This window comes from Mytilus trossulus, chromosome 4, assembly GCF_036588685.1.
Source record: "Mytilus trossulus isolate FHL-02 chromosome 4, PNRI_Mtr1.1.1.hap1, whole genome shotgun sequence".
Classification (NCBI taxonomy): Eukaryota; Metazoa; Mollusca; class Bivalvia; order Mytilida; family Mytilidae; genus Mytilus; species Mytilus trossulus.
In genome coordinates this window covers 93,321,196-93,441,416 of record NC_086376.1, presented here as the reverse complement: position 1 = coordinate 93,441,416, position 120,221 = coordinate 93,321,196, and the positions used below count along the sequence as shown (strand labels likewise).

Below are 120,221 nucleotides of genomic sequence, written 5' to 3'. Positions count from 1 at the left end.
AAATCCAATATTGAGGAATTCTGAATGATTTTGAAGTTTAACAATGCTTACAACTTTTTGATTCCCAAATGACCCAGATTCCAAAACATAATTGGCAAAAAATTGACAATCCTATTTATCTGACAGCAAAAACACTTTTCTGATTGTAGGTAGGGTGTTTTTGAAAATTGATATTTTCCTAACTAAAAAACAAGACAAATATTTTAAACAGATTGTAACAAATCAAAGACAGCAGCAGTTATAATTCATAATTAACTAGAAATTAAACGTTATAATTCTAAATATTATATGTAACAAAAACAAATTAACATAACTAAAAACAATTATCACAAATCTGTACATAGTACAAACTTCAAACAACACAGTAAAATAACAGTTCATAAATATGTCTTCACAGGGGGTCTCAACATACAAGATCCCCCCCCCCCCCCCCCCCCCTGCATGTCTAGGTATACACAATATGTAACAGTACATGAATCTGATTTTGCACAATAAGTAATTTAACCATGTTAATAGTACATGAACATGTCTAGGTATACACAAAACAGAAAGGCATTAAGTCAGCTGAGTTCTCAAAACTAATACATGAAACATTAAAATACTGTTGAAAATGGATTCAGTTATACATTTTATACATAAAAGCTTATATGGTCACTTCCTTTTCCTTTAATAAGTGTTTCTATTGGGGCAGAATTATCATTTATGGAATCATGCAGGATAAGGTAAATCTTAAGTTCTAAATTTTGTTATTCATAGTTACAAATCTTTTGTTAATTTCAAATTGAAGTTCAAAACCAAAAAGTATGCATACAAAAATTTTGTTTATTCAGAGAAAATGGTATAAAAAGGTAAAATTTTACAGTAACTTTTATTTTAGTAGATAATTGTCTACAAAAATGACGAGCCTCAGTGGCTGAGAGGTCTAAGTAGTCCAACTGGCCATTTAGCTCTACATCTATTTAATGTCAATTAAACATGGACAGATCATTGAATCATTTAAATAAAACGGACACTGTGAACTTGCTGTTACAATAAATTTATGACTCAAGAACCAGGTCTATATATATATGTATAGATGGTATAGTACCATAATATTTGTACAATTTTATTTGCTAAATTTTTCTTTAAGGATAGAATCCAGTTTTGTACCTTTGGAATTAACTTTAATTTTCTTATTTGGAATATCTTCATTTTCAAGGTCTTCCCCTTCTTCTTCAGACATGTCATCAAAATGGCTGTCATCAAAAGCATCCATGTTAAATACCCGCTCAGGTTTTTTACGTTTTCTTACTGACTTTGATACAGGTGATGTTTCTATACCTAAACCTATACCTGTTTCCAAGGAAACAGATTCAGGATCAAAATTTTCATTTTTGTCAAATTCAGTTTCATCAACAAGTGTATTGTAGAAATACTTTGACAATTGTTCATCATTATTTAGAGTATTTTCATCTGATTCTTCCAGTAGGCCGACCCCTTGACCTTGAAGAAGTTTCCTAGGAACAGATTTTCTTCCTTTCCTTGGTGATTTAGAATCTGGAGAAGAGAGTACTTGTTCGACACTACTAGAATCGTCCATTTCATTATGTACTCGCCCAGACGACATCTCGTTCAGGAAGTTGACTGCCTGTTCTTCCATGTCCTCTGTAGACTCGTCTAGTCCATGTTTGACTTTCTTGTGTCTGTTTAAATTGCCTTAAAAACCAGAGATTTGAACAAATTAATTATTTTATCATGTCATAAAAATGTTAAAATAGATATAAGTTATTTTTTATTAATAACAATTCTGATATTAATCCTGGAAACATCAAATTTGTTTCTGAATTCTGCATGTCACAGTAAGAATTAAATATAAAACTTCGTCAAACCTATTTCGTCCTGTGACATGTGGCATGCAGTTTGCCAAACATTTTGAAAGACACAGACACACAGAATGTTGTTTAATTCTCAGAGCAAATTTTCATCAATTCTTCCTACAATTATTTTATTTGAGGTAAACATCAATGAGACAGCTAAAGGTCAGCATACAGCCAAATTTCTTTTTGAGTAAATCTATCAATAATTACCTTTGAGAGTAAATGTACTTCCACAGAAACAAGAGTAAGGTTTTGTATCATTGTGCATATGGAGATGTCCCTGTAAGTTATGTAACCTCCCAAACTGTTTTCCTGTAAAAAAAAATACAAAAATATGGTCACTGATGGAAAAATAATAAAAAAAGGTTAATAAATTAACAACTTAATGTAAATGGAAACAATGAATATTTTACAATATGTATAATACTGCTGTAACTGAATATAAAATTTAGCTTTCTTCAAAACTATGGGCGAACAATCAGACAAAAAACACAATATGAATTGACTGTAGAGCCAATAGAGGGCACTGTTGGGTAAATTGTCCTACCACAGACAGTCTACAACAAACTTGGGCTATGACATTTGCAGACATTTACTTTCTGCAAAAGTTTTTTTTTTTTAAAGTACATGTAATATAAATAACTTGGTTTTTTATTTGGTACATTTATTTATGTGATATAAAAATACTTTTTAATCTATAGTTTTAAAAACAACATTAAAAAATATACTTGAAGGCCCCCTTGAGGCTTTTGTAGGACTATAAGAGCCATCTTGCACCTAAAACCCTCATGGGCATTTTGAAAAGTTGGCATGCAACTTAAAAATTTAACATGAATATGGCATAGACAAATGTCACATTGTTTTATAATTCAATAATAAAACCAGATGCTCCGCAGGGCGTAGCTTTATACGACCGCAGAGGTTGAACCCTGAACGGTTGGGGCAAGTATGGACACAACATACAAGCTGAATTCAGCTCTAAATTTGGATTGTGATTTAATAGTTGACACAGCATAGGTTTCTGACACAGAATAAATGTGTTCTAATGAACCTAAAATTTTTGTTTTCTCTTAAGAGCAATTCATTATGCTGTTGAATATTAATCCTCTTAAAAAAATGTTTGAAGAAATTTTCTTTTTATTTATGAAATTTCAAATGAGAAAAATTGAACCCAATTTTTTAATCACATCCCCCTTTCCCTTATTCCAAAACTAATCTCAATTTAAATATTCTAATGGAGTTTGCAACAATAACTACTCATTTAAATACATCATAAAATATTAAGATGTAAAAAAACTGCTTGTTATCACTGAATGGTAAAGATTATTTAAATTTATCAGTTGGTAGTAAAAAGTGAATATACATTGTATATTGTATATAACAAAGATTTAAGTTGATTCTGGACAAAGAAAGATAACTCCAATTAAAAAAAAATCTTGCAATAAGATATTTCTTGCTTACTATTCTGGACAAAGAAAGATTACTCTAATTAAAAAAAAATTTGCTATTTCACAATATTGTGAAATTAGATATTTCTTGCCATTGCACAATACTGTGCAATTGAAAAGACTTGCTATTGCACAATACTTAATATAATAATTTTAGATCCTGATTTGGACCAACTTGAAAACTGGGCCCATAATCAAAAATCTAAGTACATTTTTAGATTCAACATATCAAAGAACCCCACCGATTCATTTTTTGTCAAAATCAAACTAAGTTTAATTTTGGACCCTTTGGACCTTAATGTAGACCAATTTGAAAACATGACCAAAAGTTAAGAATCTACATACACAGTTAGATTCGGCATATCAAAGAACCCCAATTATTCAATTTTGATGAAATCAAACAAAGTTTAATTTTGGACCCTTTGGGCCCCTTTTTCTTAACTGTTGGGACCAAAACTTCCAAAATCAATACCAACCTTTCTTTTGTGGTCATAAACATTGTGTTTAAATTTCATTGATTTCTATTTACTTAAACTAAAGTAATTGTGCAAAAACCAAGAATAATGCTTATTTGTGCCCTTTTTTGGCCCCTAACTCCTAAACTGTTGAAACCGAAACTCCCAAAATCAATCCCAACCTTTCTTTTGTGGTCATAAACATTGTGTTTAAATTTCATTGATTTCTATTTACTTAAACTAAAGTTATTGTGCAAAAACCAAGAACAATGCTTGTTTGTGCCCTTTTTTGGCCCCTAATTCCTAAACTGTTGAAACCAAAACTCCCAAAATCAATCCCAACCTTTCTTTTGTGGTCATAAACCTTGTGTCAAAATTTCATAGATTTCTATTAACTTAAACTAAAGTTATAGTGCGAAAACCAAGAAAATGCTTAATTGGGCCCTTTTTGGCCCCTAATTCCTAAAATGTTGGGACCAAAACTCCAAAAATCAATACCAACCTTCCTTTTATGGTCATAAACCTTGTGTTAAAATTTCATAGATTTCTATTCACTTTTACTAAAGTTAGAGTGCGAAAACTAAAAGTATTCGGACGACGACGACGACCACGACGACGACGACCACGACGCCAACGTGATAGCAATATACGACGAAAATTTTTTCAAAATTTGCGGTCGTATAAAAAGAGAATTACCACAAAATTTGCACTGGAAAGGTTTAGTTTTACTGTGAACCACTTGGTGGGCTTTGAGGGTTTGTGGCTGAGTAAATGTTTTGCCACACACTTCACATTTGAATGCTCTGGTGGCATTATGGATTAATACATGCCGCATCATGTTAGCTTTCTGGTTGAATGATCTTCCACAAATATCACAGGCAAAGGGTTTCTGTCCAGAGTGAGTGAACTGGTGAGCCTTTAAATGATGCTCCTGAAAAACAAATAAAGCATTTATTACATATTCATGAGTATCAGATGTTTTGTAAACCAAAGTATCATGCATATATTAATCAATGAAAGCCAAGGAGAAGAAAACTTAACTACAAATGTTTCTACTGACATTATGAGATAACTTGCACAATGGCAAATATGTAAGAGAATTGAACTTGAGTGCAGGAGGCCATGGGTTTGATCCAAAGCCGTTTCTGTAAAATATTTTTTTTCAAACATGGTATTTGTTGCTTTTACATTCATCATACATACATTTACATATATTGTACATGAAATAATGAGTTATCAGAAAGAATTGTTTGTTCGGATATTCAGAGTCAGAAAATATGTTCAGGAACTGGTAGGATCACATAAAGTGACATATTTCTTACTTTACACTGTTACTCTGTGAACTAACACATAACAAATCTGGCTCAGTGTGTCCATTCAGTATTAAATAAAGTAGGATGTTTAAGGTATTCATTAAAATCATCCTATTAATGAGTGTGAAATATTTTCAACTAGATAAACACAAGTCATTGGAATAAGCTGAAATACTTTTTAAGGAATTTTAGGAAAATGTACAAACGTGCATCGTTGACTTTTTTCTCTCCATCAAATCAAGATTATCTATTTGAATGTTTAATTTTGGAGTTCTTTTTATGAATGATACATGAATGGGTTACGTCAGAATAAAAAAGAAATATGTTTACATAACTATCCAGCAAGTCTGTCTGCATAGTTTTTATCTTTTTTTTCTGTAACCATGGTAACTTACCTTCATAAAATCCATACCACACTCTGTACAAATGTAAGGTCGTGACCCTTCATGTGTGATCATGTGATCTTTCAGCTGACTAGGATACCTAAAGACTTTCCCACAATATTTACAGATAAGTTCTTCTCTTTTTTCATGAAGCACTAAATGAAGTTTTAAAGCCTTAACAGAATCAAATTCTTCACCACATTCATCACATTTCTCTATGTCAGAATTATGTTTTTCTTTATGAGTCCGTAACTCACTAGGGTAAGCAAAGCCCCTTCCACAAATATCACAAATATAAGGCCTACTTTCTAGATGAACAGTCTGGTGTCTTTTGAGATGACTTATTTGTGTAAACTCCTTCCCACAAATAGTACACACATGTGGTTTAATGTTATCATGTGTCAACATGTGTGTGTTAAGGTGGCTTAGTTGTTTAAAATATTTTCCACACACCATACAAAGATGTGGTTTAATACCATTGTGATCTAATATATGAGTGATCAAGTTGTGTTTGGTTGTGTAAGATTTTGAACAAAGTTGACATTGCCATCGTTTTTGTTCGCCATTCTGAACGAGCTGAGTATCAAGAATTTGCACATTAATTTCCATGCGATCTAAGTTTTTATGAAGTTCTTCATCGTTATCGGCCTCAATAGCTTTCAACTTTTCCATTACATGATAATATGTCTTTTTTTGTTCAGTTTTACTCTTTGTATCTTCATCATCGCTTGGATCTTCAGGTACAATATCCTCGTAAGTATTTTGACCTTTCTTGAAATTAAGAGACATTATTCCTCCCGACATTAAGTCTGTTGGGGTCAAATGTTCTATGTTACTTTGAGATTTTTTGGTGACTATGGACACAGTCACAACAGTACCAGTGTGGCCAACTGATGTTGTCATGACAGCTGGTGCAGCAGCTTTATTAAAACTAGGGGAGGTAATTGCAAAGGGATGTAACTTTTGTTGTAACTTTTTCATTTCTGGAGACATTTGTGCAGTTTCTGATTCATTATCATAGATATGCTCGACAGATGCATAAATAGAATCATTGGATTTGGGGAGAAATTCATCATGAAATTCTTCCTCTGATGTAACGGCATCCTCTTGTTTTATCTGTACAAATGTAGGTTTCTTCCCTTTTCTCTTCCTTGATGCTTTCCCTTCTTTATCAAAATCTGTAGTAAAAGAATCATCAATCTCAGGTCCTTGGTATACTAGTGGATCATTGTTTAGAAGATTGTTTTTCAAAGATGTGTATTCCTCATCCCAAACATTCACACTTTCAAATTTTTCAGCAGTAGCACGAATAAAGTTATCAGCTTCGGGATGATCAAAGTCTTGGTTTTCACCTGATGAATAAGAATATCTTTTTTTATCAGTTTCTTCTTGATCTTCACTGACAACAGAGGGTGAAACTTCAGAACTTATTTGTGACTTAATATCCTCTAGATTTGGGATAAAAGTAGTATCTTTGTCGATTTCCAGAACGTCTACACCAACATCTGGTCTAACATCAGTCTGTGCCATCAGCTTCCTAGGTCCTGTACATATTCTACCCAGCAGTGTGAATTTAACCAATTTAGGCACATCTAAGCTCTTGTTCACAGGTGGCACACTTGTGGTGTCACTGTTAAAATCATTGACATTTCTGGTAATACTGTCTTTGCATAAAGTCATAAAATTTCTTTGATTTTGTAAAGAGTTGATATTTTTTATATACATCCTTCTGATATCCTGATGTGTTTCTAATTTCAAATCTTCCCTTTCTTCATCTTGTAGTTTATTGACAGCACATGTTGTCTGTTCATCTTTGTCGGTTGTTTTAGATAATACTGGACTGGTAGTTAGATGAACCCTCATAATATTAAGAGGAGGTATGTTTTCTGAGTAAAGCAAGGGTGCATCTTTATCATCTGTTTCACAATCCTCTTGTGGGTTACCATCCTCATCCTCCATTCTGTAGAATAAAGAGAGAAAGATGAAGATCACAACTGCTTAAATTTGCTTCTTATTTGTGTGTTAATTCTATACAATGCATATCTCAATAAAGTTGCCAAATTCTGGTGAAATTAAAAGGTGTAATTGCCTAATTGACTATTTTTGTTTTGACTGTAACATTTTATTACAGTGGGGAAAAGGTAATTAATTAAATTGTACGATGAATGACTACAGATAACAATGATGACATTACACTATTACACTATTGTTTCAGATAAGGGTGAAGGTTGGTACTTATTGAAATGTTTAATACCGCTGCCCTTTAAAGCTTGCTGTATGGGCTTTGCTCATTGTTGAAGGCCGTACGGTGACCTATAATTGTTAATAGATGTGTCATTTTGGTCTTTTGTGGATAGTTGTCTCATTGGCAATCATATATATGTTCAGTGTGAGCCAAGGCTCCATATTGAAGGCTGCACTTTGACCTATAATGGTATACTTTTACAAATTGTGACTTGGATGGGGAGTTGTCTCATTGGCACTCATACCACATCTTCTTATATCTACATGTATTACATGTACATGTATGCTTTATTAGATTCTTTTATTTTATTTTGTTATGTGTATTATGTTATGTGTGGAGAAACTAGAAAAATTATTTGAATAAACAATAAACTGGAAAGTGCATTATGCAATTAGGTAATATGGATTCTTTGGAATTTTCACTTAAATAACAGTAAGATGTACAGGTGGGCAACCTCTTCATAATGTTACAAAACAGAGTAGACTAACATGGGAATAGCTTATTTTAATCTTCACAGAGATTAGTTTATTGATTGATTACTGTTTAATGCTGCTTTCAGCATTGATGGCTATTTTGAATTTATAATTATCATAATCTTTTTATTTCTTTTGTTTGTATAAAAGAATGTGTGAGATATATGTCCATGAAACAGTTTATTTACTTACACTCTACAGTATTTATTTGATCCAGGAAAAAATATTCTATATTGTGTGATGAGGTTACTTCCCTTGCATGGTAAGTATTTAGGTGGTACCCAACACATTCACTAAAATTAATTTGGCTCGTTTAATTTTCATAAAATTTTGACAATCTATCTACTTTGACCCTTAAACCAAAATATAAAAATTTCAAAAACTTTGAACCAACAGTTTGTCAGAAAAAATACACTGGTTGTATAGCAGTTTAACAAACACCAATTTTTATCATTGAGAAGCTTAATATTCCCATTACAACACAACCTAATTAAAACATTTTGCTGACTTTACAGAGTTATCTCCCTGTAGAGTTAGCCAGCATGAATGGGTTGGGCTAGGGAAGTGTTGACCTAGAACACAGAGGTCTCCCAATCAAGTCTTTGAGGACATAATGTGATTTCCCAATAAGAACTATGCTCTTCAGAACTTTACCAATTGAACTATTCAACATAAACTTAAGAAAGGAAATGGGTATGTGTCAAAGCGACATCAACCCGACCATAGAGGCTAAGAGCAGACAACATACCTTTTAGTCTTATTCCAGATTCAAACTTTTTACAGCAAATGTTCAACTAATTTAGATATTCCAGAGAGCTTGCATCACTCATATTCCTTCTGTGTATGAGTCTGATGGAATAAGGAAATTCTGTGTAGTACATTATTTTAAAAGAGATTAGAAAATAATATACCTATTTAGATAACATGTGAAAACAAGATATTAAAAAGAAAGAAATTCCTATGTTTGATGGCAGTTCTGGTTATCGACTTTATCTCCAAAAATGACCATTGGATGATATTTCCTATTAACTTGTATATTGTTTTGGTAAATTTTCCAGTTTATGCGACCACTGCCTCATGGTTAAGTTAACTGCCTTTAAGTTTAACTATGGGATGGACTCACACTTTGAAAACATAATTGTTTCATTATTTGTTATGAGCTTTGAATTAGCTTTCAGTAACTGTGAGTGCTCTCAGAATTTTACTTTGTGTTGTGTGTGAATTTGTTCAGTTTGTCTTTGTATTACTCTGTCAGAGTGGTTTTAAAGTTCTTTTCGACTTTTTTGGTTCTAGTTATACTCTTTCTTAGTTTAGAGGACGAGTTTAGTGCAGTAAACATGTTTACCCACAACCACATTCTGAATGTGCTGTCTCAAGTCAGGTACCTGTAATTAAATGGTTGTCTTTTGTTTTTTGCTGTATATAATATTTCTTTTTTGTGTATTGTTTTGTACATAAATCTGGCAATCTATTTTCTTGTTTTTTTGTTTGGATTGTTTTACATTTATTACTTTCAGGCTTTTTATAGCTAATTATGAGATACATGTATCATGGGTTTGGCTCATAGTGTTGTTAACTTTTATAAACATCCCTTTGTCTCTGGTGGAGAGTTGTTCAATAGGCAATCATACTGCTGCACATCTTTATAAACACAGACCAGAAAACAAAATACCCCATCCAGCCATTTTAAAAAAGGAGGGATTCCCAACCCAGGATAAAGGGGGCATTCCAACTATATGTTCCCATTCAAATGGATTCATCGGCCAAAACAAAGGGGGGTTCCAACCAGGGTTTCCCCTGGGTCAATTATTTTTTTCGCCACCTCTTTCGCCAAAACAACATATTTTTTGCCACTTTATTATTTTTTTCGCCAAGTAACACATATATAAATTTTCCTTTTAAAATTTTCTTTTTTTTTCCAGCCAACCCCCCAATATTGACCAAAAATTATGAAATTAATAGTCAGAGTTCATATATATACCATATATATTAACATATATCAAGGAAAAAATTATAAAAAATGAATTTTTAAGAAATTTTTTCTGCAAATATATAGAGGTCAAATGGACAATATTTGTTAAGGATTATTGAACTGATATTTATTAAATAGCCAAAAATATTAAAAAGTATTATTTATAATTTTTCTTTCTATTCTAAACCAGAAATAATTACACTTTTTAAACAGCCCATAATACTTAAGGTAAGGGACTAGTAACCGAAACATATCTGCTATAGCCTATAGTCATGATAGTAGTCTCAGGAAATATAAACTTTAAAAAAATCATTATAATTTATTTCATTAAACATTATAATTGTTGATATTCACATTTGTTTGTTATTCTAAATTTTGTTTATATTTTTTACAAATTGTAACAGTTGATTTATATATGTCAATGATCGAAGAGTTTATTATAATATTCCAATCAACTGGGTTAATAACTTTACATTTAAGGCCTCAAAACTATTTTTCCCTTGGCCTATACAAATATTTTGACCACGCCCCCTGTCAATGATGGAGTGAAAATGGCGGAGGATAAAACAAACAACAAATCAATCTTTCTTCCTCTTTTATTTTTTCAGAAATAAATATTATCAACATATATGGCTTGGCAATTTCATGTCGATATTGGCACTTTGTTCAACATTTTTCAGAGGTAAAATATTGTGGAAAGACAGACCGAAAAATGGAGGAGACTGATCGACCACCCATAATTTTAAACCGAAACTGACGGCGTATTTTGGTTTGAAGGCGAAATAGACATATATAAATTGGTCATATGTACAATTGTGCAAATGCTTTTTATCCTTTAAGTGCATACTTAACAAAGATACACCGAAGGAATAACAAACCTGCATGGATAGAGTGATCGCTGCAGTTTTCTTGCATTTATTTGCGTATGAATATATTTCGTCTGCCAAAGAGCACCTGCAAGAAATATGTGTATTTGGTTGCAAAATTATCAGCACTTAATGTCTAGCGTATAAATGCTACTTTTCATTTCTTTTACTTGGTTCATTTATTAGTTATGAAAAAAATCTATATGATTTTTATCATCATATGCAGTGGATTATATTTATCGGAGGGTTATAAAACCGCCACATTATGCATGCTGACCACTGACTGAGTGTGTTTTATGTCATCACCGATTTATTGTAACATGTCAGGGCAGGTGAATTAGACATGTTATTTTTGAGCAGCTAGTCTAAAGTTTTAGCACATGTATAATTTCCGAAATTACATCTTTTAAAGATAAAAAGAAAACTTTGAAAATGTTTGAAGAGAGATAACTCTTGCCAACTCTTTATCTTTCTCTCTTTCCCCAAGGGTGACTGGGGTATAGAAATATGGTCACTTGGTCTTCTCCCGACCGGCAGTAAAACGCTTGCCGAAGTGGGGCGGCCGTTTGGCTGTGCGGGATGTATCAGGTAGCAATACACAGTTAGGAAAAAAACTTAAAATTGACACTCATAATTTTTAAACACCCCCTTTCCCCTCCTGTCTAACAAAGAAGGCTTTACTTGTGTGTTATGCATGTATATACTTGTAGAAAGAGAATCTTCCATAGATTTGATTTCTAATGGTCATAAGGGTGAAATATAATCCCTTTTGGGTGTAACCATGGCAACAATCTGCATTTCTTAGATACAAAATATAGCAAAAAAGGGGGGTGAACATGTCACAAAAGTCTCCAAAATTTAGTCTAAAGGAAAATTTCAATGAATTACAGTGATACCTTTCCTGAATCCATAGGTTTATATCTATCAAGTGGTCCAAAAAAAATCATATGTCTTCCTGCTCGTTTTTCCATAAAATTGAATTGAAAAGATCGAGCGCAAAATCTTTGTTGATAAACACTACAATAATTTATGGACCTATGAACGGTACGGATAGGAAAATACGGACTGTCAATCATTGAAATGGCCTATAAAACATGTTAAAATCAATCTAAATGTTCATATAAACCCACTAAGAAGGCTATATTATTCTTCATTTACCTAAAAATCAATTTTATTGTACAAAAACTTTCATATTTAAAAAATTCACAGGGGCCATAATGCGAAACTAAACTTCTAACTGTGTATTGCTACCTTAAGGATTAACATTTTTTTTCCCAATTCCACTTTAAATGGATTTCTGTTTTCTACTAGTTAAAACGAGCATTTTCGCCTGCTAGTTTTGAAAATCGGTTCAGAAATAAATATTTTATGAAGGTTAGCAGTTGACACTGAAATGCAACAAAAAAGTGATTTTATGAAACATGCCATGTCAAAGTGCATTTTCTCCTTTTTTAGTCAATTTTCTAAAACTATACCTTCTAAGCCTGTCTTTCCTTGTTTAAAAACCTAAATTAACCTTAACAGTAGACAACTTTTACAAGTTAAAGCTATTTTAAAGCTCTAGAATGTCAATTTTGTTGTGTATTACCATACCAAGGCCTTGGTTAAAATCTAGTCAATACTGAATTTATTTATAACAGCGGGGAAAAAATTGGGCTTAATTCATGCTAAATTGTGACTTTATACTTGCTAAATTAATAAATTTGATTTAGTCGCATGAAAAAATATAAAGCGTTCCCTTCTAAGGTTTCTACATAACGCGCAATCTTCTTTTCCAAGGGCTAGCCAATAAAGTATCAATTAATAACGGAACCAAGTCTATGTGTCAAAATGTCTATATTGGTTGCTAAGGACAATAAACAACAAAACTAACATACATTGTCATACTAAAGGTTGTTTCTTCCTTAGAATTGTATCTATAACCTAAATATCAATAGTTTTGTGGTATGTTTGTCTGAAAAAAAGGCAATTATTTGCTTTGTCAAATGCCATAAGGTAGCAATACACAGTTAGGAAAAAAACTTAAAATTGACACTCATAATTTTTAAACACCCCCTTTCCCCTCCTGTCTAACAAAGAAGGCTTTACTTGTGTGTTATGCATGTATATACTTGTAGAAAGAGAATCTTCCATAGATTTGATTTCTAATGGTCATAAGGGTGAAATATAATCCCTTTTAGGTGTAACCATGGCAACAATCTGCATTTCTTAGATACAAAATATAGCAAAAAAGGGGGGTGAACATGTCACAAAAGTCTCCAAAATTTAGTCTAAAGGAAAATTTCAATGAATTACAGTGATACCTTTCCTGAATCCATAGGTTTATATCTATCAAGTGGTCCAAAAAAAATCATATGTCTTCCTGCTCGTTTTTCCATAAAATTGAATTGAAAAGATCGAGCGCAAAATCTTTGTTGATAAACACTACAATAATTTATGGACCTATGAACGGTACGGATAGGAAAATACGGACTGTCAATCATTGAAATGGCCTATAAAACATGTTAAAATCAATCTAAATGTTCATATAAACCCACTAAAAAGGCTATATTATTCTTCAATTACCTAAAAATCAATTTTATTGTACAAAAACTTTCATATTTAAAAAATTCACAGGGGCCATAATGCGAAACTAAACTTCTAACTGTGTATTGCTACCTCAAGTTCGCAGTCACGTCCGGTCAGATTGGGGACGTTAAATCCGATGTCTTCGTGTAAGGAGAGTGCCACGCTCTTTGCACGTTAAGAACCCTTGCAACAACTCTCTGAGGGGTCCGTAGGTGGCCTGTTGCAAGGCAAAATTTCTGTCCCTATCCAATATACCCTCTTTTTCCGGTGGCAGTCCAAATTTCTCCGACCATCATCCCAGGTGGCCTCTAATGTATCAACCTACCTATTGTATTTATTGTGAACTTGTTCTCGTCCTGAATATGCATGAACTATTTGCCACTGGACGTTAAGCAACCAACAATCAATCAATCAATCAATCAATCTTTCTCTCTTCTCCCCCTGTTTTCTTCTTGTCACTGACTTTTCTAAGTGACCATTCAATCAGTGAACTTTACAACAGTCGTCAGATGTGAAAAGATGTTGACTGACCATGTATTGAGATATCTAGACATACATGTAGAAAAGGAAAATCCTGCTTCAGTACCTGAACTACCTGCACTGTTATAATATTGTGTTCACATTTTGATGAAAATAGGAATGCCTTACCTTCAATCGACAAGCTGGAATCATTAGCATCAAATTGGTTAAAATCTTAGGGGGATTCGTCAGAGGTCTCATAAGGTGGTTACTGTTGGGGGTACCTTCATGACGAATAACACTAAAAATTCTTACCATTGAAACGACCAAGGAATTACTATACAAATCCTTGTAATGATGTTAACCATAATTTTTTGGTGCGTGACAATAAAATATGCACTCTCTTATAGACAAGTAATAAAATTTAATTTAATTTTTAGGCAGTTAAGCTGCCTTATGCGAGCACCCTGGATTTGTGTTCTACCCAATAAATTCTGAAATACCTGCCATTGTTATTATCAAGCTGGAAATTATGTTATTTATAACTTATTGGACATTTTTTTCATATTTTTTATTCTGGATTACAAAAAATATGACCAGAAAAACTTTAAATGATCGTCGATTTTCCCAAAAGTTTTGAAGTTGCACATAGGAAGTAGAGCACATTAGGAATCCTTATGTATTTTATTATCCCCTGAGCTTTTGGCTAAGATTTCAAAGAACAAATGTATGAAATATTTAATCGCCGAAAATCTCTAAAGACAAGAAGTTTAGATTTCCCAAATTGCAAAAGTGGTAGGAATATTGTTTATTGTTTGTCATCAATACGTAGTCATCTACGTCAGTAGTCTATTAAAATAAGTTCGACTGATCACGCTTTTGGCGGCAATTTTGAATTAGAAGACGAAAATTCGTATCTTTTCAATTTGGACGCAGGGGTTCAAATTAGCGGTGGTCCGAGGTCTGCGACCTTCCACTTTTGCAGTCAGACTTTCTACTTGGTTACTAGCTAGCCTACGCCCGACATGCCGACGGGCCTTGAAAGAAATTAAAAAAAAATGTAACTTTCCAAACATTTTTATCAAAGTTTTCTAATTAACGATCTCAAACTTATTTTCATCATTACTATCCATGACAGCGATGTTCAATTTGTTCAACCGCTAGATTTATACAAAAAATCGCAAAGAAATAATGTGTAAATCCGAGTAAAATCGTATCTCACTCCATCTGTCAAAAAACAACATTGAAAACAAAATGGCTGCCATGAGAAGACAATATCGGAACCGATTCTGGAAGCGGATAATGGTAATCCCGGATTTTGGCTATCATTTTTTAAAAAAATCCAAAATATTTTGTACACAAATTTTAATGTCAAAATCCGATACAATGTGACAGCTGGGAACAGTTTATCTAACAATACATATGTTCCTGGTAACAGTATAATTTTTTTTATCAGTGATAAATGTTGGTAATGCATGTTAGATGCTTTTAAAGTAAAACATATTACTGTATTTATTTCTTTTCAATTTTGATGGGTCAGTTGAAATAGCTGGAAGTTTCTTATATAAAAAAAAAGAGGTATGATTGCCAATGTCCACAAGAGACCAAAATGACACAGACATTAACAACTATAGGTCATTGTACGGCCTTCAACAATGAGCTAAGCCCATACCACTGTTTTTACAACATAGTCAGCTATAAAAGGCCCCGAGAAGACAATATAAAACAGTTCAAACGAGCAAACTAATAGCCTTATTTATATATAAACAAATATCTAAAAACAAATATGTAACACATAAACAAACGACAACCACTGAATTACTGGCTCCTGACTTGGGTCAGGCACAAATAGTGCAACTACATATATGATACCTGAATGTAAGCAAATCTTATTATATATAGGTGAAGTCCATTGGGCCACTCTATAACTCCTCCTGTTTGATAACTTTGAAATGGATGAGATCCCCACCTCTCGACCATATACATTCATGTATGAGACTAAACAACTAATCAAATGAAATATAGGGGAAGTCCCCAGGGTCAACCCACCCTCATGTTTAAGAACTTGGAAACAGTCGAGATCCCCACCCCTAAACCATATTTATTCATGTATGGGACAATATATAAATAATCAAATGAAATATAGGGGGAGTACCTGGGGGTCACCCCAACCCTCCTGTTTGATAACTTGGTAACGGTCTAGATCCCTACCCATAAACCATATATCTTCATGAAGGGGACAATATAACAAATCAAATGAAATATGTAGGGGAGTCCCTGGGGATCACCCCACCCCTCCTATTTGAGAACTTGGAAACAGTTAAGATCACCAATCTTAAACAATATATATTCATGTATGGGACAATATTACAAATCAAAGGAATGGTGAGGGGGTCTCGAGGGTCACTGTTCATCCTCCTGTTTGAGAACTTGGTAACAGTCAAGATCCCCACCCCTAAACCATATATATTCATGAATGGGACAATATAACAAATTATATGAAATATAGGTGGAGTTCGTGGTGCCACTCTACCCCTTCCTATTTGAGAATTTATAATGGTCGAGATCCACAATCTTAAACCATATATATTTATGTATGGGATAATATTACAAATCAAATGAATTATAAGGGGGTCCCTATGGTCACTGTACACCCTCCTGTTTGAGAACTTTGAAAAATTTGAGATCCTCACCCCTTAACCATATATACTCATGTATGGGACTATATAGCAAATCAAATGAAATAATCAGGAAGTCCATATGGTCACCATACCCCTCCTGTTTAAGAACTTGGAAACAGTTGGGATCCCCACCTCAAAATAAAATGAAATATAGGGGGAGTCCCTGCAGTCACCCCACCCCTCCTGATTGAGAAATTGGAAAAACTCAAGACCTCAAACTTTAAATTAAACCATATATATTCATGTATGAGAACTGATCAAATGAATTATAGGGACAGTCCTTAGGGTCACCCTACCCACTCCTGTTTGATAACTTAGTGTACTGTTGAACACAAACTCAGATTTTTTTTCCAGGGAAGCAAGTTTATTCATACTTTTACAAGCTCGTACTAAAGTCAATTTGAACAACTAACAGTCAACCAATACTAACGTTAACTATCAACTAGAAGAACTGCAATCATTGCAAACTTGTACCACTGCAGACTCATGACCATGAAAAAAATATACTTGATATATGTGTTGCTTTTGAAAACTTAATTTGACAATGTTTGTTCTTTTTTAAAATCTTTAAAAAAAAGTTGAAGCAACATTGCCAGTTTTAAAATTATGCCTTGGTTTTTGGTTAACTGCCTACAGCGCTTACAGTGCTTTGATTTAATAAAAATGACAATTCATATTGATTTTTTTCCAAAAATAACAGTAACTGTAATTACTTTAGACCTCTGACAAATCAAGGTAAAATCTTAATCAATTTGACGGTAAAGGTTATTACTAGTACTTCTCCGTAATAATCCCTACCGTTATTTTTTTTTAAAAATGAGCTTGATTGTCAAATTCAGTTGAAAGAAATTGTACATTTTATTGTCAAGCTGCTGCACCAAAAATTACCATCAACTTCATTTGGCATTTTTTTTTTACTATAATTCATCATGAAGGTACCCCCATACGACTCTCTTTTATCAGCACTTTTGAAATTGATCTGCAGAAGCATATCCAGGATTTGTTGTTAGGTGACACTCCTGAAAATAAAAAGCATATTTTTACAAAGAAATTGGCTGTAATTTCACTTATCAACTTCAATTATATATTTTTTCTTGTTTTATTGGGGAGGTGTGCCGGGCCTCATCTGAATCTGGACCTGATTTGTGAAAAAAATTTAAATAACAGGTAGTGACATTTATCAATAGTTGAATATGATACAAATCTAAGTTGGTAAACACCACTTAAGTAAAATTGAGAATGGAAATGGGGAATGTGTCAAAGTGACAACAACCTGACCATAGCAAAGACAGCAGCAGAAGGTCACCAACAGGCTCAATATAGCGAGAAATTCCCACGGTCAGAGGCAACCTTCAGCTGGCCCCATAACAAATATATACCGGTACTAGTTCAGTGATAATGAACGCCATACTAAACTCCAAATTGTACACAAAAAAAACAAAATTAAAAATAATACAAGACTAACAAAGGCCAGAGGCTCCTGACTTGAGACAGGCGCAAAAATGTGGCGGGGTTAATCATGTTCATGAGATCTCAACCCTCCCCTATACCTCCCAATGTAGAAAAGTAAAAGAATAACAATATGCATATTAAAATTAAGTTCAAGAGAAGTCTTGAGTCTGATGTCTGAGGATGTAACAAAAGAAAATAAATAAAATGACAATATAAATACATAAATAACAACAGACTACCAGCAGTTAACTGACATGCCAGCTCCAGTGGTAGCACTTTTTGGCTTATTTAGTTTTTCATTATGCATGTTATATTGAATGTACTAACACAAAAAAATTGCTGTCATATTTTATGGACAATATATGTTATATTTATTTTGCTTTATTAGAACTTTGACGTAGATGTTTTTATTGGATTTGTTTTCTACTTTTTTTCAACCAAAAAATTAAAGAAATTACCATTTTTAATGATTCAAAGAAAAATTATATTGTCATTTATTAACATTTGTTAATGCACATTTTAATTTTAATTTAAAGTTCTCTCTGTTCTGGTGCTGAATTTGAAGTATTATATGCCAAATTAGAATACAAACAGAGTTCAGAATTCAATTCAAGGGTGTATTGTAGGGATGGTCATTTTTTTTAAAATTCAAATACAAAGCTTGTGACAATGATTTTACTTCCTTACAGTAAGCCCCTATAGTACATATATAGTTCAATAAGAAATGTAATAAAATGCACAAATAAATGAATTAAATGACTGATAGACTAAGAGTAAGAAAAATTTACGTGCAATTTTAATTTAAATTTAAGAGTTCTCCCTCTTTGAGTATAACAATTTAAATGTCAAATTAAAATATAACAAAAGTGTGTATTCATTGAAGCTTGTATTGTACAAATGGTCTTTCTAATCATAACTCAAACCCTTTATAACAGTACTTTGTATTCCTGTTATAAAGCTCCATTGACTCTTCACAGGGCTAGACGAAGTGTACTTTTGTAATTACATATATTCATATATTCAATGGCTAATTATTCACAATTGTTCATTAGCTTTTGAAGATAAACTTAAGTCTGTGAATTTGCCATTTAGACAGTATCCAGGAATAAACCAATTTTTGCACAGTTTTCAAACAACCATGACAATCTATGGTTCATATTAATATTGATGACTTTTTTAAGTCATTCCAGATATAATGATTCTTCAATCATCAAACTTATCAATATTCCTTGGATGTCTTTTGTGAATACTAATTAAATATTCAATAGATATAAGAAGATGTGGTATAAGTGCCATTGAGACAACTCTCCATCCAAGTAACAATATGTAAAAGTAAACTATTAAAGGTAAAATATACAGTCTTCAACATGGCGCCTTACCTCTCACCGAACTGCAAGCTATAAAGGGACTCAAAATTACTAGTGTAAAACCTTTCAAACAGGAAAACAAACAGTTTTAATTTATATAAAAAAATATCGAAAACACCTCAAAAAACGCTCCGGGTGGCCACTTCCAATGTATACAAGTTCATATGTCATGCTGCTGGAAAAGTTACACCTCAAGCTTGAAAATATGTGAATAGGTGGCGAAAACTATCAGGAATTTATGATAAGGCCAATAAAATTCCCATGACCTTTTCTTGGTCATCATTCTCGGTGTTCCAGACTGGGTTTTTTTATCAACCATTTTTTTCAGTTTTGGCACTTTTGGTATTCCACTCTTACATTATCGACGTTACACACCACATGAAACCCAAACAATATGGGAAAAGGTTACATTTTACCTAGGCAATATATGAAAAGGATTACATTGTAAAAACCTAAAGTATACCCCCTCCCCCTGGGAATAAAACAACAACCAATGAACATCAGATTCCTAACTTGGGACAGGTGTAAACATATGCAGCAGGTTCAAATATTTAAATAGGTACCAACCTACACCCTTACCTGAAACAATAGTGTAATATAGAAAAGCACTGTGTGATATATTATACTACACACTGCATGGGTATTATGTTTATATATCTTGTGTCACAATATATGTTCCTACATTTATTTATTTTTTGGATGAAATTTTCTTTTCATCAGGACCAGAAATCAGTTGGATTTTCAGATAGTTCTGTTTAGTCTCACTCTGCATTTTTATCTGATTGACAGACTGTTGTCAGAATTACCATCCATTCCATGGACTTTAAAAAATAATGAAAATTGTACTAGTATGAACTTTTTTGCCTATTTTATATCTTAGGGTTACCTTTTTGTACTCAATTGTAAGATAATGACTTTTAAATAAAGTTTGTGTAATGTTCCATTTTACTGACCTAGTGATAAAGCTTCAGGTATATTCATGTTGTATCTCTTCATCTAGTTTTGCCTTCAAATCCCAAGCTTTCCCTCATAGTTAGTACCTTATCGGTCATATTTTGTCAATCTTTGATAGTTTTGAACTTGTAGGACACCTTTCTTTCATACTTTATACTTATTCCATTAAAAAATTCTCACAGGCATGTTAAAATTTCTCTTAAGATTTTAAAAATGTGTTAAAACATTGTTTACCTTTTAAATATAATTTTAATATATATTGAAATGTTACAGGTGCTTTTGAAAACATGACGAAAAAGGATTTTTTATTGTAACCTTGTACACGGACAGTTAGCCAGCTTCAGCTTCTGCTTTATGACTGTGAGATGCCTGAATAGTAAGTGATCTTTAAAAAGTAACATTTAATACTGTGTTAAGTGGCTTTATAGGATTTAACACTGATAGGTGACCATTTCTTTTTCCTCTTTTTTAATGTGTATAGATTTTATTACTTGCTTCTTTATTCAAACTTCTCGATTTTATGACCATATAAAGTTTTGACTAGGTGATTTGGAGGATTTGTACATAAAAGCAGCTGAGGCCACAAGCTATAACCTGCTTTAGAGCTTTTCAGCCATAAAATATGTCCAGAATCATTTAATTTATGGAATATTCATGTAGCGCTATTTTAGAAAAGCATTATTTTATCGGGTAATGGCTGGCCTAAATAATTTATCTTTTATGTCAAAATGGCATGCTTGCATATACAGAAATGGGATTAAGATTTAAGAACATGTTTTAAAAGGTCTAGAATATTGTAATGTTGAAGAATACTATGCATGATTGTTCCTAACTACAGTGGCTATATATGTCTTATGAAATGGCTTAGATCCTTGTTCAAGATCACAATTTTTAGTCATGACCTTTTCCTATGACTTCACGTGTTGTCTCCACAACAACATGTGAAGTCATAGGAATAGATGAAAGCTCTAAAGGCTACAGATTTATCTAACTTATTTTTGCTGTTAATTACTTTGTTATTTTTACTTCATTTCACTGATTAAGTGTGATGTGTATATTAACTCTAGATTATTTACTGTCCTATTCTTCCCTCTAGGACTTAAAAAGAAAAAGTAATATATACCCTACAGTGTCCACAGGTGCAGAGTAGGCATAATTTCAATGTATCCTTTTGAACTTGGGGCATGAATCTTGCTTTAAATGAAAAAAAATATGATTTATTTAATCTTTTGAACCTTTTCACTGCCTAATATTATGGTAAATCTTTCTCTAATTGATATGTCCTTAAGAATTCGCATCTTGGTTTCTCTTTCATACATATCAGTACAGTATGTAATTAAAAGGCCTTTCATACTGGATTATATCTGTTCTATGATGTTGACCAGTTATTATCTCTCACATTAATTCTGCTGGTTGAACTTTTTCAAGGTTTTGTTTGCATATTGGCTGGAGTTTTCATACTGTGATCAGAATTAGAATTATTGTATTATTTATTGGACAGAAGATGGTCGTATCTTGTAGCTGGGTCACTGAACACACTTTCACATCCAGCCAAACGTAAAATTATTCATTCTTTGGTCAGTGAAAGTTAGTACTTGATAAACAAAGTTCATCACCTTCAATTGTTTAAATTATCTTGAATTCCATACAAAACTTGACTTCCATTTTTAACCAGATTTTTGGGACAAAAATGTGGGTTATTGATTTGGGGATGTACGGCGGGCAGCCGGGCGGTTGGGCAGTCGGGCGGCCAGATGGTAGGACGGGCGGCAATCAATGTTGTCAGTGCATTAACTCATGAACCGTTCAACCAAAGCTTTTAAAATTTTAATATGTTGTTACTGACAACTTAATGAAGGTCAAGTTCAATAATGGCGATTTTGACTTTTACCGTTCAGGAGTTATGGTTCTTGAAAGATGGAAAAATGGAGTTTCCAGTCGTGTCCGTGCATTTACGCATGAACTGTTCTACCAAATCTTCCCAAATATTTATATGTTGTTTCTGTCGACAAAATAGAGGTCAAGTTCAATTATGACGATTTTGACTCTTACCGTTCAGGAGTTATGGTTCTTGAAAGATCGTAAAATGGCGTTTCCATTCGAGTTGTTGCATTTACTCATGAATCATTCAGTCTAAGCTTTTCAAATTTTAATATGTTGATACTGATGACAAGGTTGAGGTCAAATTTGATATTGACAATTTTCACTTTCCCCGTTCATCAGTTATGGTTTTTGTGATATTGGCAGGGCACAAATAAATGTTAATAAATCCGGTTTGCTGTCGTTGTGACAGCCTCTTGTTCAAAGAATGGTGAATGGTGTAAGTGTCAGATACCAACTATATTCAGAAGCATAGTTTATGTAAACTAAGTTCTTATTTAGCATCTAAACCTTTTTCAAAAATTACTCCCAAAAAATAATTTTAAATTCCTTTTACCTCTAGGGATCTATCCATAACTTCTTGTTGCTTCAGAATATTCATGTCTAGGACATATGTGTACAAGGATCAATTTTCAAATTATAATATTATGCAATTTTTTTAGTATATGGTTAATGCATAGACTCTTTACATGTTCCATGGTTCCACCACTAAAATTGTTCAGGTTTGCCCCACCGCACCCCTTTCGAAATCCTGTATCCACAACTAGCAATACATCTATAAGATAGTTATTTATTCAAACTTTCAAACTATTAAATCAATGTTGATTACAATAAAAACAATATTCAAAGATCTAACTATACTACAAACTTTAAAGCTGAACAGTAAATTTTTATGGATTGTTTCTCAATTTAATTTACAACCTCACTGTTAACATAAGCCAAAAGTCTATACCAAATTGTTGTATCTTATGAAGAATTTAGTAAATGTTTTAAGTAATTAAATCTCTAACTTAATAATTTTTTAATTATGTTAGATTATTTTCATCTGTACCATCACAACAGATCAGAATATATTCTCCATTCATATTAAATTATTCTACACCATCAAACTCTGTTTCATATTGAACATGAGTGTTTTACAGAAATAAACATAATGCAGACATCAGGCAGCTGTATTTCAAAGTTCTGTTTCTAAGTATGGTATGAACTGGAAACAATAGCTTTGGATTTTAAAAAAACGTTGCACTAACATTTTATGAACTTGTGTTTTAGCTAATATATTTAACTTCTTATATTTTTCAGAATCTACAAGAAATTGATCAGAAATCACCTGACCATCCCAAGTACAGTTATATCTGGTAGTAAAACATATGGTAGATTAATTAATTAACATATGCTGCACAATTTTATTGATAAGTCATTAATAAACACAACAGTAGGTGCATCTTGATGCACTTTCGGACAAAAAATACTGCAGTGTGATGCAGTTTGGGTGGAAACTTTTGTTCAAATGCCAATATCGCAAGCTGTGAGCTTCAGTCTAGTTGCACTGCTAAATCCCTTACAATTTACATCTTGTGAAATGTAAACTTTATCCATCCTATGTTTCAATTATAGAAATGTCTTATATTATAGTAGACATGTGGTCATTTTGATTGATCGATTTTTGGTATGTTTAAAACCACTTTCATGACTTTTTTCAATGGGTAGGGGATGCCAGAGTGCCTGAAGAGAACTGGCAATTCTAGTCGATTAAAATTCTGACTCATACAACTATCATGTGCAAGGTTCAAAGTCATGACCTCAGTGTTGGCAAGTTAAGTATTAAAACTTTTTAGACCTCTCTGCCATCATCATTTCAAAAAAGATGGGAATATGCTAGACCTAAGAAATCACTACCGAACAGCCAAATTTTGAAAATAGTTAACCCAATTAGTTCGAGCAAAAGTATGTAGAATCCTAATATTTAAAGCCCTTGTACACCAAGGATCATAAATTTCATTTTTTTGCAGGTGATTTCTGGCCTTCCTTGAAATAAGCTATGCATATGAAAGATTAAAGATTAAGAAGTAAAGCTCAAATAAAGTATTGCTTTTGAAATTGCAAATCTTAGCGTTATCAAATCATCTACCATGACTTGTAATGAGGTAAATTAGCAACATAGAGGAAAAGGAAATAATATTCTGATTTAAAATTAAAATAAAATAGTTGATTAAGTTTAGTCTTGGGTTACACTGTATTTTGACAGATAAGTCCTAACAAGGCAATTATCCTGTTATCATACCACAATACATTTTCATCAATTAAGCATAACGTTGATATTACTAGGTATGGGGACCAGTTTATACCTGGATGGAGAAGATAAAAGCAAGAGTTATATTTTATCAGACAGGTGTAATTGACTGGAGGGACACTTGGATAGCAGTGATATTTAACGAAGCCTTTAATGTTTGATTGAGAGGGAAGAATATACAGGTAAGTTCGTTTAAGGTGCAAAAGGTAAAAAATTACATCATTTGATATGTAATACAGTTTGAATTATATAAGAAAATTGTTTTCATTAATTCTTTGATGTGGGAACAATTTATTGGAAAGGCATTAACATTGGGGCAAACAATTAGAATTGAAAAGTAAATGTTGGATTTAAATTTTAGAATTCAAATTAAAATTAAGATACCAACTTGAAGAAGTGGTGTCTTCCTCGAATGCCAACATTTTATATGTTACCTATTCCTTGAATGCCAACAAAAATATTTCAATAGATGTTTGTATAAGAACAATAGGTGTTTTTATAACTATTTAAATGATTTTATAAGTATTAAACTGTGAAACTTAATTAGAGAACTTGATAAAATTGCAACATTTAATCACTTTTTGATAAGAAAATATAGAAGATTTTGGGGTTAAAGTATCATGATTCTATAGATTTAAGAAAATAAAAATATTTTTACTACTTTTTATTAAAATGAATATTTTGGGAATGGAAATATTTCTTAACATAAGACATATTTAAAAAAAAATAAAGAAATTCTAGTAAAATACAATTATTTCAAACTAAAAAAAGGATATTATAGATTTTATCATCTAAATCTGAATATTTTATTAGTAAATATAAACTTTATTAACTTTTTTGATTGAACAATAATTTGTTAAATTTTACACTTGTAATAGACTGTTAAATGAAAATGGCTTGTATAAAATATTCAACCATATTCCTATTTGAAGATTTAAAGTGCTTTTTGTCAATCTGCTTATCTGTTTACTTTAATATGTTATGTCATTTAGATGCAAAGTATGACGTTTATACATTAGGATGATCGTAATCCACTAACACGCTTATTATGGTATTGTTAAGGGTTGTTCCATTTTCCTTGTGTGTTTAGTTTCTCATGCAGTCTAAAATCTTGTTCAACATGTACCTTAAAACCTCCCTTACTAGGTTCTCAGACATTCACATTAAATTGTTTTTGTAAACTTAGGAAAATGTTGTCATTCATTCACAAAAAAACAGATATTATGCTTTTTTCTGAGTTGAGGAATTCAAAATTAGATGTTTAAGATGTATTTAATATCATATATATATATTTAATTATAGTATAATTTTCAATATTGAAAAGTATATTGGTCTTTTTTCTTAATTCTTTTGGTGCATTGAACAAATACTGTTCGGTATGAGTGGGAAAATTAATGCTTGTAAGTTAACCACTGAGCTGATTTAGCAAAACAGCAAACACTTTGGAACTTAATTGACATGTCTGTCTGAATTGCATATAGCATCACCACAACATTTAATCAATATGGGGTGCACTTTTATACACAATCATTTGGCCCCAAATGCATATTTGTATCGTCCATTATGAGTTAATTCTCGCCCTTCATCATGAAGAAAACTATGACTGCAGCTGATAACATTAAATTCCATGTTTTAGAAATGGGAGAGCAAAATTAACCTCTCGATCAACTCTAGCAAAAATTTTAATTTTTAGTTTTATATCTCTTGAGCGAAAATTTCAATTGACCTTATTAGTCCTTTTGTTCTGAGTTTGAACTCAAGCGAAAAGATCAAAGTCAGTATATTCATTAGAATTTGAATAAAATGATCAGTTTAAAGTTGCAATGGTCAAATTTTTGCCAAGTTAATTCACACACAGGTTATATTTAAATTTGTCACATCTCTCATAGATACACAAACTATTTAGGAAGCCAAAAGTTTAGATAAAATGTAAAAAAAAAAGTTATAATGTAAAACTGAATTAAAAAATGTTGAACAAAAATTGTTTGATATTTTTTTCAAATAAACTGCAGTCTTGTTTTAAGCCATTACGATGCCCACTTTGATCTAATTTTTGTTGTGGTCCTTTTGATTATGAATGTTTTCTCTAAAAGATAAACATCATCTTACTGTACATGGACAAATTAAACTTTTCTTAAGGCCTAATCATTGAATCATTACAAACAGTATTTCTTAAAGGTTTACAAAACGTTGTACAGTCACCTTTAGGTTAACTTGAAAGAAAAGGGCTCTTTGTCTAGACATTAAGGATATGCTACCACACACGATACCAATATATCGGCAAAACTTTACACATTTCATATTTTTATCTAAAAGATATAATATCTTAATAACAAACTGAATATATATTTTTGATTTATTTTCCATTTAAATGTTATCAGAAATCAAAGAGGTTGTCTTTTCCTATTGAGGACTCGTCAACTGGACAAAGGATTAACTATTTAAAACTTGGAAGTAATAGTTACGAGTTTCTGGACCAATGAATGTCAAAGATTGTTATTGTGATGTGATAAGCATTAATATTACGATTAGTGCAGCCTTGCAGAAAATAAGGATTTATTTTGTCAAATTTACACATTGTATGAATTACAATCATCGGAAATGCATTAAATTGAAATTGCAATGAAATAATTTGAATTTATTTCTTTTGTGCTCTTTTCATATGTAGATGAACCTATTGTTATTGCCATCGTTGAAGATGCATTAAGTTTTAGACATAGAATGAACAATTTAGAAAGGGCGATCAGGACTTTCTTCATTCACTCTATGTGAAATCTTCTTGCCTCAGTCTGGTCTGTACATCATCGTTGATATCAAATATGATTTATAACAAATACAATTGTAGCATCAACAGGCCCTTCTATGCATTTATGTGAAAAATTAGATACATAAATTTTGCTTTTGGACTAAAGAAATATGGAGACCATAAATACTAAACACATTCCATGTTAATATTATTGTGCCATAAGGGCCCTTATCGCACCTCCTCATGTATTTGAACATAACCAGTCAGTATAATGGGTATGATTTGAGAGTAAATTTTAACTAAACATAGACTTACAAGTGAGAATGTCAGACTGACATACTAATGTGTTCATTATAACATGACTTAAAGCATTTCTCTTACATTACCAATCAAACTGATGTCTAACACTGATACTATCCTAACTCATGGAAAGTTAAATAGAAAATGATATATACATATTCTGACTTCATGCGCTAGGGCTATATTTTAATTGTAGTCCAGAACCTGTACATTTTTACATGTTTTGTGTCAAAAATATTGGGTATGCCTTTCATATCAGTTTTAAGGTTGCACAAGATTATTTTGAGGCTTTGTAGATAGATGTGAAAAGACATGGTATGTGTGTCAATGAGACAACTCTCCATCCAAGTCACAATTTGTAACGGTAAATTGTTATAGGTGAAAGTAGGGCCTTCAACACAGAGCCTTGGCTCATACCAAACAGCAAGCTATTAAGGGCCCCGAAAATGACTAGTGTAAAACCATTCAAACAGAAAAACCAACATTCTTATTCCTATAAGAAACGAGAACCACTGATGAACCACATCAACAAACAATAACCACTGAACATGTCAGTTCTTTCACCAAAAGATTTTTGTTTTTACAAATCAGTCAGTCTTGTCTTTCATGTTTATACCAGATTTCATGGTACCAGTTCATATAATTGGGAGTAAACATGAAAGAGGAGAGGTTAAATTTATTAAAATATAAAAAATCAAAATCAAGAACTCTTTATATACTGTTACACAAATTACTCTTAACTATAACAGTTTCCACTTGAGCACATTATGTACTTCATAATTCTTTTATAATTTGTGAAATCTTTCAGTTGAATGAATTTTTGATAGACTGTTATTATTTACAACATGACATATTAGGTATATTTTAATTAAAAACTAATATCATTAGCTAATCTTGATCTTGATTTTTATCTGAAGTATAAGTTTTCAGGTGAAGAGTTATCTTTCCATCATCTAAAAAATAAGATTTTATCTTAGGGGTGAATAGGCCATGGGTTAAATGCTCAAAATGAGGCCTCTTTTATTGCAGAATAGTGGATACTATAATGACCTTATAGATTACATGGATTTTTTTCTTAAGGCAATTCAATCACCTTGTTTGGTGAACTCGCATATTTCAGAGTTGCACGAAATAATCCTACCACTAAAGTTGATCGTAAGTCATGAACAATTTAATATACTTATGATCAACTTCAGTCGTAAGATTTTTTTGTAAAACTGACCACTAAAAAACACATGACTAACTTTTTTATGTATAATATATATTACATAAAGTAAAAACATTGTTTGCTTCATAAAGTTTAATAAATGTCCATTATTTTAAAAAAGGCAAGTGATCAGAATATTTTTTAATTAGATACTAAAACCATGGATTACAATAAATATTTGTTTTTATATAGGAAAGCTTTAAGGCATTTATTAATTTTCTTTCTAGGTTCCTTCAATAAAATAGGCACATGTACTATGAGAATACATTTCCAAAAGATTTTTCAGACAAATATGAAGAAAAACGAAGTTATGCTGATTTTAATATATATTTTATTATAATGTGTCTTTTTTTCGTTCCACTATGAAGTATTAACATTTGTCCTGTGGGATCTTCACAAAGTCACAATCCAATCAATATTACCCCGAGTGAATAGTTGATCCAGGTATTACTGTAATGACAGATTAATGTGTGTGATTAACCCATCAAAAACTTTTGATCCCTCATCCAATCATAAGTTTTTCCGATCCAATTTGAATTTTTGTGTTACGGTATAAGGTAGATATCCAAGTGGGAATTGATAACAATCTATATATGACAAAAATGTACTCTGATCTCAGGCATGTAGAGTTAAAGTACATTCAACAGAAATAGAGTTCAGCTGGAATAAAAAAAAAAGAAGAGATAATATAAATTTATTGATGGCTGCTTTACAGTGGCAAGTATTACAGACAGATTCCTGACCATGAATTTTTAAGGAAATACATTTATTAAAAGACCTTGCTTTGTATAAGCATGAAATTAATATATTCCTTTTTCTTGTATGGTATAAATATGGCTTTCAAAGTTGTATTTCTAACATTCATAAGATTGCAGTCTGTAGAAAAACAGGTACACTATAAGAACATTATTTTCAAATGTACGGAAGCAGTTTTGCATTACTACTACTGTGGATTCATTATTATTCGTTGGATACCAATTTTCATGGATTTCTTGGGTACAAGTTGAACCACAAAATTAATTGTTCAATGTAAAACAAATTTTCTAGAGGCTTGTATTACAACTTTGGCAAAACCACAAAATTAAATCTCCACAAACTCTCAAGTTTTCTCTCATCCACGAAAATTAGTACCCACTAAAAATAAATGGATCTGCAGTACATGCATTTTACTAAGCAACAAAAACCAGTTTCATCAAATTGACAGCACGGGGATGCCGACTAAAGAAAGCTATGACTTCTTTCTCTAATATATTTCAGACTGTATTAGTAAAGTTAAAACAAAATTTGAAATCAAACGATTATATTCCTGAACGAAAACCAAAATTTATGCCCACTAATTAAAGTGTTTTTGCAATAAATAAGTTTCAATGCCTATAATTGATTTCACACATACTATAGACGTTTGGTCAGTAAGTATTATGGAAAAAGACCAATGGCCAGTAAGTTTAATGGACATAGACCAATCTGTAGAAATAGTACTAGTTTGTTAATAGTCACATTATTGTGAGGTGTAAATTGAGAATGCATTGTTATCCTAGTGATTTTACAGAACAAGTGGAAATTTGAGGATTATTGTAACAACTCTATGTAATTGGCTAACCTAACTGGACATTGAAGTAACAAGTTTGTTAATTGGTTGAAAAGAAAAAAATGATATAAAATTTTACCAGAACACACTTGTTTGGTTTTATTTTCCGGAACTGATACATGATATTTTTTTAAAGAATAGATGTGCTCATAGAATTGCCACAATTTTTTCTCAAAATATTGTACTAAACTATCAAAGAATATATTTGTGAAAGAAAAGAAGCATATATTTCCAGGAAAATATTATTATAAATCTGACAATGCTTTCAAGCTTTCAGTAAACATCTAACAAGATTAATATTCTGTGATACCTTGTTTGGTGATATTAGAAATTAGACATTTTATTTTTATCTCTTCAGATTTTAACAGTATAAGCTTTAGGTTGATGAATCTAACTACCATTAAGTAATGACCAAGTTTACTTAAATTTAAGATATTTTCTTTGATATCTTATGTTTTTAACCTAAATATGAGTTTTTGCCCTTACTTTGTGAACTTTGACTGAAACAGATGACAATGTTATTCTTTCAAACTGATTGTTAAACCCAGATTACTTGAATATGTGGGTTATAAAATCCCAAAACAGTTTGAAATCCATTAGGAGATCAAATTAAATAGGGGGATCTTCTTATGGATTTGTAGCAGGGAAATAATATTCTTTGAAGAATTGGACCATGATTGCAGCATTAATGCAGGTGTTTAAAGAAAAGCCTCTCAACTTTCTACTTGAACTTTAGCCTGTATATTCCTGCTTTAACCCCTCTTGTTTTCAAAGTGACAGCCTTATAGGATTTATCTGGTCTAAATTTCTCTTTTGTTTCAATACAGTAATTGGCAACAAAAAATTGTAACTTCTTTAAATTTATCAGATAGGGTCTGTTGTTTGGGGAGATTTTTGTGAGGTCAGATATTTTAACTGAGGTGAAGTAACCAGTCAAATTAATGAATAAACATTGCTCTTCATTTTGGTCCCACGTCAAATTTGTTATATGATAGACGAAATAAATCCCCTTCAAAATGATGATTTGATCCAACTTTCATTATTAGGTGATATCAGCTCACGATTTCACTTTTAACAGGACATGCAATTCAGGCAAAAAATAAAAGTAAAATTAGAAGTATGTTATTTAAAAATTTACAGAAAAACTCTAATTTGAACTTGAATAACTCACTGTTTTTGTCATGGAATGTAATTATAGATTTATGAAATGATATTAATTATGAAATAGTTTTCTGCTTGAACTGTTTGCACATATTAAATATCTTAGTTTCAATATGATTGTAATCATGGTAATAGTGAGTCTTGTTTAAAATTTATTTTATGACATTGATACAATATTTTACGGTAATTTTAGTGTAATAAAAGTAAAAATAGTTGAAGATAGACAATTGTCAAAACAGCAAAGTTTAAACAGACTAAATCATATCCTTCTCACATTGCAATGGAGTAATGTATGATGACTTGATGTTGTCTATAACAAGTTCCACTTTTGTAATTCCTACTTACGGACATTAAAATAATGAACAACATAGACAAATTTGAGGTTGTGGTCTCAATCCTAGACCAAGATAAAAGCAAGATATATCTTACTAGCATTTATATAGCTGTAGGCATATTTTGATGAGATTGCTTTGACTGTTCTCTTATTTTTGGCCATTCTACAGCAATAGCAATGATGAATCGGGCAATAATCAAAGTTGATGTGCGTGGATCAGAATTATGGGAGTCATGATGTTTTATGCAATAGTGCTTCTTCTAATGTACTTCTTCTGTTACTCACAAAACCTTGTCAGGCCATAACTTTTAAATCTTTTAACACTGGCTTATGATATTTGGCACTAAGTTCTATTATCAAAAAAAGATATCTAAAACAATATTTTTTTCTTTGACATAAGCTTTTGATTTGGCACATGGAGGCCACACCTTAGGACAATGGTATTTGAAAAAGTTATCAGTATTGTAAAGTTATATATACAAGTGACTGAGATGAAAATCGTTGAATACTTACGTAGCAGATCAAAGAGACTCAATCTTCAGTGATTCATATGACTGCCAAGATGCCAACAGCTAATAATTTGATCAGCCCATTATTTTTGTGTTTTTAAAAAGGCTACTTTTAACTTTCAATGACAGCTATAGTGTTTTGCAACTGTTACTGGAAACGTTTGTGAAACTTGTTAAAGCAAGTCAGATTTTGGAAACTGGTAGATCCTATTCTTTGTGCATTGAATATTTTAAACAATACTTCTGACAGGTAAGTGTAATTAAGAAAGACCTGCATATTAACAGTAACCAATGCATTGCAAGTCTGAGTCCATGTTACTGTGAATTTACTGTAAGTGTTGCTCTCCACTCCATATGGGTTTTTATTAATAGTAGTTTGTTCACATTTCTGACCGTTTGAACAGTTTGGTTTGATAAAACAATTTGAAATATGGTCAGAGTAAATTTAAAACAAAGATACTTGTTATTAGTAGTATTTCTAGATAGGAAGTTATTGACAGTGGGGTAGATAGTTTTTAGTTTTTGTTGTTGTTTTTTTTGCTTGATAAAGGTAATGACATCAATAATTTTGTCAAAAACTTCACTGAATTTTTAGAAAATTAAATAGCTATAAAAAGACCCTGAATTGACATGTAAAACAATTTAAATATGAAAGAATGTGATAAAAACCCATCTACACAAGAATAAAGAAAACCTTTAAGATTTGAGAGTCCTTATAGCACTGATATTTCTGAACATCTAATAAGGTTTATACATCAGGTACAAGTTCATTATTCTAATCAGTGCCAATAAACAGTCTATCTTATATAAAAAAAACTAACATAAAAAACATTTAAAACCACTTCAGATTAGCAACAATTCTCCATTTGATTTTATTATACAAATATTTTAAGAACGATTTCCTTTAAATTGTATGTACAAAGAAACGTATTAAGAAGTGAATCTTTTAAGACTGGATTATTACCTTGGTATATATACACCTTTCCTTTGGTTAACATACTCGCCAAAATCTTCAAATATTTGTGAAGATTACAACAATCTTCTTTCTCTTTACTCATTGTTATAGCTGTACGTCAATATTTATTTATCCCTAATAAATCGAAAATGAGGTCAAATTAAAATGAAAGATACAAAACCCCCTTAAGGTCAATTAAGGATAGACATTTTAATTGGTTTTAACGTTTATGTTACTTCATATTTACATTAAATGATATTTTAGGTGGTAGTTTGTCAAATACAATTAGGACTATTATATTATGGCATTGTATGACTGCTTTTATTTCTGTTGGTCAAATAATGCCAAAAGGTAGACAAACATTTATTCAGAAATTTTAATATTTATTTTATTGTATACTTTTATTAAGTTATTGTGAAAACTTATGGCCTTAATTATAGGTTAATTTTTCCACTTTTTCACCATAATAGGAAATGATATTAAATATGTTTTAAGTGTTAATACTGTTATTATGAAGTTCTGAATTAGTATATTAAATGACAAATGAATTTATTCTAAATTTTGTATTTTCATTCATGTCTAAAATCTTGACAGATCATATGATATCTTGATTTGTTAATATTGCTGAATACATATGTTCATGTATCAGTCAGTGATATATCTATATTTGAAGTGCATTACTGAAATTTTTAATTCATTCAATGTAAATATAAAGATGAACTAAATTTAAATTCCTCAAAATAGAAGGTTTTTGCTGATTTTGATTACCGGTATGCAAATGTTTAGGCCTTTTTTTGTTAGTTGATTTTACTGGTTATTGTCATTTTTCCCACATTATGGTGATCTAATATTATTACTAGAAATGATTTGTGTTTTCCTGATAAAATTATGTGAGTTTGCGTTAATTTTATACCTGCATCGGCGGGTGCATTCATATTGAATATAAAAATATGAAGATGTGGCATTAAGAAATCTGTGCACCTGAGCTTAAATAACACAGAAGTCAACAACTATAGGTCACACTACAGCCTTCAATATGTATATTTTTAAGAAAAGACTCTTCTTTGTAGATGAATGATCATCATTTGGTTAATCACATTATATGAATGAAAATTGAACTGGGATAACTTCAATAATATATAATTATTTACAACAGCCAGAGCTTTCTTGTATGGAATCTTAAAATATATTTATTATTTGATAGGATGACAACTGTCACATTTAAGGGAGTTATTGCAATAAAAACTGTTTCTGTGAATCAAAGAAAAGATGTTTGAAATGGTTTATATAGGATTGATAATAAATGGTTATATAATAAGCCCATCATTTGTCAATGGAAATCTTACAAAAGACAAATCTCTGCACAAAGTCAGTTTTGTGTCTCGTAATGTTTGTTTAGAGATTGACTTCAGAATAGTTTTTTAACAGGGTTAATATCTTTCAGTTTAACTGTTGGTTTTTCTTTAACTCTTAGACATTTGGTAGAATGAAAAATGCTAAAAGTATAAGAAAATAATACTTTTGAATAAAAGTAAGGAACACCTGTTTTAAGGAGTACCGTGAAATATGTGTTTGTTGTTTAAACAAGATTTCTTAAGAATCTGTTGACTGGACCAACTCATACATTCAGCCTACATATATATAATTTATTTGAACATATGCTGGATAGTTACTGACAACTAGTTTGTGGCAACCATTGCTTTTTACTTATGTTTTGAATTTTTTTTTAGGTCATAGGCATAGAATTTGAAAATGCCATTGACACATTAAAATAGACAGTTTTTGATGAGGACAAATAAGTTATTATTTGGTGGTCATTTTGAAGAATTTAAAAAAGAATCAGGGCCTTAAATGGCGACCAGCATGAAGAGGATAGGTGAGGTGAGGTAATTTTGAAGTAAGAAATCTGATATTTATATTCTTAGAATTTTTTTTTTTTGTCATTTGACCAATCATTTTGCATCTTTAAAAAGTCTTGAATTTTGAAAATATGAAGACATATAGAACTGACAGATGTCATTCGACCTTGACAATAACAAAACATATCGTAGAGCTAAAACATGACATACTGCTGTGGCCAAAAAAATATCTGGTCAGATATTAGTTTATTAAAAACATCTTTTTAGATAAGACTTTTGGCATCTTGTAAAATCCTCCACTCGCTGTGCAATAAAGTTGTTGATGGCAAACATCTACATGATATCTGTTTACTTAATCTCCCCGACATTCAATTTTCAACATTTATCTTGTAAATAAACAAAGTAAACATGAATAGAAACAATACTTTGTCTTATATTGATTGGTTGATTTTCACAAGAAAATGTCTGATTTAAGTTGAGAAATGTTATCTGGTAATTTGTCCATGTAAATGCCAAGGTAAGCAAATGTTTCCGATAAATTTTAAATGTTTTAAATATTTGTGGAATTTTCTTTTGAAATCAATCAGCATGTTATTTCTGAAAACAAATTGTTACTATTTAAGTTGTTGTAAATACAATGAATCCTGTTTTGAACTACAGTATGATATACTCCAATTCTAGGAGTCGGTAATATTTCAATCCCCTAGTCTGACTATCTACAGTCTGTCCCTTTTTGCAACATATCTTTACGTGAAGCTTTTCTCAGAGCATACTGAACAGAAGTGCTTTAAAATCAAGACTTGACAAATTATAAAATAAGAAAACTTGCTTTATGTAACATATATATATAATAGACATCAACACAAAGCAACCATTGAATAAGACTGCTGGCTTGAGGGAGACATATACTGAATGTGGCAGCGTTAAACAACTTGGTAAGTGTTTAATCCTCTCCTGAACCTAAGATAGACTGTAAGTTTGATTAAAGCCAAATACAGTTAATATATAAGTCATGTTTCCCAGACTTGATTTTTTTACAAGGGATACACATGTCTCCCTTTGAAGACTTTCACATCAGAAACTTTCTATATTACATTTGTGTTTGCCTAGAAATCTGAAGAAAATATATTGTCTATCTAACAACCTTTGTAAAAAATTTGTAAAGGGAAGTAACTTTTGAAGGATGTTTTTGGATTTCTTTTCTTTCTAATAAATATTTCACATTCTGATAAGTACTGATAATTTATATTTCTATGAGCCAATGTTTGCATTAGAGGTGATATTGGTGAGTTAAATTAAAACACTTTCTTATATCAGAAGGTTGTTGTGCTAAAAAGTATATAATTGTGTTCAAAACAATCTTATCAATGGAATTAGATTCTACTTATTTAAAAATATGTTAATCTTATCTGACCTGGGGTATCTAACTTGTTATGAAATCGTGATAATTGTTTAGCAATTACTTGGGGAGGGTGTGTAGTAGCTTATTTGACCAAGATTATAAATAACAGATCAGTTACAAGTATATGGTAACGTAAATAGCCATTAGAAATGAAAACAAAAAGTCAATTTTAGTTTGTACCTAGAAGCTGAGGAATGGGACTGTTGATAAATAAATAAATCTTGTGGCTTAAAGCCAGTTCATTGTGCTCTGACATCAATGTCATTCGGTCAGACTTAATGGATACTTGTCAGAGACTATTAGATAGGTGATTATCAAACATGGGAATCAAAGTTTTACCAAACTTAAGTTTTTGAAAAAAAACTTTCAGAAGGGACATTATTTTTAACCAAACCATACTCTTTTTCTTGTTCATCTGGACCCAGTGGTCATATCATCAAAATCAATCTTTAATTCATCTCTACAATGATAAGTAGCCAAATTTCTACATGTAAGCCTCCTTTCCAGTTGAAATCAAAATTTTTTGCATAGCACTTGTTTTAGTTGATTTCCAAATGCAAACACTTTTATGAATATGATTTTTACTGGAAGAAATATTAGATATACAGTCTACGTCACTCTATGGTCAAAAGTGTTTGGGCCTATTTCCGAAAGGTGAAACACTTTTGACTTTAGACTAGTTGTATTTGTTCCTGACAAAATAAAGGGTATAGAACATTTGTTCCTTAATTAGCACATAGTATAGATATTTTTTAACAAAGGAATTTATATGAGCAGGAGTTTATGTATCTTTACATAAGAACCAATATGTCCTTCTACAAGCTGGAAAAGAAAGTGGTTAAAATTATTATAACACTCAAATACAATTTTTTTATTTTCAAAAAATATTTTTGATATTTCAGCACTTTATCCCACATATAATCCAATCGGTCATACCAGTAATAAATTATATATGATATACTCTAATTAATCAAAAAACTTGCAATACATTAGGCAAAAATGGCTCCAATTTCATAATTATAATCTACTCAAAGTCAATTAATACTTGTCACTTATTGAAGTTTTGTCACCCTTTCATTGAATTAATACAACAATTTACACAAATATCACCCAATGTCACTTGGCTTTTGTCACCCTCTCATTTTCATCAAACAGAGGTCGTAGATAGAATTATTTCATTTGTGAAGAGGTACTGCCAGGCTGTTTGATGGGCGTAAGCAGAATGTACTATTATCAAGACTTCACTTCATGAAATTCTTATTGTATAATATTTCATTTCAACTTGTCACAGAATTTGAATGATTACTGTAATTTAATTTTTTGTCATTTTATTTTGAATAAGATAAAGTGCCAATAGATTTTTTTATACAACTGAACATAATATATTACTCATGTTTTTTTACAATTAGCAAAATGTCATGTTGTTTGTGTTAATCTTTATGTTAAAAATAAGTCGTTTGAAAACAAAAAATCTTGAAAATGTATTTACTACGACCACGTAATAATGACGGTAACATAGAATCTGAAAACACTTTATGACTGCGTAAATGGTATTACAAATGGTGATATTAATTTTGATATCCATGACGACAACTATGTATGGGATTGATCTGGTATGCTGAGGGCCAGAAGTTATGGAAGTGAAACACATCACACATTTCAAAGTACAGTCAAACCTGGTCTAATGCATCTTCCCTAGCCAAGGATTACGATCCTACTCTCTATAACCAGTAGGTCAATTATATATGGTGTATTGAATGATTGTAAGGAGTACATGTAAGTCTGACAGGTTTCATCTAACCTTGACCTAATTTTTAATGGGTTCATTGGTCTGTTATGTTTAGTTTATTTGTTTATTGTAAGTTTTCTAAGTAATATAAGCATTAGGTTAACTATATTTGGTGTATAGAATAATTGTACCGTGTTCATGTCTGTCAAACAGGATTTATCTGACCTTCTTATTATTGATCTTTGAAAATGTTGAGTCTGTGATAATTGTTAGATTTTTTTTACCTTTAAGACTTTCACCTCAAATCAGTGGTCAGTAAATTAGGCAAAACACTAATTTGTGCATGTGCACTCTTGGGGTTGTATTTTTTTTTACAATCAATGCATTTTATCTGGTGTTAGGAACTCCCTTTTAAAAATGGGTGGATCTGCACCCAAATAGAAACTCAATCTTTATCATAACATTAAATTGAAGTTCCAAACTATTTATTAAATATATAAAGCTTCAATTCACAAAAACAATTATTTAGGCTTTTTCTCAGGTTCTACTGAAGTATATTCATGAAAGACTCCTATTCCATATTTTGGTCTGCTTTTGACAAGTGTCCTATACTAATTCTACAGAGGGACAGATGTATATCCTGTGCTTGACATTACCTACTTGTGTAAATTGAGGAATAATATACTTAATTATCTTATTACGCTGCAAATTGTTCTCTTGTTTTGAAGAATTTAACTGTTTCAAATGTGTCTTATTTCAAGTGAATCGTTAAAGTGTTTTTTCCTCATCAAAGCATATTTTCTTTTACCATATAAATATATATGTCTATATTTGATTCAAGTGATGACATTTGAATGGTTAAAAGATCAAAAAAAGAGTTTTCTGAGGAAGCTGCAGCACTTTTCATTAAATTGCAACTTACAATTACAATTTGTCAAAAATATTTGAACTCATCTGTGTAGATAGAAATACAATACTGGTTCTTATATATATGGTATTATAAATCTAAATGAGAATTTGCAAAGCTTGCAAACCATGTCTTACTGAAACCTATAGTTGCTTATATTCAGGTCTTTTGTAATCTGGTACCATATATGTACTACTCATACATCTATGCTGGTACTTAGTTGTCTTCTTGGCAAGCATACTACATCTTCTAATGTTTATGGAGCCTTTGAGTAAAATAACATTTCCAGAGTCCAAAAGATTTATGATATAGTTGCTAACATCCATTTCCTTCGGATTGCGGAGGAAAGTTGTCTCATTTGCAATCATACCACATCTATGAATTTAAATTCTCCTTAATTCACAAATTGAATTGGCATATAACTGCTGTAAAAACTGTTGTGCATGCAGGAATTTTAAATGTAAGGTGAAACAATTTAGAACCAAGTATATTTCGCCCAGCAAATAGATAACCAAATAAATGTTTGTACTGAAGATAATTTTCTAATTTCTATCTTAAAATATTTGCTCACAAAGAATTACTAATACCCTTGTTCAAGGAAATCTAATTGTGTTTCAAGCCATCACTTAAAGACATGTGGGATAGTTACTTTATGAACAAAATCAATAATCTTCAATGAATCCTATGCCAATTTCATTTATACAGCTAGTAGGAGAAATAATTGGAAAATAGCTACAGCCAAAAGAACATCTCTGGAGATGTATTCTATTTTGTCAAAGGAAGTGTGCTATTGAAGAGAAAATTAACCTTTGACAATCGAATAAATTACATGCTTTATTGTCCAGTGTTGTTAGATGTAAACAACCACATGCACGTGACAGGCTCATTAACTCCATGTGTTAGGCATGTATCTGCATTTGTAATGAAACCTGTCATTATATGGGTGACCTCGGCTAATCATGTCACATGTTTCATACCTTTGAAATTAATTACGGTGACACCAATTGAAAATTAATTGATACTTGAGATAAATAAATGTCTCTTTGTAATGGTCATCAATGTCCAGTTAATGGTCATTATGTACAGAATACACCAGAGAACCATTCTTCACCACTGTTTTAGCTGCAGGACATATAACTGTTGTATTACGTAACACACATGGATAAAACTTCATAATCAGATTCTGGTTTAAATAGATAATGGTCGTTGACATTTTAATGTCAAATTTTTGCTTGAAATATTTGGTAAATTTAATTTTTTTTCCTCCAATATTATATCAAGTTATCAAATCAGCTGCCTTGTTGGCCCTATTAGAATAACTCCCATATTTTCTCTAATTTAAAGAGGAGACAACCAATTTGTATAGTTTGACATTCCACACAAGGATCCAAATTGGTTAGGTCTACGAATTGTTTTGGAGCATATTTTTAATCCCCCAAGCAACGTGTCACAGGGGACAGAAATACCTAGCATCTATCTGTCTAGTCTTGTAATCTCTCAGTGTACAATTATAGCCAGATTTATATCAATTCCATTACAAAGGTTTATATAAGCAATGTCTCAGATGAGTTAAAAAATCAGTGCCAATCAACTTTGTTTTAAAAGAGTTATGCCCCTTGGAAATATAAATTACATTGTATATGTAAAAGGGCCAACATTCCTCCAAGATATTTATAAAAAGTTTTAGAGTACCAATTTTCTGTAGATTAAACTTTTGCTTTGTACAAAACATGCATGTTAATTGTAATGTATATTTTGTATTTATTTTCAGGAAAGAAGAAAGAACCTTTGATTACCAGTAGAACATATATAGAATATATTAATGTAAGTACAGGTAGAATGTAAAAGCCAAAAAACCTTTCAAAACATAATAAGTACTTACAAACATTACCATATTAAAAGATACACATGTATATTGAAGATATGCAATTGGTCTATAGAATCAGTCAAAGGTGAACATGCATTTCTGATAGGGTTAACTAACCTCGTTTGATAGTACATTGATTAACATTACAAGTTTGATTAATTTGTAATAGGTAAATTTGGTCTGAGAAATAATAGCAAGGATTTACATGTTCAAGATTCTGCTTCTGACCATAACCTCATTTTCATTTTTCCATGCTCAGTACTCATTGTATAGATGCTGTGAAAAATAAGTTTAAAAGGTGACCGAACTACACGGAAAACAACTGTCTTATTCCAAACAAGAAATGTGATATTTTTTAAAAGTCTTTGGTATCTATGATCTATCATTTAATATGTTTTACTGTGCATTATATCTTATTCTCTGCACTGAGAAACCATTCTTAGCATTGTAATTGTATTGATTATTGAAAAGATATTTTATTGAAAAATTATTTGTATGAAGGGTTACGTAATTGTAAACATGTTTTATTTGATATAAAGGTGTGATTTCTAAGTATTGATATATCTATAAACCTATCAATTCATAACAATTTTTAGGATATTGATATAAGGCAAGTCACTTCCCTTAGTGTATTGTTATATTTTATCTACATACATGAAGAAGGACTATTGTGTTTTTTTTGGATGAGAGATACATGATAAACATAGAAACTGTGAGTAGGAAATGTAAGGCTTCAGAACAGTGGTTTGTGGGGTATAAAACCTATGACAAGAGGTCATATTACACAGACTTGTAAACATAGTGTTACTATATGAAAAAAGGGAGGTTGGTTGGATCTCCCACTTTGTTTTCAATTTTAAACATATGTCCAAAAATATTTTTTTTGCCTTACATATATTTAGGATTTTATTTTCTCTTCAAATTTGATTTAATTATTACACAAAAAACATTAAATTTATATTTTGCTTTATCATTTTCCATTATATTTAACCATTTGCTATTTGACTTTATAAATTTGAAAGGTTGACATGTTTATTACCACTTAGGTTTATAATAAAGATACCTGATAATGATTAGAACCATTATATTCTTGCTGCACAAATGCATATTATTATATGGCAATAAAATTAACAATTTATAAAGCAATCAAAACATCAGCATAGATTTAAGAGCATATTTTAGCCAATAAGATGAAATTTATTTGAAATGCAGTTGTATTTTTGTTTTGATTTGATTACTCCAGGAAGAGTGTTATCTCACTCCCCTACCTTCAGAACTGTAACCTTTTATCAGTGAGGCAAAGAATAAAGGAGTTAACAGCTTATATATCAGATTGTTTGTTAAACCAGACATAGATTATATTTTATTATTCTTTTATTTGATGATGCTAAAAATACCTATTGAGGATTATTTGAATTTTAAAAAGATATGTTTTATTGTAGAAACAGTAATCTTGTTTTTTTATCAGCCATTTTTTTTTGGGTTTTTTTCTAAGCAGAATGTTAGAATGAGATAATAAAAGTGGATCAGGCTTTACTTATTCCATTTTAGTGATATAATCCTTTGCTAAAAGATGAAAGGATCTTTTTTAATACAATCAGTTGCTTAGCTACATTCAAGTCCAATTTCCACATGAAATTCTTCAGCGGAGCCTTACTCGGAAAATTCGAAATAACTCCAAATCAAATTGTCTCTTCTTCAACTAAAGCTATGGCTGCTGATAATGATAGGGAAGAGGGTTAATCAAATAGTGTGGTTTCCGTTATTATTTCAACCGTTTTCAGAGAAAAATTACAGTTCCTTTTTGCAATCCACTAATAGGCCTTAAACTAATAGGTGCTGAAGTCCATATGTCTGCTTTACATCAGATTTTTGTTTTAGGTTCAAAAGTTCCCTTGTTTTATCAATAATGGGGTGTAAAGCAACCAACAATCAATCAATCAATGTGTTATCAATATATACATTGACAGATCCAGGGGGTTGGGGGTTGGGTTGGAACCCCCCTTTTTTTTGGGCCGATCAATGCATTTGAATGGGGACATATAGTTGGAAGTTTGTCCTGGGTTGGGAATCCTGAAATCAAACTATACAAATAAGGTCACCTGTTACTCTGCTTCCATATTAATGTAAATATTATTTTTTTGTGACAGTTCATTTTAGGGTATTCTTTGCAGTCCACATTTTAAGTACACTTTTTAAACATTCAAGAAAATTATGTAACAAGTATTCTAAATTTATTACTAGATGTACACAAAAGGAATAGAATTTTATTACTGTCCTAAAGTTAGATTTAAAATGTATACAATATTTTCAGTGTCACTGTGTGCTAATGTTTCAAGGCCCATTGTCTCCATATGTAAACTAAGACTTTTTTTAAAGAAAAATAGAATCTGAACTGTTCTGTTATTGATATTTATTTAATTTGAATTTTAACATTTTAAATTTATTACAGAAAAATCAATAAATTTGTACTCAATAGTCAATACAAAATGTTTTTAACACTCCATGTAGGGATAATGGTGATTGTACTGTACTTATTACTTCCCTTTACATCAATCATCCCAGTATCCCTGCAGGCAGACGTGTATAGATGTGTGTAGTGTAAATGTGAAATCTCAAAGTGATGTAAAGCCTCTACTACATTGTAAACAAACAAAATCAACTTGTGTCACATAGGAGTTTTATTTCATCCATGTAAAAAAGGATTTCGAGTGTTTGGAGATATATCCATTATTCAAGTGTATTGATTATTTAGGAGTGAGTAGAGCATTGTTTTTATTTTGTCTCATTTACATATAATCTATAATAATTCTGTGCATGTTTGTTAAATCTTGTGTAATAGGTTGATAATTATATTGTCTGTATGTTTTACGTCACACATTATGAGAGTATTAATTAGATGTTGATATTTGATAGCCTTATGTTATAGTTTGCCACACATGTAATAGGGTATTTTTAACATACATACACACATATATATAAATAATTGATGAATTGTACAATTGTTTTGATATACCCTTATGATTGTAAACATCACAAAGTTTTTTACAAATATTCGATAAATGTATTATCAATTAATTATTTTTTTCAATTAATTGTATTTCGCAGAAAAGCAGGGAATGCCAAACAATTAATTAACAGGGTTGGGTATTAAATTTTAATAATATTTTTATTTCTTGTACAGCTGAAGCTGTTAATGACTTATTTTGATTTCTTCATTTTTTTAGTGAAATTACACCCGTAAAACTGTGATCAAGTCAAAAATTTGACACACTAAATCAAAAATTATGAATAGCTTTTAAATTGATTAAGATTATATAATACACCAAAAAACCTATACTGTATGTCTGTTCTCATCTTGTTCTTATCTTGTTGTTGTATTGTTATGATTTTATATTATGCAGTGCAGCTGTTTACATTTTTGCTACAATTTGTCAGATGTTTTGTGATTTCAATAAGAAAGGATAGTTGTTTTAGATATTCAAAATTCAGCTTTAACATAAAAATATTGTGAATAAGGATAGCAAGTTTTCATTAAGAAATCGTCTGTCAGCTTTTTTGTAATTTTTATTCTAAGAAGATTGACAGTGACTATACAAAATGGATTTCCATTGGCCATCTGTTTTCTGTACAATCGATCAGAACCTTTTTTCTCCTGCTGGTCAAAACACAAAGTTTGCAGGGTTATCACTGTTGTGTAAATTAGCAGATTAAATATAATAGCATTCTACACACTGTGATTCTCAAACATGGCAGTGATCTTTTGTGCTGATGTATAATAGCCATTAATCCCTTATTAGAGAAAGGGTTTAAGATCCAGTAAGCTTTAGCGAATGTTATGAATGACACCTTTTAGAAGGAGGTGACAAAATTCTTTCATTGGTACTAAGTTTAATCCACTGGTTTAAAGACCACTGATATACCAGATTAAATGGGTACCCTTTTATAAAAATTATAACTTGAAAAGAACTTTACACTAACAGTGCACAATTTTAATCTGGAATTAAATGCATAGTAATATATCCGTGTTGTAAGTTGATTTTTGTTTTGCAGTTTTTCTGCCATTTGTTCGTTAGAGATTTTTTAGTTTTTCTGCCATTTGTTCGTTAGAGATGTAGGATGATATCAGCCCACTTCCTTGATAGTATTGGTGCATGCCAAATTTTTATCAGTATTTTGATAACAAGCTACAATGTAGTTACATCATAAATTTGTACTTCAATTAGTAACATGTAATTAAGTTGGTCAGTTTATTAAGGGATTAATTACTGGTATTGTACCTAACTTACGTGAGTAGGAACCTATTTATGTATCATTATTATTTATTATCTTTGGTATACCAATTGTTATAAAATTATAAACTATACATTTGTTAGATTAGTATACATGTGTTTTCATGGTTTTCAAGATATGAAAACATTTATTTGTAATATGTACATTAATCTTTGCACTGCTTGATATTTTTAATAATTTCATTTTCATTACTGTAGCTAAAACAAAAATCACCTTTTTATACGACCGCAAATTTTGAAAAAATTTTCGTCGTATATTGCTATCACGTTGGCGTCGTCGTCGTCGTCGTCGTCGTCGTCGTCGTCGTCGTCGTCGTCGTCGTCGTCCGAATACTTTTAGTTTTCGCACTCTAACTTTAGTAAAAGTGAATAGAAATCTTTGAAATTTAAACACAAGGTTTATGACCACAAAATGAAGGTTGGTATTGATTTTGGGAGTTTTGGTCCCAACATTTTAGGAATTAGGGGCCAAAAAGGGCCCAAATAAGCATTTTTTTGGTTTTCGCACTATAACTTTAGTTTAAGTAAATAGAAATCTATGAAATTTTGACACAAGGTTTATGACCACAAAAGAAAGGTTGGGATTGATTTTGGGAGTTTTGGTTTCAACAGTTTTGGAATTAGGGGCCAAAAAAGGGCCGAAATAAGCATTATTCTTGGTTTTTGCACAATAACTTTAGTTTAAGTAAATAGAAATCAATGAAATTTAAACACAATGTTTATGACCACAAAAGGAAGATTGGTATTGATTTTGGGAGTGTCGGTCCCAACAGTTTAGGAATAAGGGGCCAAAAAGGGACCCAAATAAGCATTTTTCTTGGTTTTCACACCATAACGTTAGTATAAGTAAATAGAAATCTATGAAATTTAAACACAAGGTTTATGACCATAAAAGGAAGGTTGGTATTGATTTTGGGAGTTTTGGTCCCAACAGTTTAGGAAAAAGGGGCCCAAAGGGTCCAAAATTAAACTTTGTTTGATTTCATCAAAATTGAATAATTGGGGTTCTTTGATATGCCGAATCTAACTGTGTATGTAGATTCTTAACTTTCGGTCATGTTTTCAAATTGGTCTACATTAAGGTCCAAAGGGTCCAAAATTAAACTTAGTTTGATTTTGACAAAAAATGAATCGGTTGGGGTCTTTGATATGTTGAATCTAAAAATGTACTTAGATTCTTGATTTTTGGCCCAGTTTTCAAGTTGGTCCAAATCTGGGTCCAAAATTAAACTTTATTTGATTTCATCAAAAATTGAATAAATGGGGTTCTTTGATATGCCAAATCTAACTGTGTATGTAGATTCTTCATTTTTGGTCCCGTTTTCAAATTGGCCTACATTAAGGTCCAAAGGGTCCAAAATTAAACTAAGTTTGATTTTAACAAAAATTAAATTCTTGGGCCTCATTGATATGCTGAATCTAAACATGTACTTAGATTTTTGATTATGGGCCCAGTTTTCAAGTTGGTCCAAATCAGGATCTAAAATTATTATATTAAGTATTGTGCAATAGCAAGTCTTTTCAATTGCACAGTATTGTGCAATGGCAAGAAATATCTAATTTCACAATATTGTGAAATAGCCAATTTTTTTTTAATTAGAGTTATCTTTCTTTGTCCAAAATAGTAAGCAAGAAATATCTTATTGCAAGATTTTTTTTAATTGGAGTTATCTTTCTTTGTCCAGAATCAACTTAAATCTTTGTTATATACAGTATACAATATATATTCACTTTTTACTACCAACTGATAAATTTAAATAATCTTTACCATTCAGTGATAACAAGCAGTTTTTTTACATCTTAATATTTCATGATGTATTTAAGTGAGTAGTTATTGTTGCAATCTCCATTAGAATATTTTAATTAAGATTAGTTTTGGAATAAGGGAAAGGGGGATGTGATTAAAAAATTGGGTTCAATTTTTCTCATTTGAAATTTCATAAATAAAAAGATATTTTCTTCAAACATTTTTTTGAGAGGATTAATATTCAACAGCATAGTGAATTGCTCTAAGAGAAAACAAAAATTTTAAGTTCATTAGAACACATTCATTCTGTGTCAGAAACCTATGCTGTGTCATCTATTAAATCACAATCCAAATTTAGAGCTGAATCCAGCTTGAATGTTGTGTCCATACTTGCCCCAACTGTTCAGGGTTCAACCTCTGCGGTCGTATAAAGCTACGCCCTGCGGAGCATCTGGTTAATTAATGAACTGAATTAATACTTTATCAATATATAGTCATTACTATGTGGCATATTAACCATGTGATTCATGATATTGTGGGAAAGTGCAAAAGACCAGTTATAATCATGCTTACAATTTTTAGGATTGCCTCTATTATTGTACATCGTGTGACATTTATAAAGTCCATTAAACCTATCAGCAGACCACAAAATGATGTGAAATTCACTTAAAATGTACCGGTAAGTTGATTGATTAATTTCATCCTTAATTGAAGTTTAAATGGCAGATTATAAAAGTTATGTAAAGTTTTGAAGGGTAATATATTTTTGATATCTCTATTGTTTACTCTAGACTAAAATATGTTGTTATTTGTTAATTTTAAGTATTTCTAAAAAAGATTACAATCAATTGTCTTTTCCGTTATATACCAAGAAATTATAAACAGGTTGATGGTTCTCATTGTTTTTCATTTAGGGAGTGCATTTCTCCAAATAATGCAATTCTTGTTAATTTTCTGAGACAAAAAGGGGATGCCGTCACCAAACCCTCTTACAGAGTCCCCCTCACAGAGTGCATGGTTGCATCTGTTTTCTTTTACATTCAGTTGGCAATAGTTCAGATAATTTAACCTTAAATGATGAAAAGGGTTACTATCATTTGAAGATGATTTGATTACATTTTTACTTCCTGTGTAAATCTGTGATGATTAAAGGATAAATCTGTTTATATTACGCTCCTATATCAACTTTTGTGGTTTACAGGTTAAAATATATGCGTTTTTGTTCCTATGTACTTTTTGTGCATTTAACTTACCAAGAACCATTATATTCAAAGAAAAATTATATATTTATGTCTTTGTACTGAGTAGAAAGATCAAAAGCTACTATAAACAAATTTTATCTGATTCACAGAATTTATTAATAATAGGAAATTCATTCAAATCAGTCTTCATACATGTTGTACACTTGAACGTAAACATACTTTTTGATATAAATAAATCTAAAAAAGTATTTTTATTGTATTGTTAAACTAGTTTTCTGCCAGATTTTGAATGTATTTTTCGTGCATTATTTGATTTTATTGTCATTGCAATAATAAATCCACCTGTTCAAAGTTTCATCTGTCCTAAAATAGAGAGAAAATAGATTAATTGTCCAATTTCAATATTTGAAGTATCAGTGAAATATATATCAGAAAACCATCTGCCCTCATCTAAATCAAAGAAATGTCCAAAGGAAAGACAAAATTTAAATGGTTGAAGTATTGTCAGTCATGGTCAGATGTTGTTAAGTAGCTCCTTCAGGACAAACCTGTTGTAATAGTATTAGATAAGTGGATAATGATGATAATAATCTGTTTATGTCTTTTGATGTAATTCCTAACCTATAACACACTTCTAGTGTCCCCCAGCCCCTTTATTTGAATGTGACTACCTTAAAGGTAGGTGTCACTCTATATAAAGGTGACATTTTGATAGATTGATTACCTTTATGTAATGATATCCCACCTGTTTTAATGATTCAGACAAATCTACCCTGTAATGTGTGATATTAACATCCTTCCAGCCTTCTGGTTCAGGTACCGCTAAATCTACCCCATAATTTATGATATTAATGTCCTTTCAGCTTTCTGGTACCACTAGCTGTCTAATTATACCTCACTCTAGGAGGTGGAGGCTATATTATAATCATTGTCACTGTTTGGCTGCCTGTCTGTTAGTCAGTCAAATATTGTCATCACACTTTTCTCAGGAACTTTTTCAGAATAACTAAATGTAACTTGTGTGCTCTTTTCAAAGCTGACTACTGTGGATTCATTATTTTTCGTTAAATACCAATTTTCGTGGGTTTCGTGGGTACAGGTTAACCACGAAATCAAATGTTCAATGAAATACATATTTTAAATAAGCTTACTTAGTATACAGAGAGATTGTCAAAACCACGAAATAAAATATCCAGCAATCCATGATAATTGATACCCACGAAAATAAATCAATCCACAGTACCACATTCTTCCTGGGTTTTTTTATACTTTCATATTACTAGTGGGAGTTTGCTTAGCACGAACTTCTTCATCTGCTCTGCTTATGTTTGTTTTGTTGGTTTACCTTTGCAGTGCAAGACTTATTGTCAGATTTGTAATTTTGGCTTGGCTTGTTAAATACAATAATTGGCGGGTCTTAATATGGGCAAGTGAATAGATAATCATATTCTTGTTTACAAAATGCTTACAGCATATGATACATTTTAATAAAATAAATATTTATTAAACATAATCTATAGTGAAAGTTTTGTAATATTTTATGAATATTTGTATTATATTTTATACATGCGGACATGAATGATTGATTTTATTGTTGCAAATTGAGTTTTCGTGATGGTGATATCTTTGATTGATGTCAGCAAGTTTTAAAATAAATTGCAGACATAACAGTAACCACTGATTAAATCCAATTGCTTAATCAAAAGAAAGTAAGGTGGGGTGATGTAATTGAAATTAGACAACTATTCAGAGATGTAAACAACTGAACAGGCATATACAGCCTTCAACAATGAGCAAAACTCATACATTCTACAGTCAGCTTTAAACAGCTTCACAGTTGTAGAATGTGAAATAATTCAAATGTTGAAAACCAATGCCCTGAATTATGACAAATCAAAATATGTCAGACAGAAACAAATGACAACCTGACTTTGGACAGATGCTTAAAGAATTTGTCATGGCTAAACATGTATGGAGCCTGTTATAAACCTAAATGTCGTCTGGAAATCACAGAGCATTCCATCATGAAAGTAGCTTGACAGAATTTAAAACCACACTAGCACAAGTTCTTCTCCAGTGTTGACAACAGGGTGTTAAACAAATCGGTTTTTTATGAACTAAAATGTCATCAGGGATTCCTAAGAGCATTACACCATGTTAACCAAGGGATTATACCTCTTGTAGATATATGATGTTGTTCAAGAAAAATTGCTATTACATATGTGATGAGATAAGAATTTTTACATCTTTTAAAAGTATAACCACACACAAATAATTGAATTTATCAAGAGAGAGAAAGTTCTCACATTACATTTCGTTGACAGAGAAGGTCAACAGCAATGGTATAATCAGCTATTTTTATCAAACAGATGTTAAAAAGTGTCACAAAAACTGTAAACATATGTTACTAATGTCAAATATTTGTTACCTATTTTGTTATACACACAGTTCCTGAAATTCCAATGATCAGTAATGAAATGGTATATAAAAACCTGAGTAAAACACAACATTGATGGATACCGTTAACAATGATTTAAGTTTGCCTATATTTAGATGACAATTTCTGTGTTTATAATGCAGATTTACTATTTATACAATAAAATTGTTAAAAATCTTATTTGTTTCTGGGGCAATACAGAGTGATTTTTTCCTCTCCTGTGCATCTTTTTTCGAAATTGACTGGATCACACTTTTTTAATTTTGGTTCTTCTTGAGAATAGCTTGAAAGAATTCAACCAAACTTGCACTGACTTTTCTAAATTGTAAAAACATACTTTTGCACATGCTATTTTGATGATTTATCTGACTGATTTATGAGTTTTCACAAAAGCATAGACTTATAATGTCACATCTACTGATGTTGCCTTATTAATCTGCAATTGTTTGAACATTTTTGATCTGTATGTAAATTGATAATGTTCAGGAGACCTTTTGTATTGTGTAAAATCCTAGTCAGGGAATAGGAAACTGAAGGTGCATTCTTCAGAACATTTCCGTATATTTTTTTTTATGTTACATTGTTTTGTTTTCCTCAATAGTATAAAAGATGATATATCATAAGATGTATATGTAGGTGTCAACATCCTTTAGAAAAAGATTGAAAAACCCACTCTATTTGATTCGTGCAAGTATTTATTACACTTAAACTTAACTTTATGAATTTACGATAACATGTTTTAATTGAGATCCTCTAATTATATTAGGACTAATTTACATTAATGAATTTCTGCGTAAGAGAGATTTGAATTTTCTTTAAATCAATTTTTCCCAGGATTAGGGTTTGCATCTGTTGTGTGGATTAACATATAGTATGTATATTTGATGCATAAGCATGTGCATATTTGTCACATAACACTTAAACGGTGACCTTAACACATAATTACATTGTCCTATTGTATGAAAGGTCATGGAGAGCAAGGCTATTTGGCATTAATGGAAAAATGTGTTATCATGAATTATAATAAATTTGTGAAATTTACTACATGTGATATTTGATATGAGGTCTAGAATTACGCCTCATTTCATGTATAACTATATATCATGGTATTTACAAATTTGCCAGAAAATATTGTTGCAAACTTGTACTGACTTCATTGTTGCTAGGATAAAGTTGATGTTTTGCACGTAATGTAAATGTGTTTTTGAGATCCTCATTATAGCAACACATTATGACTATCTTTACTGATGCAGTGGAATTTAAGAATAATGAAACATGTATATATTTTTCATTGCATAGTTGTCGCTGATATTAGATATACATTTTGTGATTTAAAATCTTTAAAACAAACTATCAACAAATTCATGAGTTCTGACACCTGTTTATGTTTTTATTTCTGTATTTTATGAACTTCACTTCTGTTCTTTCTTCAAGACATAATTGAAAAAAATGGAAGGCTGGTAGCCTGGTACTGTGGATTCATTAATATTTGTTCTGTACCAATTTTCATGGATTTCGTGGGAGTTGGGGAACCAGGAATTTAAGTGTTCAACAAATTACAAATTTGGTATCAAAGGAATATATGCAAACTTTGCCAAAGCTACAAAATAAGATATCCATGAAAATGCATGTTTTCCTCATTCCAGTAAAACTGTTACCCATGAAAATAAATCAATCAACATTAATTCAGACTACTAGCAAACATGTTCAACAGAGACACATTCAGTATGTGCCTGTCCCAAATCAGGGGCCTGTAATTCAGTGGTTGTCATTTGTTGCTATATATTATATTTGTTTTTTGTTTATCTATATTGAACAATTTTACATTTGCTATTTCTTGGCTTTTTATTATGAGTTTGATCATTGTCAAAGGCCGTACAGTGACCTATAGTTTTTAATTTCTAATGTCATTTGGTATTTGATGGAAAGTTGTCTCCTTGGTAATCAAACCACATCTCAATTTTTATACTCATACTTTTAGTATACATTATAGAATGGTAGACCACCCACTTCTTAAGTTGCTCTGTTTCAAACTTAAACAAATTGTTTATTTTTCATTATTTTCCTTCCATAGTCATAAAAAAATCGTAGTTCCCTGACAAACATAACTTGTTGTGAATATGTAACTTATTATGCACTGTATTTGCCTTTTGACTGACTAGTAATATATTTTTGCATTATTATTTTTTCAATAAAACATGATACAATCTAATAACTTCATAGTTTAATAAGCTTGTGTCAAATATCAATGAGGAGTCATTAAAAAGTTATAATGGAAACTTGAACCCTGGCAGAGGACAAATTTTATACACTTGCCACCCTTTTGAAATATAGATGTCTTTAAATTTGGCTCCTTATTGTGTATCCCTCTAATGGTTTTAAAATATTACATTTAACTAGTCTCAAAAACAGTCATTTGGTCCAGACAATATTAAAATTTTTGGTCCGTTTTCCGTTGCAAAATTAAGATTTGGACAGTTGACTTTTGTTCATTTTGACAATCCTTCATAATTGTTAGTAATTATTTAATAAATGAAAAATGAGAAAGTAAAAATACAATAGGAAAGTATGAAAGATATATAGTTACAGGACTTGAATTTTAACCTTATGTTGTATATTTGCATAAATATGTTTATTTGAAATATACTATTGTATGTGAATTAAAGTATGCTGTTTCAAATGTTTGAAAAATTCTTGATGATATCTGCAATAAGATTTTCAGAAAACTGATTTTGAATACAAAATTGCATTTTAGAATAATTTAATGACTTATAAAAACAGACTGTTCAGTGAAATATATATTTTTTTTACAGGAAAAGGAAATGAGGACAGAAAATCAAGATTAATTCTTAGGAGGATATTACATATAGATATAGATATAAAAAATATACAATATTGAGGACAAGGATATAAATATTAATCATGTTTTGAAGTATGAGGAAGACAAGAATTCGTTTGGATATTATACATGTACTAGGATGACATAGGTAAGTGAAACGTTTTATCTTATTAGAAAATCCAGATTGTGGTATAAAATCCATTAGTAATGCGTGGGAGATGTAAATATGGTGGGAAAAAAGGGGGGAGGCGGGTCAGTTTTTTATTTTATAGAAATTTGAAGTGCACTTAGTTGCCTGAGTAAAATAAAATTGTGTGTGAATCAAAATGTTTTGTGAAATTAAGGTGAATTTTAACTTTTAAAAAGGTCTATATGTAAAAGTCAAAGTCAGTTGTTGTAACAAGATTGATTGTCTTTTCCTTAACATCCTTGTACATGTTGTAGCAAGAAATAACAGGCAATACGAATCATATTTGATGATTGATAGATTGTTTTAATCTTTGTAAAATTTCCTAATGAACCAAATGAAATAAAGAAGATGTATTTATAAATATAGCTAAATGACAAAATTCTGATATTTCATGAAGTGTTAAAAGATCCAGTATACCACTCTGGATTGTGTGCAAACAATTTTCATACATTTATGGTGCATTCTTCAATGTGGTGAAACATGTAGCTAGTTGATCTCATAGATATGTATAACAACATAAAAATAAAGAGATATGATGTGATTGCTATTGCGACAACTAACTATAGACCAAAAGACAAGTCAACATATCAGATACTATAAGCAAAAGGTCTACTACATTTGGTGTATGGAATGATTGTAAGGTGTACATGTCAAATTGACAGGTGTCATCTGACCTTGACCTTCATGGTTCAGTGGTCAAAGTTAAGTTTTTGAGTTTTGGTCTTTTTTTCCAATACTATATGCACTCATTCAACTGTATTTGGTGTGTGAAAATATTTTATGAAGTTCATGTTATTCTTGCTGGTTTTATTTGACCTTGATCTCATTTTCATGTCCATGGCTCATTGGTCAATGTAAAGTTGTCTTGGTTTAGTTTGTCTTTAAGATACCATAAGCAATAGGTGAACTATATTTAATGCATAGATTGATTGTAAGGTGTACATGTCTGTGGCATTGTACATTTAACCTTGACTTCATTTTCAGGGTTCATTGGTCAATGTTAATTTTTCTTGGTTCAGTCTGTTTCTAAAAACAATAGAACAGAACATATTTTATTTCCAATTAAGGGCCCACAAGGGACATACAGAGCATACATGAATATAAAGGAAAAAGAATATTGATTTGCATAGATACATAGATACAAACATTTTTTTACAAACAGTAACAATACAATTACTAAAGCAGATATATATAAGCAATAGGTCAACTATAATTGGTGTATTGAATGATTGTAAGGTGTACATGTATTTATCGTTTGGTTTATCTGACCTCAACCTCATTTTCTTGGATAATGATAAGTTTATTTGATAGTTGTAGTAAAGCTTCATATTTAGGGCTATCAAATTAATGGTTAGTAAAGAAGGTGAGACATTTCAGCGTGTGCATTCTTGTTTTGTATATAGTGGCTAAGTTATCTTATAATGGCATGAACTAAGAACATACCTCTTGCTAGTTTGATAAATGCATTGAGAAAGCTAAAGGAATTACATCAATCAAAGTGACATGCTATACTGTACCTTTAGTAAGCTGTGCATGGGGCGGATCCAGCCATTTTAAAAAGGGCGAGGGGGATTCCAACTACATGTCCCCATTCAAATGCATTGATCATCCAAAAAAAGGGGGGGTTTCAATCCCCGGAACTCCCCCTTGATCCGCCATTGCTGTCTTCACAACAGAATTAGTTTATTGAATATTTAGATTTAATTATTATGGGATTTTGACATTTATGGTCATCCATACACACAGAATTCTTCAAACATGATCAAATTTCTGTTTTAGTGCTGTTTTAATTTCATTTCATATAATACTTTTTTGGGCAAATTCATTGTTTATGAATAATCATACAAGAGTTTAATATTTTTTTGGCATATTGCAAATTTTAAGTATGAAACACCTGACTCTATAAACTGCAGCAGTCATATCAACCAGGTGTAAATATTAATTATCTACTTTCTACATTTAATCATTTCATAAGCGTTTACCTTTTATGTTTCTTTTACTGTGTCGTAAAATTATTAAGCATATAAAATTTTTAAACTAGAAAATTAATAAATAATTATTTACATACTTGTAGTTAAATATTCATTAAATATGAGAAAATTTCACTTAATCGTATAATGAACATTTTTGAGTGGCATTTTTTGTAGATTCAACATATAAATGTGTAAATATAAACTTTCATTATCATCTTAGTTTTGTATGGTTTATCGTTTCAATTTTTTAACCAACTTTTGACAAAAATATGACAGCGAAATAATTTAAGAGGTAGATTTTAGATTAATGACACAATTTTACTAGAGCTCGCACTCAGCTCAACTGAATTCATTTACAATATTGTCATCATATTTCAAAAATATTATCCGATTATGAGAATTTTGCATGCTACAGTAGAGTTAGAATTAACTATGGGGTAATCTAACACACACTAGTGGTAATCTAACACACCCTTGTGGTGTTTAATTATGGACCTATCTTCAACTTTGGCACTTATTGCCCTATAGGTGAGAAATTACATCACTTTAAACAGGTAATAAGCATTTTAAGACTATACTTGTCAGATTTTTATCTACTTTCAATATGATTTACTGAAACTTATAACATCAAAATTTCATGAAATATGGCTTTTAATAATTTTCTTGTTAAATATTCCCTCTGTTATCTTTTCTGTAAAACCTGTCAACCTTGCCAGTTTCTTGTAATGTTATCAAAGTCTGAAAATCTAAAAAGGTTTGGTGATATATTTGTCTTTGAACCTTAGTTCTTGTTCTGATGTAAGACCGACATTATTTTTGGCATCTTTTTACTGGCAAGTGTATTCTTGCTGTGTAGAGAAATATTTCCTAACCTATGGTTCTATGACCTTGAGATGTAAGTTGCTGTGACATTCATAGTCTGTCATACAAGTCATTCCAGTTATAGTTATGTGTGAGGCACCAGTCATTCCAGTATTAGTAATGTGTGTGAGGTACCAGTCATTCCAGTCATACCAGTAATAGTTTTGGGTGTGAGGTACCAGTATTTATAACTAAGACTAACTCTCTAAAAGTTTGAAGTGATTGTTTCTATAATTGGTGATGTCAAATGTCATGTAAGTGTTGAAGTATATAGGAAGTGCAAGGTACTTGGTACTCAGATGAAATTAGTAAGAATGGCATTATCCCTATGACAGGAAGAACAAAACAGTATGGCAGCAAGTCATCTTTTCAAAATTATGTATAGACAGAGTGCACTTAATTTGATCTTTATCTGGTGATAAAATCGGTGCGGTGGTGGTGTATAATTGTCTGTTACAATTGTCCTGACTAATTAAGGAATATTGTATATTGTTACATAGGAACTGAGTACTTTCTATCTGCCATCTTGTCTCTTGCAGTATGATACATGTACATGTATTGTCTAGTGACAATATTATTTCATTATTCTTAACTCACTTGACCTTTTTTGCATGAATGACAACATTTTCATGCGTAGGAAATGAGAAATGTGTAGGATATTTCATGTTCATCACTTTACGATAGGAGAGAATTAGGTATTCTATACAAAGACTTAACTTACTAAGGTATGTTGATTAATGTACACGTGTGCACATTGACATTGAAAATTATTGTTTTAATTTATACACTGTATATTAAGTACTTGTGGTTGGTATGTCCTGCTGCAGTGTGTTTTGTTTTTTTACATTGTTACAGTAAAATAAGGTTAAATAAGTTTTGTTTATAAGTCCATTTAAAAGCAAAATTGCAGATAGTTTTATTTTGATTTAATACCACTACTACTTGTAAGACCCTGAGTGGCAGAGGCTTTCATCCACACGGAAGCCAGTGGTTCTCCTTTGTCATGCATTTGATAAAGATTTACAGTTTTATAAACTTCCGCAGTTAATAAACTTACAGGTTGTAAACTCATTATTATAATGTAGTTAATAAATTTTGGATCTTTGTCAACTGCTTTTGTTGTACAGCTTCCCCTATATTGTCCTTCTTTGGCTGTCGAAACTTTTTAAGCAGTCCTTGGAATTTTAATCTTGAAATGTGCATACTATAGCAAAATGTGAATACTCTTATGTTGATTTGAAATGAACCAAATAGACATGATATACCGAAAAAAATTCCTGTTAGGTATTTTAACATCCTGTGCTTTCAAATTTTTAGGTTTAGTGTTTCAGATGAATGTATATCAATAAAATTTATAAAGTGTTATTTGAATTTGCAGCATTTTAATCTGTTTGCTTGCTTGTTTATTTTCTGCCCTACTTAAATTTTGTATCAGATCCATTTGTAAAGAAATCCAAGACATACAGCAATGGTATTTTGTCAGTTCTATCATATCTGATGATAATAATTGTCCATGTAATGACCACCTCTACTTAAGTTATGATTACCTAGTTGGGTCACAGTATTTATCACTTTATGATATTTGTGACATTTTTTCAGGTTTATCTTAAATAACTATTGAACATTTGCATTGTTTTTACATGGTGAAACTTTTGATATTTTAGTGAAATGATTTCAATGTAATGAGAAACATCTCATGTTGAATAATAAACTGTTTTTTGTGTTCTAAAACATGATTACTTAAAGATTTATTTTCATCATTCCAGGTTACAAACAAGACAGAAAAAGAAGAAAATTTCGAAAAAAAAACGTAACAATGGCGCCAAAGATATTCCAAGAATTTTCCATTTGGAAGCTGAATCTGTATCTAGCTCTACTGCTCACTTTAGAGACTGTTCTGACTTATGATCTCAGGGATAGCATAGCTTGTGCTTCATTTTATAAAGATGGTAAGTTGTCAGTTGCATAAACTCAAATATAGCATAGTTAGTGCTTCATTTTCCAAGAATGATCAGTAAGGGTTTCAAGAAATCAAGATTTAGCATAACTTGTGCTTCATTTTATAAAGATGGTCAATAAGAGTTGTCTGATCTCAAATCTTGCATAGTTTGTGCTTCACTTTTCAAAGATGCTCAATAAGGGTTGTCTGGTTTCAAATCTAGCATAGTTTGTGCTTCACTTTGCAAAGATGGACAGTAAGGGTTGTCTGGTCTCAAATCTAGCATAGTTTGTGCTTCACTTTGCAAAGATGGTCAGTAAGGGTTGTTTGATCTCAAATCTAGCATAGTTTGAGCTTCATTTTGCAAAGAAATGAACTATGGGTTGTATGGTCCATTGGAAATGATAAAGATATATTTTATGAGCCCCCTAGCAATTTTGATACTTTTTTTTATTTAAAACAAGTACAAAAAGGTTTTTTGGAAAGAAGAAAATAAGTGATATGATTTTGTTTGTAAAATCATTGGTGGATATCTACCAGTAGCGGTTGGCTTGATATGAAATACAGGTGCCTTTCCATTTAATGATCACTAAAATGTATATCTGTCATGATAGATTTGATTTGATGTTTTCAAAACGCATAAATCATCATGAAAAATCTATCATTACATATTAAAAGGCATGTCTTAAAACAGGTGTCTTCTTGGTGAACAGGTTTACTGAGTGACTGAGATTTTACATTTTGATAATTTGATCTAATCTTTTAAAAGCAAAATAAAAGAGTTATTGATGTCTTAATTCTAATTAGATACTTGCTGAGCAAAGCATATTAACCCAAGTACATACTGTTGAGTTTGAATGTGAACTTAATTATATCATGTTGACTTCTTTAAAGATAAGAATCGCCAGAAGCATTGCAATTTCAAAAGAACAAAAAAAGTATAAAGAATGTAATAAATTTGCAGAAAACGGTCACCAAATATAAATTCACATGTTTAAGTAAATTTCATGATGGCCTGGTAGGTCAGATTGCTCTGTATCAAAATGGTAAACTGTCAAAATTATGCTGGTTAGGTATCAGGCTTATAGTCAGGATGTCTCTTTGGAGGGTCCTGACGGTCTGACTTTTGATACTGTGGATTGCTACTATTTGTGGAATGCTAATTTTAGTGGGTTTAATTTAACCATGAATTTCAATGCTAGTTTAAGGGTACACATTTTGCCTATTTTATATCCATAAGGTAGTGTGCAGACTTTATCAAAACAATGAAATCAAATATCCGCAAAAGAAATTCACTAAAAAATGTGTACCTTCACAAATTAAAGTATCACTAATATTGAAACTAAGATAAAATCTCAACTTAAGTAGTCTTTACTCTTAATTTTCTTTTCAAAGGGTTTCACCCTAGTCTCGGGAACTCCTGTTTGCTAGGGGTTTATGGTATTGTCATGAAATAATTTATACTACAATCATCCTCAATTTCTTATGCTAAGACTGCTTTTTAAGCCATGGGGGGTTTAGGTAGTTCTGAGTTGCTTTACAATCTAGACTGGGTTAAGTTATACAAGATATTTATTTTGTGAACAATTTGTTGACTGGGTTATAAAAATAATGAAATTATTGTTTGTCTATATTATTTTGTGATGGAATTCTTTGATGTTCTGATTAGAAATTATGCAACAATTTTCCCAAGGGTAGAAACTTCTAATAGTGCAAACAGTTTTATCCACTTCTGACGACATGAAGTGCATTCACAGTTAACCCATGGTGTTTAGTTATTGGCAAACTGCATTATAATAACAGTAACGATTTGACTAAAGTAAACTCATGGGGGCTTTTCTCTGGATCAAATGTCTTTTTAATTTACAAGTATGAAATGTTCTTGTAAACTCTGTAGACTATTTGCTGTGACAGTGTTATACCATAAAAATTATCATTTCTGATTAAGATAAAAACTTACTAAACAAAATGCCATTAAATGAGGTATTCTGATGTAATTTTTAGAATCTGACATTGTTAGCATTCTATGTCAATGTTAGGGAAATAGTTTCATCAGTCATTGCACTCACTAACAGTTTATTCTGACTGTCAAGGGGGGAAAGCTAAAGGACCTAGATACAAACTCTTGGTGAAATCAGTGTCGCTTGGGGTCAGGCGCTGATATATTTATACCAGTCTATAAGAAAGGATTTTGCAAGTCTTCTATATGCTGAACATTTTTTTTTCTTAGATTGGAATAGTTGCATGAGAATTTAGTACCATCAACATATTATAAGATGAGATAAATTTTATTTTCCAAATTAGGTCTTTAAAATATATACCTGAGATCATTTTTGGTGGAGTTTAAGTTCAGTCTAGTTTCTATGTTGTATTTTGTGGACTTGTCTGTCGATAGTGTTTTGTCTTGGCATTTTCAGTTTTTCTTTGATTTATTTGTTTGAATATGCCTTTGGTATCTTCAGCCTTCTTGTTATAAATGTTGAGTATGTGTTGATGTATCTCTGAAAATATTTTTTTCAAATGTCATCTCTGAAGTAAAATATCCCCCATATACTAGTATACCAGACATGGTTATTATTACATCAATCACGACAGACACAGTTTTATAGGTCTGTACAATTATTCTCATATTTGTCTGCATTTTTTCTAGAACATGTTGTAGTTGACATACTGGTGCTACTCTGAGCTTTGATGTCCTACTTACATGCAGATAGAGCTAGATTATATCAAATTATTATAGTTTAAACTACAGAGAGAAATGTTTTTGTAACATAAACATCTGTCTTCAATTAACATATATGCTACTGCATATTATATAATACATACTTGTGTCATGGAGTCACATATTTGTCACAAGAGCCAAAAGTATTGCATCATTGTAGAAGACAGTTGCCATAGATATCATAAATAATTTGCATATTCAGGGGATATCAATGCTAACATATGACTTTTTTGCAGTCTATGATTAACTTTATTGATCTTTATACATAAGTAAATTGTGCATTAGAAATAAAGCATATAATTTTTTAGGAAAATATAATTTTCTCTGTAACTCTGCCAACCAGTCTAAGCAACGTAATGAGCCGATTTATGTTTGTAAAAAGGAGAAAATAAAAACAATCAGAGTCAAGTGGTTCATTGATGGAATAACATTAACATTATCAGATGTACCTCTCAACAACTAATGTGTCTTCAGTGATACTCTACCTCAAAGTATTGGGAGAATTGTGAAAGTCCAAAACCTAATTCAAAATTTAAAGAGCTGATAAAGTTCTAAATTTAGACAAGATTTCTATTCAAAACTTTAAGATTTGAATTCTCCTTGGTGGTAAAACATTCGATACCTTCATGGGAAACTGAACGCTGATAATTATGTTGTTGATCCGAAACTCTTATCCAAGTTGTGACAAGTTTGTCAAAACATCAAATTCTGTGCGTGTTATTGCATTATATAATTCTATTTTATCATACTGATATTCTAATGACGATAATGAGAATAGCAGGCACCACATTTCTGTGTTTTGTAAGCCAGACATTAACATCTGAAGACCAAAAAGGCTTAAGTAACCAGTTCAATAAGTAAAGTTTTATCAGATAATAAATTAACTGGTAATTAACTCTGATTTACATGAAGAATGTGTTATGTAATTAGGTTACTTAAAGGAGAACAGACAGCTCAAATGTTCTCAATCTCAGTCAGAAATAAGTGGTTTCTAAAAACATTTCTCAGCCAACACATGTTTACCCAGTGTACCAGTTTTTCCAAACTAACCAGAGAGTCATTAACCATTCTTGAGTTATGTCCCTTTTTAGCTTGAAAAAAATTGCAAAGCTTGAGTTGGGGGGGGGGGGGGGGGGGTGGGGGGATTCAGGTCCTCAGACACATTCTTCTTTTGTTTTTATGATATTTATGTGACAAAAATTGAGCTGAGGATATTCATAGAAACACCATGTTATCAGTAAATATTATCACAACATTCTGTGCTTCCTTATGGCACAGAAAAAGAAAAACAATTTGCCAACTAGAATAAAGGCTTAATCTGATAAGTTTATTCACACAATTGAAATGAATTTCACATTGTCTAACTTTTACACCGTGCACAATAACTGAAATTGTTGTCTTTAATCAGATTTTTTAATATAATAGTAAAATTAATACAAAACTGATGACTTTTGATGATTACTTTGAAAGTTGAGATGAAGAAAATCATATTATATTTACACTTCTATGTAAGGAAGGTTAAGTGTTTTCATGTAAAAACAATGTAAGAATGTCGACTTTTGTTTAAGTTTTGCTAGACTATGATTTGATTACCCAATAGATATCATTGGCTATTCATTGTTAGGATTGTATGACTTTGTACCATCATAATACAGTACATATATATGTACAGAAAGTCAATGGAAAACAAGGAGGGGAGTTAGCACTGTAGTTATCAGTTTCATAAGAACATTTGATATGAGTAAAGAAATGTATGTTGTCATTTTTTCGTAAATATGAAATGTTTTCCCTTTTAAAGTTAGAATTATTCAGAATGCAGGACTCATGAATTTTTCTCAAAAGTTCCCTCCTTATTTCATCAACATATAAGTGTAGTTGTATATTCTGCTTCTACAATCCATAATGCTTGATATTAAGGGTTCTGTTAATTTTGATCTAATGACAGAACCCATGCTTTTGCTTGTATTTGGAAAGCCATCTTAGACTTAGAAAATTACATACCAATGATGATTACAGGAAACTTACTTAAATTGAGCATAGAGGTGATGGTCACAGAATGACCTATTAACAAATTGGTAACATTTCGTAAAGCGTATTCTGTCTTAACTGGATAGTAAACTTTGGCTTATAAGATCTTTGAATAAGTCATGAACTCATCTTAAAAATTAACTGTAGTAGCTTATATCGTATTTGTACAAAGTATCTTGTATAAAAGAAAATGGCTTTTAAATGTAAATGCAGTTAGTGCCCCTGAGAGAGAAAGAAATAGGTGATCTGGTCAGATAGAAAAATGAAATAAATTACTTAGTGTTTCAATAGGTAAAAGTGTATCATAAACAATCATCAGTAGCTATCTAATAATGTTAAGAATAATGTATACATCTGAAGGTCAACTTCTGTAAGATAAAGGTGTGTTCTTCCATTTGTTTGTAAAGTACTGTGGGAATGGATATCATTATCTCAAGAAATCAAACAAAAGGAAATAGTTTTCTTTGTACCTGATATTACCATGGTTTCTCAAGTCTGATTGTTGTAGGTAGTGGGTGACTGCTACACCAATGAAGATAAACACATGTGTATTACAAGAACTTTCAATATAAAATTTATTATTTTACATTGAACTTCTTACGCTATTTAGTCATTTTTTGAAATCTAAATTGTTACATTTATTTTGAGCAGTCTGTACATGATGGCTGTAATGCTCAACCTTGATAGGAAACTGTTGCCTGTACTTGACATGAAATTGTCATATTTAAAATTTCTCACAATGCAATCCAAATCAATTATTAAGTGTAAAATGAAATAATTTTTATACAAAGTTTATTAATCATTTTTAATGTACTTTTATTATTCCTTTGCACATTGGCATCCAGTACATCCTCTTCTTGACAGGGAAGTAACTCCTATTCAAATATAATGCTCTTTTTAAAAGGGAAGTAACTCCTATTGGAATATAATTTAGATTTGTCAAACGACTTCAAACAAGAACAGAATAAAGCAAAAATAACAAGCAAAAGAGATTAGTAAAATATGGGATCTTACAAAGGGCATAAGAAGGCCTAATAAATTCAAATATGAAACATTTTATTAAAGTTTAAAAATTTAAATAAATGGAAAAAACATTTAAAGAATAAGCCTGAAGACACATTTCAGACATACAAAGAAAATTTGGATAAGCCCAATATAACATAGTCATGATAGTGAATTTAGTTAGCTGATGAGCTCTATAATTTCCGTAACACAAAGATTATGAATTCTATTAACTTGGTAAGCAGCACACCCTGAAAACTATGTGTTGTAATATAGTAATAACCATGTGCTGTTCTGATCAAAATATATAATTAATGATAGAAACACACTCCATTAAACATATTTAAAGAATATACTTATTATTTAATGAAACGTTTTCTTCATTTAAAGGAGAATGCATTTGATCACATTTTGATATATTGTTTATAGATTCAGTTATAATAAACAAATACTGTTTATCAATGATTTGTATGACCAGATGTGAACTCCACCACTTCTGATCTTAATTATCAACCTCATTCTATGATAATCAATATCATAACAAAAAACATGCAGTGATGATACAAATGGAATAGGTCAGATGGTCTTTGTACAATGGCTAATGTACAACAGTGATCACTTCTGAACTTCACCAACTCCATTGTTGCAGTAAAATAATTAAAATATGTATGGGCTCTGTTCATTGTTGAAGGCTGTAGAGTGAGCTATAATAGTTATTAATTTCATTGCCATTTGGTCTCTTGCGAAGAGTTGTCTCATTGGCAGTCATACCACATCTTCTTTTTTGTATAGTAAGGACAGTGATTTTGTTTACATTTTTTCAATTACGATACTAAGTTTTAGTTATTTAAATGTTTCAAATCAGACTTTGTAAGAAACATTTGCCTTATATCTGATTGTTAGCATACAAGAGTCATTATCAAGGGTTATATTATTGAAGTGATATTAATCTTAATCTCTCACTGGGAATGTACTTATGAAATCTTTAAAAGGGGTGTGTCAGTCTCAAATGGATAGCCCTCTTTTGTTCCAGATTATAGAAATTACATAACCTCTATAGCGTAACAAGCAGAGAATGATATTTTACAAGATAGGAACAAATGTTAAGAGGCATTCAAAAGTCAGGTTTAAGAATTGTGTATACATGTATCTTATATCAAAATAAGTTAAGTGTTGTGAACTAGGCCAAATACTACATGTTAAAAGAGATTTCTATTGGTTTTTGACGTCTTACTTTCAAGTTAGATACGAGGAGTCTTTGATTGAAGTACATTACCGGTAATATATAAATGACCTACAAAATTTGGCTTAGAAGAGCTTGCATCCTGCAGTTTATTCCATGTTTCTCAAAATATCAAATAAATACTTGGTTTTAAATAACAGGAAAACCTTTGCAAATTTGAATAATAAAGTTCTTTACATTCATATTCAATGTAAATCTGACAGGACCTGATTTTCAGATGGATTTTTATACGATCGCAAATTTTGAAAAAATTTTCGTCGTATATTGCTATCACGTTGGCGTCGTCGTCGTCGTCCGAATACTTTTAGTTTTCGCACTCTAACTTTAGTAAAAGTGAATAGAAATCTATGAAATTTTAACACAAGGTTTATGACCATAAAAGGAAGGCTGGTATTGATTTTGGGAGTTTTGGTCCCAACATTTAAGGAATTGGGGGCCAAAAAGGGTCCAAATAAGCATTTTCTTGGTTTTCGCACTATAACTTTAGTTTAAGTTAATAGAAATCTATGAAATTTTGACACAAGGTTTATGACCACAAAAGAAAGGTTGGGATTGATTTTGGGAATTTTGGTTTCAACAGTTTAGGAATTAGGGACCAAAAAAGGGCCCAAATAAGCATTATTCTTGGTTTTCGCACAATAACTTTAGTTAAAGTAAATAGAAATCAATGAAATTTAAACACAATGTTTATGACCACAAAAGGAAGGTTGGTATTGATTTTGGGAGTTTCGGTCCCAACAGTTTAGGAATTAGGGGCCAAAAAGGGACCCAAATAAGCATTTTTCTTGGTTTTCGCACCATAGCGTTAGTATAAGTAAATAGAAATCTATGAAATTTAAACACAAGGTTTATGACTATAAAAGGAAGGTTGGTATTGATTTTGGGAGTTTTGGTCCCAACAGTTAAGGAAAAAGGGGCCCAAAGGGTCCCAAAATTAAACTTTGTTTGATTTCATCAAAATTGAATAATTTGGGTTCTTTAATATGCCGAATCTAACTGTGTATGTAGATTCTTAATTTTTGGTCCCGTTTTCAAATTGGTCTACATTAAGGTCCAAAGGGTCCAAAATTAAACTTAGTTTGATTTTAACAAAAATTGAAACCTTGGGGTTCTTTGATATGCTGAATCTAAAAATGTACGTAGATTTTTGATTATTGGCCCAGTTTTCAAGTTGGCCCAAATCGAGGTCCAAAATTAAACATTGTTTGATTTCATCAAAAATTGAATAATGGGGGTTCTTTGATATGCCAAATCTAACTGTGTATGTAGATTCTTAATTTTTGGTCCAGTTTTAAAATTGGTCTAAATTAAAGTGCAAAGGGTCCAAAATTAAACTAAGTTTGATTTTAACAAAAATTAAATTCTTGGGCCTCTTTGATATGCTGAATCTAAACATGTACTTAGATTTTTGATTATGGGCCCAGTTTTCAAGTTGGTCCAAATCAGGATCTAAAATTATTATATTAAGTATTGTGCAATAGCAAGTCTTTTCAATTGCACAGTATTGTGCAATGGCAAGAAATATCTAATTTCACAATATTGTGAAATAGCAAAATTTTTTTAATTAAGAGTTATCTTTCTTTGTCCAGTATAGTAAGCAAGAAATATCTGCAAGAATTTTTTTAATTGGAGTTATCTTTCTTTGTCCAGAATCAACTTAAATCTTTGTTATATACAATATACAATGTATATTCACTTTTTACTACCAACTGATAAACTTAAATAATCTTTACCATTCAGTGATAACAAGCAGTTTTTTTACATCTTAATATTTTATGATGTATTTAAATGAGTAGTAATTGTTGCAAACTCCATTAGAATATTTTAATTGAAATTAGTTTTGGAATAAGGGAAAGGGGGATGTGAATAAAAAATTGGGTTCAATTTTTCTCATTTGAAATTTCATAAATAAAAAGAAAATTTCTTCAAACATTTTTTTGAGAGGATTAATATTCAACAGCATAGTGAATTGCTCTAAGAGAAAACAAAAATTTTAAGTTCATTTGAATACATTCATTCTGTGTCAGAAACCTATGCTGTGTCAACTATTTAATCACAATCCAAATTTAGAGCGGAATCCAGCTTGAATGTTGTGTCCATACTTGCCCCAACTGTTCAGGGTTCAACCTCTGCGGTCGTATAAAGCTACGCCCTGCGGAGCATCTGGTTGTAATATGAGGTATATTTGAAGCCAGGTGGGATCCTGGTTCACTCTTCAACAGTACAAGGCAGACATTATGCCAGTATGCAAGGCTAGTTGATCACTGATTTCTATCAGAATTTCCCCTCCAAGCCTACGCTGCCTACCCCATCTGATAATTGTATGATCTTTATGGTCCATCTTCAAGAAAACTAATGGTTTTCTGACAGGTTATCAGATTTGATGTCAGTTTATAAGTGGAATATTGTCCTGATTTTCAGCCTGTGTATTAGATCAAGGATTTGTATAGTCTAACTATACAAATCCTTGATTAGATGTTACTCTTAAATTGAGAATGGAAATATGTCAAAGAGAGAACAACCCAATCGAAGAGCAGATATTTTGTGTGCCCTATTTATAAAATGGCAGTTTTTCACACAAATGTTTGATTTGTCTGGGTAGGGGAACTTTTTAAAAAGAATACAGCGAGAATTAGCTACAAAAATATCGTTCAAATCTTGACATAGTTTTGAACCAGTGTCTGCTCGACAAGTAGTACTCTGCTTGTTTATTGATATAAATATACAATGGAAAGTTTATACAGATCAGCACATTCCTACTTGACTTATTTTTAATGAAATACAAGCATTTCATGTTGTTTTGTTTTCCTGTGTTATACAGGTCAATATATATATGGTGTAATAACATAAATGGTACAAATTTTACAGCACCAGATGTGCATTAGATGCTTGAGGCCAGTATGTTTGAAAATCCAAAACCTTGAGAACTTTCTAAATATATTGTCTTTGTACATCTTATTAAAGTGTTTGGTTTGATACGCATTCTATCAAAGGGATAACAAAATCATTAATTCCTAAGGTCTTGGACATATGAAAACCAGCCCAAGTATTCAGCCCAAGTATTGGGACTGCTATGAGTAGTACCAGAGACATATAAAATTTAGTATATATGTCTCTGTTTGTACTTTTATTCCAAAAAACTGTCACATAGCTAAGGTTTGTTAATAAAAAATCGTGAAATGTTGGACCAATTTTACCTTAGACTATTTTTAGGAATGTTCATCAAATTGCTACTCTTGCATCCACATCTGCAATAAAAGACATGTATATTCACTGTTAGTAGACAATACAATAAGAATAGAAGAGTGGTGTTTTATTGTCATGCTTTTGGTAATGGCTGTCTGCAGTTAATGTTAAAGCAATAGTTTAATGGTACATTGATGTGTTTTCTGTCCTCACGCTGCATCACAAGGATGTGAGAGGAATGTCTTCTATTATGTATTGTCAGATCTATGAGGTGGCAAAAAAACATCACATTTACTGAATAACAATCAGCTGTGTAAGAAATTCAGCATTGTCTCAAGGGGAGTGATGTCATTGATTTCATTAGGTCCAATAAGACACAGAATGGATCTTATTTCCAAGGAATTTGTCTTAGGAACAGAATGAAGAGATAGTTATCCCCTAGACAGGAATGTTGATATTTGCCAGAGATAATAGAGTTGTTTTGTTATAGATCATAAAAAAATGATAGATTTAGAATTGATTAGGGACTATCATGCACAAACATTGCTAAGTATAAAGATCTTAACTATTTGTCATCTTTGGATTATTTATTCATTGTGGTGGGTCTCTTATTGGTCACATGGTTTAACTTCATTGATCACATCTATTTCCAATACAATTTGATGGTTTCACTTTTTTTTAAAGAAAATCCCCCCTTTTTAAAGAGAGAATAAGGGGGAAATTCTGCTTTATTAATTTGATTGAGATTAAAGTTGTTACATAAAATATTTACTGAAAAACCCACTTTATGTAGTGAGGTTAACTGTTAGTTAAAATAGGATATAAAAACCACATTTATCGTATTAAAACCATATTCTGATTTTTATGACAAATTTGAACATGCAGTTTTATTATAACATGTACAGTGTCAATTTAAACACAATTCAGACACACCCTAAACTATAACAAACAGACCAACAATTCCTCATATGATATATGTCTATCCCACTTTGTTTTTATAAACAATATATAGAATGATTATATAATTTGTCAAAATAATTTAGGTTGTATAAATTGTAGTAATTGTTAGTTTTTGAAAGTCCTTGAAAACAGTACATGGTTAGACATAAACATATAGAGCTCTCCTATAATAGAGATTGTTTCCTACTGACATGGTGCACCAGATGGGGTAATAAATTTAGGTGTAAAACATAAAGAAAACATGTAGATAAGAACTTAGGTGTTTCCTACATGTAGTCTTTTCCTGACTGATACACAATTGCTACAAGTCCCTTTCATCTCTATCCACAAATGATCTCTATACAAACTGAAATGTTTACTGACAACTGACACATCAGATGGCCCCATGATACTGATTCCTCTGTAGGTATAATGGCAAACTCAGGGTCATAGCAGTTTATTTGTTAAAGGGGTGGGGAAGAAAAAAAAAACTAAAATAATTTGGTATGGGATAATAAGGAGGTCCCTGTGTTGAAGGCCATACTTTGACCTATGATAATTTCTTTTTTACACATTCAAAAGCCACTTGGATGAAGAGTTGTCTCATTGGTACTCATGTCACATCTTTTATCTATAGATGCAAATAGGAATGGATAGCATTCCTTCTGACTTGAATGTTTTTAGCTATGTTGCTCCCTTGGTATTAGTTTGACTTAACATTTTACTTTTGCATACCTTAGGCTATGACTATTCATCCTGTAATCCCTTTAAACTAAGCATTAGTATGTTTCATTTCTATTAGATAAATATTTAAAGTTTTTGCATGCAAACATGCATTTTGTTTAAATTTTAAGAACAAGTTATATTGATTTTGATCAAGCCACTAAAACTCTATTCCCATTACGAAATCTATGAGACCAGAAGGTTTATGGAAGCCATTGGAAATAGATAATTACATTTTAATCAAGCATGTAATTTTTATCAGGGTTTTCCCACAAAACAGATGTGTAAATAACAGACGGGTATCATGTAGAATTCGATCATACTGGGGGGCTATCTTGTGTTAGCAAAGGCTATCGTGTGTTAGCCATCAGAGATCAAAGCCAAAATCAGACCATTTCTTGTTCTGATTTGATAAAAGTTTGAAAACAGTAAAACTTGTGATTAGTGAATGATAAATTAGTATTCTCAGTAAAACAGCTATTGATAAATACCTGATAGAATGCTAAACAAATGTGAGAAAATATAAGAAAAAAACTGGCTGTAGTACACTGTACATGTGTATAAAAAACAGTCAAATGTTTAATATCATTGGTTAAAGTAATAACATTGTATACAATAGATTGTCACCAAATGCAAACAAAAGTAACTTTATCCTCTTACAACCAGTATACATATAAAAAAGAAGATGTGGTATGATTGCCAATGAGACAACTCTATACCAGAAACCAATTGACACAGAAATTAACGACTATAGCTCACCTATAGTCTTCAACAATTAGCATCAAAAAGATACAGGCCCAAACTAAAAGTGTTCCTAAAGTCTGTTCAGTTAATGATACATGTCACTTAAAGGATATACAATTTTCTGAGTACAGGTGGCAGGTGTAAAAAAAAAAGCTAAATATTTATAACACCAATTATTTTTTTTCTCTAAAGACAAGATAGAATCATTTGGCAAGTTTGTTTTTTTAGAATTCACCATCTATTTGAAATAAGGAAGATTATTATATGGGTGGAGTTTCCTAAACATTTCAAGACCTTTGATAGCTACATAGTATTTCAATTGCTGAACATGATTTCAGCATAATTAAAGCACCATGTTATAATTTACTAAACATATTTACAACTCATTATTTTTGTTGATCATCAAACACATTGTTAAATTAGCACTCACATTAACTAAATATACTGAGATTATTATATGCTGTTTTTTTCATTTTACTGAATCAGACATTTACTTGATATATATTATAACCCATACCTGCAATAATTTGCAGTTCAGATGTGCAGCTTCACTCAGCATATTTATGTGTTTTTTACCTTTGCAAAACCATTTACTAATGAGTATGAAATTACTACAAAAATTGTTTTATGCTGGAATAAAGTAGTAAATTAGCAATTAAAGAAGGTGAAGTTATTTGATCTGGCTTAGAAGGTAGCTGAGGGTTCAAAGACTGGTCAATCATCACACCTCTATTCCAATTGCATCCTTAATGTACAAATTGAAATTTAAAAGTGGAATGATACAAGCTTTTTTGAAATAATTTCGTTATCACCGTATCTCTGTTTTTGATAGACCTTATAATTGCAGAATAATTATGCAGGCAAGCTTGCAGGTTACTATGCAGTATAGTAGGGATATAATTAAATTTGATAAAACTGTAATTTAAGGTTTCAGAGGTGGATTTAGGGGGGACAGGGGGCCCGCCCCCTCCCCCTCCCCCCTTTATGAGAAAAAAAATGGTTGATTATATAGCAAATCACTAAAGCGTGACGAGAGCGGGCCCCCTCTTAGGCCAGCCAGTGGGCCCCCACTTATCAAAATTTCTTGATCGGCCACTGGGTTTGATATGGATCCTCAATAAAGAACAAGTGTTTTATATAAATAATGTATAAAGAGTTCGACATGTAATACATTAGTAAAAACAACAGTTTTATTCGTATCAGATACATCTTAAAGTAGGAGGTTACTAAATTGGTAAAAAAAAAGTTTCTATTTCCATTCCCAGAATTGACATTAATGAGAAAAGCAAACTCACTGATCATTATGTTGAGAGATTGTCAAAATGATGATGTTTATCAAATCAGTCATACTACATGTATTTTTTTCATTTTTTGGTTTGATGTATAGAAAAGAAACATCTGCTTTTGAGATGAAACACACAGATAACATACATTTCTATACAGATCTTAACTTTTGTATATCTTTCTGACTTCTGGTTGAGATCTTAAAGCTACATCTCATTGTAAACTAAAAACTAAATTGATCTGATAATAATCAAAAGTAATTTAGTGTTTAAGTAGATTTTTTTTCATTTACTGAAAATGAACCACGTATATTTTAACATTTATTTGTTAATACATAAAACATTTTGTAATGGGTACAAATTTGAATATATTCAATTGTACAAATAAGAAATGTCTTTCCATGCTTTGTTACCTTTTGTACTTCCAAAATCTCTTTTTGAATTTGGCAGAGTGGTTGTGCATAGACCACATAGTATAAAAATAAACCCCCTTCACGGTGGTCTTTTGGTAACGTGCACACTAGAGTGCGGGAGGTCATGAGTTTGAGTGTTGCCCAGTTCAAACCAAAGACTTGGAAAATTGGTATGTTCTGACTTTCTGAGCATTAAACTATAAAGGGGAACGACTGGTCAGCTCAGACTCAGAATAAAGTGTCTGTATAGGGCCTATATGGTTTAATATAATAACAGGGTAACATGTCTCTCGTGAACTGTCTTGATAAATCTGTCCCATATCTCATTAACATGATATGAATGTAATATTTGTCACTGGACTTCTAAACATCAATTTAATGATGACACTGCCAATATAAAATTGATATTATTCAAAATTCATTTATTTGTGCATCTGAATCGCTTTTCATCAGAAAAGCTTAAACCTTAAAATTTGAAAATAAGGGTGTAGGTTAAATAGAATTGTTTTAAATTCTTTAAAATAACAAGTATCTAAATATGTTGTCTTCATTAGCATGCATACAGTCTTATAATCTGCCTGTATATAAACATTTCAATCCGATTCCTAGTTGATTGTTAAGACAATCTTTGCGTGTCATTGTTTGGAATTCCAACAAGAAAATCAATGTTTTTTCAGTAAGAGAAGACCATCTACATTTGAAGCATGAAAACATCCTAATGAAAAGGCTAAGAATCTGAAATGTGTAGAATAATAAGTAGAATCCTGGAACTATTAATGCAAATTAACAATACATGTCTAATTTGATCAAAGAATTTGTTTTGCGACCATACTAATATTGATTTTGGGTATTATCAGCTGTTTTATTACCCCCCTTGATAATATTTAATAGCCTAAAATACTGCTGGTGTTGTTGGAAGTATACCTAGCTGATTATTTGCTAAATACTTGTAAAATATGACCACCTTATCATAATACAAGATTGGACGGACTTACAGTAACATGATAATCGTAAAATAAATTGTATTTCTTATCATGGAACTTGTTGACAGTATCTCATTAAGATAGTTTGTCCAAATACTGACTATATTAGCATATTTGGTTATTGTATACTATCCGATGTTTATTTAACCTCTGTCCGATCAGTTAGGAACGAAATTGTATCCAAGTTTGAGAGAAACCTTTGATAACAGAATGTAGGTATGCCAAGAGGCATGTTGGCTTAAATTTCAGAACTTAAAAAGTCATTTGTTCAAGTGACTTTTAATTAATATTTTAGAAATGACTTCCCTGTCAAATCAAATTTTCTTATAATACATGTACTAAATGTCCATTGGCCTTCAGTAAATAGTAATGAGGAAGACCATTATCATCTCAAATTTCCTGATTCAACTCTTCAATCCTTAAATTAAGTGTCAATAGGTGTTTGCCATTAGCATATACAAATATAAAGATAATAGTCCCATTTCATAAGACATAGCAATACCAGGCATCTGTCCGTTAGGTCTTGTTGTACACGGAAGTTGAGTTTTTTGTTTATATAGGTCTGTTTCAAATTCATGTTTTATATGCATCTGAACATTTGAATGGTTTTACACTAGCAATTTTGGAACCCTTTATAGCTTGTTGTTCAGTGTGAGCCAAGGCTCTGTGTTGAAGGCCGTACCTTGACCAATAATGGTTTACTTTTTTGACTTGTTATTTGGATGGAGAGTTGTCTCATTGGCTCTCATACCACATCTTCCTATATCTATAAACCACTAATTATCATAACAAGAACATTGATGTATTTTGATTAAAATATTATAAAGAAATAATCCATCTTGCTGAGTATTACCTTACAATTTTTTCTATGTTATTAGCAATTTAAAACAAAATGTTCTGTGTTTTCAGCATGATAGTAAAGATTTGCCCATTAGTTAGACAGTTTTATTATGAAATACTATTTCCTGAGCTTGTTACACCCTAGAAACGTGCAACTTCCAGTGTACCTAAGGTTATTTATTCATGGGTTGTGACCATTAGAGATTCCTTTGAAAACCAATTTGTTTTGAATATATCTGTGAACCATAGTTAACAGTAAATATTACGCTTGATGAGAAAATGTGGGATAATCTTAATTTAAATGTTGCATGTTTTTCTGAGGCTGTTATTTCAGTCTGTTCTGGTATGTGAATCAGTTTTTTGTCAATTTGTTGACATTGAAACCACTGGAGAACTCTGCTGATTGAAAACCCATACAAACTTGTTGACAGGAATTTTACTAAAAGCATTCTAAGAAAATATTTTGACAGGGAATAAAAATTAAAATTCCTGTCACCAGAGTTTGAGATCCACCCTAAATAGTTCAGTGTAGTTGACATATGATTGTTTATTTTGCCCTTACAATTAAACTATTTAAGTATTTGATAATTGCGTATTTGCAACACCCAGTGTAACAAACTTGAGTTTAAAATGATATATGTCAAAATTACCATTCAGGAAATTATTTAAAATATTCATAATTGTGTAAGATTTGACATAAGAACTAATTTGTCAGCATATTTTGCCATTTTTTTGCAGTACTGGTATTTCATTCAACTATCATGCTTTAATGATATAAAATAACCTTTATTTTTGGAATGATTGCCAAAAAAACAAGTTGTAGTTTTCTGTTGGTATACTAAACCATATCATATCATGTTAAAATGATAGTCATTAAAAAGAAAAAGCAGGGTTGACAATTATTGACAAGTAGCTTGAAAAACAACTTGTTTTATTTTGCAAACCTTCTTTGAGTTTTGAAACCATATATGACCTCTATCATAGCCATGTAATGTTAATAAGTAGCTGTTATATAGTTCCCTCTATACAGTGTAGGAGATATCCCCACTTGTATATATATATTTCTACATTTAATTAGTTAACCATTTAGATAACTTCCTTCTAGAACATCTTAAATTATGAATAAAATGTAGTGTTACACTTAGTTCTATTTAAGTATCACTTCTATTTATGAATTATGTTTGAAACTCTGCCAGCAAACTTGATTTCTGTTGACTTGTCCAATATATTAGAAATTAATCTGAAATGCTTTTATAATACATAGAATACAAAAGTGTACGAGTTGTCATCAATGAAACAAAAACATAATAGTAGATGGCAAATAATGAAAATCTTATGGTTACACTAACTAAAAATTTTGAGACAACAAAAAGGCAACTATCTTTTGATTGTACATGTATCTGATTGCTAAACATATGTTCATGCAAAATTGAAATTTCTCAAAAGTTTTCTTTTTTTGTCTATTTCAGAACTGAATATAACAACGTACTCTACAGATATATCACAAGCGTCTTATTATCGCTTCTTATTGGTAGATCCTAAAGCAAAATATTTATTGGTTGGTTCTATGTAAGTATAGTTAGGTCTTTTAAGGTGGTACTAAATACCTTCTCTAAAATTTATTTGGCTCCTTTAATTTTCAGGAAATTCTTACATAACATTAACACAAAAATAAAAATTTCGAAAAAAACTTGAACCACACACTTAGTGAAAAATTTCATTGGATAATATTTCCAAACAATAGAACATTAAAATTTAGTTTCACAGAGTCATCTCCCTGTAGGATAGTGTATAACCTAAATAAGTTCTTTATGTCATTTATTTCATGGCTGGTCTGTTGTAGAAAAAGCCTTTGAAAACAACACTACCGTAATATATACATCTCTACACAGTTGATGAGTGAAAATGAAGTTCAGCAGCTTGATCAGCTAGCAACAAAATATATTAAAGAATAATTTATATGATATTTTGTAAGACAAATTAGTTAATTAGTTCAGGTTCTCTTGAGAGAAAAAAAATGCTGTGATGAGCATTATATTCCCTATTTCTCTTGTGAATTTAACATGTATGTTTTCTTTTTCAGGAATAAAGTAACCATTCTTAATTTGGAAAACATTGCATCTACAAAAGTAAGTAACACAAAATATAAATAGTAAGTTAATTATATCAAAAAGAGTAGGATTAGTGTCAACAAATCACAAATGATATCAACTACATCATAGCATGGTTTATTGTTGAGCCTGCAACTTTTGTTGCAGAAAGCTCGACATAGGGATAGTGATCCGGTGGCGGCGGTGTTAGCTCACTTTTTAAAAGCTTTATATTATAGAAGGTGGAAGACCTGGATGCTTCATACTTTGTATATAGATGCCTCATGTTACGAACTTTCCGTCAGTCACAATTCCAATGTCCTTGACCTCATTTTCATGGTTCAGTGACCACTTGAAAAAAAAGTTCAGATTTTTTGTAATGTTGAATTCACTCTTATTATAAGTAATAGGATAACTATATTTGATATGTGCGTACCTTGCAAGGTCCTCATGTCTGTCAGACAGTTTTCACTTGACCTTGACCTCTTTTCATGGATCAGTGAACAAGGTTAAGTTTTGGTGGTCAAGTCCATATCTCAGATACCATAAGCAATAGGGCTAGTATATTCGGTGTATGGACGGACTGTAAGGTGTACATGTCCAACTGGCAGGTGTCGTATGACCTTGACCTCATTTTCATGGTTCAGTGGTTAGAGTTTAGTTTTGGTGTTTTTGTGTATTTTTCTCATACTAAATGCAACAGGTCTACTATATTTGTTGTATGGAATGATTGTAAGGGGTACATGTCTAGCGGGCAGATCTCATGTGACCTTGACCTCATTTTCATGGTTCAGTGGTCAAAGTTAAGTTTTTGAGTTTTGGTCTTTTTATCTTATACTATATGCCATAGGTCAACTATATTTGGGATATGGAAATATTTTATGAGCTATATGTCAGTCGCGCAGGTTTTATTTGACCGTGACCTCATTTTCACCGTTCATTGCACAGTGTTCAAGTTTTTGATTTTGGTCTATTTTTCTTCAACTTTTAGTAATAGGTCAACTATATATGTTGTATAGAAGCATTGTTAGCTGTACATGTCTGCCTGGCATGGTTCATCTGACCTTGACCTCATTTTGAAAGTTCATTGGTCTTTGTTTAGTTATTTTAATTTATGTTAAGTTTATATGACAGTTGTAATAAAGCTTTATACTTAGGACTATCAACATAATATCAATGATAAGTACAGAAGGCGAGACATTTCAGCGTGTGCACTCTTGTATTCATATACATTGTATTTAAAAACTTTTTAAGTGGTCAAGTATTAGTCTGAAGCTGTTCTACGTTTACCTGAACAGATCATTCCACATACCCCATTAATATTTAGGATTAACCATTGTAAGAGTGAGTTGGGATAGAGATCTGGTCAGTGAGTTGTATCTATTCAACTCTCAGATGATTGATGACAGCATTACAAATGGTTTTATTCTTTGAAGTATGCCTATAACTCCATTGAACAAAACCAAACAAACTCAAAGTCTGAAACCATGGAAAGTAAAGAAATTCTGTATTTTAGAATATGAAAGACAAAATACACCATCTAATTTGTGTTGATTGTATTTGAATTGAAAACAAAATTTGAGTTATCCATAAAGTTTGACCTTTAATATCTGTGTCAGCGTAACATTACTGAGGTATAACTTGGATCACATGAATCCTCAAAAAAAATCCTGGACAGCAGGAGAGACCACTTCAACAACACTCAACACACAGACAAATCTCCTCCCCTCTCTCCTCCGAAAAAATAACAGACTTGCAAAAACAAGAAGTATGACTTGGTACAGAAAAATAAACTGGTTAATCAGATAAGCAACATACAAGCATCACTCTTTATTCATCTAAAACTATTTAAAACTTGATAGTCAATTATTTAGTTGAGTATAAAACTTGAAAAACAAAGGAAAAATAATTGGTAAACTGTCTGTGTAGACAGTATAACTACAGAATTGATTCAGACAAATAAAAGAATGAAATTTGATATAAATAATATCTGTAAGAAAATAAATGCAATCATATTGTATTGAAATTGGCCAGACTTAACTAATCGATCAGATCGGTGATCGAACACTTATCGATCATATTTGATCAGTAATCGATTGATGACTTGAAGTCATCAATCAGTAATCGATCAAACTCTCTCGGGAGTTTGATCGATTAGTGATCGATTAGATTACTGATCGATTTAAGACCGATTACTGATGGATTAGTGATTGATTAATGACAGATTAGTGATTTTATTATTATCGAGAAAACAATGCTATTCCAGAAATAAGCCATCCTCTTATGGAAGACATCAGTTGTGAAATAAAAATTCCATGGATATATTTTCACCATTGCCAAAATTTTCTGGAATTCCAAGATTTACTCAGTAATACATGTTTATACAGTATACAGTCGTAACCAAGAGAAGCGTATCTAAAAGCTTAGTCCTAACATATTACTGATTAAAAACTACATTTTTGTAGGTTTACCCGTGTATAATTAGTTCTAATAACTATGACGTCTTGAAAGGCTATTGTATTTTTTTTCTTTTCCGCCTTTCATTGACGGAAGGCGTCCAAGCAAAATTTTAAATATCCTTCCAAGATGTCATAATTATTTGGATTACCGTTTATATAATTATATATGACGTACAACATTATTTCCATGAGATTTTGGATCTAGCATGTACCCAACCCTTCCCATATCATATTTTTACTTATAAGATATATATAGATCAAAAGCACAAACAGCAAATAAATAGCTGGTAAAATTGCATGGGAAAATTGATTTAGAGATAATTGATTTGACCACACTATACATTAACAAACATTAAAAGATTCTGACATGTAATTAGTTTCAGACACTTGTGAAATAAACATACAAGTTGAAAACTTCACCTCCATCTAAATTTCAAGATTTTATCATGAAATATGTAATAAAGCTTAAAATAGTGACCACGGTGACCAGCTCATCCCTACCACTCAATTTTTAACAACACTACTCAGGAATACAATAATCATTCCATAAAATTTCTAGACCTTGAAATCCTCACAGACGAACACATGAAAATACTGGTGTTTAAGATATGGAATGCTAAACAAAACCAGAAAAATTCCAACATCTTCATAAAAACCCAAACCAACCCATTTGGAACTTTAAATCCTATATTTAAGGCAAAGGTATTCATTTACATAAAAACACAAACCAGAAAGAAAATTCTTTATTGAAAGACTATTTTATTAACTGAAATTGGTAAACCAAATTCTACCAAATTCCATTACAGAAAAGATAAAATTCAGAAAAGGGAAAAAGTTTAAAATAGATGTTATGTATCATTCATTACATATTATCATCCTCAAGCAGAAGAACTTCAAAAAATATTCAGGAAAAACTGGCATCTTATTAAAACAGATTATTCAATAGGTGCTACATTGTGTATCATATCCCATTAAAACCTATCTATAGGATTCAAAAGAAATAGAACATTTGTGAATTAATGAAACGACCTATAAAATAGTTTGTATGCAGGTCACAATTCCTTCAAAATATTTCACTGTGCAGAACTAATTAATGACCATCATCATGTAAACCTCACATGTAAACTGATATTCTTATAAGACAAAATTCTACCAGGAAACACTTAATTCAACATTTATTGAAATAGGTTGAAATAGTTAAAAAATCAAAAAAACAAAAAATCTAAATTCAAATTAACAAATTTTACAAAATTATGGAAAAATCAATAAATTAAAACAGTAATAAAAAAAAGACAAACAGAAGGGGTAGTCTCTGCTGAAAGTTTACCTTTAATCAACACATTTCCAGAAAAACTCTTTTAACATTGCTACACCGTATCAATGAAAGGCCAGAACAATACAAATCATAAGAGGATATAACGGCCTTATTTATTTAAAAACAAATATGTAACACATAAACAAACGACAATCACTGAATTACAGGCTCCTGACTTGTGACAGGCACACTCAGCAGGCACATACTCAATTCTTTTTAAAAACATCTTTAATTTTTTATTCATATTCATTTTACTTATCTTTAGTTATATATGCTTTCATGTGAAAATAAAACACTAACCACAAATACTCTACTATTGCCTTGTATTAAGACTATTTTAAAATTTTAGAAAAAAGGGGGGATCTTCTGTATGTAAATTCAAAAGTCAATAGACAGTTTTCCACTGACTCTGATAACAATCTATTTATTTTTATCAGTATTTTGCAATCATTAGTAGAGTCATAGTCCACAGCTGGTCATTTCTGGTAAGTCTTCTACAGTATTGTGGTAATTAGAAATTATCCTGCTGTGAAGACAAACAAGTGTGTTTGAATAAATGATGTATCAATTTTCTGTAAATTGGTAAATGTTCTGGCTATTTAGTTGTGACCTAAAATCTGGCATTAGTTAATAATGTTATAGGAAAAACCCTAAATGTCATCATAAAGTTAAGGATATATCAAATTGCACAATTTATTTGTGTTGATTAATCCTTATACATGTATATAGTCCATCAGCTGGTAGGACAAAATTTCAATTCTGTGTTACACCCCAGGGTACCGCAATTTTTTTGTATAAATTTAAAGAACATTATATGAAGAATATTTTAAGAGGTGTTAGACTTTTGAAAATGACTGTTTTGAAGATATCAGTTGACTTTTGAATAAGCCTTTCCATAAGAAAATTTCTGAAGCAAATTTTACCTTTTCATACGCGTTAAGAAGCTCGCACATTAATTCAGAAGAAGCAACAGAAACCAAAAATAAGCCATATAACTTCTCAGATATTTTAAATGGATTTGGCTAGCTTTGCAGTGTCTGCAACAATTTCAAAACATCAGTTTCGTCTCGCTTCATTCGACTTTTTCTGAGTTTTTTTGGGGGCTGATGTTTCAAGGTTCACCATTCCTACCAAATCTCGACATTTTAAGAATATTGAAGCTCCTTCATGTGCATTTAGCAACCAACGTTTATCAGAATCTTTATCTAAACTGAAACCAACAAAGCCATTTTTTTGTATCTCTAAGAAACCTAAGAAAGTAAAAAGTATTGCCAAATCCCACAACTGACTATTTGACGTTCGTTCAAAGCGCTGTTTATCGATTGAATGACTAAACAATCTTAAGTCAATCACTATCTAGCTAAAACACAAAATTTTATCAAGCACACCTTTATTGAATTCGATAGAGTGCATCTTTTTCTGAGCGCAAAAACATCACCTTAATTTGTAATTTTTTCATAAATATTTCGCTACAAATTCACTTTATAAAATAATTTGTCTCATAAAAACATCATAAATCGACAATTTAATGTCTATTTATAGTTGCAAATTGATAATGCTTATGTGTGAATACACTGTACATGTTGTATACTGAATCAAAGACGGTAATTTGATAATTTCTGGTATTTCACGAGTATTTGCACGTACAGATATTTGATTAGATAATTCATATTTTAGACGATATACAAATACTGCAAATGTTTTTATCATTGCATAATGATTAATTCTCAAGTTTAACTTAACTAAAACGGGTTATTGTATAACGAATTTCGTTATGAAAGGAGAAAATATGCCTTAATTTGAACCCAAAAAATCGGATTGTTTGTAATTTAAAAAAACATATTTTTTAAACAAAAAATCTTCCGAGTTGCATTTAATATGATAGTTGTGTATCCGTTTAGTTATGTAAACCTATACTTTATTTTTTTGTAATCGCTTTATATTAAAAATTTTAATTAAAAATTACTTAGTCGTAATTGATAAATGAGGGGACCATTGAAAGGGACGTTTTTAAACCTCTTTTGGACACTTTTTTTTTAGTCTAACACCTTCCATTTTATCAATAAGATAATGAAGTTGAATTCTATCAAAAAACATCGCGGTACCCTGGGGTGTAACACAAACTCCTTAACTAGCGCGCTTTTGGAAACTAGCTGATGGACTAATATGACAAATACAGATTTTAATATATATTAACTTGGTTGAAATTTTCATTTTCTAATAACATTATAAGTGTCTGAAGCTGATATTATATGTCAAAATTAATTTTGATGTGCTAGCAAAGGTCATTAACTTAAAAGGCATCAAATATTTATCAAACCATGGAAGTATATATATACTACTATATTCAAGTCAAATGTTGTTGTTAAAATCTATTTTTTCACTCTTTTTGAAAATGTAGTTTGTGCTGTATTTAGACCCCTCTACAACCAAATTTGTTACATGTATGCACACATATAAAAATTAGGGTTTTTATATCAATAATTATGACATCTTGGATGGCTATTTTAAATTTTGCTTTGACGTCACGCCGTCCGTCAATGAAAGGCGTGAAAGAAAAAAAATACAATAGCCTTTCAAGACGTCATAGTTATTGTACTAATATACACGGGTAAACCTACAAAAATGTAGTTTTTAATCAGTAATATGTTAAGACTAAGCTTTTAGATACACTTCTGTTGGTTACGACTGTATACTGTATAAACATGTATTACTGAGTAAATCCTGGATTTTTTTTTGCATATTTAGAAAGAAACATACATTCAAGACTAAAAAAAAACAAGAGGCTGTCACAACGACAGCAAACCGGATTTATTAATATTTATTTGTGTCCTGGCAATATCACAAGAACCATAACTGATGAACGGTGAAAGTGAAAATCGCAATATCAAATTTGACCTCTATTTTGTCATCAGTATCAACATATTAAAATTTTAAAAGCTTTGGATGAACGGTTCAGGAGTAAATGCACGGACAACATTTTGGTTGCCGCCCGACTGCCCGCCGTACATCGCCAAATCAATAAAAGACATTTTTGTCACAAAAATCCGGTTAATAAAAACTGATGTCTTCCATAGGTATTGGTTCTAACCTTTACACTCAAATTTCCAGACATATTGACAAAATCATGAAAAAAAAATCCAGTATCTTCTTAGCAGTGAAATGATTTTAAATTCTAGAATTCCAGAAAATTTTGGCAATGGTAAAAATATTTCCATGGAACTTTTATTTCACAACTGATGTCTTTCATTAGCTCATTTCTGGAATAGCATTGTTTTCTCAATAATAATAAAATCACTAATCTGTCATTAATCAATCACTAATCCATCAGTAATCGGTCTTAAATCGATCAGTAATCTTATCGATCACTAATCGATCAAACTCCCGAGAGAGTTTGATCGATTACTGATCGATGACTTCAAGTCATCAATCGAGTACTGATCAAATATGATTGATTAGTGTTCGATTACCGATCTGATCGATTAGTTAAGTCTGGAATTGGATATTAAGAATATCTGTAGGAAAATAAATGCAATCATATTTTATTACGTCTGACCATCTGATTTTGTTTTTACAGCAAGTTATAGATTTGAAGCCTGATCAGGATAAGCTGAACTACTGTACTTATCAAAAACCAGAGGTAAGATTGGGGGAAACTTATAATATGAATAGTAATACCATTAAAGATTATAGCTAATTGCTGTCCTTCTTCATAACAGTTGCCTTACTCAAAAAGGAGTTACATATGTATTTAAAAAGTTAAAAAACAATAAAAGTTACTTATGTATATAAAAAAAAATGATGTTACATATGTATATAAAATCAATACTTGAAAATGTAAGCAACATTATCTACATATATGTATTTGAAAACATTTAAAGTTACATATGTATTTGAAAATAGGAACAGAAACGTTTGAGCATACAGTAAACAAAAGGACCTAAAAGGACATACAGAAACTTGTACCTGTTCAAATCTTTGTCCTGTAACCATTATGATTAGTTGTTTAAAAATCATACTGCATCTTCTTAATTGTATACTTAACAAATTAACCAAAACCATGCAAGGTCAAGTTTGCCTGATTAATTTTTTTGAACAATTGTATAATTTTGAAAACATGAAAGTTATAGACAACATGTATCATCAATGAATTGTTATCCATGTGATTGCTATTGGCAAAAAACTCATTATAATGTATGTTAAACACCTGCTTTCTAAATAAACAGCTTCTGTCATTTTCTTTATTGCAAATTTATTGCAGCTGATATTTCTGCTTAAACTTATTACATATACATTTTCTTTTCAGACACCAAACTGTCAAAATCATATTCGTTTTATTACTAATACTACAGACAGTGCTGACAGTCCAGAATATTACCTGTGTGGGACTAATGCTCTCAGTCCGGCAGGATATAAAATTAACCACACTGCGAGCGGGGAGCAGTTCCAGGTGACAAATCTGGGTGGTGCTGCATGTTCTGATGACCCATTTAGTAACCTTACAGCTATATATGTCAGTAAGTATCGGAATGCAGTAACACCTTCCCTATTCTTGCAAATAATGTTATCACACTATTTCATTTCTAAAATGAAGGGTCATAAAAGAGAGGGGAAGATACCAGAGGGACATTCAAGCTCGTATATCAAAAATAAACAGACAATGCCATGACTAAAAAAGACAAAACATTCAAGCAATAGTACACTAAACACAACATAGAAAACGAAAAACTGAACAACCTGAATCCCCCAAAAGTGAGGGTTACAACTGGCATTAAAAGTGAGAATTCCATATCTGTTTTAAAGAGTAGTAATTTTGTTGGAGCTGAAAAACCTTCATCACTCTAAGATGATAATAAAAGTTTTAAAAAAACCCAATAAAATAGCTTTTTTATGCCCCACCTACGATAGTAGAGGTGCATTATGTTTTTTGGTCTGTGAGTCCGTTCATTCGTCCGTCTGTTCATTAGTCTGTCCTTTCGTTTGTCCTTCTTCAGGTTAAAGTGATTGATCAAGATAGTTTTTGATGAAGTTGAAGTCCAATGAACTTGAAACTAAGTACACATGTTCCTTATGATATGATCTTTTTAATTTTAATGCCAAATTAGAGTTTTTACCCCAATTTCACGGGCCACTGAACATAGAAAATGATAGTGTGAGTGGGGCATCCGTGTACTTGGGGCACATTCTTGTTTAGTTATTGTACTGAGACAGATTTAATATGTGGGGACAATTGAAATCTGTTTTTTAACATAAAATTGAAAATAAAGTTTCTGTATTTGACACAAGAATTGAGTAAAATGAAATCTTAATATTGCAGAAAATGGCAACCCAAATGATAAAGAGTTGATGTATTATGGAGCCACAGCTTTTGATAGATCTACGATATACAGGCCTATAGAAAGACCTGATGGAGTAGTAGCAGAGTTCATGAAAGGTGTCTTCAGTAATAAATGGATGAAAAGTAGGTTATAGTCATTATCCCTTACCAGTAGTCTGTTGCTTGATTTTAAAATTCTTCAGACTTTTACATGACAATCTGTATATTTTGATATTTTCCAAAATTATTTTTCATGTCTATAATAAATGGTTTGCTGAATTGGCAAAACAAGACAAGACACTTTATTTCAACTTAGGCACACATATGGTGTTTTCAGCATCATTCTCAATACCGGCCACACTTTGAGTTTGAATTATTTTAATGCATAATAAACCTGTTGACCTTCTTTATTTTTCAGATCCCCAGTTTGCAGGTTCTTTTAGTGTAGATGAAAGAGTTTTCTTCTTCTTTAGAGAAATAGCTGTAGAAACCGAGTTTATAGAAACCAAACTATATTCACGTGTAGGAAAAGTCTGCAAGGTTTGTCACATTTATTTCATAGATCATTACATTACTTGATAATTAAATTACTCATTCATTATTTATATACATGTGTTAGTTTTTATAGTTAAAAAGGGCATGGTTGACATTTTGTATAGAGGTCAAATCAAAAAAGTAAACTATACTTGAAAATTGATTGTTTTTTTGTCAGGAAAGTCTGCCTCAGTGCAACATAGCTATTTGTATTCAAAGTTTCAGATAATAATTCAAGCCTAGTGTATAACCTCATAGCTAATAGGAATCACTCTCGTATGTGACATAATACATGTTAAAGTAAAGGACTTCCCGATGAAAACTTCTACAGGAGTGTAATACGACCTTGACTGGCTACAAAGCATGATATAGATGTCTTATCACAAACTTATCTCACATCTATCTTAGCCAATCAAATTGCTGCATCTTCCTTTCTGATTATTTTTGTCAATGGTATTATAGTATTATATAATTATTGTATACATTTTAAGTAATTCAACGTCTGAGTATTATTTTACAGAAAGATGTGGGTGGTGATTCCTTATTAAGAAACAAATGGACAAGTTACCAGAAAGCTCGACTGAACTGTTCCTTGTCTGGAGCTTTCCCTTTGTACTTTGATGTTATACGTAAGTTTTAACAGTCAAGGTCATTATACATTCCATAAAACACTGAATTACACTATAATAAAACATGAGCAAGTCATACTTTTGGAAAAATATTTGTTAAATTTTAAAGTGTAAAGTACTTTTAATGAGGGGGCATAAAGTCCTCGTCCCCATAGTTGTAGTGACATGACATGTCAAAAAGAGTGTGAAAACATGTGACATAGATGCTGACTTTAATATGAACAAATTTGTTAATATAAAAAACAATATTCTACTGTAAACTTTTATTGCAGTCAACAGTGTGCCTGTTTTACTGCTTTCAAAACAACATAGCTAGGCACATATGCAAAATATCTTCCATATTCCTCTTGGGACACAGTCCCTATTTATTTCAAGTTGAATATGTATCTTTATCTATATATACGATGTGATTTGATTACCAATGGGAGACAACAAACAACCAAAGACCAAATAGTGCAGATGTAAAGATCTTGAGTTCACTTCTCAGCCTTCAACAATGAGCCAAAATTCAATCTGTATAAAAGCTTTAAAAACCTTGACATGACAAAATGCTCTCTAGTTCCAAAATTTAGTATACAGATTTTAAGCAAAACAAAAACTATGAACTCTTCTATTATAAGTAGATTTGTGTTATATGAAATCTAAAGAACTTCATTATATACTGAATTAAGAATTGTTTATATTTGTGTTTACAGAAGATGTAGTGTCAGTTGATGAAAATACATTCTATGGTCTTTTTACTACTTATGCGTAAGTATGATATGATATTTTTAAGTCAAGTGTATAATGAATCTGTTAAAGTGTTATCAAGTCACCTGTTCAATATAAGTGTATAAAGCTATTACCATCACTTTCCAATGATTGTTGTCCTTTACTATAAATTATATAATTCATACCTTCTCTTAAATTATGACACTGATTTGAACCTATGTGAAAGGACAAAACTAAATTTGTATTTTATCACAGTTCTGTGAAAAAGATGTTTATATCAAAATATGACTTAGCTGTCTGAAAAACATTTGCAATTACCCCTGGGTAACCCCTTGCAATCGCTGACCATAGTTTATCTAATCCATGATTCTGTTTAGTTTACATCATGTCCTGAGGCTTTGTCCTCTCATATAAAACTGCAAAGCAAGTGCCTTCTAAAGGGGTTGACATTGCCCACATCATGCTCATGTTGTGCTGTGTAAGTGGCATACACGTTGGTGATGATGTCACAAATTTACAATCCGTTTCATTGTTTATCATCTAATGATCTGTTTACCTATAAAACAAGATGTGGAGGTATGTATCACTAAGACAACAACTCAATGACAAATATAACCAAAAGACATCTCAAGGGCATATCATTGTAAATTATAGACAGGTGTCTACAATATTCCTAGCTCTAAATCTTGTGGAGTCTTTAAGTGTTGTGAATGAATTTGGAAAAAAAATGAAATATCTGCCTTTTACACTTTAATTCTTCAAATAACAAAAAAACGATAGCTATAGAATATGATATTTTTACTCCACTACTTATACACTTTTTGACTTGATGACATATTAGTTGTTCAAAAGTTTGTTCAACATACTCTTTTATAATGTTAAATTTTTCTCATTTCCAGCAATGGATTGCCAGCTTCAGCAATCTGTGCTTTTGAAAAGTCTGAGATAGACAGAGTATTAAATGGACCCTTTAAAACACAGGATAGTGATATGTCCTTCTGGACAGAGGCTAAGGCTAGCACTGTTCCTAGCCCAAGACCTGGACAGGTAAAGAAGATAAGATATAATTGTTATCATTTTATAATACAAAATCATTTATTATAATGATGTAGATACAAATATGTAAACACTTTGAAATTTAAGGCCACCATCAAATAATTTGTTTTTCTTCTGATTTTCAAAAATGCTTTGCTCTTTATATAGATACAATGAAGATGTGGTATGAGTGCCAATGAGACAACTATCCATTCAAACCACAATTTGTAAAAGTTGATCAAATTGTGGTCATCAATATGGAGCCTTGACTCACACCTAACAGCAAGCTTTAAAGGGTCCCAAAACTTACTATTGTAAAATTATTCAAACAGGAAAACAAACGGTCTAATCTATAAAAAAAAAATGAGAAACAAGAAACACCTTTGAACCACATTAACAAACAACAACCACTGAACGTTAAATTCCTGACTAAGAACAGGTACAAATAATTGGACTAAGAACAGGTACAAATAATTTCGACTAAGAACAGGTACAAATAATTGGACTAAGAACAGGTACAAGTAATTGCGACTAAGAACAGGTACAAATAATTGCGACTAAGAACAGGTACAAATAATTGGACTAAGAACAGGTACAAATAATTGCGACTAAGAACAGGTACAAATAATTGGACTAAGAACAGGTACAAATAATTGCAACTAAGAACAGGTACAAATAATTGCGACTAAGAACAGGTACAAATAATTGGACTAAGAACAGATACAAATAATTGCAGCGTGTTTTAATGTTACCAACCTTCACCCTTACCTGACCCAATAGTGTAAAAAATTTGTGTATATATATTTTACAATGACAATTTATGGGTGGTCAATGAACTTTGGTTAAGCTGTACATTTTATTCTTATATTTTGTTTAAACATTTCTTTCTTTGATTTTAGTGCTACAATGATTCATTAAAGACAGCAGACACAGTTCTAGGATTTATTGTTGATCATCCACTTATGCATGAAACAGTACAGCATAAGTACGGGAAACCAGTTTTCTACCTCCCTGGTGAAGAACTCCAACAAATTGAGATGGAGGCTGCACCTGGAGTTCAAAATGGCTATGTGTTTTTTGCTGGGTCGAGTAAGTATAATAAGCCATGCTGAATATTGTGCCTTTCCATTTCATTAGAATTTATCTACTCCCTTAAAAGGTCGATCATTCTATGATAAATACTTGCTTTGACTAGAATGTCAAAAACATGAACTTCATCATTTATTTTACACTATTTTAACTAGAAAGTCAGAAAAAATTTACCTGCGAAATATCTTACAACAGAACATCTCAGAAAAAAAATGAAGAAGCACTTCCAATGGACAAAGACTTCATTTTACCACTATTTACTAAAGCACAGATATATAGGAAGCACTTCCAATGGACAAAGACTTCATTTTACCACTATTTACTAAAGCACAGATATATAGGAAGCACTTCCAATGGACAAAGACTTCATTTTACCACTATTTACTAAAGCACAAATATATAGGAAGCACTTCCAATGGACAAAGACTTCATTTCACCACTATTTACTAAAGCACAGATATATAGGAAGCACTTCCAATGGACAAAGACTTCATTTTACCACTATTTACTAAAGCACAAATATATAGGAAGCACTTCCAATGGACAAAGACTTCATTTCACCACTATTTACTAAAGCACAGCTATATAGGAAGCACTTCCAATGGACAAAGACTTCATTTCACCACTATTTACTAAAGCACAGATATATAGGAAGCACTTCCAATGGACAAAGACTTCATTTCACCACTATTTACTAAAGCACAGATATATAGGAAGCACTTCCAATGGACAAAGACTTCATTCCACCACTATTTACTAAAGCACAGATATATAGGAAGCACTTCCAATGGACAAAGACTTCATTTCACCACTATTTACTAAAGCACATATATATAGGAAGCACTTCCAATGGACAAAGACTTCATTTCAACACTATTTACTAAAGCACATATATATAGGAAGCACTTCCAATGGACAAAGACTTCATTTCAACACTATTTACTAAAGCACATATATATAGGAAGCACTTCCAATGGACAAAGACTTCATTTCAACACTATTTACTAAAGCACATATATATAGGAAGCACTTCCAATGGACAAAGACTTCATTTCAACACTATTTACTAAAGCACATATATATAGGAAGCACTTCCAATGGACAAAGACTTCATTTCAACACTATTTACTAAAGCACAGATATATAGGAAGCACTTCCAATGGACAAAGACTTCATTTCACCACTATTTACTAAAGCACATATATATAGGAAGCACTTCCAATGGACAAAGACTTCATTTCAACACTATTTACTAAAGCACATATATATAGGAAGCACTTCCAATGGACAAAGACTTCATTTCAACACTATTTACTAAAGCACAGATATATAGGAAGCACTTCCAATGGACAAAGACTTCATTTCACCACTATTTACTAAAGCACATATATATAGGAAGCACTTCCAATGGACAAAGACTTCATTTCAACACTATTTACTAAAGCACATATATATAGGAAGCACTTCCAATGGACAAAGACTTCATTTCAACACTATTTACTAAAGCACATATATATAGGAAGCACTTCCAATGGACAAAGACTTCATTTCACCACTATTTACTAAAGCACAGATATATAGGAAGCACTTCCAATGGACAAAGACTTCATTTCACCACTATTTACTAAAGCACATATATATAGGAAGCACTTCCAATGGACAAAGACTTCATTTCAACACTATTTACTAAAGCACATATATATAGGAAGCACTTCCAATGGACAAAGACTTCATTTCAACACTATTTACTAAAGCACATATATATAGGAAGCACTTCCAATGGACAAAGACTTCATTTCAACACTATTTACTAAAGCACATATATATAGGAAGCACTTCCAATGGACAAAGACTTCATTTCACCACTATTTACTAAAGCACATATATATAGGAAGCACTTCCAATGGACAAAGACTTCATTTCACCACTATTTACTAAAGCACAGATATATAGGAAGCACTTCCAATGGACAAAGACTTCATTTCACCACTATTTACTAAAGCACAGATATATAGGAAGCACTTCCAATGGACAAAGACTTCATTTCACCACTATTTACTAAAGCACAGATATATAGGAAGCACTTCCAATGGACAAAGACTTCATTTCAACACTATTTACTAAAGCACATATATATAGGAAGCACTTCCAATGGACAAAGACTTCATTTCAACACTATTTACTAAAGCACAGATATATAGGAAGCACTTCCAATGGACAAAGACTTCATTTCACCACTATTTACTAAAGCACATATATATAGGAAGCACTTCCAATGGACAAAGACTTCATTTCACCACTATTTACTAAAGCACATATATATAGGAAGCACTTCCAATGGACAAAGACTTCATTTCACCACTATTTACTAAAGCACATATATATAGGAAGCACTTCCAATTAACAAAGACTTCATTTCACCACTATTTACTAAAGCACATATATATAGGAAGCACTTCCAATGGACAAAGACTTCATTTCACCACTATTTACCAAAGCACAGATATATAGGAGGCACTTCCAATGGACAAAGACTTCATTTCACCACTATTTACTAAAGCACATATATATAGGAAGCACTTCCAATTAACAAAGACTTCATTTCACCACTATTTACTAAAGCACATATATAAAGGAAGCCCTTCCAATTAACAAAGACTTCATTTCACCACTATTTACTAAAGCACAGATATATAGGAAGCACTTCCAATGGACAAAGACTTCATTTCACCACTATTTACTAAAGCACATATATATAGGAAGCACTTCCAATTAACAAAGACTTCATTTCACCACTATTTACTAAAGCACAGATATATAGGAAGCACTTCCAATGGACAAAGACTTCATTTCACCACTATTTACTAAAGCACATATATATAGGAAGCACTTCCAATTAACAAAGACTTCATTTCACCACTATTTACTAAAGCACAGATATATAGGAAGCACTTCCAATTAACAAAGACTTCATTTCACCACTATTTACTAAAGCACAGATATATAGGAAGCACTTCCAATGGACAAAGACTTCATTTCACCACTATTTACTAAAGCACAGATATATAGGAAGCACTTCCAATGGACAAAGACTTCATTTCACCACTATTTACTAAAGCACAGATATATAGGAAGCACTTCCAATGGACAAAGACTTCATTTCACCTCTATTTACTAAAGCACAGATATATAGGAAGCACTTCTAATGGACAAAGACTTCATTTCAACACTATTTACTAAAGCACAGATATATAGGAAGCACTTCCAATGGACAAAGACTTCATTTCACCACTATTTACTAAAGCACAGATATATAGGAAGCACTTCCAATGGACAAAGACTTCATTTCACCACTATTTACTAAAGCACAGATATATAGGAAGCACTTCCAATGGACAAAGACTTCATTTCACCACTATTTACTAAAGCACAGATATATAGGAAGCACTTCCAATGGACAAAGACTTCATTTCACCTCTATTTACTAAAGCACAGATATATAGGAAGCACTTCTAATGGACAAAGACTTCATTTCAACACTATTTACTAAAGCACAGATATATAGGAAGCACTTCCAATGGACAAAGACTTCATTTCACCACTATTTACTAAAGCACAGATATATAGGAAGCACTTCCAATGGACAAAGACTTCATTTCACCACTATTTACTAAAGCACAGATATATAGGAAGCACTTCCAATGGACAAAGACTTCATTTCACCACTATTTACTAAAGCACAGATATATAGGAAGCACTTCCAATGGACAAAGACTTCATTTCACCACTATTTACTAAAGCACAGATATATAGGAAGCACTTCCCATGGACAAAGACTTCATTTCACCACTATTTACTAAAGCACAGATATATAGGAAGCACTTCCAATGGACAAAGACTTCATTTCACCACTATTTACTAAAGCACAGATATATAGGAAGCACTTCCAATGGACAAAGACTTCATTTCACCACTATTTACTAAAGCACAGATATATAGGAAGCACTTCCAATTAACAAAGACTTCATTTCACCACTATTTACTAAAGCACAGATATATAGGAAGCACTTCCAATGGACAAAGACTTCATTTCAACACTATTTACTAAAGCACAGATATATAGGAAGCACTTCCAATGGACAAAGACTTCATTTCAACACTATTTACTAAAGCACAGATATATAGGAAGCACTTCCAATGGACAAAGACTTCATTTCACCACTATTTACTAAAGCACAGATATATAGGAAGCACTTCCAATGGACAAAGACTTCATTTCACCACTATTTACTAAAGCACAGATATATAGGAAGCACTTCCAATGGACAAAGACTTCATTTCACCACTATTTACTAAAGCACAGATATATAGGAAGCACTTCCAATTAACAAAGACTTCATTTCACCACTATTTACTAAAGCACAGATATATAGGAAGCACTTCCAATGGACAAAGACTTCATTTCAACACTATTTACTAAAGCACAGATATATAGGAAGCACTTCCAATGGACAAAGACTTCATTTCACCACTATTTACTAAAGCACAGATATATAGGAAGCACTTCCAATGGACAAAGACTTCATTTCAACACTATTTACTAAAGCACAGATATATAGGAAGCACTTCCAATGGACAAAGACTTCATTTCAACACTATTTACTAAAGCACAGATATATAGGCTGATTGATTCAATAATTTGATCTTCCTTACTTTTATTAGTACACTATTTACAACTCCTTTTCAATTGTGCCTAGTTTTAGTGAACCTTTCTAAGAATTTATGTCGCAATTGATTGCTCTGAATATTTTATATATATTTATATGTGTTTTTCAGATAGAGGAAAAGTTTATAAAATAGCATCTCAGGATAAAGGTCAAGAATACAAAACCTATGTATCCAGTATATACTCTCCGTTTGATGAAACACAAGTTATCTGGTCATTGAAACATCATGTAAGTACCTAACAATTGTAGACACATTTAATTATGTACAAAATGGGGAATACATAAACCAGGTTGCATTTAAAGAAAGAGCAAATACTGTCAGTATGGACTTACCTTAAGAATAAATCTGTTAAACATCTGGCTCAGCCTATGTTCTAATACAGCAGGATTAATATTGTTTGCCCCTATGTAAAGCTTGACTCTCTTGTTACTCGTTGCGGGAGACATTGAGTTATGCCTCTTGGAAATATTAAATATACGCAAAATGGCCTTGTAAGCCATCTCACGGTTACAATTCTTGTCAGATTTTTATAAAACTTATACTATAGGTTAATATCAGCAATATAATATACAGTTCTAAAATGACTGACAATCCTTTTTTCTAAAGAGTTAAAGTGCCCTTGGAAATGTTATATAACGTAACGGTACCCAAATTGTACCTATTTACCAAAAAATGCAGCGAAAATCTTTCAAGATCTCCTAAAGACTAAACAATTTGTATGTTTATGATTTGATACTATTCATATCTTTCAAAATAGGTAAATATATTTAGATATATACACAAAAACGTTTACAGTATTTATCAACAGATGAAGTTTTTACAAAAAAAGCAAAATGTAACATAACATCGCCATGCGACGTCATCAAAACATCATCTTTTTAAAATTAGCATATACAATATGTTTCAAGTATCCATTTCTTAAAAAAAAAGAAAAGTAAGCATGGACAAATATCCAATTGTTCAAAATATTTGAAAAAAATAAACAAAAGCTCTCTTATTTGACTTTTGTCGATGAGAATTTAAGCATGGTTGCAATTTAGGTACTCCTCATTACAGAATCATTGATGGTTTTGAAGTTAGTTCAGACTCATTTTTCTATGATTCCACATGAATTGAAAATCAAATTGGTGTACCTATATAAAAAAGAAGGATACGGTTACAAAATAAACACAAAATGGAAACTTTTGTCTTGATCATAAAAAAATCGTAGTTGAAAAAACTGTCAAAATAGGTGCAATTTGGGTACCGTCACGTTAAAGTGAAATGCGGGTGACATAAGAACTCTGTTCCTTTATTATACTGAAAATAAAAAAATAGACAACTAATGTGATGACTTGATAAACAACTTTTTTTATTTGTTTTCAGGACAAGTATGTGTACCTAGGAACAGACCATAAAGTAACACAGATTAATGTCCAGAATGACTGTGGGAACCATCAGTGTGTAGACTCATGTATATATGATCCTTATTGTGTCTGGGACAAAACCTCTGATCAATGTGTACATTACACTCACAAGTAAGTCGGTCTGTTAAATAAAGGCCAAAGAAAAGGGTATTTTGGTTTTACCTGTGTCTGTCAAGGCCATTTGTATGTCCAACATTGATTTCTCATTCCTAACTTTAACCTGAATAATTCAGTCGTTATATTCCGCTGATCTATACGAAGGCTACATTAACGCCTGAACGTCTTCCTCGATCAAGACCGTCAACCGGAAAATTCTCACCGCTTTGCAATATGGGAATTTTGATTTAAATTGGCAGCTAAAGAAGGAGGAGTTTTGGATGTTACTTGATGTTAAACGATGTAAACTGATGTTAATTAATGTTAATTGATGTTAATTAATTATTATCGGATTTGTGTTAATTGAACACACGTGTTTAATAAGACAATTACAAGACAGTTGCGCAGACTCATTATCCTGATCGCCGCTGATTGGCTCTCTCTCACAGAAAGCAGGCGACGCGGCCAATGATCACAAGGAGTTCAAGCCTTCGTGTGGGAGAAAATCGGACACGGAAAGGGCTTAAATTATTCAAGTTATCCTAACTTAAGTTTGTCTGAAACAGATGTTATGAAACATAAACACAAACCTCATAACCATGATGCACAGAACACAATTATTTTTCTACAGAAAGGGGGGTAGGGTTAGTATGACTGTTTTTGAGTTGTGCCTAGAAATAAATGGAAAAATTACTGATTATTAGGTTCCATTTTAACTAACCTCAGTTTGCCTCAACAAAATGTTATGAAACTTATATACAAAATGATTAACAACCACAAAACACAGATCAAGTTTGAATTTTGGTGATGTCTTTTTTTAACAATCGATAGGTATGCCAATTTACAAATGGAAAATTAATGATTTTTTTTTCCTTTCTTCAACTTAAGTTTGCCTCTTCCAAATGTTGTGAAATCTATACACAATGCTTATTATAACAAAACTCTGTTCAAGTACAAATTTGGATAGGGTCACTTCTATGTTTCTTTAGTAATGTTATGAGAAAGTTTGGTTTTCTGATTGTACATGTCTTAAAGACACAAATAACTGGTTCTCAGTGGTGTTAACATTAGTATTATACAGTTCATTATCATAGTTAAAAGTATATGTTAGTACATGTTTGAAATTTACTGCATTTATTTTCTCACAAAACTTATTTTGTGAGTTTACAATTATGAATTTTAGGGACATTTGATTTTGTAATACATGTACCACAGATGGAGTAAGATCTTTGAAATGAATGTTTTTATTTTGCAGGTCTTCTGACAAATACTGGAACTTTGATAATTTTGATCCGTTATCTGCAGAACATAAAAATGAGTTTGTCTGTAAGTTATGAACTCAGTTTTTCACTTCTTTTTTAATGGTTAATATGAATTCATGTCTCTCAAGCTCAGCGTTTAATAATTCAATTAAAAATTGTATATGTACTGCATTAATTTTTGCTTTATTGGTTCTTAAAGAATGTTAAGAAGTTATTACTTCCCCTGAATCCAGTTTTGTTATTGAAGAAATTAAAGGACATCGTTTGATAAGACCTCTATTTAGGTCCATGGAAATAAACAATCAGAAAGTCTTCTATCTAATTACACCCTCCAGATGTTCTTAAACTATTGGTATGTCAGATATCATTACTAAATTTTTGTAGGACTACAAACTTTCAAAAGCTGTGTATGACATCATAGTGAAAATGATAAAACTATCAGTTTGGGTTGGATCTTCTACTTTGTGTTTTTTAACAACCTTGACTGGCTGTTAAGTTAGAAGGGTAATTGAACTGTTTCAGTTATTTCCTAGAAAATTTTATTTTGTCTTAGAAATATTTTTTTTTCAATTTTCAGATAGTAATGGAAAAAATGTAACAAAAGTGGAATATGGTACATTGAAAATGACACTTTCAGTTTCTCACTTCTTTATTTTAATGATTAATATGATTTAATGTTTCTCAAGCTCAGCTTTTAAGAGTTCAATTGAACTAAGTGAACTGCATTTAATCTAATTTTATTAGTTCCTAAAGAATGTTAAAGTCATATAAAACCTCAAATTAAAAAAAAAAATATGAGTATGGTTTTTATACGCCCGTCGTCTTTTAGACGGGACGTAGTATGGTATACCGTTGTCCGTCCATCTGTCCGTCCGTCGTCCACACTTCGGACAATAGCTCAAAAACGCTTTCACCAATTTCCATGAAACTTTGGTGAATTGTTTATATCTATTGATGTAAGCTTCCTTTCTTTTTTTTTTAATTTCAGATTTAAAGTTTTGGATTTATGGGGCTTTATTCATAAAAAAGGGGGGATTTTCAACACTTCGGACAATAATTAAAAAAGGCTTTCACCAATGTCCATGAAACTTTGGTGAATTGTTTATGTCTATTGACATGAGCTCCCTTTCGTTTTTTTTTAATTTCAGATTTTAAGTTTTGGATTTATGGGGCTTTATTCATAAAAAAGGGGGGATTTTCAACACTTCGGACAATAATTGTAAAAGGCTTTCACCAATGTCCATGAAACTTTGGTGAATTGTTTATGTCTATTGACATAACTCCCTTTCAATTTTTATTAATTTCAGATTTTAAGTTTTGGATTTATGGGGCTTTATTCATAAAAAAGGGGGGATTTTTAACACTTCGGACAATAACTCAAAAAGACTTTCACCAATATCCATGAAACTTTGGTGAACTGTTTATATCTATTGATGTAAGCTCCCTTTCAATTTTTATAAATTTCAGATTTAAAGTTTTGGATTTATGGGACTTTATTCATTAAAAAAGGGGGATTTTCAACACTTCGGACAATTACTCAAAAAGGCTTTCACCAATGTCCATGAAACTTTGGTGAATTGTTTATATCTATTGATGTAAGCTCCCTTTCAATTTTTATAAATTTCAGATTTTACATTTCCGTGTTATGAGTTTTTATGCGTAAAAAAGGGGGGATTTTCCAATAAAAGACAAGTTAAAAGAGCAACGGGCGTATCATGCGCTAAAGCGCAGCCCTTTATTATAACTTAATGGATAGTTTTCATATGTACATATACTTTTTTCTGAAGAAAAGTTTTTGATTTGTACTCATTTAGATAAAGTTTACTTTTTTTAATTGCTTGCTTCCAGGAAGCAAATCGTCAACATATTTTCCGTATGCAAAGAGACCTGTCTCATAAAAATCTGGTGATCGCAATACGCATGGATCTCTCATTGAAATAAACTATTATCTCATTGTTCATGTTATAAACATGTTCAATATGCATGCTTCTTTTTTGATTGTTTACTACAAGTTGACAATCAGTAAACTTCAGCTTCAAAACACGACAAATAATTAGCCCCCATATTTTCACATCATAACAGACAGAGAGAAAAAAAAATTGCCTATTAAATTTATGCTTCATTTTGAAACATACATTTTTGATCAATTTTTTAAGAATTCAAAATTATTCCAGATTCAAATAATTCCTTGTAAAAAAAACTCTTGAAATTTAAAACATGTTGTTTTCATATATTATATATTGCAAGTTGCATATGACATCATTTTTTTTCTTTCAATTTTCAGATAGTAATGGAAAAAATGTAACAAAAGTGGAATATGGTACATTGAAAATGACACTTATTAATAAAAACATATGTGGATTTGGAAAAAATATCATATGGAAAAAGAGGCGAAAAGACAACAACACTTTTGAAAAATTAAAGCTAGATGAGCGTTGTTTTGTAGATAGTAAAAATTCTTTAGTTATTTCTAATTTGACTTTAAACGATGAAGGCACTTATCAAGCCTATGATGCAGAAAATCCATTACTAATAGCAGCCAAACATACAGTGGAAGTTGTTACTGGTAAGGATATTACTTTATGTTATAATATATCATAAGAGAATTTGTTAACATGTAATTTGAATCTCAGATCATGTTCTTGCTGTTACTAATATTACAGTCATTCCTTATAATTCTTTATAATTTTCGATGCTCAATTCCATTTTTAAAGAGTAAATCATAAAAAAGGTTGATGATTTCACAGTCACATGACAAAATTATGTCAATGAGCTGGTAGACTTATTTCAGCCAATTAATCAGAAGACGTTAAAAAATTAAATTATTAAAAAATGGAGATGTTCATTAAGAATATTTAGACGGACTTATTTATCTATCCAGAATTCTTCAAGGAAATGGATATTATCTACATGATAACATATCAGCTTCATATTGCTTCAAAATACCAAACGAGTGGCAGTCATATTTAAAAGATGTGAGATTTCTCTGGTAAATTATTTCCTGGTATAGGACCTATCATATTGGCAAGGTAACTCTGATTTATACTTGTAACAATTTAAGATATGTTGAATTACAATACTTTATACAATCTACTGTAACATTTTCATTTCCTTGCAGAGAAAAATTTTAAAAACATTTACAAGGCAAAATTTGATGATTGGTGTGATTATTTTGAGAAAGGGAAACAACTCCAGACAAACTATGTAAGTTGAAATATGAAAATAAGATATGGTACATAGAAGTTATCATCTTAAGGTCACAGTATGGCCATCAACAATGAGAAAAACCCCTACCACATTGTAATTTATTAAGGACCTTAAATGAAAAATGTAAAACAGTTCATGTACACAAAAAAATAAACAAATAACAAATATGATGTACAGCAACAAAACTTAAAAATACATATGTAATGTGGTGGGGTTAAACGTTTCATTATGACAAGTTGTCTAAAAAATACTCAGATTTGACAATATATAAAATAATTCAAAGGAAATACCTATGGCTTGATTTAAGACAAAATAACCGAAAAATCTAATGTACCAGATAGCAACTTTGGACAACAACATCTTTGTTATATTGTATATTGAACCTTTGAGGAATAAAAGAAATTGGTTTTTAAGCAGGAGAGTAGGTTTTTACATCAAATTCCAGAAAAATTGACACAACATTGTTTAGAAAAATCTGGTTAACCAAAATCAACTTTCACAATTATAAATCTAGTATATGTCATATTGCCATGACATCACTTCCTGTGATCTGGTTAAGATCCCTGTAAATGGAACATGATAAGTCTCAGGTATGTGGTTAACTGTGTGTTAATCCATTATGAAGAGTTAACATTATGTATGTGACCTGCCCCACTTCATTTTCACAGACCATGAAGCTTTAAGATTTGACACCAATGGCTAAATATATATTAGAAGAAAAAAATATGGGATCAATAAATGAATTACTGTAAGACTTCATACAGCTAACTTAAATGCTGATGCTTTAATATGGGTTGTACATGGTTGTTGTTAATGACAAGTTGTTTAACTAATGGGTCTACTTATTCTGGGACTGGTAGCTTTTACTTATATGCCACTTATTTTTGTACTTTTAGATAAAAATTATGACAGTTAGGGTAACAGTTCTTTCATTTAATTTATGATTTTATTTTTTTGTTTTTCAGCAAAGTAAGTGCAGTCTTGGACATGATTAACATTAAATGTTTGGTACAGAATTTACTTGGAGGCATTAAGAAGTAACCCCGGATGTGTTCATTTTATCAACGATATTGTTTCTTACTCAGTTACACAAGGGTAAAACAATTTACTTCAACACTGAGTTAAAACAGATTCCTATGATCTTAAATATAAAAATCCTCATCTTCAAATCCAAATATTAAAAAAAAAAGATAAGAATCCAGGGATCTATGCAGTGAACAAAAAAAATCGAAATCCAAAAGAAGATTGAGAGGATGGTTTATTCCTACCTAAATGATCAGCTTCAAGTTGTCGTGAAGTGTTGTAACCAACATAGTGATAATTTGACATCACTGTGCTAAAGTGTTGATATTAGATAGCATTCACTAAAGTTTTGATATTATACAGCATTCACAAAAGTGTTAAGTTAAGTTGTGGTATTGCATGAATGCATAAACTTTTACCACAAGCTTAAGAGTACTTGGTGCAGTTTATGTGACAAATGTACATTTTCCCTGACATTTGTTAAACAGAGATGATGAAAATTCTACAAAAGAATGTATAAAACAACAAACTGTGGTTGTTAATGTTGATCAAGTGGTGCTTTGTGAAAAGAAATGTACTTAACAACTCAACTTAAGTTTACTTGCCATATTTATGTTATAAATGGTTATTAAGTACATATTATCAAAATAAGGAGAGGGATGATGGTGTTCTATTTGTGTTTTCATGAATTTAAAGCCTTTTTTCAAACTTTTTATTTCTTTGTGTATAAATATTTCTTGAAATTTTGTGCATTCCTGTTATAGCTATGTTGAACAAAGTTTAACTATGTCATAGTTTTGTACAATAGTCATGATAGTAATGTAATGTTATTCATTCATAAAAGTTTGAGATAAATCATTACTTTTTACAAATCTGCTTTTTAACTTTTAAAGTTTTCATAATTTATGCTCTAACAAAATGTTATAAGCTTTCAGCTGAACTTTCAGCATCAGATTACCATAATCATAACTTTTTCTTTTATTTATTGAATTAAGTTTTGATCCTAATGTGTAATATTTTCATCAGTACATGTTTATGCTTGAAATTGTGTTGGGAATTTCTCAAAGATGTCCATAGATTGTAGGGGACTTTCTCAAAGATGTCCATAGATTGTGATCAATACTCGCACAAGACAAGTGTAATTGTAATTATTATAATAGTTTTTAATCCTCTTAATATCCAGCAGCATTAAACAATTTCTAGTCTTGTTCATGGAAGATTCATTGTCATTGTATTATGTGATGTTAACACAATATGTTGTTAACATGATAACAGTTTTATGAAGTTTACATCCATATGAAGAAAATTTTATTTCACTGCCAGTCATTTCATGAATGTACAGTTTTAACCAATTTGCTTATTTCAATCTTTTACTCTAAATTTTAGGTAAGATTATATTTCAAAATATATAGTCAGCTGGGTAATATTGTTCATGGAAAAAACTTTTGAATACAAAGAAATGTATATTTTCACTGTTCAGAATTTATATTCTTCTTTAATTACTTGAATTTTACATACTTGTAATAGAACCTTCAAATGCTAACTTTTACAAAATTGACACAATTCATAGATTTGATTATTTCCCTATTGGATATGCAAAATTATTTATTATTATTATTTCAATTTCATGTTCCATTTGAAAGAAAACATTTATTCATTTCTCATTACATTGTAGAGTCCATAACTCATGCCTCTTCATTACATTGTAGAGTCCATAACTCATGCCTCTTCATTACATTGTAGAGTCCATAACTCATGCCTCTTCATTACATTGTAGAGTCCATAACTCATGCCTCTTCATTACATTGTAGAGTCCATAACTCATGCCTCTTCATTACATTGTAGAGTCCATAACTCATGCCTCTTCATTATATTTACATACTATGCTATAAGATTGAAAGGATTTCATTCAAGTCACATTGATATTTATTTGTACATGATACATAGTTCTGTTTGAAACTGGTATATCAGTATTATTTTTATTTCTATTGTTTGTATTTAAGCACATATAAATTAATATTAAGTTTTTAAAGAATCGTAGAAATAAAAAGGAGATGATATATCTTTCAATAGGGAATGATTTCCTTTCTTTTGAAGGTCAAACAATTGTGTCACAATAGAGTGTGGTCTTCATTGATGATTTAATTTACTGTAGGGTCAAGATGACCTCACCAGGTCAGAACTGTCACAAATAATGTTTTCTTACAGACATTTTGCATTATTATATATAGCTAAGTTAAGATATGTTTTGGTATAAGAGAATAAATAGAGTCTACCCTATCTTAACTTGTCATCATTTTGATGTATTACTCAAAATCGTACTAAGCTCGTTAAGGCTATAAAATTTATTGCAGTATTGGTTGAATTCTGAAAGTCTTCTTAGATCTTATAACTATTTCATGTTATTTTTTCAGATAAAAAAAACCTGTTCTGTTGTGACAAGTTTTAAGAAATCATTCAAAACAAGAATTTAATTTATAACATATTATGTCATTTAGTTTTAACTTAAATAAGTATAAATTTTGAATTGACTTAAACACTAATGATAAACTTATTAAAATGTAGTTCAGAAATTATATTTGCTGTCAAAAACTGAACAAATGCAAAGAAAATCTTGTGAATTTTTTACCATTAAAATGTTATATACTAAATTTACTGTACTCAAAGCACTAATACTTGAAGGGAAAAACAAGATTAGTTACTGAATTATTGTTTGGTTATAATGGTCATGATAGATGATTTTTGTTTGAAACAGAAATCCTGTATAATGTCATTCTATATTTGTTGTTAAATGTGTTTAAACCATTTTTACTGTTATTTCTAATTTATTTTGTTTATGCTATCATTAAAAAATAGATAATATTTGTTCTTTGTTTTATTATTGTTCATAATGGAAAACAAAATTGTTGCTTCACGACTGGCAATCTATATTTGGACTAAAACAGTTTATTTGTACTGCAGTTTATTTATGCCAATAGCACAATCAAACCAGGTTAATACTGTCATACAAGTGAGATGTTTAGTCAGCTATAAAACCAGGTTTTATCTGCCATTTTCTTCATAAGAAAATGTTTGTACCAACTCAGGAATATGACACAGACAGTAATTAGCCATTCTTTTGATGTGTTTGAGCTTTTGAATTTGCCATTTGATTAGAAACTTTCTGGTTTGAATTTTCCTTGGAGTTTGGTATTTTTGTGATGTTACTTTTCTCAGATGTGCATACAAATTAAAATTTAAAATCTGTCCACCTTTAATTTCACATAATGATGTGTTGATAAGAAAATTGGTGAAAGGATGGTTGAGTAAGTTATTTCTAGAGGCATCAATTCCTGTTTCATAAGATGGCTTGCACTTATTTCCAAAAATACAAAAAATGTAGAAAAATTTAGAAATAAATTTGTAACTTCCAGTGCCAGTCATATGATTGATTATTTATCACTAGTTCGTAATATTCATTGTTTCTATGTACTTTCACATGAAATAAGGAAGATGATAAGCTGCTTCCAGTTTATAAAATGTCACTTTCAGTAAAATATCAAAAGAGTGCTGCGTAAATCTGTGGTTTTTATATATTTTCTTTGAAATAAGGGAGATAATAAATTACTTTTCGTTTACAAAATGTTGTAAGATAGCTTAGTTTTCACAAAAATGTCAAAGAAATTGAATATAAACATGTTAAGGAGTTGCGACACAAACTGTTGCAGTAGTAAATTTAGGAAAAAGTTCTATGTTCAAAGTGGCATAAATCCAAGAAAAAAATTGAATCACAATTTCGGACAATATGTACTTAAACATAGTATGTACTTATCATCTTCTAAGTTTCATGATATTCTGTTGTGTGGTTTCGAGGATCGGTGTAACAAACTGTTGACGTATTTTATTCAGTACAAAGGAGCATAACTCCTAAATAAATGAATCACAATTACAGTAAAAACAATATAAATGGTCAACTACACATAATGGCAAACAATTCTACCTTCAAACATGAGCCTCCCCATATTATTTATGTTGCTGTCCCATTTCAGGAGCCTGTAGTTCTGTGATTGTCATTGCTTCTTGACTGTCATAATTGTTTTTCCGAAATGGTCTTGTTATTAATTTGGTCTTTAGTTTTCTTAAATAGAGTGTTTCTAATTTTTCATGTCGAGCCTTAAAAAGCCAATTATGGTAAGGTTGTTGAAGGTTGTTTGGTTGACTATTTATATCCACTTTATTTGAACTTTGGTGGTTAGTTGTCTCATTGGCAATTATACCACATCTTCTTTTTATTAATTTGTATGAGAGTTTCTGTCAAATGGTCTCAGATGGTGTCAAATTGTGTTAAGGTATATGAAAAAAATATGAATTAGTGAAACAAGCATTCTGTTAGTATTGCAACGCAATACATAGTCCACTACCAGTTAAGAATTCATTGTATTGAAACAAAATTCTAACTTGATCTATATCTTGGCATGGTATAAACTATATAACAATTATCAAGTCAATATCTTCAAGCATGACATAAAAGTGTTGAAAACTGATTAATATTCAAGTGAATTTTGTAAGTCAAAGATCAATAACTCTGCACAAAATCATCAGACTGGAACAAAATTTGAACTTGATCAGTAACATGTCATGATTCCTTGGTAGGGGACTAATAAAACAGAAGTCTAGAGATCCAATGAAACAGCTTGCAAACAATATACATTTGGTTTCATCCATCTCTCTTAACATGCTTAAGTTAGGGTACTGAGTTACCAATCTTAACTGGAGAGCTTCAACCATATCTTGATAAATGATTAGTTCTTGGGCTGTTTTTTTGGGTGGTTTTTTTTCAGAACTTTTATAAACAGCATCTTATAAACCTAATCACTCAAAACTTACCAAAATTAATTTTTAACTGAATTTCATGTACTATAAGGGGAAATCCACTTCAGTATAATCAAGGAGGCTATATATATAATATTGATTAGGTTTATTATGACATCATGGGAAGTTAATAAATAATACAAAACCATTATAAATCATTTATACTTTAATGAATATGCTAATGATATAAACAAGTGATAAGTGAATACAATTATATTTTGTCATGAAAAACATCTATCACAGACTTCAAGAGAAATAATAAATATTTTCTATTAATAAAAAAAAAAAGAGAAGAGGAGTTCGTTTGTTTTAAAGCCAATGCATAGCTATTCAACATGTAAAATAAATGACACCAATATCAGTTCGGCTAATGCTGTTAGTATATCTTAGTTAATATGACAATAAAATGGAAAATTTATATAAAAAATATGGTATCTAGATGCATTGTTATACCTCATAATAGCTCTTTTAGCAGATTTAGGTAAATTCATACACGATCAACATATAAGAAAAGACCATATAACATAAATAATTTAAAAATAAGAATTATAAAAATTTAATTCAAAAATATATTCTATATTAAGATATTAAGATTAATGCTGCACAAACCAATTTAATACATTGAAAACATAGTTTCTCCTTTGACACAAGACCAACAACGAAGAAATAATAATATGACAACAGGTTCAAAATATCTATAAAAAGATGTATATCTTCACAACACTTAAGAATAATACTTGAAGAGGATTTGATCTACTGTTAATGCTGATTTCATAAGGTAATTTAGTCACTTATAACAAAGGTAAAGAAATACCAGTATTAAAGCTACTACTTGTAAAGTAAAATTGTTAAAAAGAATAAAATACTGAAAAAGTTCTTCAAAGTATCATTTTTTTCCTGCATATTTATTAATCTTCTATATTATGTTACACATTTAACATTTTTTCAAAGTTGGCTTGTTTTTCTTTTACATAAAAAATAAAATCTGACAGTTTGAAATAATTCAATCCAAAAAACTTCTACCCGCATATTTAATCTTCCATATCATGTTTTGCATTTAACATTTTTTTTAAAGACTTGGTTTTTATAATAAAATAAAAGTTCTGACAGTTTGAGATAATTTAATCCTTTGAACTTATATTCTCTGCTTGAAGAATGTCTTCCCTTTCAAGTGTAGTTCTTGTTCGTATTTCTCTGAATCTCTTGCTATCTGGTTCTGTAATGCTTTTTGTCTGACCTGTAACATAAAGTAACATGGTCTATGGGAGATAACTCTGGCTAGCCTATATAAATTTTATTTAAGAAATTTAAGAAAATAGAAAATGGATATCGATAATACAAAAACATTGCCATTGTTGAAACTGTTTACTACAACAGCAAACACACACAAAGATTTTATCATTAAGTTACATAATAAATAAAGTATACACAATGAAGTTTGATTTTGCAATCTTTAAAAAAAAAAAAAAATCAGACAAAGGTGAATATCAAATTAACTATTAGTCTAAGTTATCAGCATATTATCAAGCTATTTATTTTGACAAAATGATGTGTATCCATATAATACCCTTGTTTCATTTAAAATCAAAACATATTCACACAGTTTTATGTTTGGAATTGATTTTTTTTCTGAAAACATAACAAAATAAATGTACATGTACTTAAAAAAAAAAGCTGATTTATGAATTTTCACAGGTGTAAAAATCTGGGCCATCTCAAAATATAATCAAATCAATGATAAATACAATAACTTACAGCTAAAGATGCTCTAGCAGCTAGTCTTAATTCTTCTTGGATTTTTTTGTCTTGGTGCTGTATATTTTTATTCCAACTGGCTTTTTCTAAATTTGTATGCCATCCAGCTCTCTGATTGGTTATTAATTCTCTGTTTGCAAAAGAAAGGAATATCATGCATTCAATAACAAAGCAATTGTAATACATGTAACTAATACTAACACAAGCAACACAAAGGGTGTCACATATGGAGTAGGATCTCCTTACCCTTTCAAAGTTCCAAACAAGGCACCTGAGATCACCCCCAGTTTTTAGTTTTCTTTGTTGTTTTGTAAACTATTGTTTGTCAGGTTGTTTTTTTACTTATGAGTTTGAATCTCACTGTGGTATCATGAGTCTAAGGTACCGGGTAAGATCAGGTAGCCATATTAAATTTACTACGATAGTCCAAAAAGTGTTCACTTATTTCTTAAGCTAAGTATAGATTATCAAATCTACAGACAGCAAAGGAGTACCGGTAAGACCCCTTTTTGGCCCAAAAATATAACAATTTTACAAAATTGTCACTATAATTTTTTAGCTATTTTTTGGATTGAAGAATGCTTCTGCTATATAAATATGGGCTGTTTTTGACGATACAATGCACATATATCAGTTGAAATCTTTCACATAAACTAATTAAATCAAGTGAAATAGAATGACTAAAGTGTTTAAAAAGTGGTCAAAATCTTTCATCTGATGAACCTGAAATTTGAGGCCAAAAGCAGTCCTAATATAGGCCGACTATTTGGTAACAATATAAAATGTATTACTATTTCAAACTTACAATCTGACAACATTTTGTCTATCAGCCATCATTTCATCTGTCTGTAAAAGAAAAATGAAGATTAAGTAATTGAAGTCATTTTTACAATCAGAAACTATTTGAACAGAATCTAGACCATATTCAATACAAAATGCTAATTAAGTATATAATCACGTCAGTAAATTAAGTGTTACAATGATGTATGAACATTTTCATTTTTTACTCTTTTTTTTTTGCTTCATTAGGATAATAGATGTCACATAAGATGAAATACAAAACATATACAATGTAGTCATGAACATACGTGTATACTAGCTTAAATAGTTGTTAATATAACTATAATGTATAGTAATGTAAAAAGGTTGAAATTTTTCATGGCAACAGAAAGGGGGGTGTAAATTTTTAAAAAGTTCATAAAAATACATGTAAGTGTAACCAATAACTACCATTTAATACATATATGTACTTGAATCTTTTCTAAAAGTACTAAATTGAAGTCGGGACCTGATATAAATGTGTATGAAATAAGTTAAATATATTTAAGGAATGAGTAATGTGTTTTCTGTCTATGAAGAAATAAAAATCAAATTATTGTTTTGGGGATTGGACAGGTGAAAGTCAAATGACAATCTAAAATCTAAAAAATCATCACAAACTCACATGCGATATTTTAACATAGTGATTTTTATAATTTACAGTAACTGGAATACTTAAGTGCCCTCTATCCACTACTTTTCTTGAGGTTAAATTTACAGGGATCATAAATTAGCATTATCATAGCTGATTTTTATGAAAACATTTATAAAACAAAGCAAAGATAGGCACAATTTTCATAGACCATTACTGCCTCAAATAATCAGTTGCTAAAAAAAATTGTTTAAATTTTTTATTTTCATGTTTTAGAAAATGAATTATGTAGAGTATGATACAAATACATTATACAAACATATACATTTGATTATGAACTGACTTTAAAATAGAATAAACACTATGCTAATACAATAAACAAATATAAAATTAAATGAGCTAGATGTCAATTCTTTTTTATCTTTGCATTAAGTTTGCAAATTTTTGCAAAACAAAGAATTTCTATTTTAAGCTTGAAGCTAATGTGCACAACTTTTTATATGTACATAACTATCAGTGAGTGTGTCTATTATCTAATGTTTAAAAAAAGGAAAAACAAGCTTCAATAAAAAAAAAAAATCAAAAAAAAAATCAAGTTATCAGTTAAATAAACCTTTTTCCACATTACTGTTCATTTCAAAGTTTGAACTTCAAAATGAATTGCATCTGTGTGTACCTGCCTAAAGGAGTTTACTATTTTATTTGGAATTTTTCTGAAGTGAATTTTTACATTTAGTAAGCAATGCTCATAGACAAATACTGATATTTAAATTTATCCAACGTTGCTCCCTACTACTAGAACAATTAAAAAGTCACCACCTATGAAGGTATCTATTGATGTGAGAGTTTGAATGGACTTAATTAACTCCTCCAGCATTAAATTAAGTAAGTGTTTTTAACAAAGTTTCAATGAAAAAAACAAATGTTTTAGACACCATATAAAGTGAAGCAAATTTTGAGAATAAAACTCAATAAAATGTTCTTACCATTTGTGTTGAGACTGATTTGTGAAAGTGATAAAATAGGGATTAAGCTTTGTATCTATTTGTGCAATAAATATAAATGACAAATGTAAACAAAAGCAACAGAATACATACATTAAGTCAAAGGGTTTGTTTACATATATATATCTACATGTACATTTAGGTCATGTTTTTTGCAAAGTTTTTAAATGTGTGTTTCCTACATCCATACCTCATCCTGATCAGATCCTTCGTCTGAATCCTGTCAAATTGAAGTCTTATAATATCAATAAACATACATAACATTAGGACCTGCAGAATGGTGGGACCAAAGTGGCACAAGACATAGTTATTCAAATGTAAAGTTCTAAATGTCTGTAATACAAGTAACCAGTACGTAGTACAACAAAAAATAAAAAAATGTATTTGAATTATAAAGAAAAAACAATGTCATGTAACCATCATTATGTTTTAAAATAAAGTTTTTGTATTGTTGATAATATTTTATTTTATAATAGTTTGGGCCAAATACTCATATGGTTGGCCCATTAATACATTTAGGCCATGGAAAAATAATTGATGGTTTCTCCTAACCCGACCGGATCATTATTATACCACCGGTCATTTAATTAAATTTTTTTTAATGATTCATGCATGTACCCTAAAATATACAAAACATAGATATAGGAAGATGTGGTGTGAGTGCCAATGAGACAACTCTCCATCCAAATAACAATTTACATGTAAAAAAAAGTAAACCATTATAGGTCAATGTACGGCCTTCAACACGGAGCCTAGGCTCACACCGAACAACAAGCTATAAAGGGCCCCAAAATTACTAGTGTAAAACCATTCAAACAGGAAAACCGACGGTCTATAGATATAGGAAGATGTGGTGTAAATGCCAATGAGACAACTCTCCATCCAAATAACAATTTAAAAATTAAACCATTATAGGTTAAAGTACGGCCTTCAACACAGAGCCTTGGCTCACACCGAACAACAAGCTATAAAGGGCCCCAAAATTACTATTGTAAAACCATTCAAACGGTCTAATCTATATAAAAAAAACGGGAAACGAGAAACAAGTATATATTACATATTGATGATAAACAAACGACAACTACTGTACATCAGATTCCTGACAGGTGCAAACATTTGCAGCGGGATTAAACGTTTTAATGGATCTAAACCTTCTCCCTTTACCTGAAACAATAGCATAACATCACAACATAGAAAAACACACGATAAAATATCAATTGGCAGACTTAACTCAATCAAAAAATGTGTATTAATACACAATGAACGAATAAATTTGATCTGCGATATCTGAATGCAATACAGTTTATCACTAATGCAGCCAATTAAAATTATATAAAATCTTCAAGAAATCCTCAAAAGCAGTTCGAAATAAGGGAGTCTTGAGTTGCAACCATTCCAAGTTGAAGGAGGGATGTGTGTTGGAGATGTTGTTAACTTTGGGAACAAGTTCATTGAGTTCCAATGTACAGATAATTACGCATGGTTACAAAAAAAAAAAAGCCTGCCTGCCGGGTCTCTAAAATGTTCCCATGTTAGGGGAAACCAACCATGAATTTTCCATGGCCGTATCGCTATTTGTCCGCCATTGCTGGATATCACACAGGTTCCCATAAAATGTTGACGTCATAAAAACAAAATATCTGACGCCACAATGGTAAAGTGATTGTTGTTGACATCGAAAGTTCAAGCGGCCGGGTCAGCCGAGATAAACGTATTTACACTTTTGGTATTTAGCTGTATTTTGCCTCCGAATGACTTTATAACACCTCCAAATAACCTTTTGACGTCAAGCAACAATCACTTTTTAGTTGTGACGTCATATGTTTTGAGTTATGAAGTCAAAGTTTACGGGAACCTGTGTGATGTTATGCAATGGCGGAAAAATTTGCATACAAGTGTAAATACGTCTATTAGCGATAATTAAGGTGTATAAGCAAACAAATATTATACTCATATGGTCCGACCATACCCGTATGGTGGGTCCATATGAGTATATGCATATGGTCATGACCATACGCTTATGGTCCAAATACTCATATGGTCCGGAACATATATATACATCCAACATTACTGTAGGTGTTAAGGGAAAACAACTTGGTGTGAAATGAGATTTGAGGACCTGGTTACCACTGTTCTTTTGGCTTTAATACTGATACCTGGATTCGTTCTTGTTGTCTTAGTCGTGATTCTTTAAATGCTTTTGAACCCCCTGTGTTCAGTTCATAACGTAATGATGTTGACATGCTCATCTTGATGGAGAAAATGTGTAGCTACTGTTTTCAAAAAAGAAAGCTTCTGTGGTTGCTATTGGAAAATTACATCCAAATTATACTATGCGCTGTAAAATATAGTTCTAAACAGTTACATTATCCGGCTAAATCTGTAAAGCCGATCAAGTATTTTTTTTAATTATACATTCTAAAACATTTAAATAATGGATATTCACAATAATTTTTGTACAATAAAACCAAAGTTTTATTGAAGAAAACATGTTTGCGTATTAATATCTTCCCAAATGATACGTCTCTAGACTTTTCATCCACTAGACCCATAAAGTCCGTTCAGTTGAAATCAAAGTAAAAGTGCGGGAATATTTCAAAGTACACTTTTGTATAGATCTTTGAAAGGGTAATTGAGCTAATTTTATCAGACAGATATATAAAACTGTAGAAATATGTCTGAGATCATATTTACTATTTAATAATTTAGTTAATTTCAGCTATTATACCACAAAATTCTTGCCTTTATAGAGAATTGACTGTATGGTTTCATCATCGGAAAATATGCAAGTCCTCCAACAGTATATCTTATAAGATTTATAAGATAAGACTAGATAAGATATATATTTTAATACCAATTAAAGGTCATTTCGTGGAACATTCGAAAAACGACCGCTCTTCTAATATCAAAGTTATTAACCAAAGAGAGATAATTTTCATATCCAAAATTTGGTCACAAGTTAAATTTGAAATAATTGAACATATTCCATCAGAAGTTTTTTTTTACTAACATACTTATTTAGTGTGAGTCAATTTGTTAGATATATTCAAAAATTTATATTGTCCAAAATGTTAAAAACTTCAACAAATGACAACCAAGAAGTTATCATTATGTGAAGCTCTTATTATTAATTGTCTGCATTTATGAGCATCTTTCAACAGACTGAATTCAGTTTTAAGATATTTCAAATCTTTATCAGTATTAATAAACGACTCTCTTAAACAATTGACTTAACAGAGACAAAATACAAGTGGAAAATGAAAGTAAAAAAGTGTGTTGATAACTTTTGGTCCGAAAAACTGTTTACTGAAGCCAAATCAAAACCGTCATTACGGTACTTAAATATCAAAAACTGTAAAATTGGTGTTGTTAATTCTATATGGAAAAATGCTGGTTCAGAACAAATGTGTATACGTAAAGCCTGTTATAAGATCAAAAAGCAGGAGTACCACCGTTCAAAATTTTCAAATGGTCAAAAATCTTCAATTTGTCCGCTATGTGAGGAAGGAACTGAAAATTTAGAACATTTTCTTGTCGTATGCTCTGCCTTAACAAGTATTAGAGACATTTTTATCTCAAAGCTTTATACAGTTGTTGTACCAAAGATTGGAACCGTTGCATGGACTGACATTTGCGTTAGTAACTCGAAAATGATACAATTAATCTTGGACTGTAGTCATTTCGAGTGGTATCATGTGTTAGAGAAAAATGACATTAATTTGGTGGAATCAATCACTAGAAGCCTGTGTTACTCGCTCCATGAAAAGCGTAGTGTGCTCCTTGAAAGTAAATAAACATTTAAAAGTTGTAAGGTTTTCCAAACCCATAGGCTGTAAATAGATAAAATTGTTTAAAGATAATGTATAGTGACTGGAAACAGATGTAAATATAAAGCAACAAAATTTTACTGGATGAACTCCAGGTTCTCCTGATAGAGGAGGGATTTCCAGAAGGTAACAGGTAACAGGTAACAGTACATTGTATCATAAAAGAGGGACGAAAGACACCAAAGGGACAGTCAAACTCGTAAATCTAAAACAAACTGACAACGCCATGGCTAAAAATGAAAAAGACAAACAGAAAAACAATAGTACACATGACACAACATAGAAAACTAAAGAATAAACAACACGAACCCCACCAAAAACTAGGGGTGATCTCAGGTGCTCCGGAAGGGTAAGCAGATCCTGCTCCACATGCGGCACCCGTCGTGTTGCTTATGTGATTACAAATCCGGTAAATAGTCTAATTCGGTAGGTCAAATTCATGAAAGGGAAGGGGATTGTAGTTACGACGTAAGGAACATATCTGATATCATTTGTGAAACGGTTATTCCATAACGGTCAACCAACTCGTGATGGCGTCCGTAAAATTTACGAAGGGATGATTTCAACTTCACCATTTGGAACTCTTGGTTTAATAGCTTCCTTGTGAGCAGTAACCCTCTATCAAGAAAATCATGATAGGAAATGCAAGCACGGGAATATCGTATCAATTTGGAGATATGTACCCCGTATGCAGGTGCTGCTGGAATGTTGCTACTTAGAAATGGAAAGTTCACAATTGGAAAGCTGAAATCATCTCTTTTGTCGTAAAGTTTTGTCTTCAACCGACCCTCATTGTCAATTTCTAGATGTAAGTCAAGATATGAAGCCGACTTAACTGTATCTGTAGTATCCTTTATCTCCAATTCGATGGGATAGATGCGATCTACATAGTCACCAAATTTTGAATTGTTTAGTGAAAGAACGTCATCTATATAGCGGAAAGTAGAGTTAAAGGATATTGCTAACTTCTTATCTTTCTTCCTAAGAAGTTCCTGCATGAAGTCAGCCTCATAATAATAAAGAAACAAGTCAGCAAGTAGAGGGGCACAGTTTGTTCCCATTGGGATGCCGACAGTCTGTTGAAAAACACGTCCTCCGAACGTAACAAATATGTTGTCAATCAAGAAATCAAGCATCTTGATAATATCGGTTTCAGAGAATTTTTTGTTTGAATCAGAATGGTTCTTTACAAAGTATGATTTATCCCTCCTTAAGACAAGATACTTGTATCTATGCGATGTATGCGAAATGTATGCGAAAACGCCTTAGTTCTGACAGAGACATATAATACAATATAATTGTATTATATGTCTCTGGTTCTGATTATTCAGCAAAACTTACAATTATTTTGTGTACACCAATTATGTATAAATTTTGATAACTTGAAATTAAATTTCTAATATTTTCAAGATTAAATAAGGAAGATTTTAATGTATTACAGTTTATTGAATTTGCACATTTATACCCCAATGGGGTTGAAGGCATACGTAAACCAACAAAATAATTTTACAATACATAATAAAAGAATAATAAAAGAACAAAACATTATAAACATATTACAAGAAACATTATAACCCTCCCCATACCTCTGAATTATAGAACAGAATGGGTTTAATAGTAAAAAATATGTACATTACTTATGGTTTTATTCCCGGAAACATTTATAAAATCCTTGTTGGAATAAAAGAAACCTGCGTGAATTTGAATTTGAATTTGAATTTGATTCTTATTTGAATTCGAATATGAATTTATGGTATTTTGAACCGAAAAAACTTTAAGCACATTCAGGACGAAGTAAAAAATAAAAATCTGCAGTTAAAGATTTGTTTGCTATGGGTGGTTGGCTTTACATGTTTTGTAGACTGATTTCAAGCTCCTATGTTACACAACGTTACATTGCTGGGTATTTCAAGTGGTGCCTTCGAACATGTTACGTACAGGTTGAGAAACGTTACTCCATCACAAAGTGGATAATCGTTATTGAATAGATTCAAACGGATATGTTTCAATTGCTGTAACCACAATCAGGTCCTATTTTCCTCGAGTGTGACATCAGAAGTTTGTACTTACACGACGGGTATACCATTTGTGGAGCAACATTTGCTTCCCCTTACAGAGCACCACAGATCACACTGGTTTTTTTTTCTTTTTCTTTTATGGCTTTGTGAGTATCAGTATTAGTAAGTTTTCTATGCTGGGTTTTGTATATTGTATATTGTTATTTTGTATTTTGTATATTTTTCGGTTTTTTTTTTTTTTTTTTTTGCTGTTGTAATGACGTATTCAGTTTGTAACCGATCATACTAAGATTAAATAGCCCTTTTATGGTATCTTTAGCCTCTCCTTAACAATATAGTAATTAAACCATGTTACATTTTACAGTTGACAAATCAAGATAACTTTGCACCTATTAAAAAAATCAGCGACAGATAACAAAAAAGTCATTCAAATACAGAATAACTGCACGACAACACCGACGAAAAACGAAAACCCAGTGGGGTTAACACGTCCATAACACTAAAAAAAAACTGAACAGCAACTACATGCACGACACCTGCCAAAGGGATGAACCATGGTGCTTCGTAAGGGTTACGATAGTAATTGGTAATATAAGTTGTAAATATATAAAAAGAGAAGAGGTGGTATGACTGCCAATGAGACAACCTCCATAAGAGACCAAATGACACAAAAATCGACAACTATAGGTCCCAAATGGCCTTCAACAATAAACAAAGCCCATACCGCATAGTCAGCTATAAAAGGCCCCGAAATGACAATGTAAACCAATTCAAACGAGAAAAGTAACGGCCTATAATTTGTGTACAAAACATGAAAATCTGCAACACATAAACAAACGACAACCACTGAATTACAGGCTCCTAACTTGGGACAGGCACATATACATACAGAATTTATAAGTATATTTGACATGTTTGAAATTGGAATTGTACTCAAATGATCAATTAATCCAATAATTAAGGCTTTTAATTAAATGGGCATCTAAAAAGTTAAAATGTGAATATATATGTTCAAACTCTTTTATGTCATTTTTTGTAGCAATAAACAAACAAAAAACTATGTCAATTGGACATGCTTTGATACTATATATGCCCTTAAATTTTTTCTAGATAACATTTTTGTTCGCTTTGGGGATTCCGTATATCGTCAGGTTACCGGAATTCCAATGGGGACTAACTGTGCACCACTTATTGCGGACATATTTTTGTATTGCTATGAGTTACAATTTATGACAAAAATAAGCAAAGACCCATCGAAAAAACGTCTGATAAACAAATTTTATTAATACTTTTAGATATTTGGATGATATTTTGGCTCTTCTTTTTTTTAACGATTTTTGAACTTACTTCAAATAAAGCTAACACTAACAATGACCACTGCCCTTTCCTCGATCTTGATATCTATATCACTAACGGAAAGCTGAATACTAAAATTTAGGATAAAAGAGATAATTTTTCATTTCCTATCGTTAATTTAAGAAATAATTCATGGAAGCCATAGATTATTGGAAATTTACACATGGCCTGGGCCGTGATATTCGAATTTTATCCTGAGCGTTAGCGAGGGATAAAATCAACGAATATCACGGCCCAGGCCATGTGTAAATTTCCAATAATCTATGGCTTCCATGAGTTATTTCGATTCTAATAGGACAAATACGATCATTAAAAAAACTGAAGCGAGGGTGGGTAAATCTGTGTGTATGGCTGTTCTTTTTTACTCCCTGTTAGATAAAGCTCATCATTTTAATAGATCCGTAGCTTGCACGGATTATTTCGTGAACAACCGCTGAAAAAAAAAATGTTTCATTCTCAAAACCAACAATTGTCATGTTGATTTATATGTTTTTTCCCGTGAGCTACCGTCAAATCCAAAGTTGACATTTCGTAACCAATGAGCCGCCATGTTGACTTGCTGAAATCAGTACATATGCGAATAATGCAATAGAATAGAAAATCAAACATAACCTACCTTGCTAATCAATTTTAATACAATTGTAAACGACATGTCAATAGTTAACGTAACAGAAAACGTTCAACTCTAGAGTTTTCATTTGTATGACGTCATGTTTTGAAATGACTTAAATGCGCCAAAAACATTAATAGACTTTCGCGGAATTTTATTTAAATTTTATTTTGTTGGTTTCTCCGAGCTCTTATGCATTACATCTTTTTATTATGCATCCGAATAAGAATAAAAGTGATTTTGTCTTTTCTGAATTGCAATTTTTAAAACAATTAAATCGACAAAGGGTTTGCAAATAGGTTTCAATACATGTGGATTTACGTGGGAAGTATATTGTAACAGCCATTATTATGTACACCACGGAGTCTGCGCTAAGTATAGATATATCGAGAATTTTATCACAGTGTTGTTTACAAAGCGAAAGAAGCACGTCATATTAGAATATTCATTTTTAGATGGTGACGTTCCCTTGTCACCATCTTACGGTGTTTATATATTTCAACTTGTGCGGTTCGCTCGTGTATGTAACAATGTTTTAGATTTTAACGAGAGAAATTTATGTATTACTGAAAAATTATAACACCAGGGTTTTCGATATCACAAACTAGTCAAAACATTTACTAAATTTTATCATCAGTATAAGGACATCATTCGTAAATATAGCTCAACATGCAGACTTCTTATACGTTCAGGTATTTCACATCCAATTTTTATGGAAATATTCTTTATAAAGCACAAAGGTGCCAGTATTCACCTCAGAAACTATCAAAACCTTTGAATAGATTTATTTAGAAGGGATATAGTTACGATACTGTTGCCAGGTCATTAAAGATTACATACGTTGGCGTTAATATTGATTCACTTATAGGGTCTTTGCATCGAACTAAACACATTTATAAAAAAAAAAACAGTTGTTGGCATGACACGGGTTATGTTCTTCTCATATATGTTATGATGGTATGATACTTATAAACCCTTACGGGAAGGAGTGTGCCTGATGTTCATATGAAAAAATCATAATCTTTCAGTCAGTTCACAAGGAATCTATTAAACCAAGAGTTCAAAATGGTGAAGTTGAAATCATCCCTTCGTAAATTTTACGGACGCCATCACGAGTTGGTTGACCGTTATGGAATAACCCTTTCACAAATGATATCGGATATATTCCTTACGTCGTAACTACAATTCCCTTCCCTTTCATGAATTTGACCTACCGAATTAGACTATTTACAGGATTTGTAATCACATAAGCAACACGACGGGTGCCGCATGTGGAGCAGGATCTGCTTACCCTTCCGGAGCACCTGAGATCACCCCTAGTTTTTGGTGGGGTTTGTGTTGTTTATTCTTTAGTTTTCTATGTTGTGTCATGTGTACTATTGTTTTTTTGTTTGTCTTTTTTCATTTTTAGCCATGGCGTTGTCAGTTTGTTTTGGATTTACGAGTTTGACTGTCCCATTGGTGTCTTTCGTCCCTCTTTTAATTGAAGCCTGGAGCTGGCATGTCAGTTAAATCATAGTCTGTTGTTATTTATGTATAATTGTCATCTTGTTTATTTTCTTTGGTTACATCTTCTGACATCAGTCTCGGACTTCTCTTGAACTGAATTTTAATGTGCGTATTGTTATGCTTTTACTTTTCAACATTGGCTAGAGGTATAGGGGAGGGTTGA

At 31.2% G+C, this 120,221-nt stretch overlaps 3 protein-coding genes across 11 annotated transcripts; 1 reads left to right on the top strand and 2 right to left on the bottom strand.

Moving 5' to 3' along the window:
* Positions 1-1,096: 1,096 nt before the first annotated feature.
* On the bottom strand, positions 1,097-11,074 carry LOC134716351 (uncharacterized). The gene is made up of 5 exons (XM_063579297.1): positions 11,024-11,074; positions 5,468-7,415; positions 4,456-4,690; positions 2,067-2,168; positions 1,097-1,695 (listed from the first exon to the last, which is right to left on the bottom strand). Exons 2-5 carry the CDS (start codon positions 7,412-7,414, stop codon positions 1,106-1,108), a joined length of 2,874 nt encoding a protein of 957 aa, XP_063435367.1. The 5' UTR covers position 7,415; positions 11,024-11,074; the 3' UTR covers positions 1,097-1,105.
* A 9,681-nt stretch (positions 11,075-20,755) lies between these two features.
* On the top strand, positions 20,756-104,579 carry LOC134716349 (semaphorin-2A-like). 9 transcript variants are annotated; one of them, XM_063579290.1, is made up of 22 exons: positions 20,756-20,868; positions 23,676-23,731; positions 24,702-24,848; positions 41,135-41,187; positions 53,722-53,895; positions 58,538-58,720; positions 76,286-76,385; positions 76,900-76,945; positions 84,258-84,320; positions 84,987-85,197; positions 85,998-86,141; positions 86,416-86,537; positions 87,052-87,160; positions 87,856-87,910; positions 88,771-88,918; positions 89,806-89,995; positions 94,832-94,950; positions 96,089-96,240; positions 97,481-97,551; positions 99,772-100,053; positions 100,606-100,691; positions 101,660-104,579. In XM_063579290.1, the coding sequence occupies exons 6-22, from the start codon at positions 58,588-58,590 to the stop codon at positions 101,687-101,689; spliced, it is 2,061 nt and encodes a 686-aa protein (XP_063435360.1). In that variant the 5' UTR covers positions 20,756-20,868; positions 23,676-23,731; positions 24,702-24,848; positions 41,135-41,187; positions 53,722-53,895; positions 58,538-58,587; the 3' UTR covers positions 101,690-104,579. The 9 variants fall into 9 exon arrangements, with proteins under 9 accessions (XP_063435360.1, XP_063435361.1, XP_063435359.1 ...); XM_063579291.1 differs by having other exon boundaries at positions 23,676-23,746; positions 24,762-24,848; XM_063579289.1 differs by having other exon boundaries at positions 23,676-23,746.
* A 2,966-nt stretch (positions 104,580-107,545) lies between these two features.
* Positions 107,546-113,089, bottom strand: LOC134716348 (cilia- and flagella-associated protein 141-like). The gene is made up of 4 exons (XM_063579287.1): positions 112,895-113,089; positions 109,129-109,169; positions 108,324-108,453; positions 107,546-107,805 (listed from the first exon to the last, which is right to left on the bottom strand). Exons 1-4 carry the CDS (start codon positions 112,985-112,987, stop codon positions 107,704-107,706), a joined length of 366 nt encoding a protein of 121 aa, XP_063435357.1. The 5' UTR covers positions 112,988-113,089; the 3' UTR covers positions 107,546-107,703.
* Positions 113,090-120,221: the final 7,132 nt, after the last annotated feature.

Bases quoted from the DNA above. Each gene is read 5' to 3' on its own strand.
- LOC134716351 (XM_063579297.1), bottom strand. From the start codon at position 7,414: ATGGAGGATGAGGATGGTAACCCACAAGAGGATTGTGAAACAGATGAT. The intron at 2,169-4,455 runs GTAATTCTCTTT...TTTTTTTTACAG, and splicing joins TTTCCAGTGCAAATTTTGTG to GAAAACAGTTTGGGAGGTTA. The intron at 1,696-2,066 runs GTAATTATTGAT...CTGGTTTTTAAG, and splicing joins AAGTACATTTACTCTCAAAG to GCAATTTAAACAGACACAAG.
- LOC134716349 (XM_063579290.1), top strand. From the start codon at position 58,588: ATGGCGCCAAAGATATTCCAAGAATTTTCCATTTGGAAGCTGAATCTG. The intron at 87,911-88,770 runs GTAAGTATGATA...TCTCATTTCCAG, and splicing joins GGTCTTTTTACTACTTATGC to CAATGGATTGCCAGCTTCAG. The intron at 96,241-97,480 runs GTAAGTCGGTCT...TTTATTTTGCAG, and splicing joins TGTGTACATTACACTCACAA to GTCTTCTGACAAATACTGGA.
- LOC134716348 (XM_063579287.1), bottom strand. From the start codon at position 112,987: ATGAGCATGTCAACATCATTACGTTATGAACTGAACACAGGGGGTTCA. The intron at 109,170-112,894 runs GTATCAGTATTA...TTTCTTTTACAG, and splicing joins GACAACAAGAACGAATCCAG to ACAGATGAAATGATGGCTGA. The intron at 107,806-108,323 runs GTAAGTTATTGT...TTTATGTTACAG, and splicing joins CTGCTAGAGCATCTTTAGCT to GTCAGACAAAAAGCATTACA.